General features: G+C 46.7%; 1 protein-coding gene across 1 annotated transcript; it reads right to left on the bottom strand.

Moving 5' to 3' along the window:
* Positions 1-28,860: 28,860 nt before the first annotated feature.
* Positions 28,861-126,529, bottom strand: LOC149355447 (uncharacterized). Its single transcript, XM_089576116.1, has 12 exons — positions 126,371-126,529; positions 112,302-112,440; positions 102,732-102,856; positions 99,148-99,248; positions 82,776-82,932; positions 79,584-79,751; positions 55,257-55,517; positions 51,741-51,911; positions 50,347-50,485; positions 42,162-42,304; positions 36,444-36,587; positions 28,861-28,911 (listed from the first exon to the last, which is right to left on the bottom strand). Exons 1-12 carry the CDS (start codon positions 126,527-126,529, stop codon positions 28,861-28,863), a joined length of 1,758 nt encoding a protein of 585 aa, XP_089432242.1.
* Between the last annotated feature and the right edge of the window lie 17,650 nt (positions 126,530-144,179).

The following is a 144,179-nucleotide window of genomic DNA, read 5'->3' as shown; positions in this document are numbered from 1 at the left end:
CTTTACATGCATAACCGGTGCTGGACATGTTAGCTAGGCAGCATGCCAGCCTTCCAAGCATCGCCATAACTGTGCGTCATTTTTGCCGACTTTTCCAACAACATGAACTGTAGGCAGTACCCCTCAAACTAATTCAATATCAAATCTTTGCTGATGTCCAGACTATTTTCCAAAAAAGAAGTGCATTGATACTTGACGCAATAAAAAGAGGTCAAAGTTATTCAAACCATTATTCGAAAATTCTTTCACAACTAAGTCCTCGAAAACATTGAACAGCTCCAAAATTTGTGTAATAGAATGGCTGTAGCTGCACAGCATAGCATACTATGCTAAAAGATTATGCTAGATTATGCTAAAAGCACTGAGGAGTCCACGCAGTTTTATTGCTTTAAAGACTTAGTTGTGTGAGCGAGAGGTATACTGTGGTGTGGTACTGGGTATTTGAGTCTCGAAGCTGCGCCTGTTAGAAGCCGGGTTGTTTTCCAGCACCTTACACTTGCTATCACTCGCGGACTTCGATCAACACACGGGGGTTTTTCGTCATCGCCTCTAACGCCAAGTGGCCACCATGGTCGCGATTCGGCCTCGTCGAATGCCGAAGCCACTCAGCCGTCGTGCCGGGTTGTGTGGCAATAGGTATCGACTTGACGGCAAACTTCACTGAGCGAAGCGCGCTGAGCGGCGGGGCGGAGAGCGGCCTTGAGGTGGAGAGAGAAGGCCGGTTTAGCCGAAGCTGCCGTAGCGAATAAGACTGGGAAGAAATGAGAAATGGAGAGGGCGAAAATGGTTTTGTAAGAAACGGATAAACGACTGGCGCCCGTGACTGTTCAGCGAGCTAAGTGGTACCAGTGCAACTGCGCCAGGGTGTAGGGGTAGGGGAGATGGGGATTAAAAAAGAGAAGGTATGCGCGAAGATGAAGGAGACGCAGGAAATCGCAGCGTGTGGGTTACTGGGGAGAAAAGAGGGGGAGGGGGAGGAGAAGTGAAGGTTAGATGGATGGAAAGAGTAAAAAAGGGGCGCTGAAGGCCTCCAGAAGGAGGCAAGGTAAACAGCGGCGGGAGGACTGAAAAGGCCCGGCATACCCGTCTAAGGTCCGTTTCACATGCATGCGATTTTCGCCTGCGAAGCTTCGAATTCTGTCGGTCTGGCACTGGAGAGGGACGTCGGCCAAGCCGCATACAGCTTGCGGTCGAGTTCCGTCCAGTTGGAATTCAATCGCAGCGTCGGTGTGGTCACTCTGCAACTGACCGATGGGGAGCGCAGAGGTGGTGTGGGAGCTGTTGCTGCAGCGGAACTTGACTGTTTATTCTAATAAAAGCAAGCGAAGCAAGCCTTGCATCTAAAACTACGCTGAGGCATAACATCAAGAAATTCCGTGAAGCGTTTCTGTCGCGTTTAATCATGGGTTGCCAATGCGAACATCCAGCAACCTTGCAAGTCCCTATGACGGAATTCGTGGGTTACGCGTTGCATGGGAAAGCTCTAAGCGAAAAGCGCATTGCGGCGTCACCGACTACGCCTAATATTTTCGTTCTAGTAGCGCCATGTAAAACGGGCCTAACGCGCACGGTCTGCGCGTGAGGCGAATGATGGTGCGGATGGGAACTTATCTCCGTGTAGATTTATTAAGAGAAAAATTAAAATAAATATGTGGTAAGAATTCCGACGGCTTAGAAGTGGGCGCTGGTGAGCCCTGCGGCTCACCAGATCGGTGAGAAACCAGATCGGTGAGAAACCGGAGCAAGCTTCTTGAATGCCTGGATGTCGGAGGATGGAGCGCCGCGCCGGACGAGGATGTCTTCCTCAAGGCAGACCCATCCTCGTGTAGGATGCCATCAGTACGGGAGAACCGCGCCGTGGGGTAGGCAGGAAGGTCGAGGAGAAAGAGAGAAAGCGGTGCCGCGGCTTCCCCAAGCTCCTGCGCCTCGCTCGTCGCGGAGGCAGCGTAGACGGAGAGGCTAGCGCAGTAGATGAACGCGGTGAAGAGGAGGGTCGCTAAACACGGTGGTATCAGCTGCAGCAGCAGCCGCACGAGGATTGCGAATCTCACAAGGAGTCAGCTGTGGAGTTCAGTGCCGCGTTGAAGAAGTGCGAAGAAGAGGAGACCACGATGGATGCTCGACAAAAGTGCGCGCCTTGCGATGCGCGTATATTTGCCATCCTGGGAGAAGTGGATATTCTCCATTCTGAGGGGAAAGTTAAAGGTGTGTTGATATACGAGGTGAACCTGCAAGACCGCACTGATAGCGGTGGTCCTGTCTCATAAACCGGCGAAGCCCAGTGGCCAAACGAGTTCTAAACAGATAGATCAAGCCCAGTACCTAAACGTGCTCCAAACAAACAGGCCAAAGCCAAGTAGCAAAACATGTTAGGAAAGATAGGCGAAGCGAAGTAGCTGAATGTGCGCGAAAGCGAAAATCAAAGCCAAGTAGCTATTTGTAGTGTGCATAAAATGTCTGCAAATATGCTTGTGCCAAGGCTACCGTCCTCGCTGCATAAGCATAACTGCCCCAGACCGACCTTACTTGCTGGAAACGCCGCTAATTCCAGCGAAGTTTTGCTCATTATTGCGCTAAACATCCAAGCATAGCTCTACTACTTTTTTTGCAAGTCTTAATTGCAAGCGTCGTGCAAAGCGTTACTTAATCAAATTTTTAATATTGCCTTTGGCAGCAGAAAGTCATCGTGAGACGTGATGATTTCAACAGTTTCACTGAAACATAATTGTGAAACGTCATGATTTCAACAATTCCACTTGAAAATAACCTTTGTCGGAACCCTGCTGGCCGCGTCGACATCGGCGCTCTGTGGGCTGGTTGGCGAAATTACAAACAGGGCATGTGTTGAATCGTAATCAAGTCAGTAAAACGCGACCGAGATTATATTGGTGGTGTAAAATCGCTTTCGCACAGTTACACAAGCTGCACCACGGTTGTTTGAGCTGATTTCTGTAATTACTAAGCCTGTACGCCTTATTCAAGCAAAAAAAAAGCGGATACCCCAAAACATTGTGTCTTTACCACTTAAAAAAAACGCCCTTTTCCGAACTTCCAAGCAATCAAGAAACAATATTTTATTGCAGCGCATACATCCCCAGGAGCTAACAAATTTTGACATAAAGAAGGTTGAAATAAGCCACCTCTTCGGGTAGTATACTGTCGCGAGCCTAAACGGCCAACCTAATTGTTACGTTTGTTGTAAACGGTCTGCATTCGCTATCTACGGTTGAGGACCCACGTTTCACCGGACTCATCTTCGCTAAGCTCTCTGCTCTACTGTATTTTACTTATACGCTTGCGCCCAGGAAGCAGAATGATTTCGCAGCGCACTCCAAGGCGGAGAAGTGATGAATGTCCCGAACCGTACGCTGATTAGGAACATTGCCTTTTCTCCTGCCCCGTTGCCATTCAGTCCCCTTTTTTTTCATACCCTTCTCACCCAACGTGGCGGGATCGGCTAGCCTCGGGCCAGTTGAAGGACCAGTTGAGTTTGGTTACTCTGGCCCAAGACATCCTCGACGCTTAGTATTGCGCAGAAACAAAGTCTAATGAAATTCCCCCTGCTGTAATTCCTAAATGGCGACGCAGCTGCTGAATGAATACAAAATTTCGCAGAGACACTTTTGAGTGCTTACGTGTGGGAATACGAATGCATTACTCTCCCTAGGTGCATTCACACCCAACTATACACACACCAACCAAACACAAACGCCCGCGTATGACTCCACCCAGAACGCTATAGAGCGAGCGGTTGCATCACAATTTGATACAAAAGCCTGGGAAGACATACAATTGAGCGTGCATATGTCGTCGGTTCGAATTTCTGTCGCAAGCTATCCTTCAGTTTCACTAGCAAATGTAAGCTACATGCAAGAAAAATCCGATGGCACCACCTGGAACGATGTACGAGAAATGCTTTCGTCCATTCTTAGCATAGAGTTAATATAACCAACTCTAGAGGGAAAGCTGCCCATTGAGCCCATGCATTCTAGTCGGCAACGCGTGAACGCAGCCATCACACAACGGTATGCGTGTGTTGCCAGCTGTTTTGTCACTTTCTAAATCTGGGCAAAGAACGGAGTTGGAACCTGGAAACGTAGTCCGTGGGAAGATGGCGGTATGCATAGTAGCTCTCGACTGCTCTAAACTGCTGTAAACAACGGCAAAATCGTCGCGTTTGGATCGTTTTCAATAGTATGCAGTGTCGCATACCGACTGTAATTTCATATACGTGGCTTGCGACTTCTGAATTGTAATTTGAAGGCAAGTACCGCGATTGTGACGTGCTGGAGTGTATTTCGTCTGTAGAGCGCACGGGATTTTGCATGTCCTCTGTTGTCGAGTGCAAATACACGTCGGAAATTTGCTTTGGCCCCAAAAGGGCGAACACAATTCGCAAAGGAAACGAATGCCCAAGGTAAATGGAGCAACTGCTCTGCCTGGTTTGTTTTGAATGTTCAGCGTTTTGTTATATTAAATGTCGAAGGTTTGTTAGAGTACCGCGGGCCTCTCGCGTTTTTTTTATCTTTCTCCTTCGCCGAGGAAGACGGTGCCCTGTCTTTTCTGGCGCGAGACGAGCTCATAATGGGATTTTTCGTAGACAGCAACGCTCAGAGCTTCATCACGAACGAGTGAAACAAGGTGGAGGCAGAAATGCATGAAACGCCATGTACCGCTCGAGAAACCTTCGTTTCATGTCCAGCATTGTGCGCATTAAATTGTGGGTGCTTGCTTGGTTGTTGTGGTGGGTTTTTGTTATTATTTTTGTGTTGTTTTTTTTAGTTTTATGACTGCTTTTGCTTCTTATGTGTGACACTGCTTTTTTGCTGAGATATTTTTTATTCCTCTGTTTGGTTTAAAAACCCATTTATAAGAAGCTAGTGCCGCAAATACTTTATACGCACGGGATAAGAAGGGTCCTGCGATTACATGTATGCTGTCTTGTTTACATGCCGATTTCCTGCCACTGGCTATGTTCGGAGCAAAAATGCGCTGTAAGATGCTTGAGCTGAGGATCATAAGTGTGCCTCTTCTCCGTAAAATAAACAGTTGGTAGACTGCGCATGTTCTTGTGCCGTTGTCGTTGCGCGGCCGTTCATTTCAAACGCGTTACCTTAATTACCGCATGCATTAGTGATGAAAATTGTAATAAAACGCGTTTAAGCAAGAACAACTGCATCCTTTATAAGTATCGCCAATGTGTTCTCTGTCAAGCAGATTGAGGCAATGGCGTTAAGAAAGTCGAATGCCGTGAAAAAGTAAACGGCTGCAAGGTTCATTCGCTTGGTGTCATCCGCCTTTAAACAGAGTTCCAAGAGCAGGAGATTTTCATTCACACGCTTTACAGTACACAGTTGTGGTGAAATGTGCATATGTATCTCTTCCCACGTTTACTCGCAAATGATGCAAAGTGCCCGATCCTTTTGGAGCTTTTGCCACGCATCAACGCACGAAGGTGGCATCGCGGTGAACGAGAGCACGCGTGACTCCTTGTCGTATGCAGCTCCTTGAATTAAGTGCCTTGAAATCAGTTTCGAAAGCAGAAATTGAAAACCGAAACTCCGAGAGCGTTTATTCCGTTCACTCGTGAACATGTTCGCAATCGTCTGATATTAAAATAAATGACCACAGTCAGTATCCTAAAGATTACAAAATGTGTTTAAAACATTTAAAATACGCGTAAGAGTGACATATAATTATTTTCTCTGCCGCAGTTTTCCGAATTCAAACTCAAACTTCACCGATCCTTGACTTTGCGAGAAAAAACTGGGCTGGCCACAATATTGTGTTGTAAGATGGCGTTCAAGATGGCGACTTACATGCGTGGACCGCTTTGCGAGCTCAGCTTTACACCCATGGAGGAAAAAAAACTGAGGAGGGAGCGTCCGGCGACAACCTTGAAGCCTAGTCTTAACAAGTAAAGATATAGCAAAAAAAAGAGAGTGTGTCTCCCCGTGATCGCAGCACGTGATACACTGCAAACTCAAATAAGCCCAAATAGGAGTATAAATAGCTTGTGTCCGCTTTTAAACTCCTTATTGAAAATTGCGCAATCGACTTTAAGTAGTAAAAATGAGGAAATCCTCCTTTTTTACCGCTGTCGCGAAATGGAGGAGTAAAATAAAGTATTCACATGATTTTACTACTTTTCCAAGCAGGAGTATATCGGCTTCAATACTCCTTCAGACCCTTTATGCACTCCTTAGTGTCTGCCCGCCGCCTAGTGGCAGCTGCCGGTTCGCTGCACTTGCAGGTGACGACGCCTGCTCGCTCGTCGCTGCCTGCTCGCTTCTGCTTTTTCTGCTTCAAGCCCGTTTGTCATGTTACAAGACACCGGATCGTCGCAGCCTTGCGCAGCAGTGTGCTCTGCACAGACAGTTCCTGTGAAGTCTCCAGTGTGTTCGGAGAACGCTTGGTGTTGCATCGCCTACGACGGCAGTCCGCGAGAGGCTTAGCCAGCCTAGCTCAGTCGAACCAACATGGCGGTGTGTGACGCGTCGACCTGCCCGCAGCCGCCAGCTTGCCGCCCGCTCCTTTTCGCGCGCTTGTTGGGACATAAGAGACTGGACATCATCGACCTTAGCAGCAAGATGCTGCAATGAACGTCTCACTCAAGCCAGCAATATGTGCAGAAGCAGCGTCTGGTCGTTCATTGTCTACGCAGCATACAAGTGTTGGCTGCTGCCGTTTCGCCGCGCCGACATGGCGGTGTGTGTGACGCATCAGTTTTCTCGACACCGACGGCCCCTCGTTCTTTCGCTGTATTACAGAAAGAATACAAAAGACCGGATTATCATCGTCGTGTATAGCGGTAAGCAGTATTAAACTCTCCTTTGATGCCACATACGCGCATGCACTTAACGCCGCTCCCTTTTCAGTGTGCGAAGGCTTGCTGTGAACCCCGGGTGCACGGAGACGAAAGGCTTCATCGTCGTCCGGAGGAGCCAGCTCACACAGAGGTCATTAAGTAAGCATCTAGAAATTTGTTGTTGCATGCGGCTGAAAAAGAGTGTGGCACTGCAGTCGTGGCTGTTTACGTTAATATGTACGACTGGAAGTAGGGTCAATTCTTCTAGGGACCAAATTTTCTCCATGCGTTCACGCCCCATGAATATGGAAAAGCTGCACAGGCAATGAGCAGGTGAAAATGCACAGCCTTGGGGTCCGGAAATTTTTGTCACTTTATTACGAACAGTGCTGAGAACAAAACATTGCCTGCCCTAATATGTTGCTTCCTTTCCTCTGTTTTAAGAGGGCCTTGTTATGTAAAGAATGCAAGCGATTTTTTTCTTTTCAGTCATAGCACAGGACATGGCGAAGCCTTAGCGCTCAAGCAGATTGCCTAAATTGTTACATTTTCCGAGTTGGTGGCGTCTTACCGTAGCAGCGATTGTCGGCAGCGGACATGAGGTGGCAACCATACTGAGCGTTGCCTTTCTGGATCGTTAGGCGTCTGGTTCCAAAATGTGGTATCTTGTAAGCTCTTCGCATTTGAAAAATGTGAAAAGAAGTTTCCTCTTCGCGTGCAGTTTCCGAACACATTCCATTATGTGAAACTCGTGGAGGCAAGCGTTCCGGTTCGGACTGCTGATCCCGGGAAGGTAGCGAAAGAAAAAAAAAATAAAGCATACGCTAGAATACAAGATCCCCTGCTCGAGCTGGACATAGTACATTGGCGAAACCAAGCACTTCCCCGAAAAATTGAAGCAGCACAAAGCGGATGTCAAACAAATGAATAAGGAACGAAGCGCGGGTTGACAAGACTGACTTCAAGGGAACTCTTGTGCTGGACACTGAGCCGCACCCGCGCAGGACGCTCTTACTTGAGTCTCGGCGCATTCAGCAGACGCAAGGAAATGTTATACTCTCCCTAGAAACCTTACCCCCCTCTTGCATCAACTGTCTACGAGCAGTGACCCGGCGGATGACGAATCGAAGGCTTAAAAAACGCGTTGTGACTCGCTCGCAGTCACACCTGGTAAGAACCAAGAAGGTTCCGTCGTGTTTTTTTTTTTCGCTTTTTTTTTTGTTGGCGTTTTTTCCTACTTAAATTCCTTTCCCAACCAGATAGACCTGTGTAGAATGTTTTCTTTTGAATCCTGGCAACGAATGTGAGGGCAAAGCATAACAGAAGACAGGTGGCGGCGGAAGGGTGGGTCTGGTGGTAGCTTTCTATTCCTAACAGTGCCTGCTACGTTAGTCACCCTTGCCCTGCCTTTGACCTGTACCACGCTTTGCGCTTTGTATCAAGCGGACGTGCCTGTACACAGGATGACGACGCCCTCAAAATGCACGGCTGCGGGTTCTCCCATCAAGGAAATAGCGCTTTGCATACAAGCAGTGGAAGCTCACATGCAGTCTTTTGTTTGCATGTTCTGATTTCAATAATTTGTCCTGATATGGTGCCTGGAACGTGTGGGGAACCTTCTGACAAATGAAAAAGAAAATTATATCGCAATGCTTCTTGCAGTGCCGGAACGCAGACAAAGGCAGCGCGAATGCGCAAGGGCCTCAGTAAGACCATTTTATTTTTTTAGTTTTATTCTTTACGGGAAAAATGTTCCCCATCGACGCTGCTTCCCATTCGCCGTATTGCCTTAACGTTTACGAAAGCGGCTCTCTGGAATTTTTGATTCCCTGAAAAACGCGTTTAGCCGCTGTCATGCGACAGGGTACACATATGTATTATAGCTAGTTGATTACCTACTATGTTCTACTAGCTAATCTTTTGTCACGAGAAACGTTTAAACTCCAACAACACCTACTTTATTGAAAAGTGCACTCTGAACTGCTTTGGGAACTTGACTTCTACACTTGAAGCACATCATACTTCAAGCTTAGAGGTGTAATTCCTCTGATGCACTTTCTTTTCTAATCTTTCTTCCAGAAGGAGCCTCCTTTGACGTCGTGCCTTTTAACCAGCGATAGTATGACATGCCCGTATGTTGACAGCAAAGCATTTCAAGGTTCCCTCCTTGCTTTCAAGTGTGGCATCTCTATTTTTATTCCTTGGGATATTTCAACAGCGCGGGTTAAGGCACTCTTCTTCTTTTCTACAGGGGCCAAGACATTGGTTCTCTGTAACCATCGAAAGCAAGCTGCCGAACACTTGGTTCAAATGTTTTGTACACAATAAAATATTGTTTGAAATAAATCACTGCAATTTCATCGACGCATTTATCCTGGGAAGGCTTTAAAATGAGCCTTCCATAGGAATACTTCATTTCAAATGGGCTTCCTCATCAAGTGAAATAATAAACTCGTCTGGGCATCATGAATGTTACCTTATAGTAAGGGAAATTGCTAAAAAAATTTCCTGTCAAAACTGCTTAACAGGAACAGGCACGTACTCCTGAAATGTACTATAAAAGTAGCTGCAAAGGAGTATATAATACTTCTGTTAATTGCCATGCTAACTCCTTTGTGATCGCAAATTTACTCCTAAATAAACTCCCGTCTGGAGAGCGGTAACACTTCACTCCTTCCAGCACTCCGAAAGTACCCCTTCAAACAGAGGAGTAGACGATATACTCCTATTCTGAGGAGTATCAAAACCCCTTTTCGGGAGTGCGCTACGCGATGAGCCATTTACTCCTTTTTGGGAGTTTTTCGGTTTGCAGTGTAGCGTACGGTAAAGTCTAGCCCCGCTGCGCGCGCGCATGCGCCGATTAGCGCGGCAGACTAACTGTAGATCAACTTCCTTGCTGTAGACGCTCGCGCCGCGGGTCTCGCATACGCGCGCACTAAAACATACCGGAATCAAAACATAAAGGACCGGCTCGGAGAGCGAAAAACTGAGGGAGAAAACGACTTCAAAACACTCGGCTTGCGAACGCTGGCCGCGTGACGTCATGCTCCCTCCTTAGTTTTTTTTCCTCCATGTTTACACCCCTGATTCTTAGTAAGCATGGCGGGAAAACTAGTGCCACATATCGCGTGTCGCGTAATCAGAGAAAATCGAAAAAAAATTCTGTCGTCTTAACCGCACGTTTGTTCAGGCTCAAATTTCGCACAGAGGTTGCATTTGGTGGTCAGTTTTGTTTTATACTACATTTAGGTGGAGTACTTGCCTGATTCGGTCAGAATTATTTGGAAATCCCCATCGTCTGCGGCGACGGCGAGCCAAAACCGAAAGACATCGCAACAATAGTACCCGTGGCGCCATCTCGCACACACCGGAGAAACCCAGCTGTGCTAAGTTGGTGAGAAAATTATCTTTGCTTGATGCTCTCTGCTGCGAAGCAGCGCCGGACATCATCGAAAATACGGTCGTACAGCGATCAAAAGAAGGTCATGGCCGTGACTTGGCTATGCGAGTCCAACACCTTCCCCCGCGCCCTCCCCGGTAGAGGGCTCGTTTCTCCGGTGGGTGCGAGGTGGCGCCACGGGCATGGGCGTCCGGAAGGGGGGGCAAGGAAGGGCGGTTCCCCCCCCCCCTCTGGAATTACGGATATTATTTATGCCCTAGTAGAAAACAACTACAAACCTACCGCCTCCCCCATCCCCGGACATCGGGAGCCCCCCCCCCCCCCCCCCCCTGGAAAAAGTTCTGCGGACGCCCTTGGCCACGGGTACCACTGCTGCGAAGACTTTCGGTTTTGGTTCGCCGTCACCGCAGACGATGCTGATTTCCAAAAAATTCTGACCGAATCAGGCAAGTACCCCACCTAAATGTAGTACAAAACAAAACCGACCACCAAATGCAACCTCTGTGCGAAGTTTTAGCCCAAAGAAACGTGCGGTTAGGCCGAGAGAATTTTTTTCGATTTTCTCTGATTTACGCAACAGTCAGGAGAGATTGGGCAGTGGTGATTATAAGTTAAGAGGGTTGAACGTCCCGAAGCTACTCAAGCTATGAGGGACGCCATAGTCAAGGGCTCGGGTAATTTCGACAACCTGGGATTCTTTAACGTCCACTGAAATGGAACAGTACACGGACCTCTGAAATTGCACCTCCAGCGAAATTCCATCGCCGCGGCCGAGGTCGAACCCGCGTCTTTCTGGTCAGCAGCCGAGCGCCATACTCGCTGAGCCACCGTGGCGGCGCCCGTGGCAAGTATATGTAGACGAATGACAAGTATGGGAATGTCTGAAGTGGCGGTGGCCGGCTTGCTGTGTGCGTCATAGGACCGCTTGATAACGTTAACTTTTTTCTTGCCATCGCTGGGATTTGCTGTAACATCTGCGAGTAGACACACAGCGGCGGCTTTCGCAATGGGACTAGTAATGCTCTCACATTAATAAAATACAGAAATGACGGATGATTTCGCGCGGTTCAGTCAAATGAGAATAGACGATTTGCGAAATTGCTTGCGGTCTGGGAACACCGCGCCAACAACTTCCGGCTTCCATCTTGGTTCGGTCGAGCGCGTCGAGCGGGTGCATCGTTTGCTATGAGTACTTTCTTCTCGCGGATGGAATTTCAACAGGCAAGCTTCAGCTGCTGCGTTGTTTTCACAGCTGATCTTTGACTAAATGTAGGTGCCTTCAGTAAGCGCCAGCTTACTCCTACCACGTCCTCAGCTTCGCTTGAAGTCTGGCGCTGATGATCGCAATAATAGGCACTCGAAAGTGGGTTGGAAAGTCTAACCGTTACCGTGTGCTGTTGTCATTTTAATGCTCGTATTAAAGCGCCATTTCAAGCATCACGCATTATCATGGCTATTTTATTCCCAGGTGGACGCGTATTCATCTGGTAGGGTAGCGAGCGGTTATTTTGCGCTGCGTGCGCACGTGTGTTCACAAACTTCTGTGACAGTGCGAACTTTCTTTTGCGTCGACGCCAGGAGCTTCGTGCATTGCAGTATAATCACACAAAACCCTCGACCAGCTGCGTAATTCGATTGCTTTACTGTAATGTGCAATGCGCATCCGCGGTTTTCAACATCACCGTTTCAGAGCCCGGAGTCGGTTGATTTTCGCCACAATTCGTTGAAACCGCGTCCTGCTTAAGACGCAGTCAGTCAGTCGATATTAACAAGAGGAAAGAAGCATGCACATATAATTAAAATTATTGTAAGCAAAGATGCAGCTTTTTTTTCAGATAAGCACTGAGCCACCGCGGCGGCTTGATTAGAGAAAGATGCTACAGCTGTAGGTGCATGCACGGACTCGATACGCTGGTCAAGCTGTGTGTGCAGCGGCGAAATTAGCATGTTCGGTTGCTTCCGAAACACAACTAGCTTACTCCCGAATTTGGACAAATGGCTTTGTTGCGAAGCAAGCTGTTGGAGCTTGCCACAAGGATAATAAAACCTGATGGCCTGAAGCATCTTCAGAACACTGTTGCACGTACTTTCTAGCTTCGAAATGCGTCCCTCCTTCATAGTAAAGTAGCTATATTATTCGGTTCTTTTTTTTAGACTTTCGTCCCCGCAGATATCGAAGGTATAAGAATCCTCAAGAAATAAAGCATTCGCACCTCAGTTTTTACACGTAGGGTGTATTGCTTCACAAAGACTCCTTAACGCGCATAACATATGCGTATGGTCCAGAGAGTTTCCTCGCCCTTCTAAAACTAATTGAACACGGGAAAAACTTAACTGAACACGTAGCAAACTAAGCAGTAATCGGCATATGGTTCTTCGAGTGAACTTATTTCGCCACGGCAGGAGCGATTGCCCCGCTCAAAAAAATTACCTTCTCTATTACGTTGTTCAAGTATGCGTCTATATATATTCACACCCGACGAGAGAGTTGATAAATGCACGAAATCGGCTTCTAATTTTGATCAGAGACAACAAAGGCTGTGGTCGCTATCTTAATTTAAATGCAAATCACCTAGAAAGCTTTGTGAAAAATCAGCGCAGAAAGCGCAAGCTGTGCACTGAATGGCTTGCTGACACATGATACCTCGCATGGCGTTTTGTGTTACAAAAACGTTGGGAAGGAGTAAAAAAATAGAAAAGCGAAAAGCTCGAACGCACCTAGTTCTGGCACGCATCGTGTCTTTTCACAGTGGAGAAGGTAGCGCAACACTGCATCGGCATTTTACTTTTCAAACGAAGCGCAGCCGTTTTAACCCAACGCTGGGCAGCGGTTTCGTTTTCTGTACCGAACCAACATGGAGGACTTAGTTCTCGGAGCGCCGAGAGATGGCGCTGCGAATTTGGCATATCGTATATTAGGTGCGCTAGCACTTCGGTTTTGGTTCGAGGCTCAGTTTTCAAGGTCAAGCAGGGTGCATACGAAGAAAGGCAAAATTGAGGATCGAAATCGGTGAATGGGGCCTTCCGCATGTATGGCCATTACCCCATTAACGCTATCGCGCCATACCATTAAGCCGGAGTTTAAATGTCCCTCCAGGTTTTCCTACTGGTGATGACAGCAAGTAAATTATGTATTCATATATAGTTTATTAATAAGGGAGTAATTACTCATTGACGTCCACCCGAGCGCAGCCATACGGCCACAAAGGAAAGCTATACAGCTTTCACAGAAACTTCGTAGTTAAAGAAAAATTCGTCCTGGTCCGGGGACGAATTTTTCTTCAACTACGAAGTTTCTGTGAAAGCTGTATAGCTTTCCTTTGTGGCCGTATGGCTGCGCTCGGGTGGACGTCAATGAGTAATTACTCCCTTATTACAAATCTACTCCACCTTGGGGGATTCCCCTAAATATTTGGTCAATATATAGTTTATTAATTTCACGTATAACAATTCTATGACAGTCATGTTTTACGTATGGGAAGAATATCTTTTTCCACTGGTAACGGCGAATAATGGGATATGAAACAACTACAGTTACATTTACAATTTTGTGCTACACCTCAGTGGAGATACACGAGGGCTGCACCATATTCATTTGCACGTTTGTATCTCCCGCAGCGCAGTGTCCACCGTATGGTTCGTTGTGCCTGCCGTTAGTTGTGGGGACTGTGTTTCACCACCAGACAGCAGCACGAGTCGGAGGAATCCATTTTACGGTTGCAAGTGCACTTCTGTGCATGCCAGTAGCTGTGGGGACCCGCAAGGGCATCGCTGGACGACGTGGTTCTTGTGGAAAGAGGCTATCAGCTATCTGGAGATTCACTGCCAGTTTGTGGTAGTGCGGCAACTGCGACTATAATAAACCGTTTCGCGCTAACCGATCACGGCAGCATGGTATGTGGAGTTGGTTCTCTTTTCGAAACACTTGTCTTAGAAAACTATGTCATGTATTATTCGACCTTTGTGCTTATTAAGCGAAAAGTATTCGACAGGATTGGAGCAGTGTCGATTAGTTTTAGATAATTTTGAGCTGGCACTATAAACGGGGAGCGCCATCTTCCAGTCAAAACCCTGAAACCAGGCGGGAAGAGGCCATGAGTAACTTGCTGGCGTAACGCACCACTCAATGGTGCCCATTCTGTCTGGACTGCATGGGAAGCTGGCATGTCGCTACGAGCCATGGCTACGAGTGCATGCATGGAGAGTGTGTGCGATTGTTTTCCGCTTGACTGTCAATTTAAGTGTTGCTTCCGTCGCAGATAAAAACTGAGAGTGGTGTCCTTTCCTATTCAACATTTCTGAGGCCATGGTGGTTAGAATGGTCGACTACTGTGTTTCAACAAGGCTGACGACTGGGTAAGTTAGTACTGATTCATTCATTTTAAAACAAGTCAAAGGACAGAACACAGAGAAGAGCATAAAAAGAGGCTCTGCTCTTCTCTGTGTTCCACCTTTTCACTGGTTTTAAAATGAATCGAATTATGTGCTCAAGGATGCGGGATCGAATCCCGGCCGCGGCAGCCGCTTTTCAATGGAGGCGAAAAGCAATGCGCCCATGTGCCGTGCGATGTCACTGCACGTTAAAGGACCCCAGGCTGTCAAAACTTCTGTAGCCCTCAGCTGCAGCGTCTCTCACAGCCCGAGTAGCTTTAGGAAGCTAAACCCCATAAAGCTAAACAAACATTGGTATCCCACCGCACCATTAACCTTCCCATGGCCTGACGGTACGAATGAAAATTGCTCAAAAGCAAGGCTTTCATCACAAGACGGACTGCGATACAGGCCACGTTATCCATGCCATGGCTTTATTAAACTCCAACATAGTGATTCGGTACACCCTACTAATTACAGCTGAAAGCGATGACAGAAGTTGATTACCGCTAGCTGGTGCTGTCTGCTAGGCTTCAGAATGGCAAGAGCGTTATTTTCCTATTGACAGCGACATGCATGCCGAATATTATACGCTGCAGGGAGCTCACCCACTCAGTGCACTCGCTTACATTGATCCGAAAGATAACACGCATGCAACAATCATCTGAAGTATTCAGCGTCACAGGCATAGCAACTTTAAGATCACAAACTCCCTTTTTCGGCTTCTGTAGAAGTAAAAAACGATGGGCAGTATCGTGTCAGCCCAAAATGATGGTTTGGGGGTTTAACGTCTCAAAGCAACTCGAGGTAAGAAACACGCCGTATTGGAGACGCCATCCAAATGTTACCGCCGCAGCCGGGATCAAACCCGCGTCTTTAGGGTCAGCAGCTGAGCATCCACGGCAGCAGTATCAGCCAAACGAGATGCAGAAAATGGTATGGAGTGAATATTTATTGCAACTAAACTGTATAAGCAGTAATCTTACCTCCGATATTAATAAGCCTGGTTGGCTGGGTACCCGTCGCGCATGACGGTGGAGTGTCAACAGTTGAATGCGCAGATGCCATCGAGCAATCGCTCACGGTGAACAAAACGGCCCGTTATTAGATATTCACAAGCGCAAGTCTTCTTCAAAGTCATAGGGGCAAAAAATGCTTGCATAAGCATCGACGCGGAGATTTTATTTTTCCGAAAACGAGGCGAAAAGCAAAAAACCACACGTAAACAATCCCAGACACACGAACGCGCCGAACTGCTTGCAGTCCAATATGGCGTCGCCGCTAGACGTCGCCCTCATCCCTGCTTTTCCTAGCGGGAATTTAAAAATGGCAGCGCCCCTGGAGGCTTGTTGAAAAGGTCTTTATGGTTCACTCGGTGAATCGATTAGGAGGATAGTCGATTCGCTATTCCCCTAAATATTAGTATACCACTATACATTATCCTCAAAGCTTCGTGGCAAAAATCAATTTCAGAAGCGCTGCTACGTATTTGTGCACAGTAAAGATCTAGAAGAGCTCCTAAGTTTCACTGTGTGAGTTCCTCGCACTCGCAACTCAGACAGAGATTTGGAAATGGCAGAAGAGCCCAGGCTGTCGAGATTATTCAGTAGCCTAAAAGCAGATTTTGGCTGATATTTAACTCTATGCTAATGCCCTTGACACTTGAGATTAACCCATATCCTTCTACTACGACGTCCTGACACCAGGATGCAGCTCTGGTACGCCAAAACTAATTTTGTGCTGGTGAAAACCGTGACCTTGCAGCTCTTGTTAGGAACCAAAAAAAAAAAAATTGCCGACGCTTTCTCAAGTGGGAAGTCGAATCATCACCGCTTGTAGTCTCTAGCAATGGTCCAAGAATTGCTGATGCAACACATGCCAAGTTTAGTGCGTCACAAAGGTGATCGCCTCTTCATTAAGCATTAAATCGCGACATTATGTATTATTGCGTTTAGCGTCTACATATATTGGTTCTCTGCCGCATCCGTATCTTGCATTCTGATTGTGTGCCTGCTTTGCGGTCAGGGGAACGACTGCTTTGGTTTATGGTTTATGGGGGTTTAAGGTGCCAAAGCGACTCGGGCTATGAGGGACGCCATAGCGAAGGGCTCTGGAAATTTCGCCCGCCTGGAGTTCTTTAACGTGCCTAGACATCGCACAGTACACGGGCCTTTGGAATTTCGCCTGCATCGAAATTCAACCGCCGCGGCCGGAATCGAACCCGCGTCTTTGGGGTCAGCAACCGAGTGCCATAACCATTGAGCAACCGTGGCAGGTCTAGGTGAATGCCTGCATATGAGCGTGATCGCTTTTACACTGCACTGCACGTTAAACTTCAGATGGTTGCATATGGCACGGGATGACGACCTTGCCTCGTGACACTGTCGACTGCGTTGGGTTCGTTTTGAGGGTGAAGTCCTCAGTTGCGAGGTCGAGGATCAATTGCTTGTGGTTCAAGACGTCGATGAAGAAGTCAGCTGAAAAGACTGTTGGCGAAAATCGTTGCGATGCGTTTCGGGGCGTTTGTTGCTACCCCACGCCGCCCTGGACGAAGGCACCAAAAACGGCCAGGCACGGGCTGCGTGCACGGGGAGTTCATGTGACCTCGAGTGAGCGCGCTGCACCAAATGAGGACGAAGGCAGTGCAAGGAACGAAGCGCGAGGCGAAGCGCCATCAGACGAGCGCGCAGCAAGTCGCACGAAACGCCGAGAGATTAGAAGCAGTTAGCAAGTTATGTAACGCCCTGTCACGCAAGGAGTTTCAATGCCCATTGACCTCGATGGAGGATAGCGAACTACCAAGGGGCTCGCGAATAGCCACTGAGAACAGCCTCGTACACACCATACGTTGAGAGAAGAAGACATAAAGAATCGAAATAAATAAAATTATTTTTATTTAATCCCCAAATTTTGGGTTATATTAATAACTTCATCAACTAATTTTTATCCGGTAGCCAAAATGACAGCTCCGCAGACAGTCTGGTGGTCAGATGTAAACAAGCCAACCCTGTTCATTGCGCGAAGTGCCACTGCGTTTCAATTGTTTTTGCCTCTGGCGCACTTTGCGGCAGCAGAGACCAAGTCGCCCACAAGTGCTGAAACGATAGCATATCTGAACGCGACATAGACGGTCACCGATCTGTGGCAGCTTCGCCGGCGAAAATGAATGCTTCTTGAACGAATCCTGCATCGTTGTCAGTCGTCGCCCCGCCATCGCTGTCTCTGAATTGTTGCAGTGTGTAGTAGTTGGATAGCTTTTTTCGAAAAAAAAAATTTAAATAAAGATAGCATTTACTCCAATATTCGCTTTGTTTTATTCTGCTTCACTTCTCGCGTTAATTCAATGCTGCTACATCTAGCGCCACCTCTCAGATTGCATGCTGACTGCTCGGTGATCACTGAAATTTGCCGTGTGGAAGCGGAGCATCTAGATGGCCATCGAAAATTCTGATGGTCAATGACTCAATCGGCATTGATGTTGCTCGTGAGGCAGGGGTATTAAATAACCGAATGCTATCGCAATGTAATCGGTCGGGTAATGGGAATTAAGCGACCTACAAATTTTTCTATCACTCACATGGCAAAGGCTTCGTTTTTGAACCACGATGGCGGAATCCATGAGTTATTGCGCTTAGCGGTTACACCAGACATTTGAAAATATGGTGTCAAAAAGAAACTGGATGGCCGCGTCGAACGCCCAAGGCGTCCACACTTTCCACAATCAGGATGTGCTCATCCTTTGTCGGCGCGTGAACAGAGTTTGGTTTAATGGGTTTTAACGTCCCAAAGCGACTCAGGCTGTGAAAGACGCCGTAGTGAAGGGCTCCGGAAATTTCGACCACCTGGGGTTCTTTAACGTGCACTGACATCGCACAGTACACGGGTCGCGTGACACTGAAGCATGTAACAAAGTTTATGGCTCTATTTGTTGGCACGCAACGCCATGAAATTCTGATGTTGACACTGCAGAATAATGGCTACTAATTATTGCTTCTTGCGTAATATGCTGGAGAAGCGGTGGAAAATCCCTCTGACCATGAAGGAGGATGTAATTTTCTAGAGATTTACCCGCAGAAGCGAAAAAAAAATTGGGGGAGCTTGTCATGGGGCAAGGTCTGCTGATAGAACATTAGCCAGTCAAGGATTTTCACTGCGATAAATGCGTTACTCAAGCAATTGGAAGCATATAAAAAAGTGGATCATTACTTGTCAATTTTCTGGTACAATATCCGCAACGTTGAGCTAAATAGAAATGGTTATCACAGTTACATGTCTCGCAGTTCCAAATCACTCGAACTTGCTCTCCTCCTCTCCCCTCTGAAGTTCGACTTCCGGGGGTGCTACAAGAGCTCCACTACCTGACTGAGAAGCAAACCCCCAGTACAGTATATTATGATGTAGGCTGCACATCAGGGAAAGAAACAACTAGGGCTGATTAAATCAAAAAAGATACCGAAAGATACCGGTGGTATTGGCAAGATTCACGTCACCAGGCTTGCGGGGCACACGGCTGCAGGCAAGGGGTAGACTCAGGGCGTTGGATGGACATTTTCCCGACATTTTCCTCCTTTGACTCCTTTGTTAAGACCTTTCAGCCAGCGTTGGGTTGTTCTTGCACCATTCATCACATTAATATCCGGAGCATCAGGAAATACTGGGATCAATTTGCGGTTACGGCCTGTGCTCTCAGTGACTTTGTTGACGTGTTTGCGTTAACGGAAATTAACATTACCGGCACTCTAATCGCTGTGTTTAGGCTCCTCGGTTACCATGCCTACTTCCTCACACGCAACAACAGCAGGGGTGGTGGCATTGCGGTATTCTTCAAGGAATCATTGATGGTCTCCGAGGTTAGTGTTTCCTTCGGCACAGCGGAGGTCATGCCCTTTGAAATATCCACTCATGCTTTCTTCACTTTAATTTCTTGTTATGTATCGACCACCTAGTCTAAATGCGTCGGCATTTATTGAAGAATTGCGAACAAAATTCAAAACCAATTTTGTTCGGAAAAATCTGAGCATGACAGGGGATATTAATATCCATTTGATGAATGGCGATCGCTATGGCACTGAAAATTACTTAACCGTGCTCGCGGAATTTGGCACTGAACCACAGGTCGCCGATCCTACTAGAGAAGAATTTCTTAACAATCTCATCACAACTACTTGCATTGACCATGCTAACATCCGTGCGTCGGACATCTCAGTATCCAGAGCTGTGATCAGACAGAAACTTGCAGATCACTATTACATTGCGTGTCGCCTTACGAAAACCGTCTCTACGCTGCACACTGACCCTACCGGGTGTGTTGTGACCATTTTAGACCAAAAAAAGTTCGATAATCATGTTACTGGTGTAGGGGTGCGTTTATTAGGCGTCCTCAAGAGACCGAACCGCCGTGCAGGATCTGGCAGCGTAGACGGGCGTAGCCAGCACCAAGAGAGCGGGGCAACTTCGTCGTCGTCAGGCGCAGCGTAGTGTCGGCGCATAACTTCGTCGTCGTCAGGCGCAGCGCAGTGTCGGCGCATGGCGGTAGCGGAACCTGTCGCAGTTGGCACACTACAGTTTCCCCCGGGTGAAAAGGAGCCATCCTGGCGTCTTAAGGGGAAGGAAGAACAGAGGGGTCGTAGTACGGCTTCAGTCGGTCGACGTGGACGGTTTCGCGGCCACGGCGACGCAAGTCCGCAGCGGGTGCAACAGGCTCAACAATATAATTGACCGGAGATGTTTGCTTGAGAACCCGGTAGGGACCATGATACCGATGCAGCAGTTTCCGCGAAAGGCCGGGAGTTGTGGGAGGCACCCAGAGCCACACAAGGGAGTCGGCAGGGTAGGAGGTAGAGGCCGCGGAAGTGTCGCGGTCGTGTTTTTGCTGCCACTGGGTCTGCGTGGTAAACGAGCGAGCAAGCTGGCGGCATTCTTCGGCGTACCTGGCAGGGTCGGACAGTGGCGTGGACTCGGAAATGTCGGGTCGGTAGCGAAGAAGAGTATCCATCGTGCAGGGGGGCTCGCGGTCGTACAGAAGAAAGAAGGGAGAGAATCCAGTGGTGGTTTGTGTCGCAGTGTTATATGCGTGGGTGACGAAGGGAAGAACTTGGTCCCAGCTGGAGTGGTTGGCGTCGACGTACATGGACAGCATGTCACTGAGGGTGCGGTTGAAACGCTCGGTCAGGCCGTTGGTCTGAGGGTGGTAAGACGAAGCGGTTCGATGGATAATGCGGCATTCCTTGAGGAGGGCCTCAAGAGCGTCAGACAGGAATACGCGTCCACGGTCGCTGAGCAGTTCTTGAGGAGCACCATGGCGAAGAATCAGGTTCTTTAGAAGAAAGGAAGCCACGTCGCGGGCGGAGGCAGATGGTAATGGAGACGTTTCAGCATAACGTGTGAGATGATCCACGGCCACGATAATCCAGCGGTGACCAGCGGGAGTGGGAGGGAGGGGGCCGTAGAGGTCTATGCCAACGCGGTCAAACGGGCGGGCAGGGCAGGGTAACGGTTGCAGTGGAGCAGGCGAGGTGTGAGGCGGACATTTACGCCGTTGACAGGATGGGCAGGATCGCACAAAGTGGCGAACAAAGCGGTACATGCCACGCCAGTAGAATCGGAGACGCAGACGCGTATAGGTTTTCAACACGCCGCCGTGTACACACTGGGGGTCGGCATGGAAAGCGGCGCAAATGTCGGTGCGTAGATGGCGGGGGATCACTAGGAGCCATTTGCGTCCGTCGAACAGGTAATTGCGGCGATAGAGGAGACCGTCCCGAATAGAAAAGTGACGGGCTTGACGTAAGAGGGAACGGGACGAATTATCAGTCGTAGGACTCGAAAGGAAGTTAATAAGAGAGGCGATCCAAGGGTCTTTCCGCTGCTCGGTGGACATGTCGGCAGTGGCAAGCGAGGACAAGTCGTAAGCAGACACAGGAGCAGGCGATGCAGCACTAGGTAGCGGCGAGCGGGAAAGAGCGTCCGCGTCATTATGCTTGAGGCCAGAGCGGTAAATGACATGAATGTCATACTCCTGCAATCGCAGAGCCCAGCGAGCTAGGCGCCCTGACGGGTCTTTGAGAGAGGGCGACCGAACGGGCGACCGTAGACATAGGGACGAAATTTTCCAATGACCCAAATGATGACCAAACATTCTCGTTCGGTAACAGAATAATTGGCCTCCGCTTTGCTCAAGGTCCGACTGGCGTAGGCGACCACATATTCACGGAAGCCAGGTTTGCGTTGGGTGAGAACGGCACCCAGTCCAATACCGCTGGCGTCAGTGTGGATCTCAGTAGGCGCAGTCGGGTCAAAGTGGCGCAGGATGGGAGGCGAAACCAAAAGGCGGAGCAAGGTGTCGAAGGCATCATCGCAAGCAGGCGTCCAAGCGGAGAGGCTGGAGCTGACTGCGAGTAGCTGGGTCAGAGGAGCGATGATAGTGGCGAAATTCAAGATGAAGCGACGGAAGTAAGAGCAAAGGCCAACGAAGCTACGGAGCTGCTTCAGTGAGGTGGGCTTCGGAAATTCGGCAACTGCACGAAGTTTGGCGGGGTCCGGAAGAATGCCGTCTTTAGAGACTACATGTCCTAAAATGGTGAGTTGTCGGGCAGCAAAGCGGCACTTTTTCAAATTCATCTGGAGCCCAGCGTCAGTAAGACAAGTCAGAACGCGCTCGAGGCGGATGAGATGAGAAGAAAAGTCCGCAGAAAAGACGACGATGTCATCGAGATAGCAAAGACAACTCTCCCACTTGAGTCCACTAAGGATAGTGTCCATCAGGCGTTCGAAAGTTGCCGGAGCGTTGCAAAGGCCAAACGGCATGACGTTGAACTCATATAAGCCGTCAGGTGTTATGAAGGCAGTTTTTGAGCGATCAGCGTCAGCCATGGGCACCTGCCAGTAGCCTGACCTCAAATCCAGCGAGGAGAAATACTCAGCTCCCTGCAAGCAGTCCAGGGCGTCATCGATTCGTGGCAGGGGATAGACGTCCTTGCGTGTGATGTTGTTGAGCCGACGGTAATCAACACAGAACCTGATGGAACCATCTTTCTTTTTTACCAACACAACAGGGGACGCCCAGGGACTGTGGGAGGGCTGTATGACACCCCGACGGAGCATGTCGTCCACGTGATCAGAAATGACGCGGCGCTTAGAAGCCGAGACACGATAGGGGCGCTGGCGAAGAGGGGCGTGTGTACCGGTGTCGATGGTGTGCGCAACGACAGACGTACGGCCCAAGGCAGTCTGAGGAAGATCGAAAGAAGAACTGAAGCGCTGCAGGAGGGCGACGAGTTGATCACGTAGCGCGGGTGGAAGGTCGGCGTCAATGGCACGGTGGAAGACGTCGGAGGGCGGTGGATCATTCTTAACATCACAAGAGCTGAGCACATCGACATCGAAGGAAGCGGTGGTATCAAGAATAGGGTAGGGAAGGCAGGAATCAAGTTCTTCAATACGCCCGAGGCATTCACCTCGGAGCACTGCTGACGGGCACGAAGATGGGTTCGAGACGTAAATTGCACTTTGTCCATGGTCGATCATCAGAACAGCAAAGGGAGGCAGGAGGCAGGGACGGCGGGAAGCGGTTTCGGAAGGCGTGAAGAAAACAGTTGAATGAGGGACGCCGACACAGGAGAGCGGCACGAGGGCAGCAGAAAACGGAGGAATGTCGGTGCTACACTGGATATGATCGGGATTCATTTATTGATCAAAACACTAGTGATACCGCGTACGACAATTTCGTCACGGTATTAGGCGAAATAAAGAGAGAGAGAAAGGAATTTTAATGAGGGAAAGGTGGAGAGGTCGGAAGGTGGTACCATGGCCCTGGCCTGCTACTCCACATAAAGGAAGTGTGCAAAAAAACTGGCTGTGAAGAAACGTAAAATTGGCTGTCAGTGGCTGACTGCTGAAATCCTGGCTGCTATCAAAGAAAAAGAAGCTATCTGGTCTCGATGCCGCAAGGCACCAAAAAATGACAAACTTCGAGCGCAATATCGTTGCATCAGAAACAAGGTAACTGCACTTATTCTCTTATCAAAGGGAAAGAAAGTTCTTTGCACAGCAGTTTCGCAGCACTCGTCGCGATGTCAGAAACACCTGGTCTCTAACCAGTTAAGTGGTAACCAACGCTTTTCCATTCAAGAATCAGCGGAACAAAATTTCGGTGTTGTGTCGCATATTTTGGCGAATGTGTTTAATAACGTTTTTTCCGCTGGGCAACGGGTCGCAGTCCAAACTGTGAGCTCGACGAAAATGACAAATAGCGTATCGCCATCGCCTTTCCTTCCTCTTATGACAGAATCTGATCTTTTCAGCATTTTGTCTAGTCTGAAACGTAACAAATCTGCCGTACTTGACAACATTTTCATAGGTGATCTGATAAGCAACATAACAGCTCTGAAAATGTTTTGCTGCTTATCTTAAACGGCATAATTAAGAGTGGTACATGGCCAGAATCACTGAAGAGCGCTCGCGTTGTTCCTCTGCACAAAAGTGGGAAGAAGAATGATATTGCAAACTAGCGCCCTATATCTATTCATTCCTGCGTATCACAGATATTCGAAAATTATGTACTTTCTGTGATAAATGCTTTTATTTCTAAACATGACCTAATGAGTGGGAATCAGTACGGTTTTGTCAGTGGGTCAGGAGCACAGGTGCTATTGAAAAATCTCTCTGATTTCCTGCATCAAAGCCTGGAGAACAATGAGGTGGCATTCGCACTTTTTTTGGACGTAAACAAACCTTTCAACACAGTAAACCATCAAATTTCGTGCTCTAAACGGTACTCGTATGGATTTAGGGGCTCTTTTTTGTCATTAATTGGAAACTATCTTCACAATCGTTCTCAAGCAGTCATGTTTGGGCCTATCTGCAGTGACGCTGTAAATCTGTTGTGTGGTGCCCCGCAAGGGTCCATTTTATCTCCTTTGTTGTTTAACTTCTATGTGAATGATATATGTGATCATGTGAAATCATCCACCATATTCCTTTACGCCGATGACACTTTACTAGTTTCAAGCAACCCTGATTTTTCATATGCCCTGGCTAATCTTCAGGGGGACGATATTAAAGTTAGTGATTGGTTTGCTTCATATTTAATACAAATAAATAGCACCAAATCCAGACTTGTCTGTTTTCGTAACCCGCATAAAGATGTACCAATTGCAGGTTCCATATATTTACACACCTCATACTGCTCTTTGTGTCCTTGTCAACCTATAATTAGCAACCCGTCGGTTAAGTATCTTGGTATATACATAGACAGTGATTTGACATGGAATACTCAGATGGCTCACATTTGTAAGAAACTCAAAAGTGTTGCATGCTTGTTGTTTAATTTGCGAACTATGATGCCATTTTCTATTATAAAATTAGTCGCCCAGGCTCTGGGTTATATTGTCTTAAGATACGGTATGTGTTGTTTTTTTAACTGCTCTTTCACATGGAAATGTCGTGTTAATAGGATTTTGAAAACATTGCTACAAGCGTTCTCTACTTGCCACAGGAAAATTAGCCCAACAGTGTCTTTACCGCAGCCGGTTTGCCTTCTTTTGACATTCTTTTTAAACAAATTGTAGTACTTAAATATTTTTGGAATAGCGCATACAGACACATAAATGCGAAACCGGTACCGCTGAGACATTTTCCTCGCTATCATAAACCGAGAGTGCGCATTCGCTACGGCAAAACAACTAGAAAATATTACGTGCCAGTTATCTTTAACAAATTACCGGACGATTTGCTTTCTTTAACCACCCGCAAAAAACTGCGTGTTGCTGTTCAAGCGTTAGAGAATCTTTAACATGTACTAAAATCTTATCAGTGCTTTTTCATTCTTTCCGTGCCAAAATTTTTATGTTCTTCATATTTACGTCTTTTAATTTTCTTTTGCCTCTGATGGAGCTTTGATGTAGCGCGAAGACTGCTGCGGCTGCCGGTTGTCGCCGCACAAGCCCACTTGTGGCTTCGGCGCTTCCGTTTTTTTTGTATGTTTAGATTATGCTGAATAAAGATTATTATTATTATTATTCTTTCATCAACTTATATTATTCTTGTTTTAGATGCTGTCCAAAACTTAGCTCACATTCCTACTTAAGCAAGCAATCCACGCCGCATGCACTAACTTTATATTTAGCCAAATATATACGCTACAAAATAAAACCCTTTCCTTGTTTCGACGCATAGGCGAACCTAACCTTGAAAAACGTGATACAGACAGTATGGGGGATATAATTGGGGAGATAAAAACGTTCTCCCAGTTTAACCACAGATCACACAATTCAAAACCGAGTGCACGCCGGCCACAACGGACCTTGCACTGAGGAAACTAAGAAACGAAACTCTGGTGGGCAAAAACAGTCATTTATTGCTACAACACTAACGACACCTAGCATAAAATAGGCTAAGGAATCGCGGTCGTCCGGCTCACGAGCTGGGCGAGCGCATGTTCGCCTACTCTAGAGCAGGGGATACTCCGCGACCGGACGGGACAAGATGGGGGAGAACTTTCCTCCCCACGAGGCTTCGGCTCGCTCCCGGAGCGTCGCGTGTGAACGACAGCGCGCGTCCAGATTTCCGAGCCGAAGAAGGCCATCTCCCCCACCCGCGCAATCACTCAGTCCGAGGCGCTCGTGTCGCAGCGACGCTGGTGAACTTCCTTGTTAAGACAACTAACTAGGCTAGCGAGGTTGCATAGCGGGGAAGCCAACCACAGGGGGCGACTAGGGGCGTCTTCACAATCTACCGGCATTTTTTCTCCTTTTTTCAATAAAGGGGTAGTGTATCACTGAAAATGATGGTACAGCCCAGGGGACCAGACAACAAAAAAAGCACTGAAGCATGGAGCAGCAGTTGCGTGCGAATTGCTTTCACTGAGAAATGAAAGTTACGAGCAATTTCAAAATGAAAAAAAAAAACACATTAGGGAATGGCTAAAGTTCACACATGTAAGACTGAAACAGCGTATGCCCTACAGGTCATTTCGTTTTTTTTGTGTGCTTATTGTTTTTGTATTATTACCCGTCACTGAAAAACGTCAGTTGCTTTTCTCGTCACCAAACTGCTCTCTTCACCACTCGCAATCGCAAGGGAGCGCACCATCGGCGAGGTGTCGCCCTATTCGGCTGCGAGGTATAGCCCTACATTATAGCCCCACACAACTCTCATAGGTGATTCGAGTACCCACAAAGGCCACCACTACAGATCGGTTGCACTAGAATATGCCCATCGAAATCATTTCAGGGTCCCTTTAAATCTTATCTGAAAATAAACTGAGACCCTTTCGCAAACTAAACTTCATGCCTGACGCAGTAGAAGAGCCGCAAGGGAGCGCAAAGTGTCAGCTGATGTCCAAAATGTCTTTGTGAAAAACCTCCTCACTTAGACAATTGAGCCTAACATTGCTTATTCCTTTCTCCTTCGCACCTTCCGCCACTTGGTACAGGATTTTCTCTTGGAGCGCAACGTGCAATCTGCAGGGACCACTACGCTGGTCCACGCACTGGAAGCGGAGCACACGCCGCAAACATTCATGTCCGGCCTATGCTGCTTCACTCCAGGCGCCTGCGAGGAGCTCATCATCCCCTTGCTCGAACGCACGCCAATCCCTTCTGCAGACCAGCCGGAAATCCCAGTGCCTCCGTCCAGCTCTCCTTTTTTAATGGAATACCGACTGCTGATGGCGGCGATAAGAAACAAAATAGTAAACTTCAGGGATGCTATGTCGGAGAAAGGCTGTCGCCTGATAGTATTCAACAAAATTCAGCTTCCTCATCCCTTCGAGAATGCCGACTTCGAACACAATGTCGTCGACATGGAGGCCGACGGCAAACAGGCGGCGGAAAATGACTACTATAGGTGGCGTTCACTGTCCTACCCGGACACATATGTCATCCTGGCGTGCTTCATCATTGCCTCGCCCGCCCCACTGGAGAACATCACAGCTAAGTGAACGCCCGAACCGAGCTACGTCTGCCCCTTTCGTGTCCGCCACCCTCGTTCACGGAGAACAAAGAGGACCCTCACGATATGGCAGCTGGCCAAGGGCAGCATCAACGTCCGCTTTCACTGAGCTCACTGCGGCGAGTGTGCAAGGAGGACGTGCTGGTGTGCATGAATGTGTGTCTACTTGGCATACCTTACATTTATTCATTTGAAATCCTTAGTATTCACTGAATCCTTGAACGTTTCTGCCAGACACGCAACGCCAATAACTGAATGGAACTGAACACCACCCAGGAAATCATGCCCCTTTTACTGCTTTATTGCCCAAAGCCCTGTTCACCTGAGCACCCATAAATTTCGGCTCCATTGCTACGGGAGTGTGAATGTTTGAAATTTTCTAAAAACAATTTGAATACCCTCCTAGTCGCTTCGCTGAACGAATCAAATGCAGCACGCTGCAAATAATGCGAACCGTATCGAATGTGTGCTCCAGTTTTCAAACAGTTTTCGACTAATTAGCAAATGACAAATCTAATATCCTGGTATTCGATTCGCTGAGCGAATCAAATGCTCCATGTTTCGAATAATGCGAAAAGAATATGCTGTAGAGTTTTCGAACAGTTTTCTATTCATGGCAAAAAATTCGAGTCAAGCACTACGTAGTTTACTTCAGCCGCTGTTTAAAAAGCAGGGCCCACGGCGACGACGCTCACCATGCATCTATGATCGGCCTGCGCGGAGTGCAAAGTTCAGCGCCGCGACGTGGTTTGTTGGTGCGCCCGCTTTTGTAATGCTCTCATACAGCCTAAGATTGAGCGTTGCAGCATAGATAAAATTTACCAAACCTGCCTTGATGCCAATTCTCGAAATTTGTACCTTATTTATTTATTTATTTATCCAAACATGGTGCAGTGCTATGGAGCGCCATAGCAGGAGTGTGTGAGTATGATTACACGTATACGAAAACATAGATTGCGGTGTTCTTCATTGGAATCTGACAAAAAAATACAAACTGCATCTATAATGTTACAAGTAATGATGCGCAGGGAACAATAAAACAAAACTGTACGGAGAAGAGCGGAGTACATGATTACCGTTGGGTTGCAGACATGAATTGAAATTTATTGTGTGTCTTTAATGATTTTTACATAAGTCTCAAAATCAAACCAGTGAATATTTCCAGGTGATGCGTTGTAAGGTTCAGTAGTGCGGAGAAAAAAAAACTGAATATGAACGTGTTAGTTCGTTCGTAGAATGGTGTCAAAGTCAAGTTCAGGATGTCTTCTAGTCGGAGGTTCAAGCAAAGAAGCTGTGTAAGGGCTTGACTGCACATCACTCACACCCTTTATTATCCTTTTCCAGGAGCTTGTTTTTTCTTCTCCAGCCGCTTCTCATTGACCTGAAAGCAAAAAGAAAGATTCAGCGTCAGTAAGGCAACTCAGATGTAAAGAGACTATAGAAGGCGCAGAAAACATAGAGAAGCCACTTCGCAGGTGCTTGCCCGCTGCCGTCTTCAAGCAATCAATTTTGCTTCCATTCCCACGATTATACGATACGAGCATTGATAAGGCATTTAGCTAAGTCAACGTATGAATGTATCGACAAAGTTCCAGGGGGGTGTTAATTGTGTAACTGAGTGATTTTAGGTTTTCGTAGTATTACAGCGGCATCAGGTTGCAGTCAACGTGTGTAACAGAACGTGCAATGGTGGCGCAGTCCAGAGTGGCGCCAAGCAAAAATTGTTCACTACCCACCACGGTTGTGCACGCCATGCACAGAGTCGGCCATGCCCGACATGTGCAAGATGCGATGTCCTGATCTCAACGAACAATAAGAGCTCTCGACGGCCAGGGCAAGCTTATTTAAGCTTTCGGAATTTATTCTGTACTGTTTCATTAAGTACATTAAGCATAAATAGATGAAATGACTGTGAGCCATGCTGTAAAAGCTAAGCGCTCTCCACCGTATTGGACAAAACAGGATCAGACGTACGCAGTATCAAAGTCACCTGAGACGGACTCCTACAGGAAGCTGTATAAATGTGTATTAAAAAGCCCAGGAGAATGGTAGGAATCAGGATAGCCCTATGCACCTGCTTCACGCCAGGACGTCACCAAGATGAGGTGGCGCTAAATAGCGACTTTCGCACTGTAGACAAAACAGGTTTGCCTGACCGCGCTTACAGCAGCTGCAGCAGCTATCCGGCTGCATTGTGTACAGTGTGCTGCAGAAGCATCGTATACTTGCCATCTGCGTCACTGTGGGATGGCCGTAGCAGCATAAAAGGGTAAAAAAGGTCAGCAACGACAGCTGTGTGGCCGATAGCTGGAATGGGCCGCTGTATAAAACCACAAAGTTTTTCTCTCGACGTTCTCACTGCTATAAGCGGCTAAGATTTTGTTATTGGGGAAGCTGTTACACTGATTCGCTGATGCATTAGCATAGCGTGCTTATAATAGCGCGTAATTATCGCCTGGAGCAGGTTTGATGTAGGTGGGGTGACTACCTGCTCACTAGGGACCAAGGAGTTTTCTTTTGTTAATAGCATGGCACATTTTAACGTGTGAGAGGCATACAAACATACATTGCCGCGTTAAAGGCATTTAGTATTGCATTGGCAGTGTTCCTTAATATGACAGACAGAAGAGATTCGTGTTGAGAGAATAATCCTAAATTGTGTCACTCTTGCACAGTGACGTTAGAATGTTTATAATAGCCCACACTACTGTGTGCTAAAAGCAACGTAGCATGTTTAGCTCTTTCTGAGATCGGCCGAGACGATGCCAGTGCTTCTCCTATCTTCCTTAATTAAGATGACGCCACATAGTACAGACTGTCACAGGCTGGAATAGGCTGGTAAGTTTATTAAATTTATCGCGTAGAAAGCAAAGACTGCAACGCTTTCTGCTTACCACCAATCACATGCACAATACATAGTGGCAAAGTATTTTTCCGGAATATGACGTAGACCCTTAACGCATGCCCGTTCACTTCGGGCGGAATTATTTATTTAACAGCACCACCCACGCTCGCGATTCGAAGAAACTAAAAATGTGCCAAGAAGCCTCTAAACACACGCTCAAGACCTCCCCGCTACTCCACTCGCGGGTTTTTTTTTTGCCTACCGCGAGCCCGCTAGCGACCCCGCTTATTCGCGGACAGGCAGGAGATCTATAAACTTTGTTATTAGCGAGCGGATTGAAATGAGCAATACTTTAGCGACATTGCTGCTGAAGTACTGATGTATAGCAGATAATTCTGCAATGCCAGCCACGCAGTAAATTTCTCTTGGGCACCGATCACATCTTCAAGAACTGCATAGCAAATATTTAGGCTTTTTTTTGTTTAACTCAGTGTGGACGAAACTGTGAGCCGCCCAAAAGTGAAGCTTAAAAACGAATGCTCATCAAAGATGACGAAAATGGTGTTACATGATGTGAAGGGCCATACTGGAGAATATGCTCAACGAGAACCAGACTGCTTTCGAAGCTGCTTCCAGAGACCGCGTTCACTGCAAACCCCAGCTCGGACAGAGTTTCAAGCACTACTGAGAGCCGGTATTCTCTGGAGCCACTACCGTTTTAACACTTGCAGCCATCAGGGAAAAAGCAACGGCGAGCTTGACATAAAAATTCCTTGCCTCAGAAAACCGCTATGAAAACGGCTCGAGTGCAAAAAAAATATATATTTTTGCAAAAATGCGCGCCTAATCACATACCACAATGCAACGCCACGTAGTTTAAGCGCAATTTCTTTGTCAATGCTTTTACATAGAAAGCATATGTTATCTAAGTATAAGCGTTAAGCAAGTGAATTATGACGGAAAATATTTTTGTTCAATATAAACCTGATACTTTACTAATATTAATTTACTTTACTAATAATACTAATATACACCTAATAATTTTTTCAATATAGTCCTCTAGTCAAGGGTATTACATAACGAGGAAAGTAAGCACAAAGGTGCAATACATATACACTAAAATACGTAGTATTAGTGGAAATCATAAATAACTACCTGATTATATCCAATAAAAAACAAAACGTGCATTAGAGAAGTAAGGCAACTGCTGGCACAAAACAAAACAACAATTCATTTGATTGAAACATGTGATAAAAGTAATGAGCAATGCTGGAGAGATGTTTGTGTTAGGAGGTCCTGAAACATGTTAAGTTCACTTTTAGTTGCGATGTGTGATGACAGGTTATCCCAGTCGACTATATTGCGAGGCGTTAATTATTTCGCAAAAGAAGTGTGGCATGAAGTGCATTTAACTTTGAATGGGCGATCGCGGAGCGGAAAAAAAGCTTCTAGTGATTGGAAGAAATCGCACAGGAGGAAAACATCAGAAAATTTATTGAAGAGCGCCAGGCGTGCTAGTTTGCGACGACGTGATAAGTTATCAAGTTCGGCACGTGCCTTTACTGCGGTGACGCTAGTATGACGAGAATACCAGGAAAACATGAATCTGACAGCATGGTTTTGTAGTGTCTCTAACTCATTGCCTAATTTAGGGTTTATGGTTTATGGGAGTTTGACGTCCCAATGCAACTCAGGAGAGACGCCGTAGTGAAAGGCTCCGGAAATTTCGACCACCTGGGGTACTTAAACGTGCACTGACATCGCACAGTACACGGGCCTCTAGAATTTCGCCTCCATCGAAATTCGACTACCGCGGCCGGGATCGAACCCGTGTCTTTCAGTTCAGCAGCCGAGCATCACACCCACTGACCCACTGCGGCGGCTCATTGCCTAATTCCCCGCAATTATAAGTTCTATGGATTTACAAGCAGTATTGTGTCCAGATCTGCAAAGAATTCACGCCGTTTTTTAATTTTCAGCAATATTTAACGAGGTGGTGTCGGTTTCCTTCGTTTACTATTCATGGCTGACGATAAAACCTGTATGCGCGGGCGCTTAGCCCTAGTGGTACGGTATGGTACGGTATGGTACGGTATGGTACGGTATGGCATGGTATGGCATGGTATGGTATAGTATGGTGTGTTATGGCATGATATTTATTTATTTTATTTGTGTATTCATACATACTGCAGCCCCACAGGGGCTGTGGTAAGAGTGGCGATATGGTATACATGAAAAGCGTATACAGGGTGTCCCAGCTAACTTGGACCAAGGTTTATAAAAACCTAAGCGTTCTTCAGAACTGAAATCGAGTGGATGTTGTTGAGGTTTATCTAAAGTTACAGTACCATTTTTAGCTTCTCCTATTTGAATAATTAGTCAAGATAAATAAATTAACTTTTTAAATATAGCTTGATTAGTTCAGGCGTCAATAGGAAAGTTGTGGAGCTCCACAAATATCGTCTAACCCAGGCACTTCCAACGAGATAGACTTAGCGTGGCCGTTTTTATTCGGGAAAAACGAAAGCCCGCGGAATTTAAAAAATACCACGTGACAGCGCGCTCCGTGCGCCCGGATGCGCCGCGATAACAGCGCTCTCATCCGTGCTTTGTAAGAAACATCACCCGCTTCGGGCCTTTCGTGCTGCCCAAGACAGGGCTTCGCGATGTGCTTGGTTCCAAGATAAGCGCCAGTGGGCACGGGCGGGAGTCGAAAGAAAGCGCGGCTCCCGTTTCTGCGGCAATAACTGCACACTCACGTTAGCAGAATGCATGCGAGAGAACACTGACAATCTCATGAGTTTGAATTTGGGAGCAAGATCCCAACAAGCAAGGACGCATATAACAAGCCTGATAACGTCGTGTGAATTAAGCTGAAAAAGAGGAGCCGCGCTTTCTTTACATTGCCGCCCCGTACCCACTGGCGCTTATCTTGGAACCAAGCCCAACGCGAAGCCCTGTCTTGGGCAGCACGAAAGGGGCGAAGCGGGTGATGTTTCTTACGAAGCACGGATGAGAGCGCTGTAATCGCGGCGCATCCGGGCGCACAGAGCGCGCTGTCACGTGGTATTTTTTAAACTCCGTGGGCTCTCTTTTTTCCCGAATAAAAACGGCCACGCTAGGTCTATCTCGTTGGAAGTGCCTGGGTTGGGCGATATTTGTGGAGCTCCACAACTTTGCTATCGACGCCTGGACGTTTCAAGCTATATTTAAAATGTTAACTTAATTATCTCGACTAATTATTCAAATAGGAGGAGCGAAAAAATAGTACTGTAACTTTAGATAAACCTCAACAACATCCACGCGATTTCACTTCTGAAGAACGCTTAGTTTTTTTACAAATCTTGGTCCAAGTTAGCTGGGACATCGTGTATATGTTCATACATACAAGCATGCATACATGACAAGTACAAACAAAATACAATATAAAACAAAAAACAGGGGGTCAGTGACGTCCGAGGCCAGTCAAAAATTGAGTAAATAGAAATGAACAAATTTCACCAGGCAGAGAGTTCCAGCACTCGATAGTACGTGGGAAGAAGCTGTATTTATATGTGTCAGTCCGCGCGTAAATTGGAGAAATGCTTAAACTGTAGTGGTGCATAGTTGATAATCTAGTAAAAAAAGTAACATGGGTGTTCATTCCGACGAGGCGCGTCGAGTTAATGAGCTTGTATATTTACTTAAGGCACTCGGATGTACCGTCGTATTGAAAGCGTAGTTAAGAGACAATACGCTGAGATTAGACGAGGGCGTAAATTCTCTGTCATAGCGGCAATAGATAAAACGAATTGCCTTCTTCTAGACGGATTAAATTCTATCGCCGTACAGTTTCTGATATAGATTCCAAACGACTGAGCCGTATTTCATAAGCGGTCGGATTAGCATTTTTTAAGCTACAAGCTTTGTATGACGTGGTGCTGCACGTAATGTGCGCCGCAGATACCTGAGTCTCTGAAGTGCTTTACTGCATGCTTGTTTACTATGCTTCGGCCAGAGCATATTGGAAGTGAAAAGCGATCCGAGGTATATTCACTTACTTTACTTAGGAACAAGCCATCAAACGAATATGTCAAAAGGGAAGGAGACAAGTATTTGTTAAAAGACATAAACACCATTTTAGTCAATTTTCACCTGCAACGTGTCACACCACTGACAGAAGCTAGCAAGGAATTATTTAAAACGTTGTGATCATGAATAGAGGTGATGGTGTCGTGCACGCTCAGACATGCACCGCAAAGTTCACAGTGAGTGAACGGAAGTGGCAGTGAGGGGTTGTCAGTGTGAGTTGACATGAGTATGAGTGTGTGGACGTGAGTGTGAGCGAGTGGTTGTGAATGTGGGCAGACATGAGTGTGGTGGATCGAATGCGGGCAGACTTGAATGTGAGTGAGCCACCTGTAATGGTTCCGAGGTAAGATTGTATGGTATGGTATGGTATGGTATGGTATGCTAAGGCATGTAGGATTTAAACATTTTCTTGCCATTCGATTCAAACTCGTGACGTCAGCACAGAATAGGACTCCGTGATCACCCTGTGTAGACGAATAGAGGAGTAGCCACGTTTGAGGGATCCCCGAGCCCAAAAAGTTTCCTCCCGGACCGAAACTTGTGGAAACAGCAGGTTTTGGCTATGCCTATAGTTGTGGCTCGTTATTACGGCCCCCGTTAATAAGGACGACCCCAATTATGGACACGGCACAAATGCACATTGGGGCGCATGTATTTTTCCCTGCTTAACATGGATGGTGAAAATATCCACTGCCCCAACCAGATGTCTGGCTTCCTGCATTTTGAGCGCAGGACCACACAGAAATGCAGTAAAAAATTGAGAATGACTGAGTGATTTCCCCTTCGTGGTTTCATGGGTTCCCAATTCCATGAATGGCTGTGAAAAGAAATCCCGCAGCTTGTGCCACGTAGAGCGCCGTATTCAGCAGCTATAAGCCTAGAGAGTGCTAATATGTAGCACCGTTCGTTGGATATCACCATTAGCAATAGAAGTTTGGTAATTTAGCTCTGGGATACCATCAAGCGCGTCACAGACCACTAGGTGTGTCAAGGTGAGCCATTGAGCGCATTACTCAATGGCGACCAGGCTAATGGGCTTGTGGCTCAAAAAATTATGTGTCATTTAACTTCCCTGGCCACTATCGTGCACAGAGACGGACTTTAGTAATAGCATGTTTTTGTTCTTTTTTTCCCTTGGCGAATTGTTTTTACGGTCGTCTCGCTTTATGTAGTTTCACTCGTGAACTGAAGTGTCCATTTTACGGAGGCATGAGTGTTTTTTACGTTTTCTTAGCAGATAAAAGTGAATTTTCAGTGGGGTAGCTCCTAACTGTCTCATTAGAGTGCGGTAATCTTTCGGCACAGATGAACTTCAGTTTTTCCGTGGGGTCCCTCAATGTGCATTGACGCCGCTCAGCGTACGGTAGTTATCGCATTTTGCCTCCACCGAAATGCGGCCGCCGGGCCAGAGATTCGGTCCCGCGCCTTTGGGTTCAGCAGCTCAACGCCAAAAGCCGCAGAGCCACCACGGTCGGTAGCCATGGTGGTGCGCGAATCGAACGCGCTGCGGTCGAAGGACAAAAAGAGGGGACACTCAAGCTCCGCCTTAAGAGCATGACGAGATAGCGTAGTGGGTTAATTCCCATCTATGCAGAATGACATACTATACTTTACATGCACAGATCCCTGGGATTTGTCAAACCCCTCCTGGCGCAGTGGTGCAGCGGTTACGAGATGCGCCACTGCCCTGCGATGGAAGGAGCTCGCAGCAGTGGGCCTTCTGCGGCCCAGGTTAATATTCCCGAGCTACCAATCATTAATTTAACTGACACCTTCCATGCCGGACAGTTTGCTCACTATTCGTTGGACAGGTTGTGATGACGCTCAAGGACACATGACCTAGGTGGCGCACCTGCCTCCTGGGTTGCTCTTTGGACATCACCTGCCAGAGTAAAGTTGCAAACACGGCGGTACCCGGCTTTACCTAGCAGAGTGAAGCTATCGCATCAAAAGGGGATTCATGCGCGATTTCAGAAGCCTGGTGTGCAGGTGCTTACAGTGCTGGCGAAGTGAAGCGACTTCAGCGTCTCACTGATGTCCTCCGCCCGGGGCGACACATTCACAATGACCAGAACCTTCCCGCTGTCGGCCAGGCTGTTCTTGAGCGTGTGCGTCAGCTTGGTGCGCCGATACGGAACGTACTGCGTACTCTGAGCAGAGAAAAGAAGAGAGAGCATGGGGCACTGATCAGCGGCAAAGATCCGAGCACAGGTTACTTGCAGGTAATTATCTGTCCCGGATAGGAGGAGACAAGGTATGAAGGGAAAGCGACGTATAATAGAAAATCACGACGCACAAACATCTAAAAGAAGTGCTCGCACATGAGACGCGAGCCAAGGCTATGTTCTGAATTTCCTTTAAAAAGCATTAGTACAATTGTGCTCATCAAGTAAATCTGTGTGAGCAGGAGTCCCCCGTTGTTCACAGAGTGATAACCGCCACTGATGATGAGGAACAGTTGGGGGCAAGAAGGAAGAAAGAAGGTAATCCTATGCCACTGTGGCAAACAATCGATACGAACCATGGCTCGCGCTCTGTCAAGAGATTTTTTACCTCCAGCTTTTCCAAAGATAGTGCGAAGCGCACATAGGAAGCACACAAAAAGAAATTGTTGACCCTGTGTGGCATCTGTCATAATACTGGAAAAAAGCAGTGGCAGCAGGTGAATTCTATGGCTATGTTAAATTTGCACTGTTAGCAGTGCGGCGTTGTTCTGAACTACCCACATGAATAGACGCAAAATTAGTAATTTTACACATTTTTTAGCAATGCTTGACACTGTTTTTTATGTTTAATACGATGTTTAAGCTCTGAGGTACAGTCAGCATCACAAAAGTCACTAGCTCATTCAGCATGCTACGACCACAGTGCCGCCTGGCCTCTACGCATTGTTGGAACTCGGAAGTAGAACGAACGCAGTAGCATTAAACGACCACACTCTGTCACTGCAATGTCAGTGCCACTGCTACGCCCAACAAAACATGCGAAGTGGATGAAAATACTGCTGAAAAGTAAGCAGCAGTACCTGCCGCTCAGGGGATCACCTGCCCTCCAGACTGCACACTACGATATGGTATGCATAAAAAGAATGCATGGCCAGTTTCTCGTTACTTATGTGAGCCCTGTTTTGATCCCTATCTATACAAAACGTTACATTAATCAGCATTAGAGCCTGTGCGCAAGAAGTATCCATCTCGAGCAGCATGTATAACAGATGCAAACCAGGTGGTTAGAAATTTTTTCAGTTTTTTTTCTCCCCTGTTTTTGCTTTCAAAGTCAGCGAGTGTTTTGTAACCAATGTTAAGCGTTAGAACTTCGGCACATATCACTACTGTGTTCTGTTTTGTAGCTTGCAAGCGGTTCTGTGGAATTCTCTTCGACCATACAGAACTTTTTCGCCACGAAAGCTTTAAATATTGCTGCTAGTTGCAACTGAACCAAACTCAAACACCATGGTAACTAGCAAGAACCAAAGATGAAGTAGGGGGTGGTCCCTCAGCCCCCTTCCTGTGCACTCCGCAGTCTCTTTGTCCAAGCGTTACGCATGATTTATTCACCACTGCCGCACCCACCTGCAGTACACTTTGGCGTTCATTTTCCCACCTTCGTACTTAGTGTACTTGAGGCCAAACGGAGTACCCTATTTGCTACTGTCATGGCGTAAGAATATATTTAGGCGCTAACACTGCGCGCGACGGCGCGACCAGATCTTGTTCGCGCCTCTTTGCACTTTTCTCGAATGCGGACAGATGGCGCCAGGCGATGAGGTCTTGTCTGGTCGCCGAGTTGCGGCGGCCGTAATGCTGGTGTTGCGCGATCGTTCGGTGCCGCGGCGTGTATGTGGGCTTTGTTAAGTTCGGCAAGGAGCAGGAAGATTGAAACTGCTGTCGACACTGAATAATTTTAGGCTACTTCGTGTTTTACTAGCTGGGACTGCATGAATGGGTGGAACCGCAGCGAGGACGCGGGCCTTCGATCCTTCCAAGCTCGTGATCGAAATGCGTTCATTCCACAGTTTTTTCTTTCATCCTCAAGAATGCTCAGAGCATTGTTAACTATACTGACTCTTAAATATAAAAGGTCGGCTGCAACGCGCACGCTCCCATATTTGGGCGAAAGAGCCTGGGCTTCCATTTAGACATTGCTTGAGGAGTGTAATGCGCAGACACTGTGAGATGATGCCCGCCGTTTAGAGAACATGGTTAACTTCGGCCACATGGGGTTCTATAACGTGAAGAAAAACCTCAAGGGCGTTTCTGCATTTCGCCTGCATCAGAAATGTTGCCTCCGCAGTGAGGAATAGGGCTCGCGCTCGTGTGCTGCGTTGCGGAAAGCCTCCACCATTGTACGATTGAGCACAGGGACAAAAAGGAAGCCAAGCGTGCATTTGCGATGTTTTAATGCCTAGTACAGTGCAAGTTTAGTTACGCGACGCGAAAGTGGCTAGTGGAAGTTCCCCTGGCATTCCTTCTATCAACCTAACCTTTTACGCCGACACCGACGATGCTGAGCTGTCGTCTCCCTCAAGGAAAGACTGGCGCGCACGCGCAGAGGTAAAATCCAGATTCTAAACTGGGATTGGCGGGCGTCAGTTGAGAATAATTGCAGTTGGCATAGTAAAGCGACTTGTTGACATCAATAGCGTTGGGCCACAAAATTATCCATCGAGTGTTTTAGGCTCCGGCGAATTATGCAGCTGAATATTTGTCATAAATGTTACTGGCATGTCATAGCATGTTTTTGGCACCAAAATGTACAGCAGGTGGAAACTGACCACGAGATTGCCGACTGAAATTGATTCCTCCGCGGCCATGGCATGGACAGGGATCGCTGAGCACCTAGAATGTTAAGTACCGGGACCATGACAACAAACATTACCCCCATGAATGCCGATGGAGAGGGAGCTCGCAGTTAAGTGAGGAGGCGCGTCCGTGTGTCATGGTGGAAGAAGGACATGTTCTTTGATCAGCTGACGCACGTAGTGTACTCCAGTTACATGTGCGCAGTTTCTTCCGAGAGTTCCATGATGGATCGGCGTCTTTTTGTTTTTCTCAGGCCGACTCCGAGGGCAGTGCGACAGCGGCGGGTGCGGACCATTTGCGTGGCTGCTTGGCACATGTGGATGCACTGTCGTGTTTTCTTGGAGGCTTTCATGAATTTGCCTGTTTTGTCAGATAATTGGGACATCCGGGAAAAATACTCGGAACAGCATTCGCCAACAGCCCCGGTTTCTTGGGTGCATTTAGTAGTTTCTTGCCATTGAACTCTGCGCAATACGATTTAATATCGTATGTTCGAAAAAGTGCTTCGCGCAGACGTGGTCGTTCGGTCGCAATATCCTATCTGCTCTGGAGATTGCCTGGCGCCAAAGCTCTAGGTGAGCATACTCCGACGCAGCTTTAAAAAGTGATACTTGGTCCGGACAACTCTGGTAGCTCGATCAGCAGTTGGTTACGAAGCATAATCGTGTCTAGACAGCTTCTGGACACGGCTGGACCACTCATATGTGCCACAGCAACAACCAACACATCACAGCCACTGTGCACATAGGCCGAGACGACCGTACACGGCATCGGCCCGCGCCACCACGGGCGTTTGCAGAACGATCACTGCGGCTGGTCCCAAACCGCGACACAAAAAGCTAGTTCTACCCAACTTTCTTCGTGCACGATGCCTACTACAACGTGGAAGCCAAGAACCTAACGTCTACATCTTGTGATGCACTCTGGCAGCGCATAACACCGACAAACAATGCCTAAAACGACATCGAAAGCCGTGCAAATCACAGAGCCGCGTCCGCTGTTCCTGAAGCGAATGACCACTACTCCACAGCGCTCCCGCGCCGCTAAGGTCGGCGCATGTACTAGAGGGCGAACATGATCTGTGCGCGCTCTCCGCCGCGGCGGGCGGCCAGTGTCAACACCTAAAATATTCTTACACCGTCACTACTGTGATAGACACGCGCGCAAGTCGAACGCACCCCCATTAGCTGTCAAAAAGTGCAGTTTTTTTCCCTCCCGTAGTTTACGCACCTCATTTTTCTCGCACGCTGTCTGCTGCTGATGATAATGAATGCTAGCAGGCGCCCTTCTTGTAAATACTGTAACAACTACGCTATAATATGAAACGCTATCTGTCGAATGTCAAGACTACGAATTCTCACCCTACGGGACGAATGGCCAGTAAAATCGTTACGCGTAGAATCCGCAAAACAAACAGAATCCACGGCTGGTTTTGCCTTCCTCTGTTCGACCTGCCACAACAAGGATCGTAGCAATAGCAACTTGTCCCAATCGGTCTTCGCGCTGGATGCTGTGCGCTTTGCTAAAGTGACCCCTCTCTTTCACGGCATCATGGGCCGCTACGTGAGTTATACGCGCTGGTTTAAGACATGAGTTATGGACTACGCTCTAGAGCACGCAAACAGAGCTCGATAGTGCGTTTTGTATTATTTTGAAGGTGAGTCGTACTGGAGGGAGTATTTAAATAAGCGGCGTATTTTGTGCCCCATTTTTATCAATTAATTTTTTACATATAAATTACCCCATGTAATAAATTCACCCTCCCCCCGAAAAAAAGAGAAAAAGAGAAAGAGAGAGAAAGAGAAGAGAGAAAAAAAAGAGAAGAGAGAAAGAGAAAAGAGATAAAAAAGAGAAGAAAAGAGAGAAAAAGGGTAAAAGAGAGAGAGAAAGAGAAGAGAAAAAGAGAAAAGAGAGAGAGAGAGAAAAAAGAGAAAGAGAAAAAAAGAGGAAAGAGAAGAGAACAATAGTGCAATGCACACGTAGGAATGGCGCGAAAAAAAATTAGCTGCAGTTCAACTCCTCTTAAAACTGGTTAGAAAGCGAAAGCTATGACATATCGGGCAACTGTATACGCGGCTTGGCGTCTGTAATGTTGTGTGCGTTCCGGACACTGTATAGGCAGCGCGCCCACCCTGCCACCCTGGCAGGTGGCAGTTAATGGTTGATCGCGAGAGTCTGCTCACCCAATGAACGCTGCGGCCCATTGCTGCAGTGCCGCCTGTCTAGCGCAACGTTATCAGGGCTATCGCATGCAGCCCACATTCCTCTGTCATCACCCCACGTACCTCAATGTGCGATTCAGGCGTGCACTGATCCAGGGAGCCAGTTATGCGCATTTCCTTTCCTTACAATCATCGCAGTCTAAAACGTCCTCAACGCCAATGAACACAATGAACGCCGACAGCATATGGCTTCAGTGCCGCGTTTCTGCCACAGCGCTATCAATGCCATCGCATGTAGCGCACATCTGTCACTACCGCCACGTTGCCTAAAGAACGACTGAGGTGTCCACTGTCCCAGGGGGCCAGTTATGCGCCTTTCATTTGCTTTCGAAGCTCCCGCTCTTCATCGGTTTCGTAGCTTAAAGCGCGACTAATGTGTCCACTGTCCCAAACGGCAAGTCGTGCGCCTTTCCTTTCCTCTGCTTTATCTGTTGGCAACGTGGCATGGGCTTTGGTTATGAAGGTCATTTGAAAGTCAAACTTGCGGCCACGGCGAAGCTGCGTTTACCTAGCGTAGGGAAGCTTTCCCTTCAAAAACCGCACAGCCCACGATATTGTACTGTCCGTAAGCTGCTGGGGCAGCACTTACTGTTAGCACCTACTGAGGCATCAAGTGTGAGAAATGCGTCCACCTCTGTAGTACTCAAAATCAGCCTCTGCGCTCATCAGTAAACTTTACACTGACTCCTACCTCCCCGGACGCGAGCGCCAGGAAGACAGCTTCCAAAGCCACAAGTGATGACTTAATGGAGGCGGCTTCGCGTCGGCGGGTGCCGTCACCCCCAGTCTCCTCTTCGCTCTCGCTTCCCGCCAGGTCGATGAGGTTTAGGCGTCCTGGACAAGAACACAAACACACACACACACACACATACTTGAAACGCTCTTCCCACTGCGCAGCTAAGCCTGTTATTGCAGAGGTGATCACGCTTAGTGGCTGCTCTGCTAGGGCCTCTGGCAGCCTTGGCCTTAAACTGAGGCATCGCGCAAGCTAGCCTACCTTTATCAAATGAACTCTAATTTGGGTTACTCAGAACTGCCTTTACACGTTGGATTCTTGGTAGTTGAAACAGCCACCACGCTGACAAGGGTATGCGAACACAGCACCTTTATATAAAAGGCCGCACTTCCTAGATTCTGATTGATTGCTGATTCTCGCTTAAGAAACTCTGCAAACATAAGCCTAAACTCATGTTCGCAATATTTCTGCTGCTATTCATGTTTACCCGGTCGCTTGTGGAGCAGCTGTGCTTCGCCAGCCGAGAGGCAGTAGAAAATACTCAAGCGCACTCGTGGCATCGAAAAATATTTTTTTTTCTATTCTTACAGAACATTTACGAATTCTGCAATCAAGCCATAGCAACGAAACTCTTTCCACCTTTTCTCTACAACAAGGGTTTTTATCATAACAAAAATACTACTGACCGCTTTTAGAGTGGATTCAAAATAATTTTTTAGTACCGGCTGTCCATTTGTTACGCTTGCTGCCAATACCACTTTTTTAATGAATAAAAAAAGCTCCCGCAAAACAGCAGTTTCTTTTTCGGGACGGCATATGGAGCAAGCATATAATAAACTCTGATAAAAAATCATCGCGGTCGTCGAGAACATGTTCTTTGCGCACACAAAAAGTGGTGTTTCGAGAAACTGCAGTTTTATGTTCGATCCGGCGATCGCAGTCCTAAAATCACCCGTGTTCGTAGCCGTAACCGCCATTTCCTTCAAAGTGCGTTCTCAACACTTTCATATCAACCCTTTCAGTTCTGAAAATTTTCCATGTTGCCTAGGTGATCTATATGTCTTTCAGAGCTACTCACAAAACACACCTAGTGTAACGTAATTGTTTCTGCAGAATTCTCACTTTTTCCGCGCATTAAAAGCTAAACGAAGCATTGCTGTCTTCGCTATGTATTTTAAAACAAAAACTGCTGCAAGCCTTCGTAAACTCCAAAAAAACCAGAATGTAAAACCAGCAAAGAAACTGATGGATGTTCAACATTCACAAAGAGCGCCAGGGTGCTGCAAACTGAACTGTTAAATAGAGGGCAGCTTTTTCTGGATTATGTGTAATCAATGTCCGCAAAAATAAGACACGTTTTCATAACTATTTCTTTCTTTTGAAGCCAGAAATAGGCACGTAAATGATGCCTGCCAGATGTCATGCCTAATTTCAAAGACCTTCTTGGTACGGTTGGCGCTATTTTTAACATATCATCTTTTGCTGACCCGACAAAACCATCCGGGCTATATATTCTTCAGGAAGCCTAGTATATTGCTAGAAGAAAAAATGAGAGCACCGCTCTTTTAGTGACTTTTACCTATCATTCCCCACTAACTTGTTACAACGGCGAACTACCAGCCAATGGGGTCTGTCTCTAAAACATAACATAAAGATATACTATTTCCTGCTTAAAGCCAGGAGCGGCTGAAACCCGAGATCACCGCTCCACGACTCAACTGCGTTCGTTCCATTATCCATGTTTCAGACGACTCCATAAGCATCCTTCCTTCGCTGCTGGTGCCACACCGTTCGTAAGAGCACAAAACTAAAGTTTACTCATCGACTTCGATAGCCGTGAGGGCTGTCGCGCGTATTTTATCGAACAGTGCCGGAATTAATGAACGACGCGTGCTTGTTGCCGACGCGCGCACTCCATTCGGCGACCGTAGCGCGCTGTCGAATTGTGGCTTGATATCTTTCGATACTGGAGGCTCGCATTCACGATCATTTCCGACTTGCAAAACTCTGCTTCGAATCGTATCTATTTCTTGCGCCCACTTCAAGAAGATTAGGCACCACCAGGATATAAAACTCTTGCTGTCGTGATCATGCAATGTTTAAGCCGAGTGGCGCTTGTTTCTGAATTTTTATCTCTTTCAGACAGTGAAATCTGTATTTTGTTTACTACCATTGTTTAACTGATTTTGTTGCCGCAGGCTCTCTAGCGAAAGCGACGGACACACTGTCACGCAGATATCTCTCAACATTATTGATAGCCCAAGCGGCTGATCTAATGGTGCACCTCGCGACAGTCACTATTACTCAAAGCAGGTTCAAGGCATGAAGGTACGAAGACCACAGAAAGAGCAGGACACACCACAAGCGCTGGTGGTGTGTCCTTCTCTTTCTGTCGTCCCGTTTCCTGCACTAGCTGTTTTCAGGTTCAAGACAAGTAGCGCATTCACTCTTGTGGATAGGTCAATCGTCTCTAACAGTGCTATTCCGACCTGCCCCATTCTTGGCTGCTATTTCCATGAAGCTAAAGCTCATAGACGTCGTCGACAGCAGAAATCAACGCTTGCGCTTCTGCAGCGGTGCTGTTTGCACTTCGTCGTTTCTGCTTTCTCGCTCTTATACTGTTCTGCATCGAAACGGAAGCACATCCTGTGCCAACCAGCCAGAACGACCAACCCCTTCACAGAATTGCCGTAGATTTACACCGGATCGTATGCCAGTTCTTCATCGCTTTTTACACCCACCTGGATAGCATTTTGGACGCTTCGTTTTCGGGTTTTATTTTCTTTGGGACATTTGGGGGTAAAAATCAGGCGCTATATTTCGAGTTAAAACTCGGTGCGAATACTGCTATCTGGAAAAAATTTGCCCAATTGTGATTACTTCGGGTAATTTTTTTCCTTCAAAGGTACAAAAGAAATGTTCTGAGGTAAAAATGTTGTGAGGTACAAAAGAAATGTTCTGTTCCTCGAAACTTTCTTTAAAATACAGAAATCAGAAGTTTCGACGAGAAACAGCTTATGTAATCAGATATTCTTCATATTTACCTCACTTACAAAAGGTATTTTGCTGCACTACCATATCCATGTGTAGCACCTTCCTCAAGTCATGCACTGCGAGAACATTCATTTGCACAGCGAGAACATTCACCATTTTAAACGCGCAGCAACCTTGGAGCACCCCCTTCCTCTGAGATCTCTCACTCTCACACCCTCGGAGCAGGACGCCATTTGCGCGAGTAGTGCTCATTCATTTGGAGCTAGTAAGACGTCCGGACAGTACCCGTTTTCCGGCTTCTCGCTCCTAAGGAGTGCTCTTCAAGCTTACCCTAAGATTGAGCAGAGCAATGGATAGCAAGCATTAACATCACCTTTAAATAACCAATAATTAACTGAGAGCATCCCTCAGGAATAAGCCCAGGGCAAACCCTAGTTCCCTGGTGTCCCATTCAGCTGTGCGCTCTGGCACATTACATTTTCTTGGAGGCGCATTTTCGGGTTCCAATCTGGTTTAACATGATTTTTCAGAAACCTCTACAGGGCGCCAGAATCGGGTAAAACCGGTTTCCATCTGAAAGCGACAGACCGCGATCACGTGGCATCTCTTTCGCTTTTAATTCATTAATGCACCCCGTACAGAAAACCGCGGACGCGATGGATGGCTGCTTTTCTCTTCTGCTTTTCTTTTTCGTATGAAAGTTTCCATGAGCGCTCGTATTCTTTCCAGGCTTGCGGCTTATTCTCGGTAAATTTATTGCTGTTTTTCGTCTCCCTCTTCTCACGTGCTCACGTGAAGAACAAGCAGACTCAGTTTTCATACCAACTAAATCATGTGCAAACGCGTGGGAGAAGCTCATTGCTATGGAAGTGAGCGCCTATCACGCCTTCTTCACTCTTCACAAGCTCCGCAGTGCGGGTGCAAAAACGAGTCCGCGAAGACCTGGCGCTCAATACTTGGAATGTTTTTCTGCATGAAGAATATTTTAATCCGATTTTAACGCGTGCTGAAGCGGTGATTCCTTAATTTTGCAGCTTCGCTTGCAAAGACATCCTATACATATTAACCAGCTGCGTCAGGGAACAAAGAATATAATGAGAAAGAAAAAGAGCTATAATTATGAATGACAAGGGAACATTGGGCAACGATGGCGTCAACATGATGGCACCGCTGGGTATTCATTCATTCATAAGTCGTTACTGGCAGGGGTGGCCTGAGGCCTTAGGGGGAAGTGGAGGTTTAGGTGAGCTTTAGGACGCCGGACTCCGAAGCTAAGTGATACAGGGCACTGAGCCTGCGCTTGGCGCACGGTATTAGCGCAACAACACTTTAGCGCCCTGGAAGAAAGCAGACATGTCGCCTCATTTGACTAAAGCGCTTTTTCAAAATGAACAAACAAAATAGTGCGAAACAAAATGGTAATTTGCAACAGTTGGGAGGCGGCAGTCCGGTCAATTTCGTTTTCAGAAGCGTGGACCGAGCGTATGAAACTCGAAGCGTCACAAAAGGTGAGCGTTTGGTGAAAGTTGCTGCGACCCTAAAGGGAGCTCTTTTTGTTAACGACTGTTTTTGTGGGGCCAAGCTGGAACAGATGCCGTCATGCTTCTTCAGAGCGTTAAAAGAAACTTGACAATCACTATAATCGGTACTTTTTGCTGGGGCTAGTTGGCTCATTGTGATATGAGTGAAAACAGCGCGAAAAAAGCCCGAAGCCGAAACGAAGAAGGGACAGGAAAGAGCGCTGAACTCGGACAATATATAGGAAGGCAGTGGCAAAGATAATCAGATGCAGTCAACGTCACATGGTGTAAAGAGCCATAAAAGCGAAAGAAACATAACAGGGTGAACAAGCTAAAAGTCAACTGAATCAAACAAGGGATGAAAACAAAAAGAGATACACTTGATGACTATGAACAGTGAAACGAGCCATAGCCACATAAGGATTAGGATCTGCTCTAATGAAATCATGTGAGCATTGCATGCAAGAAAGTTTCTAACTGCAGACCGCACGGTTACTACAGGCAGGTTTTCCGCACTCAGTGATATCGGCAGTGACTGAAGCTTTGCTTCACAAAGTTAAAGGCACGAAGAAAAATGTACTCAGGAAAGCGACAAGAGGGTGAGACCAGCCGTAGTCCCGTATTCCCACCGTGTAGCACATAATTTGAAAAAAGTCGCCAATAAATATAAGATTCCCGTAGTGTTTTGTGCCCCTTGCAAGCTAGCTACGTTGTGTAATAGGATTAATAACGAAAAACCAAGTGAGCAAACCTGTGGCGTAAAGCACGCCAACATGTTCGTCAGGTGTAGGGAAGGGGCGATCTACCAGATTCCGCTTACCTGCGACAAAGTTTATATTGGACAAACCGGAAGGTGCTTGAACGAACGTTTAAGGGAACACGAGCGTTCACTTGAAAAAGGCACTGGCTCTAATCTAGCGCTTCATTGCAAATAATGTAAATGCATGCCTCGTTTACGCGAAACTGTCCTTAGCGTAGCCCAGGAGTTAAAGGAAGCCTTCTTTATAAAAAGAAAGGGCTTGGAATGTGTCAGTGACGCGTCGAAATCATTGTACGGGAGTGAACTTGCCTTTTTAGAACTACATTGCTAAGCTTTTATTGCTGATTGTGTGTTTCAATCATTCAGTATTTTCTGTTTCATCGTTTTATTGTTAAGGTCTGTGCACTTTTTTAGCCCCACGATGTCATATTCAGCCAGTATTTATTCCTTTCACAATTTCATTTCGTCAGTTTTTATCGGTTTTATCCTTGTTACCCGCTATTGACGTTTTATCCGTTTTTATGGCTTTTTACACCTTGTTACTTTCACTGTTCATAGTCATCAAGTGTATCTCTTTTTGTTTTCATCCCTTGTTTGATTCAGTTGACTTTTAGCTTGTTCACCCTGTTATGTTTCTTTCGCTTTTATGGCTCTTTGCACCATGTGACGTTGACTACATCTGATTATCTTTGCCACTGCCTTCCTATATATTGTCCGAGTTCAGCGCTCTTTCCTGTCCCTTCTTCGTTTCGCCTTCGGGCTTTTTCGCACTGTTTTCACTCATATCACAATAATCGGTAATGCGATATTTGAGCCTAACTCTTCACACTCCACCTGACGCCACTGGCTGCAGGTGGAGTGGCAAGATTACATGGGCCTGTATGAAAGGCGAACCAATCCTGGCGCCGTTAGTGGCGCTTCCTTATTCAAACCGCGCAGCAAACGACGACGCGCGCTGAATAGCGCACTGAAGCCGAGCTTGCTGCGTTTCGTAACATTAGCGCATTACTACGGGCGGAAGCAACGCCGCACTGAAGCGCTCCAAATTTTAATGCGAAAGCATTATACAGGGTCTTTCAACTAAGACTTTACGCAATTTTAAAAAATACGCTTTTTGAGTTAGGAGAGCACTTTTTTCAGCATGACGTTGTCAGTTGTGGAGTACCTTAAAATGCCGCTAAACCTGCTAACTAGCACGCTGCTTAACTAGTACTGCATAGTTTTACTATAAGCTTACGTTTTTAACAATTACCGTTAGGCTCCTTAATAACTGAGAGACGCGTAGTCAGCAAGAAAAGTCCAGATCAGATTTATAATTTCGAAAACGCAGTTACTCTCGGCACTGTGGCCCCAAGAAATTTGGCAGCATCGCGCCAAAATACATACTCTTTCGAGAAGCTTGCCGTTAAAACACCCTCTCCAGTGCACGTAACTCGTCGGGATGGCCAAAATTTGTTGGACCATAGCGCCGAGGGTAACCGCATTTTCGAAATTCTAAAACTGATATGGATATTCCTTACGGGGGGCTGCAAGCCTCTCAATAATTAAGGCTCCTAACATTAATATTGTAACGTGGTGGCCAGCCGACGAATGAGACGTGGTGAACCATGAATGAGAGATGATTTAATGGCCGCTGGCCTAGCGCGAGCGCTCCGTCCCGCGCCACTGCCAGCTTCGTCTTCGTCACAATAGTTAGAATGTTAAAAATTCGATATTAGTTAACCAGCCGGCTAGTTAGCCCGTCTTTGCTGTATTCTGATGTACTACACCGCTGAGTGCTATACCGAAAAAAGCTCGCTTTTAACTCAAAAAGCGATTTTTTTTAAGTTGTGTAAAGCCTTCGGTGAAACATCACACCCTGCGTGTTCCATTAGCACAAAAGCTACCATACGTCGCCCTCCATGACACGAAATTCCTAAGTGACGTCACCGTTCTCCCGCATGACGTCCGCAGTTGACCATAATATAGGGACATCTACACCAAAGAAAAAAAGAAACGCCTGCAGAAGGTGCTGGGAACGGAACCAAGGACCTTCAGATGGCGAGGCGACCACGCAAACCTCAGGCCACTGAACCACGTTTTTTATTAGCGAATAAAGGTGAACCCAGTCTATTGTTTATGGTAATGAGTAGTAGTGTCATTGGGAAGGAAGGAATCTTTATTGAACCTAGCAAAAGAGCTCACGATTAGAACGCTTTCGCATTCGAAACACGTAAGCAGTCCTAAACACCCTCTATAATTTAGCAGGGGTTCTTTTTAAGTGGGTGGCTGAGTGATTATGGCGCTCGGCTCCTGACCCGAAAGACGCGCGGTCGATCCCGGCCGCGGCAGTCCTATGGAGGCGAAGTGCTAGAGGCCCGTGTACTGTGCAACGCAAGTGCACTATAAAACACGCCAGGTGGTCGAAATTCCCGGAGACCTTCACTACCGCGTCCCTCATAGCCTGACTCACTATGGGACGTTAAACTCGTATAAAACTTAAACCAATCTTTTAAGTGCTCAGAAACATCAGTACACGGCTGGTATTACGTTTCGCCGCCGTTCAAAACAAGGTGCCGTGGCCAGGATCGAACCCCACGACCTTACGCTCAACAGTCAAACACCATAACCATTTAGTTACCTCATCGGGTTAGGAAGTTCTGGGATCAAAAAGGTGTAGAACAACGAATAATTCCGTTCGTACATAAGTTCAACTGTATGCACTCATTCGGACCAAATTGTTCGAACTACTTCGTTGGTGGGTTACTGGGAGGCGAGTGGGACATTTTGAACTCGCCAAATTTTACATGCATTCTTAATGTATTACAGATTGAAACAACCTAGTGCGCGGACAGCAGCCAAGGGTTGGAGCGAAACTTGGGAACACGCTCACCCTGCCACTCTTCCCCTTCTATGCAGGCGTGCAGGTCGACGCGGTACACCACGTGAGAGCGCGATGACCGGTCGTTGCAGGCGGTGGCGGCGGTCGCTCGGTGCAGCCTCACCAGGTCCACTATGCTAGAAAGCTGAAAAGTTTAAGATGTCAGACGACAGGTCGCGACTACAACTACATGTATTCAAGCACAAAAACTTAGCTTTTCAATGCAGCTTTTGCATTGCGTGAGAGTGAAAGAAGCAGTGAAGGTGCTGGGCCCAGTTTTTTAATGAATTCGCGTATGTTTCGCCTCCTTCTGAAAGTAAACTTCGGACTAGCTTTAATAAGCTAACTTTGAAACCGAATACATCGGATGAGGTTTTTAAGCACGCAACATCCGGGTTATCGCGTCACAGTTAAATGTTACACGATGAGAGGAGATGCACGGCAGTGGATAAACAAAAGCGACGCTATGCTGTAGTGAGCAAATATAATTGTTTAAAGCGTTTAAAACAGAAGTAGGAGGTTTGTAAGACCTCAAAATTGAGTTGATTCGGCTGCAAAAGTTTAGAGAGCTTGAAATCTGCAAGAACACAATTCATACTACAACCTAGACCTCGTTGAAGGAACATGAGCGCTCTGATCTTCCGCAGTGGGCACCGTATCATACTAGGTTTCTGTACAAAAGGCACGGAAATATTGTATCTTCATTTATTCTTTTTTTTTTGGGGGGGGGGGGGGTTAGGTTGGTTGGTTGGTTGGTTTATGGGGTTTAACGTCCCAAAGCGACTAAGGCTATGAGAGACGGCGTAGTGGAGGGCTCCAGAAATTTCGACCACCTGGGGTTCTTTAACGGGGTAGGAAGGGATTGTACACACACAATACAGAAATCTGCGTACATTGTAGAAAGACGAAATTATTTCTTCTAAAAGTGCTTTAACGCCGTTAAGACGAATATTTTTTGGACGAGTAGCAGGGTTACGCCTAAATGAATATTTAATGATTTTGTTCCTACTCGAAAGGTGCCGGCTTCTATTTTTTTATATTGCTGTTATGATAACTTGTACAACGTTTATTTGCTCTGCAAACAAATGTCGGGCATGAGAATTAACCACGGGAGTAATTGCCCATTAGCATCCAACCAAACGCAGCGATATAGATACGCAGGAAGGTTGCTCAGCTTTCTGAGAAGCATCGCAGTTGCAGAAAACTTCCTCCTCTAACCGGCGTCTTCCAAATGCGAAGGTTCTGTGAAAGTGGGCAAGTTTTCCTTCGCAGCCACGTGGCTGTGCTTGGGGTAATGACAAGGGGGTTACTGCCTTGATTGAAATATTACGCTTGGAACATCCTTCGAGACACATAGCACTAAGTAAAACTCAGCGGCTGCGGCAGAGAACGCTACTGACCTGGGACATGGAAGTGAGCGACACCTCCGTGGCGTTCCTCAGTTCCACAATACCTCCACGCTCTTCCAGCCGCACCTTCCGGTCTTCCAAGGACCGGCCTTCAGTTTCACAGCCCAGTATGTCCAATACTTGATCCAGGTAGATCTCGATAGCAGTCACCCTAATGGCGTACTGCAGGTGTGCAAGAACGGCAGCGGTTAAGCAAGGACAGGGGCCCATTGCTCACGGCAGGGCACACCAGTGGCCCTCAGGTAATGAAAAAGCAAAGGGGGATGACTGCTGACTGGTCCACGTTCTGTCCCTCTAGTAGTTATAAATGCGCGTTTACAGACCGCGAAAAATAACTGCGGCAATTATTCGAAGGAAGAAACATTCGTGCGTGCGGCCAGTTCCCTTAATGGAAAGGAAAACAGCTGCATTTGGTACTTCTGTGTTAAAAATAAATAAGCCACAGGAAATCATACGCACTGATTTTTTTTTCTTCACAAAGGGTCCACAAGCCTTTGGGAGAACATAACAGAAGATAGGCGGGCTTAGATGCCTCGTTTCGCAGATGCTACGAGAAACTCTTCAAAGTCAATTGTCGCGAATTAGCGACGTAACTAAAATACACAGCATTGTCATTTACAAGTGAAAGTTGGGCGCAGATTTTGATTCCAACATGTTCCAACCAGACGGAGCTCTTTCAAACCCTTTAAACCTGTATGAGGCAGTTGTGGTGAGGAACAAAAGGAACACATGCACCTGTTTCGGATTGGTAACGGCCACATCCTTCCTCGTTTCCAGAGAAGTGAGGCGGAAGGAGAAAAGTGCGATTGCAGCTCAAAATAATTTGCTTCCACTCGCTGCATTTTCATGTGCTATTGCCTGAAGAATATTTTGGGGACATACTTCCTTGATTTCTAAGTACTCATAAAATCGCAACAGATGGCATGTGTGACTCGGCACCTGTTCGAGAAAATGTATTCAATCTCATTGTGATGGGAAATGTTCCGATTTTTTTCTACTGATAATGCGTACTCTAAGGTGATGCGTACTCACTCAGCTCATTACGCACGTATTGTAACAGAATACACTCGGATGAAAAGCCTTCACTCTCTACAACTAGAATGCACATCAGACGAAGCAAAGGCGACAACTTCTCAGCCGATTCGCCAAGAATGAGACCCTCCTGGACCAGCAAACAGTGTTAACTCTAGTATCAAAAAAAGGAATAAGTGGCCAGCATATCTAATTACAAGGCATCTAGCAAATTTCTGTAGCCAGCAAGTCATCATGTGTGAACTAGTTCGCGCAAAGCGAGTTTTTTTTTTCCTCGCAGCTACAAGGCTTAAGAACCAAACACGCGCAATGCGACTTCTCTCAAGACGCGCCGGGAAGAGCACTAGTGAGGCTCACAGTGCACGCGATAAAAAAAAAAAAGCCAAGACATGACAAAGGCAACGAATGTGAATCAGTCAGTAACCTTGAGATATACCGGGTTTTCGATACAAGATAGCCACACACGCCAATGGGAGAGCGATGTGCTAAACTCCGTCGGTAGCGACCGTACTAAGGATCCTGGACTTGCGACGGAAAACACGGTACAGCTGGAGCCGTACAAACGATTGGAATGCGTTTTTGTTCGGTTAAACTATGCCACTGTTGGTGCCAAGCGTTCACTTCTTGCCCCGGGACTACGCGGTGACACAACTCTTTGGCACTAGCCACGCCAGAAGGAAAAAATTCAGAGGGCACTTAATACTGCTTACGTGCTGTGAAGGCGAAAGCATTCGTGTGTCATCGTCGTGAGCGTTCGACCTCTACATGAGCTGTACACTTAGAAATGAAACGAAGACGTGCTCCCGAACGCTGATTCTGCAAACACTGAATCCACAAATATACGAGTGAAACACTGGGACCCTCGGTTCGAATACACGTCGCGAGCTAGACTCCAACCTGGCCAATACGATAAGCACCAAGAAATCGTATGACACTACCCGCAACAGTATACGACGAAAGGTTGCGTCACAATTGGATACGAAAATTGGTTTTTGAGGAAAGGAAACACGCAGTAGCTGTCTCAGATCTCGGTTCACACCTCGGCCGCGAATGAAGGGAAGAGGCAAGGAGTCGTACAGTTGAAAGTGCATATGACGTCGGTTCGAATCCCTGTCGCAAGCTGGCCTCCAACCTGACTAGCACATTTAAGCAGGCTATATGTAACGAGAAATTGTTTGATGCGACATGGAACGCTTTACGACAAACGGTTGCTCGCAGTTTTGGTACGGATGTAATCGGGAAAACTGGCGCCACACTGAGGTCAGCTGGTAGGAGGGGGGGGGGATATATACACAAACGAATATGTATATGATTGTCTGAAATGGCGGTGCTCGGCTTGCTGCGACGCTTGATGCCGTCACCCTATTTTTGTGGCCATCGGTGGGGTTTTCTGCACCATCTGCGAGACACATGCCGCCGGCTTTTCTCGTAATGGGACTAGTAATGATTTCGCAATAAGACGCTGGCGCTCAGAGGTTGGAAACTTGTGTTTTACGTGGCGCGATAAAGTGCCACAGAGACGATCACACGTAGGCACGGGAGGCCAGCCTAATTCGATAGAGCCACGTGTCAGTGCGCTTTGATGACAGACTGTTTACTTCTATCACCACCTGAGCATAAAGAGCAGAGCAGACCACTTGTTGAACTTCTTCCGAATTCTCAACGTCTCATGCTCATCAAGCCACACGTACACGTGTGCGCATCCCGTTGGCACCATATGTGCGCACGTACTGCGAGTACGTTCTGATGTATTGGTTTCACTAAATAAAATGATGGCGATAAAAAAGACGCAGTTTACTTCTCAGAATGAGTCGACTAAGGTCGCTGCTACCGATGATTGCCTTTCAACCACTATCTTTACAATGATTACAATTAGAAACATTTAAGAGTCCTAATGTTGTAAAGAACAGATCAGACCTCATAATTTCATACGCAGACTAGTGCTTTTTAGCACCGAAATTATTAACCACTCAAGTTATTACAGTGCGGGGGAGAATGCCTATTCCCCTTTCCATTTAAAGGAAAATTATCACCAGTAAACGCTACTGACGCATGGCGTTTTTTTTTAGATTTTATGGAATCAGCAAACAAGCAAGTGCTTGCTAAATGATTTTTTGACTAGCTAAAATATGGCGCACGACTGCAGACATCACGACAAGACGGGCACATAATTTGTTATTGCACTAAAAATTGAATTAAAACACGGTCGAACCTTCAAGATCCTGTTCACCCAGATCGACAGCACTGAGAAGCTGCCAGACAAGCGCAGAATTTCTGCTCATTTCGTGATTAGAATAAGTAGGTGGTGAGAGCTCCGTACTCCGTCGTCGACTGCCAGCTGTGTTCATTTTGTGTGCTAACTTAGACGCACGCCTTCTCGTTGTAGCTGAACCCTTAAACGGCCCAGTGCACGAAGTAGTCCAATCATAAAAAATGTGCAGTAAAAACGTTTCCATGCTAACACACCGTGCTTACCGACATATGGGGCTGTCTTTCGGCCGAATCCCAGACTTGCTCCAGGGCCCGGGGTACTATACCTCGTTCGGCAAAGCTCTCCGAGGCAGCTGGGCCCTCCATAGTGTGCGTCTTGCCTGCGCCAGTCTGCCCATACGCGAATATCGAGACGTGGTGCCCATCAAGAGCATACTGCACGAGCTCCCGGATCTCGTTGTAAATTTCCTCCTGGCTTGACTCAGAAAATACCTTGTCCAGCTTGAACTTGTGTCTGCGGCGTCCCTGCGCAAGACGTGGAAAGAAGTGTTCTGGCGCTGCTGCTCGAACGACGTCTGCAACCTGCAGGAGAACACGCTGCTCGCGCATACCGCTCCGACGCATCACGTGGCCGCGTTCGTTTTAGGTACCTGAATCTACCGGCGCCTGTTCGTTTTGACAGCGGTCGCAGTGGTCTCCGCGGCACTGTAACTAACACCCTAGATAAGCTTTTGCGCTCATGTGAAGTGCTCCTGGTGTTATGTCGCATGCAAGCACAACCTTCAAAAATTGGCATAACTCCGCCAGAGACGTTTCGTACAGGACGACAACGCCGCTGACTAGACTGCGCCATTCACTTTCATTCGGCGATGCTTCGACCTTTCGACACTAAAACAGGAGGCATTTCCCCCGTGCACTCAGTACATTTGGCATCACGTGGCTCACGGGTTAACCAAACTCGCATTTGTTCTTCCATCCCTTTATTGAAAAAAAAAATACTTCTCTTGGGCATGATTGCCTTCGTCTTATGCTTTCTAACCAGCACTTATTGGGCACCAATACTGACTCAAGTTTTGGCGCTATGGCTAATTTACTATTCCTTTGAGGAGATAATAAAACTAATCGGGGTCGCGCACAGCACGTATAATCGATCCCACTGTGGCGGAGCTGGAGAGAATTAAGACAGACATACCTGAAAAGAAGCCGAAATTAGGTCAACTCTAAAAAGCAGCGTTCGTGACACCACGGCACAGAGGGGCTACAACGATGGCGAAAATAAACTAGTGTATTGGTCTACGGATTGGAAGCATAAAAGAAAAATTGGTAGCGCTGAAAATTGTACCCACTAAAATCATCACCCCAAAGACATGTCGTTGAAGCTACTGATGCTATGCATGTGAAAGAAGACGGCAAGACTTGTAGAATGCAAGGTTGGTTGTACAAGGTAAGCGGAACAGCTGCGAGCGCGAGACGTACACGCTGACTAGGAAAACCTTCTGCAGAAAGGACGGAGCTCTTCCAACGCCGTCAAGTTTTACGCCCTTCAAAATTAGAAGGAACTAGAAACCATACATTCTGCTGCGCTCAACCCGAAAATACTAGAAGACGCAAAAAATTAGCCTACGCTGAGGCAGCAATCGAATATCGAGAGTTAGCATACCTAACATAGGTCGCCGGTTAGAATTCTTTCTGGGTGCTAGACTCTAACCTAACTAGTAAGTTTATGCTGCACAAAACGTGAAATCGTTTGCCACCACCCCGAAGACTATGCGAACACTCTGCGCGGAATATATATACCAGATCGACATAGTTCGGATTCGAGTTGTGGTGCGCGGGCACCACGCTGCCCGACGACCGCCGAGTACAGCTGCTGCTGTTGTAGTCGACGAGCGAGATTATGTGCCTCTGCAAGCTCATCCTGGGCCCGCACAGCCCACCGTCGCGTCCCAGGACCGGCCTGCGATGGGCACCCGAGCCCCGCCAGCCCCTCCGACACCTCCCAAGGCGCATTGCTTCTACCTCGTAGCGCCTGAGGGCGCGCCTAGTCAACACGATGTCGTCATTGACGCCGTCGAGGAAGTCACCGGTGCCGACGGCGTGCTGTACCTGCAGTACCTCGGTGGCTGCAAGTATTTGGTGTGTGTGCGGTCCCAGGCGCACGCCAGCAAGTTAGCTACGTCCAGGGCCGTCAGCCTAGGAAACCAACGTGTAGCCGTCGATCCAGTGGGCCCGCCAGTCATGTTCGTGACCATTCTGGTACAGGCCGTGAATTTGAAGAGCGCGTGGCTCGTCAGGCGCTCTGCTTGGGACGCCCCGTTGAGTCCTTGCCGGGGGGCTTTGCCCTCACCGAGCATGTCACCATTCTTGGCGTTACGTTCTGGGCGAGCGGCGCTTCTCCGCCCAAGTGGCAGCGGATTGTAAGCACCGTACAACTGCAAGTGGCCGCGGTATCTGCGTCTCCCTTGACACTGACGAAGAGATCCCGTCGCGCGTACCCACCTTCGTCTCGCCCGAAAGAGCGGAGGCTGGAGTATGCCATGTCAAGTTACTTTTTGCCGGGTGCCGTGAGTCAAATGGACAGCACAACTTGTGGTCGAGTTAGACTATGTGGGGCAACCTTTAATGCTAGACTGGCTCGGAAGTACGCGGCGGGTCCTGGTACCGTGCGGTCTCAGGAACAACGCACCAACGGCCCTAACTCCTTTTGACTTCTACGCCGCCTCAGCACACATGTATACGGAGTTGCAAGGGATGTTTGCAGATGGGACATGGCGCGACATGACTACATCCAGGCTTTGTGAGGCCCTTTGTTTCTTCGAGTTACCGCTGGACATTCGCCAGACGTGCGCGCCTCCCCCGAAGTGGGTGGATGTCCACTACAGCAACCTACCTCACGCGGTGAGTGATTTCCGGTGGCGCGCCGAGTGGGGCGTACTCCCCACCAAAGACAGGCTCCACTCCTAGGGTGTGGTTCGAGACTCACGCTGCATAAACTGTGGTCAGGTTGAGTCGCAAACACATGTCGATGAAGAATGTGTTGTGACTAGGACCTTCCGCCGTTAGACTTCACGCGCTTTTTCCATCCCTGTGTCGCGGGAAGGGAAACCACGCGGGGCGTTCGAGCGACTCTTGTTGCGCTCCATGGGCCTGATGTTTTGGCAGAATAGGAACGCGGCCGTGCACTGGCGGCTACCCCGTCTCTCGATGCTAGCACGTCTCTCGGTGCTTTTATGGGGCTACCTAGATAGCCAACTCTTTACCCTTGGTGAGCAAAGCTTCCTCCGCAGGTGGTCGACCCTCCCCGTTGAACTAAGGTACCTTGACACTAGTGACAACATATTAATCTATGCGTTTGCCACACTTCAGGAGACTCTCTCAGCTTCCCACCTACAGTGTGCGTTGTCAATTTGAGTCTGTGAAGCTCATTTTGTTTTGCTTGTGAAATCGCAGGCCTGAGTCTCTACTTTTATATGTGAGCCTAACGGACCGCTGACTGCACAGTATTAAATATGCGAAGTGGGCGGAGCTCCCGCGGTAATTGATTTAATTTCGTTTCCTATCATTTCAATTTGTATGAATGACGTCCAAAAGAAGTGACTGCAAATAGTTGTAATTTCTAATTTCGAGACTTTTTCCTCCTTTACCACGTAAACTCTGCCCGGCCCGTGTCCTCTGTTTCTCCGACTCATATATCAACGCTTGTAAGCTACGTGTTCGTGTTTTTCAGTGAATTTCATTCTACTGTTACTATTTTATTCTATTACGTAACCACCTAAGTCACCATGGCAACCACTGGGATACAACGTAGTTGACATGGAGGCCGCCATCTTGGATTCTATTCGTGCAATCAGCATATCTGGAGGCTAGAAACGCGACCAGTAGAGCTAACGGTGTAAAATTTTTAGAGAATCCCGTCGATAAGTTCTCCTACCCACTCCTAACCAGCGTTCGCGCTCACACGAACAAATGCACAGGCTTACCCACGGGCACAGGACTGACATGCGCTGCCGGGCCTATTTTCCCTGCTCATCTGTGGCGCGAGCAACGCGCTGTGCAAACGTGCGGATGCAGGACACTTTGCGCACGAGAACGAACAAAGTGCACTGCTGTGGTGGCGGAAACCGGAATGAAAGATACAGGCAGCAACCCCTGCCACTGAAATAACTATTCCTATCAGTGATAAAAAAAAAAACTAGAGATCACTGCGGGGACCCGCACTGGGAGAATGCGAAAGGATTGACGCCTCCTCGGTACTCGTCGCCTCTCTTTTCCTCTCTTTTATCGTTTTATTTTTGTTTGTTAATTAATTTAACTACTGAATTAATGTAATTATCTTATGCTTTAATTAAATATTGATTTATTTACTCTCATTATACCTTCTTTTGTCTGGATCAATCATTCTGGTTTTTCAAATTTGGTGCCGTGGTTGCTTTCCCATCCACTCTCTGTATCCCAATCCAGCCTATTCAACCGTCCAATGGCTTTTGCTGATAATTAACTAATTTTTCTACGTCAATGTAACTTTCCATTATATATCACTCATCAAATGCACTTCAAAACAATTCAAACTTTAATTTCACTCCTTCGCCTATTTTTTCACTGTTTTGTCATCCACGGCTGTTTTCCCGTCCACTCCCTATATCGACGTCCGCGCTATTTCGACACCTTTTCGACATTTTTGGCCCTAATTAATTAACTAATCACATTATCGGCATAATTTTTTTGCGCAGCATCCTGACATGATCCTCTTTCGATTAGAGCCACTCGTTTGATGCTACCTCTTCTGAGAACGTCCCAACTGCTGCGGACACGCTCTGCGGACATGTTTTGGTGATACGACTCCATCAACATAGCAGAAATACTTTCGCATTTAAAATTCGGCATATCTCGCCTCTATCTCAATATTGAAAAGATGTAAGGCCTAACCTTTACTTTTATGCGTACGATCTTATCACAACTGCTCTACGCTGTGCATCTGGGGCTAATGCCGACATTCTCGACCTACTTCATGCCGCAAAAACGGAGAATTGAGCTACTTGTTACATACTTCTGAAGACAAATAACCGCGCTGCGACGAGGGAAAAGGAAGAACACAGGACTGGCGCTGATTTTAAACTGAAGATTTCTTACAAAGGAACACTGGATGCAATGCTCTGTGGTTGTGACAAAAACAAGCAATTATGGCGCGAGTCCAGAATGACCGGCAGGAGGTATGAAACAAAAGGCTATCCGTGAGAGGAGGCAAAAATGCACTTAATCATTGCTGAGACCCCATAGTGTGAGACTGTGCTGGCTTAAAGGTAATGGAAAACACATTTTTCGGTTTGCACTTTAAACTTTAAATTCTTTATCTGGTCTCGTACAGAGATAAAGGGGTAATGAATCGCTTAATGCATCGGCTAATGATAAGATGCATTGGTTCTTCACCAAGTGCGGATGTTCTATGGCTTAAGTGAAAAGTTGCGATACGGAAGGGTTTAGTTGAGTACGTTTTGTTTTTTGTTTTTCAGAAAAGTGCATATTTACGCCCTTTCAATGGTTGCGCTGCTTGGGCAAACTTTGAAATGACGATATTTCAACAAGCCCAATTCCATACACTTCTTATATCTTCAGTGAAAATAAAACAGGATGTCCCACCTATAGCTCAATGCTGCAGAGGGACCTACAGTTAGAGCAAGAGTGAAAATAAAAAAGAAAACGCAAGAGCAGTTATAATGCATGAGTAGTTAATGGGAGTTATTGATGTCGGAACGAAGGAATGCAATGTCAAATCCTGTGAGTTATGCACGTTTGCAAAGAAAACACGCAATATAAAGATAACGGAAAGCAGTCTTCCTTGGGGTTAATAGATATTAAAAAATATTGTTCCTAGAAAAGCGTGATGCCGCCGCTCGAACCATTCAGAATGCACCGCAGTCTCGAAAGGTGAGCTAGCGGATTTAACCTCTGCGTAGAAACATAATATACCAGGAACCCTAACAGATGTATTTCAAAGCTACAGGGCAACATGCCTTTGACATTCAGCTCAGGAGGTTTTGAATAACTTTAACAAGACATGAAATTTGGTTCTTAACGAAACACAGGAGACAGAGCTTCAAATGAATCGTAGTTTAATGGTTGGAAGGTTGCACCCCTCAAAGCGACGCTGTGCCTTTGATGCACACTGAAGTAGGACCTTCGCATTGATTTCCATCCCTTCAGGATAATTTAAAGCACACCGCAATCTCTTAACATATGCGGTTATACTAACTTGTTGGTCTGTAGTCGATACGTTATTTTCCAATACGAACAATGAATAACTGTCGGACGATTTAATACAGCATATTTCCGTTCAACTTGAAAGGTGTCTTAGTTATGGTACTCTTCCGCGCACTACATACGTACAGGGAAGGCTGGAGAGTAAGGCTGGAAGACTCTTCAAAATTCTTTTATCAGAAAAAGAGCCCGTTGACACCTTGGCTTATGGAAATGCGTCAACACAAACACCACTTCAAGAAAGAAATGGTAATGAATCACAGCGGCACACACTGATAGAAAGTACGTGTACAATGATGAAACTGATTTTTCACCTCTTTCTAAGAATCACACTACGTTTCGGAGGAGAAAGGAAAAAAATCATAAAACGCAGGCACGAAAACTGAAATTCTAGGCAATCTGAAATAAGGCATCTTTTTCAGGTATAGCTTACGACGAGTGAAAGAGTCAATTCTCTCACGTTTCCAGCTTGGTGAGCTCGAAAAATGGAGCTCACTGCTTCTTTTGGGTATTTTGTCGAGATCAGCATTTTGTCCAAACACAACGCTGGAACGCGCGCTCGAATAGCTGGCCCTCTTCAGTCAGTAATTTTCTCTTTCGGATGGCCTTCAGTTATGCACCCAAAGGGTGGATGCCCGGGCAGTGCGGGGTCTATCCAGCCTGCCCGGTTTAAGCCGCCTGGTTTGTACAGTGCGCAGAGTCATCCACCGATGGAAGCGCGTGGCCTTGGCAAAACGACCGCGTCGGTTAGCAACATCTTTCGAGAGACGCTAATAAGAGGATGCCAGCAGCACGAACACCCTTAGAGCTTTTGCCGAAAAGTTATACTTGCCGCGGCGTCTTTGAGCTGAGTATTTGTCTTTATTTTTATTTTAAATAGAAGATCAGCAGTACTCGAAAGTCGTTTTCACACGCTTTGTATGGGACCGGGCAGGAACAGAATGAGAGGACAAATGTGGGCGTCAATATCGCCACTGAAATCAATTACTCAGCATGTAGCCACTGCAATCAGTGTGCATGTTTGTGAAGAAAACGAACAGTTGTTCTCGTACACCATAATAGTGTCCCATTGTGCATGCTATTTTCGTAGAAAGCACGTGTTACGAAATAGTGCATTTCCAAGCACACCCACGTACTTGCGCATGCAAGACGGCAACGATGCGCGAAAACCCTCCCTGGTGTGACGCACATGTCGCTTCACAGCAGCGAGATAGATAGACTGTTCCTTTTTATCATTCCCGTTGAACTTGGGCGTTAGTGAGTGTCACCTTGCCTAATAAATTAAAGTCGCTGTTTTATTTACTAATATTACACTTTTTCAACTTTTTTACTTTGAATTCCAATCTGGATATTTCCCATTCTAAGCTATTTCTTAGTTTGTAAGTTATATTGCTTTGATTTCTGTGACTATTCCTGCCATTGTTCTAATCCGCTTCTAAACCACCAGTACAAGTCGTTTCTTGCTTGTCTCTACTGCTGATTTTGTTATTTTTGCTTTTACTGTACTTAAAATTCAGCGCTTCTGGAAAGCTGCCGGCGTCCTCTTCGATACCTGGATGTACAGCTTCACAGTCCAACGGAATATTTTTATTTATTTCTGCACTGCTATTCCATGTTACACATGACACATCTCCTTGTTCGCACTTCCTATATATCCTGGTTCTATGAAAACCTCTAATATGAGGACACTGCCTGTTGAATTGTCATAGAGCGTCTCCTTCCAGATTTTCGCACTTTCCGACATTGTACACACGGAGTCATTTTTCCTTGTTACCGCTTTTTGTTCCCACTTAGCGTCTCGGTTCCACGGACTGTCTTTTTAGCGTCCATTATAATTTCCTTTCCTCTGTTGTTGCCAATGTAGTATGATTTCTAGTTCGTAAGCTTTCTAGTTCTTTTCTTCCTCCCATGACATCGTTTCTGCTGTACAAGTACCTAAAGACTCTGGACCTCTTCTTATCTCTTTTAATTAGGCTCTCCTCGAGCAATATACACATCTGTTTTTCCCGTTCTTCAAAGAATAATCAACCCAAATGCCGCTGTGCAGCTTTTTTCTTGTCTTTCCATGAACCTCTACAGCCAATTTGGTTTCGTCTATGATTTATGGGGGTTTAAAGTCCCAAAGCAACTCAGGCTATGAGGGAGCCCGTAGTGAAGGGCTCCGGAAATTTCTACCGCCTGGTGTTATTCAACGTGCGCTGATATCGCACAGTACAGGGGCCTAAATCGAAATGCGACCGCCACGGCTGGGATCGAACACGAGCCTTTCAGGTCAGCAGCCGAGCACCATAACCAATTAGCCACTGCGGCGGCTCTCTACAGCCAATTTGCTAACCATTGTTTGGTTAATCAGTAGTTTTTGTTCTAGACCAGATTTCAAGCATACTATGCACGGTATTTACGCTGAGCACCATCTGTTTATAGACGATAGCAAAGGCGTGTGCTGTTGGCGCGAATAGTGGAACTGAGAAGCTGGCCATTAATTTTTTAAAACAGGGTTTTTCAGGTAAAGTGAAGTTTTCTGCGGCCATAGTAATGCCAGTTCTGGTGGGCGTCAGAAAACAGACAAATTGTGTTATCTGTTAAAATGAAGAAATAAATTCTGCTACTTAACTTTTTAACTATTACCGACAGGAGCCTGATCAGAATTACAGATTTGCAACTGGCCGTTAGTAGCTAATTCAGTTTTTAGAATTGCCAAAAACGGCGATTAACCTCGCCGCTGTGGCTAAATAAATCTGGGCAATTTTTGGTGTAATTTCAAAGACTACGAGTAGGTCAATTTAATCGAGTCACAGCCTCTGCCCCGCCCGAACTATAGTGCCCTCCGCGCCTCGCCACTTCGCTGCTCCAGCGCGGGAGCGGAAGAGAATAATGACACGTATCAGTTCAGTTTTATTCCTTAAAGGCCGCTTTTCAGGGGTCGTTACATAAGGGGTAACCTATTCTGACGCCCACCAGCACTGACATCAGTATGCTGGAGAAAGCTCTTGTTGACCTCAAAAATCCTGTTTTTTAAAATTAGAAGCGGGCTTCCCAGAAACACCTGATACAGGCTTATTGATTATGCAACAGCTAGCGCAGAAGGCAAGGCACGAAACGTAGAAAAGGCGACAGCAGCGCTGTTTATATTGTGCCTTGTCGTGCCTTGTCTTCTGCGCTGTTGCATAAAGAAACGTAACCAACTTGCCCGGCTTTCTGTCCTACTAAGCATAGGCATATTTAGTGTCACTACGGCGGAGCGATTAGCAGAAGCAATGGCAAGTCTAGTGGCGCCAGTAGCCGGACACCACTGTTACCTCAGACTTGCATTTGTACGTTTCTCTAGCTGGTCAACAGATTCGTCATTTTGTCTGATTCGGCTTAGGGACAATGGCAAAATTCGTAACATCACCGGTTTTTCGTGGGAGCGCAAACGAGATATTATATCGGGGAATTCATTTGGAACACAACTCAATCATATGGAAACAACCCTTCAGACCCAGTTGTTTTGCACCAATCGATGTTGCGGTTCCAGAAACAAAGGGCCCGCAGGGACCTATGACCTCGAAAAAGAGGTGTGGCCATCAGGGAAATCTCACCTTCTGGTCCTGGCGCACCACACGTACGGTCCTATGGTCTTTTGTGGAGACCGGTTCCACTTTTGGCTTGCCTTCTGAAGGTAGACGGGGTCGGATACGGCAGAAAACTCTAACAGCCTCCTGCAAAAATTTTCAACCGAAGCAGTTAAACAAGATTTCTGATCAAGAAAAGGAAACACGACAGGCTCTCATCTTCTCGAGTGTCCTTTATAAGAATTCTTTCTTCGAAGTTCTCTATAGATATATTTCTCACCAACTTGTTGAACGATAAGATGTACAATTTTGTAAGATACGGTTTTTCGCTTTTTTGAGAGCAAACAAATGTACGCGTTCTCTATTCACTTTCTACATCAGCGCACAGTCAAGTTGCTGGATAGCGGCAAACGAAGCTTGCTTCTCAGACACATATGCAATGGAGGCAGCAAAAAAACTGACATTTTATCCCTAGAGGTGAGGCTAACTGTAAAAGGCTGCAGCAAGTTCCTTAAAGTATACAGCAAGGAGCGAGAAAAAAGCTGGTGGTGTGGTTTATACTGACCCGCCTCTTTTAATAGCTCATTATAAACAATTCATCTGCTGCTAGCTACGCTAACAATCCCTGTAGACGTGAGCTGCGTGCAGAAAGATGTGGAGAGCATCGTTCGATGGCTTTATTGTGTCTTCCCTAGCCCTTTCGGCCCTGGATTTTTTATTTCGGTCGCAGATTTTTTTGCTCCGTGTTTTTACAACGCCTAAGGCCCCATAACCATGCAGTAAAATTTAAAGCTCGTGGTGCGAGTATTAATTGATTTACAGGTATGGTGTCAAAATACGCCATCAGGCCTCAATGGGTGTAAAATTCGAAAGGGTATGTTTTGGGAACCGCAACCGACAAGAAAGAAATTAACGAAAAAAATTCTTATTTTGCAGTGTGAAAACCGATAAAGAAGCTTTTTTACTTTCCTTCGTTATTACAGCGCAAAGACCGCACAGAACAAGAAGGGGACACAACAGCGCTGACTGACAACTAAGTTTTATTCGAGACCAGTAAGGTTTTTATACCACCTGGCGATCAGAACAGGAAAAAAAACATACAAGAATAGCTGTAGGCATGCGCAAGGGTACAAGAACGGCGGTTATCCGGCACGTGTCAGATTTCACATTCTAGATATTTCATCTCTTTCTGGGACAATGTCACTGATGGTGCGCTTATGCACTCGTCCTGCAGTCTTATAATCATAGCAGCTTCTATTATTTCTCTTGTTCATGTGTCTCGGTGTTTCCCTATGACGCTGGATTGCCTGTACATCGGTTCACATTTATCGTCGCGGTCATCTTCTGCGCTGCAGTCCCTGCAATGTTTGGCTACGTGGCCTGTGGTAGCCACACGTGCGACATTGTCACTGTGCTCTTTTAGCCTTTTGTTGAGACAGCGGCCAGTCTGCCCGATGTATTTTTTCCCACAGGACATGGGCAGTGAATTCACCAGTGAATAAAAGAGCACAGTGACAATGTCGCACGTGTGGCTACCTTAGGCCACGTAGCCAAACATTGCAGGGACTGCAGCCTAGAAGATGACAGCGACAATAAATGTGAACAGATGTACAGGCAATGCAGCGTCATAGGGAAACACCGAGACACATTAACAAGATAAATAATAGAAGCTGCTATGATTATAAGACTGCAGGACGAGTGCATAAGCGCACCATCAGTGGCATTGTCCCAGAAAGAGATGAAATATCTAGAATGTGGAATCTGACACGTGCCGGATAACCGCCGTTCTTGTACCCTTGCGGATGCCTACAGCTATTCTTGTATGTTTTTTTCCTGTTCTGATCGCCAGGTGGTATAAAAACCGTACTGGTCTCGAATAAAACTTAGTTGACAGTCAGCGCTGTTGTGTCCCCTTCTTGTTCTGTGCCGTCTTTGCGCTGTAATAATGAATGTAGGTAACCAACTCGCCCAAAATGTTGTATTATTTTTTACTTTGTAAGGAATAGATGGATCTTGCAGTTTCCACAAAAGACACGGCTCGCTGCTGTTTACCTTGTGTTTTGTATTATACCTCCTCGTTCTTGTCATATCAACAACACACATGTTCAAAACTTGCGTAGCCTTCCTGGAAGGCGACTGTGGTCAAGATAAAGGCTTTCCTCGAATCTGTAACGCCCTCCTCAATCGAGCTTCACGAAGCGCTTCCGTAACGCCCACGGCGAAGGTCGCCAAATCTAAGTTGTAAGCTTGCGCGCGGCACAATGCATCTCGCTTGCGCTTGTTTTCAAACCAGCTGTTTGCTATCGAAGAATTCATAAAGTGGAACATAATCTCTTCGTGTCTGTGTTTTGAGCGAATGCTGTTCTGTACAGGTGACAAGAAATTCCCTCTCATCCTTAGGCTGCTTAAGAGTTGGGGATATATCTCGGCCAGGGAGAAAGCTTCTGCTTTCTCCCTGTTTATCAGCACACCAAATACGCTTTCTCAAGAAAACATCGCTAAACACGCTGCATTGATCCCAACGTCGAGTGTGCGCCCCACGTGCTGCACGAGCGGCGGTGTGCGAGTTGCAGTGTGAATACCCCGGTCGCTTCTTGCAGCTCAGAGTCGATGCTAACACGAGGAGGAGAGCACTAAAAAAAAGGAATAAAAGCACAAGGTCAGGCGTGCATTTATATTTGCTATTCCTTTGGTCCGGTTGCTGTTCGCCGACATCCGCATGGTCATTTCCAGGATCGATCCGAATATTCACCTTGTATGATAGCGAAAATTTGCATTTCCCAATTCATCAGGGAGCAAATTTTAAGATTTTGTCCATTTTCTGCGATGAACATTCATGTCAGAAGTCCAAAAAGGTCATTAGTATAGGTGCATCTGCTAAAATACTAGCAGATTCTCTTCTACAAAGATCACCTTGCATCACTCAATGGCCACCGCTGGCAACCGTTGAGCCCTGATGGTGTGAAAATCGCGCATGTATGAAATGTGTTCAAACGCAGCGTCTAGGCATTCAATGATATTTACTACGGGGGTGTGAGCTTGGTTAGGCGTTTCACACAACATATAAAAATCTGAGTGCGGAAGAACGAATGGTTAGATAAAAATCCACAAATTTGCTACACCTCGGCTTCTTCACTCCATGCCTCCTATGCAGCTACTACTTCTTCCTTAGACCGCACAGCTCAATGGAAGTGCATGAACAGAGATGCCGATAGCAATAGGGATCCCTAAGGAACTATTTATTAAAAATTAATAGCATTTTTTTCTGTTACTGAGGTGTGAGCGGAATATTTGTGTTGTGGTGTCAGTTGACACCGCCTGGGCCGAAAGGGCTTGCAAATAAATAGTATTCGTCTCCATCATTCCATTGTATACTAGTGAGATTACGACAAATTATGGCGCATATGGCGTGCTCGTAGCCTGGATGAAAACAGAAAAGCACAGTCAACACTACTATGTCTACACAATGCCGAATAAATTCTACAGCGAAATCCCTTACACCGGGCGCTCCCTGCGGATGTTGACAGTCATCGTGTACACGGTTAACATAGCGTCACGTGACCAGTGCCATACACAGCACTGTGTGTCATTGAGATCGTTCCGGTAGCCCAGTTGGTCGCAAAGTGCGTATGCTTACACTGCCGTTTGTATAAGGCATTAGGAAAACAAAACCAGCAGCACGGGAACAGTTTTCGATCAGTTAACTGCGTCACGCAGCAGAGCGCAAACTCTTGGCAAATGTAGTATGCCATAAAGTCTCCCATCCCAGGTGCGGAACTTTAGACGTAATTAAATGAAAATTGTGGCACTTAAGCCCCGAAGCAACTCATGGGCTTTGAGAGACGCCATTGCTGAGGGCTCATCAGGCCACCTGGGGTTCTTTACAGGGACGCCGAGGATGACTGCGTGCAACCGTTGTCAGCAAAAACAGATTGTATGGTTCTTTCTGGAAACGCTCACATTCGTCCGACAGAAAAGCCGCGTTTACCGCCAAGAAGATTGAATTTAAAAATCTCCGCTCCCGTCGATTCATTCTCATCAAGAGTTTGCTGCCGTCTTGAAGTGTTGTATGATGGTCAACCCCAGCGTCTGGAATCTGCGACCAAAAACTGTTATCGACGCATGCATTTTAACTGCAAATTTGGGCGGCGATGGCTACACCTGTATTTCGTGTTTTGGTCTCTTCTAGCTAGCGTTTAGATTATAACGTGGTGTCCTATCGATACACTCCAACTGCAGTTAATCATCAGTGTCCTTTTAAAGTGCGCTGACATCGCATAGCACACAGGGTCCTTGTATTTATCCTCCATCAAAATACGGCCAGCGTGGTCGGGATCGAACCTGCGACCTCTGAATCAGCAGCCGAGCGCCTAAGTCCGATGCAGTGAATTAAGGCACGTTGACAGGACAGCGCTTTCTTCTGGCTTTTGTGAACATAATACGTTTTTTCAAAACAAAAGTAATCCATGCGGCTTCATACTTTCACCCATTGCGCAAAGCCCATTGACAGCAGCAACATGCAGGCTAATGCATATCAAATGTTTATCCTCTTCTACGCGTCTTTACCTGAACTACCATGCAGCACTGAGCGTGTGTCTCATTAGAAAAAATGCATGACTCTTTAAAAAGAGAAGCAAAAAAGCGTTACGGGTTATTATATCGCCGAGTTTTACTCCACACTGTCCACACTCCACATTGAATTTAACCACGCTCTCTGCCCGTCGCCACACTGAATCACTAAAATTCTTTCATTGTAACGTCAATTCCTCGGTAAAGCTCTCAGATAACCACTGCATTAACTTTGCACCATTATCATCTACAAGAAGTCATCACGAGCTAAATTTGATACCGTATATTGCGCACACTAATTTGTTCAAATTCAGTTTTTTTTCCCCGTTCAGTAGAAGCCTGGAATTCACTACCTGGGCCCATTCGTACGTGTCCATTTCAATGTTTTGCAACGGCCATTGAAGACGCATAATAGCTGAATATTCCTACCCTGTCGTTAACAGTTGCTTTCTTGTTCGATACTTCTTTTGTGATTTGAACTTTATTGTAGTGCTGAAATTGTACATTTTGCTGTATTTCGTTACCTTGTTGCGTATTATGCATTTTGTGTTTTTCCCACACCTGCAATAACGCATATAATTGCGCTGCAGTTTGTATAAATAAATAAATATATAAACTGCGGAATAGCATCAGGTATAATTACTGAAACAAAGTTCGTTGTATTTACCTTAGGCTTTCTGCTCACCCCCACACATACATACATACATAAATGCATACATACATACATCCGTACGTACGTACGTACGTGCGTGCGTGCGTACATACATACATGCATACATACACACATGCATGCATACATACATACATACATACATACATACATACATACATACATACATACATACATACATACATACATACATACATACATACATACATACATACATACATACATACATACATACATACATACATACATACATACATACATACATGCATGCATGCATGCACGCACGCACGCACGCACGCACGCACACACACATACATACATACATACATACATACATACATACATACATACATACATACATACATACATACATACATACATACATACATACATACATACATACATACATACATACATACATACATACATACATACATACATACATACATACATACATACATACATACATACATACATACATACATACATACATACGAAGTTGCGACGACGGCAACGACTTTTTATTTGCAAGCAGAGATTCGGACGTCACTGAACGGGCAGCGTCAGGTGTGCTCCACCGTCGACCTTTCGCGATCATAACGAAAGAGCACAACGAAAGACTAGGTATGGTGCTGGCCTGCATCGCATGAGCTGGACTCTAGAACTTCAAGAAATGTCACTTTTGTAAGCGTTAAACCCTTTTCCTCCGGTTTCTTTTCGACAAGGACGGTATCCGGCCAGACCCACAGAAGATAGATGCCGTACGGAAATTCCCACAACCACGCTCTTTCAAACACCTTAGAAACTTAATGGGCCCCTGCTCCTACCTGCGCCCTTTCATCCAAGGCTTCGCCCAACTCGCTCATCCCTTGAACTCCTTCCTTCATAAAGACGCCCCCTTTGTACGGTCGTCTGCATGTGCGTCTGCCTTCCAGCAGCTGAAGTTTTTGCTCACCACTGCATCTGTTTTGCGCCATTTCGACCCGCCCACGCCGACAGAACTCCACACCGACGCCAGCAGCGCGGGCGTCGGCGTAGTGCTTATCCAACTCCACAACGACGCCCGACACGTGGTAGCATACGCAGTTTGCACTTTGGCAAAATTGGAAGGCAACTATACCGTGACGGAAGTCGAGCGTCTCGCTGTCGTCTTTGCTGTGCAAAAGCTCCGACCATTTCTACATGGACGTCACTTCACGATTGTTACAGACTATCACTCCTTTCTGTTGGCTTATTGGCCTCCGCGATCCCTCCGGTCTACTCGCTCGCTGGGCCTTACGCCTAGAAGAATATGACTTCATCGTGGCGTATAAGAGCGGTCGGTCGCCACCATGCTGATCTTCTGTCTGCGCCGTGTTTCCCAGCCTTGGGACTTTTCAGCAAGAACAACTCAGGGATGCTAGTCTTCAACCGTTGTTTGATGAAGCTCGTACATCTGCTTCAGTCACGCTGTTCGTCATATCGGAGGGCGTGCTCTTTAAATGTCATGCACGACGAGATTGCTCCCGGACGTCAAGGGTTTTCTCGTACGTTCCACAGAGCCTGGACTTTACAACACAACTGAGAACTACGTTGCAGGTTGTCTGCAGTGTCAGCGTTTTAAGCATCGCACTGCCTCACCCGCCGGCTTGTTGTAACCAGTGAGACCACCTTCCTCCGCTTCCCAAGTCTACCACGGGTGAACGCTGGATTATTGTTTGCGTCCACTACTTGACTAGCTATGTGAAGACAACTGTTCTCGTGTCTGCCAAAGCAACAGACGTCTCGTACTTTTTGCTGCACTCGGTTATCCTTCGCCACAGAGCTCCTCGCGCACACTCAGCGTCCCCACTCTGTATCTTCACTCATCGATCAATATCAACTGGTTTTTGGCACTCTTATGCAATACACCAATACTGTGCGTACACTGCTCCTCTCCATCACTGTTCCAAGGGAGCGGCTATCTCGCATATGCTGTGATGACGTTGCCCTCACGTTTTGTTGCAATTCCGCGACGCACTGTCCAACCCGGCCACAGAGGATAGCGCACACAGTAGAAAGCCGAGTAAGACTGAGGACAGCTGTAGTCAATTCTGTTTGGCCTATGACTTTTCATGGGTATTTTGTTTTTTTGGTAGGAAAAGACACGCCTATTCCTGAAAAAATTGCACAATTTTCCTGTCACTCCATTCAAAATCGCGACGTCTACACCGAAAAGGCCCCGTCACCACAGTTTTTGACTGTGTAACCAAGCCGCTGGGAACTGCGTGAAAAAGCTGTGCTGAGACACTGCAATTGCCCTGCCAAAATGGCGGGGGGGGGGGGGGGTGCAGGCGAAACTCATATTTAGTGTTTTTGGCCTTTTCTACCTTGTATAAGTCCTGTTTTCAGTGAATGTGGCGTCTTTGTCATTGGAATGCGGTATCTGTCGATACCTTCCAATTTTACGCTAAAAGGACCGGCACAGCACCTGTCACTGTGCGTGCACGCGCGAACCGCGCCATGAGGAATGGGACGAAGATGAGAAATCAGACCATTCAGCAGTGGGATTACATACATCGTGGATGTAAACGCGACAACCACTCCAGCAACAAATGGTTAATGCCAAGTAGACACCAAGAACTCTCACCACGGATTTCCCATACACAGTAAAAAAAAATTGCACCCTTAAAGATGTAGCGCTCAAGGCTGCACCCTTTCCACACCCTCAATTTTTCTTATATTTTCGGAAAAGGGTGCGCTGAGCACGTTAGCACCTTTAATGTACCCATGGACCCTTCAAAGCTGCACGGGTGCAAGGGTGTTGTAGCTCCTTCGGGTGCAAGGGTGCGTAAGGGTGTACGGTATTCTTTGACTTGTCGGAACACATTCTAGTAGTTCAATGAAGCGTGATTTTAATATGATGTGAGCTATTCGAGTTTTCCATTAAAAGACAGCTGCAACCTTGATGCCAGCAGCTATGACTGTGATCTGCGTCCCCAGAACGTGATAGTTAACTAAATAATTTTAGCTGAAGTGCTAAGCGTCACTGACTCCAAATATGGGGTCGCTGAAATGGCATATATAAACTTAGAAAAAGTATGCGCGGTAGGGTATCTGTTGTTTCAGCCGGCGTCTTCGCTTAGGCGGACACGGTTGTTGCGATGCGCGTCTGTTTTCTTCTGACTTTTTTTTTTTTAACTTTCCCCTATTATGCACGTGGCAGCGGTGGTGACTCGGCTCGAGCCAGTTGGCAGGCCCGTGCACTGTCCTTTCTATCCTTCTTTCAGTCGCAACAGCGAATGTTACTCTATAGGAAGGAGTTTCAGAAACACCGTGAGTCGGAGACACACACCTACGTATTAAAATTATAGTTGGAGATGCCGTAACGTTAGTGCGAAGTTAGACGGGTCGTCGGCAGCTTTTTGGAGGAAATGTTTAGATTCGATTCAAGAGTGCACCCCAAAAAAGAAATTGATCAGCGCCTTTTAAAGAAATAAAAACCTATTAAAGAGGACACTCTATTCAGACTCACAAGCCGCTACACACCACATACAGAAACGCACCCTGACCCCTTCTCTCCAACAGGAGGTCGAACGAGCGGTCTGCACACTGCAGCCTTCCATCGTTTTCTGTTGGTTTTGTTGAGTACGCAGGGTGACCAGATCTTTGGGAGTCGTGGATTGAGTGGATTTGGCACGAAGCCAACGGAACGACACACACTGTCAAGCTGCCATTTTTTATTCACACACACACAGAGCACAGCAAAAGGTGAAACGGCGACGGTGCACCAACGAATACATGGCGCCATCTCGTGACTGGCCATTACACTACTAACACTCCCCCTTAATGGACAGTCATTGCACCCACACTTTTGATGCCCAAACATTCACAGTGCTTGAGAGTCGTTCTTCCATTTAAGGCCTTAGTGAAGAGGTCAGCACAGTTGTTCGACGACTCGACGTACTGGAGTTGTAACTTTTTCTCTTCGACCTTTTCTCTCAGGAAATAATACTTGAGGTCAATATGTTTGCTTCTATCTGAATTAACTTGGTTTTTCGCAAGCGCAATTGCACCCTGGTTGTCAGCCATTAAAATCTGTGGTTCGTGCATGAATTCATGAGCATTAAGTTCCTTCATTAAATTTTGGAACCACATTACTTCTTTTGTAGCGTGACACATTGCTACATATTCTGCTTCGACTGTTGACAATACAGTGCTTCGCTGCTTCTTGCTACTCCAGGAAATCGCAGCACCAGCTAGCGTGCACAAGTACCCGCTGGATAACTTCCTGTCAACCTTGTCGCTAGCCCAGTCTGCGTCGCACAAAGCTTGTATGCACTTCCCAGTTCTCTGGTAGACTAGTGCATTGTTCTTTGTATGTTTCACATAGCGAAGAATATGCTTTATCCCATTCCAATGCTCTTCTGTGGGATGTTCATTGAACTGGCTCATGTAAGTAGTCGCAAAAGCCAAGTCCGGCCTTGTGCCACCGGCGAGGTAAAGCGATGCACCAACTGCTTGTCTGTACTTGCGAGGTAGGTCCTCACTTGACGAGTTATTGCTGTCTCCTCTTTGGTACTTGCTTCCAAGATCCAAAGGGGACGATGCTGCCTTTGCGTCTGACATGCCAAACGTCTCCAGTATGTCGTTAGCGTAGGCCGTCTGGCCCAGTGTTAGTTTACCATCTCTTTCTCTCTTCAGTCGTATGGAAAGAATGTAGCTGGCCTCACCCAAGTCTTTTGCATCGAATACTTGACCCAAGCGGCTCTTGAAGTCGGCAATCCCTTTCTCATCTTCTGCGATGATCAGCAAGTCATCAACGTAGACCCCTACGATGAGGTTCTTCTTCTTCTTGATATAAACACAGGGTTCTGCTTTTGACCTTGTCATCCCTTCTGACTTGAGCATTTTGTCTAAAGCAAGGTTCCACTCCCTTCCAGACTGTCGTAGCCCGTAAAGGGTCTTCTTCAGAAGGCAGACTTCATCCTTCTTACAGTCATTCAAAGGCTGCGGTAGTTCCATGCAGACGGTCTCCTTCAGAATACCATTTAAGTATGCCACCCTGATGTCCATCTGGTGGATGTTCCAATTTCTCTCAACTGCTATGGCCAGCAGTGTCCTGATGGACTTCAGCTTCACTACAGGAGAGAAAGTTTTCTTGTAATCGGTACCTTTCACTTGTGAATATCCGCATGCAACCAACCGTGCTTTGTACCGCTCCAAGTCACCATTTTCGTTGTACTTCCTGCGGAACACCCACTTGCAATTTACGACTTGTCTGTCTTTCGGTCGCGGCACTACCTCCCATGTATTGGAAGCTTCGAGGCTGTCCAGTTCACTCTGTATAGCTGCTTTCCATTCCTCCCTGTCTGGTGCAGATAATGCTTCATGTAGAGTTTCTGCATCTCTTTGGCTGTTTTGCCTGGCTATGCAGCAGCCGTGACATTCCTTTTGACGTGGTTTCTTGTTTGCTGGTCTTTCGGACCGTCTCAGTGCTTGTGTACCACAATTTGTCACGCTGGACAGTCGCTGCGTAGCTCCTTCGTCCTGTGTAGTTGAGTCGTCTTCATCAGCTGATGAGCCAACTTCTTCAGCATAGTTGTAATCAGTATCATTGCGATCTGAACTACCAACATCATGTGGCTCGCTCAAGCTCTCTTCAACTTGTAAAATGACAGTGTAATCAGTGTCGCTATGTGCTTCAGTCTTGCTACTTGCAACTTGGGTACGCTTGCATGGTAAAGACTTCTTCGAAGGTAACGTCTCGACTTACAAAGAAGCGATCTTCCTTCTGGTTCCACAGCTTGTACCCCTTTACTCTCGTTCTGGGTAGCCGACCAATATGGACTCTTCTGCTTTCGGGTCCGACTTGCTCCCCTTGCACCGTCTGTTTCGCACACCCCATGCTCTGCACCCAAACACTCTCAGGTGGTCCAGCTTCACTTCACCCCCTGTCCACAGAGCTTCTGGTGACTCTCCTCCAATCGCCTTCAATGGGCACTTGTTTCTGATGTGACCTGCAGTGACAACGGCATCAGCCCAGAGCCTCTTGGTGACACCTGATTCGATGAGGAGGCACCTTGTCATGTCAAGCAACGTTTGGTTCATTCTCTCTGCGACTCCATTCTGCTCTGGTGTGCCAGGAATGGTCAGCTGATGCTTTATGCCATGCTTGGCCAGGTACTCGTTGAACTATTTGCTTGAGTACTCTCCTCCATTGTCACTGCGCAAGGTCTTCACCTTCATGTTGTGCAGATTTTCCGCCATGCGTCTGTACTCGTCAAACTTTTCAAGTATTTCGCTCTTGGCCTTCATGGCGTACACAACAGTATATCTGGAGTAGTCGTCTATGAAGGTAACAAAATAATTGGAGCCACCTTCGGTCGTTGGTGTGATCTTTCCAACCACATCTGAATGCACCAGCTCCAGTGGAACCTTAGCCCGTGTTGTCTCATCCTTTGGGAAACTGCTTCGCCTGAGCTTCCCCAGACAACATGTGTCACATTTGTCCTTCAAAGGGTCTTCACTAGCTCCGCAGAGACGTCGAACAGCATCCCGGTGAAGGTGGCCTAGTCGTCTGTGCCAGAAAGCCCTGTCTTTGGTCTTTGCCATCTTCGTTGACATGATCTCCTCTTTGACAGAGTACAGTCGTCCTTCTCGAGTTGCAGTAAGGATCAGTTCACCAGTGTCCTTTGTAACTTCGGCTTTGCCCCTGGCGAACGTCACGTGCAAACCTCGCTCTTCAATTCTTCCGACTGATAGTAGGTTGCCGTTCAACTCAGGCACATAAAGGACATCTTCTAACGTGATGAATGACCCACCACACTCTTCAGACAGTTGAATCTGAACTCTTCCTTTCCCCATGACACTCATAGATTCCTTATTTGCCGTTTCTACTCTTGACTCGCATGGCTTGAAGTCAGTGATCTTTTCCTTGTGCGATGTCATGTGATCTGTAGCACCACTATCAAGATGCCACACATGAGGAGGCGATGTTATCACATGTTTGGCACATAAAGCCATCTGTGTTGCAATCTTTGCCTGTGATGAGTTTCTCTTCCTTTCGTCATCCCTTTCGTCTTGAAACTGGTCACAATCTTTGGCTATATGACCAATTTTGCCACAAGCAAAGCATTGCACCTTCTTCTTTTGCATACTTGAGGTACAATGACGAACCTTCTCATCCTTCTTGACAGTCAGTTGATGATGCACCTTCTCATTGGGTTGCTTGCTGTCAGTCCTTAACCGAGCTTTAGTGACTAGGGCCCTTGTCTGACTCTCTTCGACACTTAACCGATCTTCCTCACGACGCAGCTTTCTCTTTTCTTCGATCAGCAGCCTTGCCTTCGCTACTTTTGTCGAGAGGGTTTGCTCGTCTTGCTCCAAGTTCAGAATGAGCGGTTCATATTAGTCAGGAAGCCCCATTAGCATTACTAATGCAACCTCTCTGCCTGTAAATGCATAGCCTGCACTTGACAACTTCTTATGCAGCACCATCAATCTTCCTAGGTAATCTTGCATTGACTCATCTCTCTTCATTTTCACATTGAAAAAATCGAGCATCAACTGGAGTATATGCAAAGTCCAAACTTTGAGTGTATTTCCTGCAGCGTATTCCAGGCTTCTTTTGCAGTTCTGCAAGTCCCGATGTCATCCAAGTAGTTGTCCTCGACGATAAGGAACAGAAAGGTCAGTTCCTTGTTGTCAGTCTGCTTTTCTCGCTCGTTCGTTTCTCTATTCGAGAATCCGGGGTCGATCGCTTCCCAGCATCCCTTCTGTACGAGAGCAGCTCTTGCCCTTATCGACCATGTGTGGTAGTTATCTGATGACAACTTCGCCTGTCTAAACTCGTCTAATGCCATGTTCGCTGATCCTCAAACGCAAGAGGGACAACGCACTTCTTTTTCGTAGCTGTTTCACAGTTAGCGTACGCGAAAACAATTTTCAGTCACTTCTTTCCGAAAAATTTCGCCACTAACATCCGCTGAAAAGATTTTGTCAGTCACTTCTTCCTGACAATTTTGGTGTGCTCACGCCGGACGAGTCGAAGCGTCTTCCGTACACATCCAACACGGAGTCTGCAGCAACGCCGGTGTCGCGTGACGGTCAGTCTTTCTTCCAAAAAAAAAACGCACTTCTCACTTCACGGGCACACACCACTTGTCAGTCACTTCTTCCCGACAGTTTCACGACGCTCACGCCTGTCAAAAACTTCCGAAGACATCGGCACGACGTAGTGAAGGTGGTGTAGCTTTACGTTCTCTTCTTCAACGTGGTCGCACCTTTTCATCACTCAATCAAGGCAATCCGTCTAATTTCTTCCAAAAATGCGGTCGATGCGTCGTCCTGGGCCCATAGCCTATTGGTTTTGTTGAGTACGCAGGGTGACCAGATCTTTGGGAGTCGTGGATTGAGTGGATTTGGCACGAAGCCAACGGAACGACACGCACTGTCAAGCTGCCATTTTTTATTCACGCAGACACACAGAGCACAGCAAAAGGTGAAACGGCGACGGCGCACCAACGGATACATGGCGCCATCTCGTGACTGGCCATTACACTACTAACATTTTCCTCCGCTGGGTCCCTGGGCATTCAAGGATTGACGGCAATGAGCTGGCCCATCAGCTCGCCCGCAACACAGTTTTCCGAGCACCGTTGATCCCCTGGCCCAAGCCCTCGGAGGCCGATGGGAGACTCACCCTTCACCGTACCATAAAAGAGGTCTACCTTAAGCTCCGCCTCGACAAACGCCTTTATGCTCCACCTCATCCATTACACACGGTGCCGGAGTCTCGTCTTCTTCGGCACATCCAAATGAATGCAGTTATCACACCGTCCCGCCTCTTCACACCGTCCCGCCTCTCTATCGCTATCGGTCGGACCCTTCTTGTCCCAACTGCCCCTGTGTCTATGCGGACCTGGTCCACTTCCTCTTCTATTGCCCGGCTGATCAGCAGTCGGGTTCCTACCCCCACCCTCTCTATCCATCACCACCTGGCTCGACTGGCTTGGCGCTGAAGGGGAAGACGAACAGCGACTTCTGGTCGCCGAGGCGGTCGACATGTTCGGCCTATAAATTATGGTCGATTAAAGGTCTTTTACTACTACTAACTTTAAAGCAGACGGAAAAAGGGTGCGACAAGCATACTTTCAACCCTTTTAGGCAGCCAAAAAATAAGGGTGCAACTGTAACGATCGCGCCCTTGCTATGGGTGCGACGAGCGTACTTTGCACCGTTTTGGGAGGGTGCAAGGGTGTGAGTTATAGCCACGGAAATGCACCCTTAAGGGCGCAAATTTTTTTTACAGTGTAGTGAACAAAAAACACACATCACTGCTGCTTCGAGCAGTTCGTCTATTCGGCATTACCCTCCCATCACTTGCCAAACTCATTAGCTCAGCTGTACGAATGACTGCTTCAGTCTGACATAGCGGCCGAATCCTAATTTCCAAACCACCCTTTTTCTGCGTCTAGAAAGTCCGAGAAAGATGTAAGGCCTGTCTCTGTGGACGCCTGACCGCGATGAGATCTACGCTGAAAATGGACACTATCATTTGGAATAAATAAAGCTTGCACCCACTTTTCGGTCCATGTCGTTGTGGAGGAGTTCGCGGCGCTCTTGAACCGGTGGAACCAACTCTTCCTGCTTCATCCTCAGGGCCTCGCGCACATCCTGGAGTTCTGTCATGAGGACCTCATTTCTGGCAGGCTGTCCTACTTGCCTTCTTTTCATTTGTTCTTCGTCCATCTGTGGGCAAAGAGAATTGAGCGCGTAAGTACACGTATGCTTCTCTCTATTGCAACAGTTTGCCTTTCATGGCGTCGCCTGAACCACGTGTGTTCGCAAAAAGGGAGCCCAGTTTATCCTTACAAATTGCGCACGCATCAAGTGCCGAAACACAGATTACGACACAATCAACATCATGACTCCATCCGCACTGACAAACATCCGTCCAAAGTAGATGATGTGCCATTGTCAAAGCGAGAGCGCTTCCCCATCAAGGCTCCCCATTGGATTTGCAACGCAATTTCGATGAGGTGCTCAGTCTTGAAATGTACGTAGCACAGCTCCGTGGTGCCAGTGCCACACAGTACCACGTTAGCCGGCACCGTTTTCACTCGGTTCATGTAGAAATTCTTGAGGCTCTGCTGTAATTTTTTTACGCCTCTGAAAGGATTTGCTCACAGAATATGATTTTTTTTTCGATATTTCTCCCATGGGGGCAGCCAGAAATTTTTTATATTTCGATTCGGGTTCATGCTTTTCGGGCCCAGCTGTGGGTTCGGCTACGGAGCGACATTCTGTTCCGGTTGGAATCGGTTCAAACCGCTTTAAATAAGCTCAGCACGAAAAAAAATCTGAATATAGAGGGGTTTCCACACAGCCTTGTTACACTCTTACTTTTCTGGGTGAACTGTTACAGAAAATAAAAAAATTCACAACGAGTTTCATGCGAACTGTTCCCACTTAACCCCTTTAACTGTCCGCGGTAAAAAGTACAAGAATTTAAGGCAAGAGTCGCGAAATGAAATGAACTCAAATTTAATGTAAGTTGGCTATGTATACGCTAGAACCCATCTGAGGAGGGACATAAGACGAGAAGCTGGTGGATCTTTCATCGGCAAAACCCTCCAGCTTCATCAGTTTCGGAGACGCCTGGTGCGAGTAATAGGTCTTCGCTGAAGCTTGTGTCTGTCGGGAATTTCTCCTCCGCACATTATTCACACATACACCGTCAGAACATCCGCATGTGCCCTCTAACTTACCGCCCACTATTAGGAAGATTTCCTGCAGCGGCAGCTACAGACGACAGCTTTGAAAGACCGAATGGCCGAACTAGTCCAACAGTATTTGAGGGAAACTGTATACCGTACCTGCCCAACACAGCAAACAAAAATTACCCTGCCTCACTTTTTCCTTCGCACCACCAAGTCCGACTTGACACACCGACGCACCTCCAACATGTTTCTTTTTTTTTGCGGCCCTGCCTCCCCCACCCCCGACCCTCTACCACATGGCATGAAATGTGCGAGCACCCCCCGCCCACCTGTCCCCTACCCAACAACAGCCTTTGTGATTCGCATTATATATCTTGAGCATCTTTAAAAACACAGCTGATCGTGGCCTTCTCCCTAGTACAGGGTGAAATTTAGAACTCGGCCTATGCCCACGACGGCGCCCTCTTTTGTTGGGGCAGAGTATGACAAAAAAAGCCGGCTTGGATAGATTGTGAATACTTTGTGTATGAAAGGGAACCAATCTGCTACATCCTGGTTGCGACACTGCTGCTAATGCTGCATTGTGCGTGGAATGACGTACTTGCGCTGCATAGAATTTTTGTGACTTTTCTGGGGTGCTCTGGATGGGAACCTATTTATTGACACAATATTCTGCTCCCTAATAGGGTCTGGCTAGTGTGCCGAGCACTTTTTGTCCATCAACTCGCTCAAGGGTTTTTATTTTTCAACACCACAAACAACTCCTCCCTGGCAGCTGTACGCAATAGGCGACTAAATGCCCACCTGTCTTTTCTAGACATGGTAATAAGAAAGGATTGCGTTAATACATTCCGTTTGCCCACTCCTCGCTTTTCATTCGAATACCTGCACGGCCTCGCCAGAAGAAGGATGGCAAAAGTTCTGATCGGTCATTACTTCCTCTCCTTTATACCTATAGCCTTACCTAGACTTTTTTTACGCCAACGTATTAAATCAAGTTCAGAGCATGCAGAGGGAATCGGTCGCCGAAACCATTTTTTGAGTCCAAGCGTGGATAATACGCGCAAAGACGTGCCTCCAAGAGGACGGTTTTGCCGTGGTCAGTGAATTTCTACCTGTGGCGCCAACGAGAAAGTATTGAATGATGCTCTGTGTGTTGTCGTGATGCTGTGCTCTTTTGGGAGATAGGTCACCAGACCCTTAAACAGGATATTGAGGTGACTCACGCCTTAAACTAGATGGTGTTTCACCTAACAGTTTACACAATATTTAAAAACAGGATTTTTGAGCTAGAAGATTGTTTTTCTCAGCATAGAATTTTCAGCGGTGCACTACATCAGAATACCGCTTAGGCGCACTAACTAGCAGGCTAATTAACTAATAGCGAATTGTCAACATTTTAACTGTTTCTGTTCGACTACTTAATAATTGAAATGAGTGTAGCCGACCGTAAGTAATATACATGCCAGTTTTTAGAATTTCAAAAAATCAATTACCCTCGGCGCTGTGGGCCAACAAATTTTGCCTGTTTCGACGAGTTACGTGCATTGTGGAGATTGCTTTGCCTGCAAGCTTCTCGAAAGCACATGCATTTTAAAGCAATGTAGCCAAAATTTGTTCGGCCAGAGCTCCGAGGGTACCGACATTTTCAGAATTCTCGAAACTGATATGAATATCACTTACGGTGAGCTACACGACTCTCACTAATCAACAGGCCTAACGGCAATAGTCAAAAGTTAACTATTCAATATTAAAAATCCTGCCTTCTAGTTACCATGTTTTAGCTGTATACTGTTGTACTACATCGCTGACAATCCTATGCCAGAAAAAGCGCTTTTCTAAGTGAAGAAGGCTATTCTTAAAAATTGTGTAGTCTTAGGTGTAACACCCTGTATGCGCCACTGCGGCGGAAGGCAGACAAAATTTCGCCAAAGCTCGTTTAGGTTCGGTTCCGTGTTAATTCTTTGGTTCCGCTACGGGTTCTCCTTCCACCCGCGGCGCGCCGACAACAGGAGCTAAAGTATTTAATGCTTAATATGTGTATTTCCTTTACCGTGATAGATCGTAATTCCATTCGGAGAGGTCCCAAGCGTCCCGCGCTGGATGTCAGCATTTGTTCCTCTTGCGCGCGTCTAGCGGTGGTGTTGTGCAAGTTCTTGAGCAACGCATCTCTTCTGCTGTCAACTCCTCGTCGCTGCTCAATCTTCGATCTGCGGAATAAGAGGAAATATTGAAAAGGCCTACGGTCATGCAGGTGCCTAAAAATGGGATTTTTTACATAAGCATGTGCCTTCAAAGAAATATTAATTTCTCCTTATGCGCTCGTCTACAGTAATTTCTCGTATAAAGTAAGCGGGCAATAAATGTTTAAAATTCGAGATTTTGAGCTTTGTGGACTATCTGTGCATATTCATACGCACTACGCCGTACTTCTTTTTTCAATATCGCCCACTACAGAAATGCACAGCGCGTTTCTGTCGCGAAGTTTTGTGATGCTTTGCGGTGTGCTCCTGTCGCCAGCGCGGGGCTAACAGATTGCACGTGCGCTTAGTAGTTGCTGTTTCAACTGAGATGAACTTTGACCTACTCAGAAGTGTGCAAGTGTGCGGTGAAATACTGACAAGCGCTTTTTTGTCAAGTTATTGTCTATGGCTTCGCAAAAACCGGCTTGCGGTCGTTTGTGCAATGACGAAACAGAGTACCTAACACCGAAGAAACCGAACATACCCAGTCTTCGTTAGACGCACAAACGACAGACCATTTTTGCTCTGACAACTCAGTTCATACTATTCACCATCATTTATTTTTTTCTGGTGCATCAGCTTTACCTGCGTATGTGCTATAAAATCAAACAAAATGCATATTCATAATCATACTGCGTGCACAAACAATTCTATGCGCTTATTACAGACCATGTCTAGACGTACTCAAGTAGCACTTGTTGCTGGGCTAGTCGGTTCATAGTTCTACGTACAAAAGGTAGCGCAAAACACAAGACGATCACAAGAAAGGTGTCCTGTCCACCTTTCTTGTGATCGTCTTGTGTTTTGCGCTAACTTTTGTACCTAGAACTATGCACCGACTAGCCCAATAACAAGTGTTACTTGAGTACCTTTCCAATACTGTGGACCCTTTTCTAAGTGTTTCATCACCTTCTTCACAAGTGTCAACCATCGTCACCCACACATCATGGGCAGCCTGCCGCGCCAGGCACATTGCTTTTTGTATCAAGAAGGGGTTGGCAGCGCGTTGTCCTGTCCACCTTCCTTGTGATCGTCTTGTGCTTTGCGCTAACTTTTGTATGTTTAGACGTACTATGTACTGTATGCGGACGATATTTTTTTTGAGCCAAAATTCAGCATTGCTTTGAATGCTAGACACCGGGAGCAGACTTTATACAGGAAATTATGGCAATAATTCATAATTAAATAATGTACCCATGAATGCATGCTCGTACGTCTTGATCTAATGGCTATTTCTCATTATCGGAGCGCATCGAAGTGCAAGGAAGCAGACCATAAAATAACAATGATATGTTATTTGATATACAATGACAGCGACAGTAAATGATGAGATATACAGTTGACATTCCTGCAGCAGCTGGAATTCATGACTGAAATATATATCACTAAATATTTCAGAATAATATATTTGTGCCAATGGAGGATGTTAGCATAAAACTGCGGCCATTCTAGCGTTTTCTGTTGCGCAGGCGCAAAATAATTGCGAACCTATTTTAGTGAGGCACAAAATGATTCCATATCTGTTCGAAAGGCATCAAAATGAGCTGATGCTTATGAAGCTGAGCTGATTAAGTCGCCACGCCAAAATGTAGCACGAAATCAGCAAACCTGTGCAATTCTCTGCCATAAAGCTGGTGAAATATCGACTTCGACTTTATGACTCGGCCATTTCTTCGAAGCAAAATGTCACCTAGAAGTCGAGAAGCTGGGGACTTCGGAATATAGGCGCTTTCATTTCACTTCAGGAAACGACATTCTGCAAGCCCCACTTTCTTATTAGGCGGCTATCTTCCCCTCTTTGCATTGTTTGGCAGCAGCAGGCCGCTCCTTCTCCCCACACCATTAGCCGGCTCCGTGCATAGCCGTCTCACCCACTCCACCCCAGTCGGCTAAAAATTTTTGTCTGAACTGGTCAAGTTGCATCCCGAACTCAACCAAGGAGGACTTTTACTCGTTCACATAAAACCTTCAAGCTCGTTTCTGAAACCACTGTTGAAAGTGCTTCTTTTCGAGACTGTGTGGTGCACAAGACCTTCATCTGACTCCCCAAGACATGGCCTCAAAGAGCACCTCCTACATATGTCGCGTGGTGGGCCGCCAAGACTGCTGCCACTCCACAGCCCGATGTGGTCTTCAACAATGACAACCCCTGGCAGCGATCTTGCTTTCGTAGCTCCTGGTCTCACCTGCAACTGCGCCATACTTCCAGTGCAAAACGCAGTACACCCTTTCGCGCCCAAGGAGTCATGTATATGCGCTCCCATTCAGTGTGATTCGTAATGCGGACCATAGAGTGCTCCCATATGCCGCAATATCTCCCTTGGTGGTCGGCTGCCATGTTTTCTGTACCACCAGTCCTCCGGCGTGCTTCCTCCGTTTCCGTGGAGAGGCCTTTCTAAAGACGCAGCACATGCTCGACAACCGCACCTGATCCTCTGTTTCTTTTCTTTTAGGACTGGGTGCCGTCGTTTTGCTGTATAAAATAATATGACTCTAATTTTTCAGCAAAACGATGCACTTTCCATCTTGTGTTACGCTTGACGTGGGGTGACCGTACCAAGTAGATCGTGATACTTAAGACGCATTGACAGCAACGCGAGAGGATAGCGCGAAAGAGATTATGACTCGGTGCTACATGCGCTTTCCAATGGATTTGTTCATTTGTGTCCCCTGGTTTGTGTTTGTTTATCTTGTAAAGAGGAAGATGAGCAGCGGCGGCAGCCGCACCGCCTGCACGCGGCACGAGATCGCTGGGTTGATGACCGAAGCTCGGACCGGCATTTCGGCTAGCTGTCCTTAGGCTCTTTCCCCGGAACTCCTGCTACAGTTTGGTGGAGGTGCTGGGTTCGATCCCAGTACCTCTAGCTTGATGCCTCCGATCGCCGCCCGTATTCTTGCCGCCGTTCGCCATCCCCGCGGCGCCGCCCTGTTTCGCCACTGCGTCCTCGTTCCCCTACCTATGCGCCAGGAAAACTGTTACCGCAGTTCCCGAGGCAAGAACTGCGTATTCGGCGGCAAGTTTAAGGCCTCGTTTGTCCCCAGCGAATGTGCTCGACGTTTCTGTGGAGGGCCACAGCGCCTTGGCGCTTGTCGATACTGGCGCTGCTGTTTCTGTGATGAATGAGAAACTGTGCCGCAAACTTCGCAAAGTGACGACGCCGTTATCCAGATTTTCGCTTCATACAGTTAATGCGCAGCGAATCTCGGCTTTGGCCGCCTGCACAGCAAGGGTCATTATTCACGGTTCTTTATATACTGTCGAATTCGTCGTTCTCTCATCGTGCTCGCATGACATTATATTAGGTTGGGACTTTCTCTCCCAATATGAGGCCCTCAACGACTGCGCTCGTGCCGAGCTCGAACTTCTTCCGTGCAGTGCTGCCTCGCCTGATACGTCCTCTTCGTGGGGCAAACTGTCTGTGGCTGACGACATCGAGATTCCTTCATGCTCATCTGTTCCTGTCTCCTGCCTCACTGCATCTCACGGCGCCGTCGTCTTTGCACCATCCGACGTCTTCATCTCTCGACATGGTATGCCTCTGCCATTCGCTGTGCTCACTGTTCAAGACGGCTGCAGCCTCATCCTGATCTCGAACTCTTTTTTGAGCCCCTGCATATTTCTTTGTGGCGAATGCCTTGGCCATATTGAGCCCGTCGACTCTTTGCTCGAACCCGAACATTGCGTCGAATAATCTTCTATTTCTACTAATTCTCTTATTTTGCCCGCATCTCCCGCTTTGGCCAAAGACGACGCCTTTGCTGATTCCGTCGACGCTAGTCTTGCCACACCACAACGCGCCCGACTTCTTCACCTACTGAGCCAGTTTCGCTCTTCTTTCGACGTAGCTCAAAACCGACTCGGCCGCACGTCTACCGTGACCCACGTGATCGACACCGGAGCCCACTTGCCGCTTCGGCAACGCCCCGTACCGAGTTTCGGCAGCCGAACGCCAGATTGTCAACACTCAGTGAACGACATGCTTCAGCGAGGCGTCATTCAACTATCCAGTAGTCAGTGGGCCTCTCCTGTCGTTCTAGTGAAGAAAAAAGATGACACAATAGGGTTTTGCATCGATTATCGGCGACTTAACAAGATCACCCGCAAAGACGTTTGCCCGCTGCCGCGAATCGATGACGCCCTTGACTGCCTCCAGGGCACGGAATTCTTTTCATCTTTAGACCTGCGTTCGGGGTATTGGCAGGCCCCTCTCGCGGAGGCTGATCGTGCCAAGGCGGCTTTTGTTACACCAGATGGCCTGCACGAATTTACCGTCATGCCTTTCGGCCTCTGTAATGCCCCAGCGACTTTCGAGCGAATGATGGACTCCATTTTACGCGGCCTGAAGTGGACAACATGCCTGTGCTACTTAGACGATATTGTCGTCCTCGCGCCTGATTTTGAGAAGCACCTTCAGCGCTTGGAGCACGTGTTGACATGTTTAACTGCCGCGGGGCTCCAACTTAATCTCAAAAAGTGTCGCTTTGGCGCCTGCCAACTGACAATTTTAGGTCACGTCGTCTCTAAGGAAGGCGTGCTTCCTGACCCAGCCAAACTTCGTGCCGTCGCTGAGTTCCCCAAGCCGTCGACTCTGAAGGAACTTCGCAGCTTTCTTGGCCTGTGTTCTTACTTCCGACGTTTCGTCCGAAATTTTGCCTCTATCATCGCGCCACTTACGAACCTTCTTCGGGGCGCCAACGACCTGTCCGGTTGGCCACCTGACTGCGACGACGCCTTCATCACCTTACGCCGGCTGCTCACAGCGGCCGCCATTTTACGACACTTCAACCCCTCTGCTCCCACTGAAATTCACACCGATGCCAGTGGCGTTGGCCTCGGTGCTGTCTTTAAGCAACGTAAACCCGGATTTCCCGAGTATGTCGTTGCCTACGCGAGCCGTGCACTGAAAAAACCGGAATCCAACTACTCAGTAACTGAGAAGGAATGCTTGGTCATTGTTTGGGCGATCGGAAAGTTTCACCCTTACGTTTAGGCCGCCCTTTCGATATCGTCACGGACCATCATTCCCTGTGCTGGCTGGCCTCCTTGAAAGACCCTACAGGCCGCCTCGCTCGCTGGGCAATACGCCTACAAGAATATGATATCCGTGTCATCTATCGCTCCGGCCGGAAACAACGACGCCGACGCTTTGTCCCGCTCTCCACTGCTGCCAGACGTTGTCTGCCACTCGACAGTCGGTTGCGCTTAGCTGTCGTTTCCAACATATACCATGGGAAGCGAGCAACAAAAGGACCCCTGGATATCTTCGCTTGTACGTTTTCTCTCAAATTCCTCGGCGGCACCCTACGCCGCCTGACTGCATACTCTGCCATTCGTGATGGTGTCCTGTACCGCCGCAACTACGTCTCTACCGGCAGCAAGTGGTTGCTTATCGTCCCTGCCCATCTGCGGTCGGCATTCTGCGCCCTGTTTCACAATAACCCGCAGTCTGCTCATGCCGGTGCCTTTAAAACATACACGCGACTCCGTCTCTGCTATTATTGACGCGGTATGTTCACCTACGTCCGCAAATACGTCCACTCGTGCCCTGACTGTCAACGTCGCAAGCTGGCTCCTCACCACTCAGTTGGCCTGATGCAACCTCTCCCTTGCCCATCCCGTCCTTTTGACCGAGTTGGGATTGACCTTTACGGCCCCCTTCCTTACACTGCTTCTGGCAACCGCAGGGTTATTGTAGCCGTCGACCACCTCACGCGTTACGCCGAAACCGCGGCTCTTCCTGCAGCTACGGCAACACACGTTGTCTCTTTCATCTTGCATCACTTCATTCTTCGCCACGGAGCGCCCGGGGAACTGCTGAGCGACCGTGGGAGAGTCTTTCTGTCCGAGGTCGTGTAATCCCTTCTGAAACAGTGTAAGATCACTCACCATACCGCCACGGCCTACCATCCTCAGACTAACGGTTTGACGGAACGGTTTAACCGCACTTTGGGCGATATGCTGTCGATGTACGTGTCTTCCGACCACTCCGACTGGGACCGGATACTGCCGTTCATAACCTACGCCTGCAACACAGCCACGCAGACCACCGGCTTCTCGCCGTTTTTCCTCCTCTACGGGCGAGAACCTTCCTTACCGCTCGACACTGCACTTCCTTACCGGCCCGACGAGTATGAGTGTACCACTATTTCGGAGGCTTCCAAGCATGCCGAGGAGTGCCGTTAGCTCGCTCGGTCGTTAACATCCGGCGAGCAGGGGCGTCAAAAATTCCCTTTCAACACAAGCCACACCGCTGCCAGTTTTCTACCGGGCTCTCTCGTCTGGCTTCGCGTGCCGTCTACCACACCCGGCCTTTCCTTCAAACTTCTCCCCAAATACCACGGACCTTACCACATCGTAGAGCGCACTTCCCCAGTCAACTACATTGTCGACCCCGTGACAACCGCCACAGATCAACGCCGACGTAGCCGCGAGACTGTTCACGTGTCACGCCTGAAGCCGTACTATGACCAATGTGTATTGTTGTCTCCCTGACTCGCCAGGATGGCTTCGCCTTCATCCGGGGATGATTTTAAAGAGGAAGATGAGCAGCGGCGGCAGCCGCACCGCTAGCGCCCGGCGCGAGATCGCTGGGTTGATGACCGAAGCTCGGACCGGCATTTTGGCTAGGTGTCCTTAGGCTATTTCCCCGGAAATCTTGCTACAATCTTTTTTTAGCAGTTCCTTATATAATTTTTGGTGTGCCCCATGCACACTCGTTATGGTTCAATGCGTTTTACTTCGGCGGTTGTACACTGTCGTGTTGAGCACCTCGCATCACGCAAATGATTCATTCCGTATAATGCGGTTCCGTTAGTATACGGAACTGAGACCTTTTAGTTAGCATACGGAAATGAGACCTTTCCGCCTACTGTGCTGCTTGTGGCCTACGGGCTCAAATGGTCATTCTGTTTTAGTTATGACCAGAGTGCGGTTTGGTTACCTTCGGTTCATAAGCGACGCGAGGCTGTTTTAAGAACGTTGCACCTAACTTCTGTGCACCCACTGTTGGGCCGTAACATCGCGCACATTGGGTTGATGTGCAACTATTGTTCAGACTTCCTCAGCGTAGGCAAATGAATAATTAATCATCATCATCCAGTAACTGATGCGCGTACTGAGGCCGCGGCTGTTTGCCATGTTTCGGAATAAAGTAAACGGCTGTGATAAACACATAGAAGGTAGGACTGGGAACAATATTTGCACATTCTACTTTTTTTTGACGCCCCAGCAAGGGGAAGCATAGCTAGTCACAACTGAATATAGCCATTTAATAACACTGAAAACAGATATTTGTGCGCGTACGGTATCGGTATTAACAGAAGGAAGCTACGTGCAAGGCCGATTAAAAAATGCAAGTTACTGGTCACTGAGGCGGCGAAATGACAAAGTGCGGCGCTGCGGTTGAACAATCCGCCGTTAACGATAGTGCCAGGCTGTTGCTTTTCCTTGCTCTAAGGGCAGACAACGATGGCGTCTGAATGATTATTTTTCCCACCTTTTTTTTATGAAAGGTTTGGTCACGGTAAAACATTAATAAATATGAGCACATCGCTACAAAGGAAGGCCATGTACAACGCGAGTCAGCGCAGTGGAGCTTCATAAAGGCTGCTTCCTGCTGACCTCCTCTCATGGCAAACACGGGAACAGCCAGGCACTGTTGCTCCAAGCGTGTTCGAAAGCCGAAGCGCCGCTTGGTGGGATTCCTCCAGACGGTTAAAGGTGCTTATCTTTTTCACGCGCAGCTGTGCGTGCATTCCCCTGTCTTGCGCCTGCTCACAATTGGTCTCTGAACGGAAGAAATGTTGTAATAGCTCGATTTTTAGATAAGGCATACCTCATTCGTGTGTGATAGGGAACTTAAGTATATTCAGAAGAGAAACAAGCAGCGGCCGTCTTGCACTAAGGCGCTACTAGCGCACTGGTCTTTGGGGCTGCATTGTGTTCATGAGATCATGCTCTCTGAGACATTTCAAACCGTTTAGTAACTAACACATAGTGCCATTTTTTTGTTCATTTTGAGTATTTAAACCTAGCGACGTTACGAAAAATCATAAATGAAACCGAATTCATAATTCTGAGTGTGATTCATGTTCCTCTACTGTGGGAAATGGCCTAGAGGAAATAAAAGGAGTAATCATCTACTTGTCAGCGCTGCTTTAATGTCGGCTATCGTCGGAGCTATGAAAAAGCTTAAGCAGATTCTCCGTGCAGGCTAAAAAGCAATGGGCAAAGTATCGAATAAAGCACGACTTCTCAGGTCCTTGTGCTCTCTCAGTATTCGTCCCAGTTTACTCTGGAAGCTCGGGATTCATAAACACTACTACGAGGGGCGCCGAAGGGCAAGCCTTCTTTTTGCTTGAAAACTGTACCTCCTTGAAGAAATTCGATAGCGAAGTTTAGTAAGAGGGCATGTAAAACCAAAAAATTTGTATCTGCTGTACAAACTTTAGACAAAACAATTAAACAAAAAAATGTGTGTGGGGGGGGGGGCAGTTTGACTGTCGAAAGTGCGTAGAGGCGAAAACGTTTTCCGCATCACTTTGACTGCCTCTGTGGCACTGGTGACGTCACCACTGGATGACGTCACACATAATTGATGACTAATTACTAAGTAATTATATATTACTAACTAATGGCTGATTACTGATTAATGACTAAATAAATTAATTGCGCTGTGGAACGCGAGAGCGTGTGCTAGCGCTGCCGGGAGCCCAGAGAACGCCACCACCCGTTAGGCGCGATGCCTTGCCCTCTGAACGCAGTGCTTTTTGGGGAAAGGAAATGGCGTAGTAATTCTCTGTCATCTAGGTGGACACTTGAACCGCACAGTATAGAAAGAGAGGAAGAGGGAGTTAAAGAAGAAAGAGAAAGAGGGGCCGTAATGAAGGGAATGAAAATTGTATTTGAGGAAAGGAAATTACGCAGTAACTGTCTGACGTATCTCAGTGGACACCCGTCAAAAGCGTGACACCTCTGCTGACAAGCTTCTGCTGACAACCTTCTGTCGACAACGATTAGGCATTAAAGACTTTCGCCTTAAAATCTCCTCTAGTACTCATACAAAACACATAGCTGTGATATAGATGTTGCTATACGGCCGAACTTGTGGCCTGACACGAATAAGTTAGCAAGAAGCTGATGCTGGGGCTTGTTTCGGCCACGCTATGACGGTCGCACTCGGCTTTACGCAAGGCTCGGTCTTGTCAGTGCTCACGCTTCACCACAAGGTCACAACTATGCATGCGGCCGACTGCGGTCGCCATGCAAAATTCGCTATAACATATGTTCCTCTAGTTGCTCATTGTCTTATAGTATATGTACACGGTGCTTCACCTAAGGCTTTAAACAATTTAAAGCAAAGGCTTTTTGAGTTAGAAGAGTGGTTTTTCCGGCGCAGCATGGACAGCGGTGCAGTACATCGGAATACGGCTAAGACGTGCTAACTAGCAGGCTGGTTAACAATCTTTAAATAGTTAACTTTTTAACTATGGCTACCAGGCTCTTTAATTACGGACAGGCCTGTAGCCCACCTCAAGTAATTTCGAAAACGCGGTGGCCCGCGGCGCTGTGGCGAAACAAATTTTGGCCATTAGGACGACGTGCGTACACTGGAGGGTGGGCTACACGCCTCTCAGTAATTAAGGAGCCTTACGGTAGTAGTTAAAAAGTTCACTATTCAATATGAGTTAACCAGCTCGCTAGTTAGCACGTCTTAGCTGTATTCAGTTGTACTACACCGCTGACAGTGCTATGCCGAAAAAAGCACTCTTGTAACTGAAAAAGCCTACTTTTAAGAATTGTGTAAAATCTTGAGTGAAACACCTTGTAAACCAGGTGTTTCAGGGAAGTCCGCCTCTAATTTTCAAAACTAGGGTTCTTGAGGTAAAGGAAACCGTTTTGCCGCATAGTAATACCAGAGTTGGCGGACGTGAAAAAAACGGGCTAATCGCGTTAACTACTGCAGTGATTAAATAAATTCGAACAGTATTTTCTCTATTCCCGATAGGCACCTGGTTGCAATTACGAGATTTGTAGCCGGCCGTTATTAGTGGCCATATCAGTAAAAAATGCGATTACTCTCGTTGTAGTGGCTCCACTAATTTGGGCGATTTCTCGCGCCATTCTAAAACCGCGCGCTTGCGGGAGGGCGCAAAGCGCCAAAAAATGCGGCAATCTCCGCCCCACCCGCTCTGCAGTGCTCTCCGCTCCTCGCCACTTCGCTGCTAAAGCGCTGGCGAGGCAGAGAATGTTCATTTCGCCAGCAAGGCTACAGCCACATTAGTCATTTCATATGTACTTTTCCAATTCACTCCTGTTTCTATGTCTTATTCAGCCGTGACCGCTGTGAGACCTGATATGTGATCTCCTATACGGTCGCCTGCTCTCATTATCGTTTGTCGCGAGGGCGGGGATTATACCTTCTCGCTCGGACTGTCTCCTTGTATTGACTGAACTCAAATTGTAAACCTGCCCTGATGAAGGGAATACGGTTCCCGAAACTGTTGGCGAAATAAACCTTAAAAACGAGAACGAATAGTAGTGTCTCTTGTAACGTGTGTTCATCAGCGCCACCCACGTGGGTGGCGCTGATGAACACTCTCGAGGTTAGGTTATTTGTAAACATAAATATCCCCGAAAGCATAAGATCTCACAGCCCTCGCCGTAGCTCAGCGGTAGAGCACCGGACGCGTAATTCGGAGGTCGTGGGTTCGGATCCCACCGGCGGCATGTGGTTGTTTTTTCTTCTGGTTTTCTAATCAATTAGCTTTAAGCGATAACATATTCAGTAATAAAATAAAGAAATTAATTTAAAATTCCCTGTGCCCCTTGGTTTCTGTGGCTGTTGGCTGCTTTCATATTTATAACGAGCCCCTCATTCCCATTTCCTATATATATATATATATATATATATATATATATATATATATATACATAAGGGATAACAAAATCTTCAAGGGAACTGACTAAAAATATAAGTTAGGGAAGTCACATTGAAAAACTTAACAGATTTATTCAACGTTTCGACTAGACACTGGTCTTTTTCAAGAATGATCATACAGTGCACGGACGGACGCATCTTCTTATAGCAGTGAACATGGTACACAGAGGGCTTGAAAAAGAAAAATATCAGTAAACAAAAAAAGATACAAAATGAAAGAAATGAGAAAAAATCAAAGGGAAAACAGGAACACAGCCGAGACAGGAAACCCAAACGCCAAGTTGGTCCAGCAAAGGCGCGGCTTGAAAGAGGTGAAAGAGGGAGGCGGGCATGGGCGGGCACGCGACTAGTTCGGAGGAGGGAAAAAACGTGGGGGTGGTTAACAAAAGAAGGGAAGTGCCTGCCAATTGTGTGCGTCAGTATGGCTTCTAGCCACGTCTGTGTGGCCCCGCGCGACTTTAGAAGATAGCAGGAGGACGCACAGGTTGCGGCTGCGCTAAGTGTCTCCACACGGTGACACGTGAGCCCCGAAAGCCAGATGAGGTTCGCATATGGTGACCACATGGGAAGGTTCCTCGTTTGCAGGAGAGAAAAAAAGGATAAAAGAATAAATAAATACAAAAATTGACACTGCGATGGCCAAAAGATGGCCATAAGATGGCCATAAGAGGTGACATGAATGCACAGAATACACAGAATACACACAAAACTGTGTCGCTGTTGTCGCATTTTTTAGGAGGGGATATGTGGGGAAATGTATATAAGCCCAAAAATGAAGTTAAAGACAGCAGCAGAGTGTTAGAAAGTGTACCAAAAAGACAAATTTCATCCCAGGGAACACCGCTTAGACTTAACACAACATTATTAGAATAAATACAAATGCCACGCGAAATAATAGAGGCGCACAAAAAATACAGTTCAAGAGCAGAAAAAATGTCCTAAGAAACAAAGTTTACCCAAACGTAGTGATCAGCAACAACCAAACGATAATAATGGGATGAATACACATGAGAGACGAGCGTCACAGAATTCGTGCTTAATCACAACAAAAATAATGTCAGTACCTCGAGTAGAAATGAAAGTTAGATACAGAACAAATCGTTACGCAACTGTCATCATAATGGATTTAAGACACAATATTTTGGATGCAAAATAGTTCACAAGGAAAAGAAAAACAAACAAAACATTGCAGGAAGATTTAGCCGGAAAGGCAGGAGAGTTTGCCAGGGCTTTCATTAATACCAGCAGACAAGGTGCTAAATTTAAATATTAGATATGATTCACACGCTTCCCTGTCGTAATGCGTCTGGAAGCCAGATTGCAGTATGGTGGCCTTGAACCTTGCAAACGGATGGCCTTTTGTCGTTACGTGTTTTGAAAGAGGCAGATCTGGCAGTCATCGTATGTATGCTCTGTGGTTATTTATTCTCAATCGGAAAGGAGTTTCAGTTTGCCCAATATACTGAGCACGGCACACACCGCACTCGAGAAGGTAGACTACGTTTCTGGTGTCACAGTTGAAATCTCCTCGAATTTTGAATGAGAAAGACGACACTGTGCTGTGAGCTTCTGTGACCTTATTTATCATTGGACAGAGTTTACAGCGCTCTTTATTGCAAGGGGTGCACCCTGAGACTTCACCGTTGCCTAGTTTCGAGGAGGTTACGGCATCTTTGATATTTCTTGCCCTCCGATATACGACATGGGGGGCTTCGGGAAGCAAGCGCTTCATTTTGTCGCTCTGAAGGAGAATGTTGTGATGCTTTGTGAGAATAGGATTAACATTCGGTGCTGATGGAGAGTAGGTTAATATCAGATTAGTTGGGTAGTTTGTCTGCGCAGTCTTGGTGCTATTTAGGTTTGGTTGGTTAGCATTGTACGGCGGTCTTGTGCTGCAGCTTTTTCCAAGGCATCGTCAATGATAGACATCGGGTAGCGCTGTCGGACTAAATCCTTGCGGAGTATCTCACAGTTAGAAACGAAGTCCTCTTCACGCGAGCAGATGCGCTTAAATCTCAGAGCCTGGCTATATGGTACTCCTTTCTTGCAATGTTTACGTGGCTACTTTCAAAATGCAAGTATTGGTGCCTGTCTGTTGGCATCCTGAACACGGAGGTGACAAGCTTCAGGAACCGTGTTCAGCAAGCCAAGGGACAGGCACCAACACTTGCATTTTGAAAGTAGTCACGTAAAACATTGCAAGAAAGGAATACCATATAGCCAGGCTCTGAGATTTAAGCGCATCTGCTCGCGTGAAGAGGACTTCGCTTCTAACTATGAGATACTCCGCAAGGATTTAGTCCGACAGCGCTACGAATCTAAAACCATGCCAGACGGCATTAAGCGCGAAGAAACACTGTAGTCGCTCGCGCTTTACACCAAATCCTCAGAAAAAAAAAACGCGACTGACAACTCAACAGCGGCACTCGCATCGTAAACACGGGAATCCAGCTTATTATCAATGCTTTCCCGGCCGATCCTATGCAGCCAAACCTTTCGGCGAGCCGCATTGCTTTTTGTGGACGGAATGACGAAAAACCTTTCCCACTGCCTCCTCGGCTGTTGCACCCGCAAGAGCAACAAAAGCAAGGCGTCGCCGCAGCGCGTAGACACCGTCAAAGCTGGGGAAACACTCCCGCCAAAGCCGTGTTGCAAAAGGAAACGAAGCTCCGGCAATGGCGCCGGCGTCTGCTGCGGAGCCAAAAAGCGTGCGTTAACAAGTGACCACGGCGCCTCAGCCAATGAGAGGCTCGATTACCCGGTGGCGCGCTAGGAGAGGAGGAGTGTCGGAAAGTTCAAAGCTTTTCGCTACTTTTCATTGAGGGGCTTTAGTAGCTGCCTAGAGAGCTAGCTGCCGGGTGCGTGGCGTCATCTGGCGACGTCAAGGAGATTTGCGCATGCATTGGCTGCGCGCGAGCTCCCGGAACTCAGGTACCAGTAACGGGAACACGGTACACGGTACGCTAAAAGTGTTTAATAACTTCGGCCTGCTCTTCAGCGACCTCAGCCCCACAGAGCGTCAAGTAGTTGGAAGTTGACTGGCACAACCGGGAACGTTTCGCCGGGCGAGCGTACGAAGACTCAAGGTGCTCTTTACAATGCAAATTGCTTTGCACGATAACCGAAAATTGTGCCATCATAGTTTTTCATCGACCGTGATGATCATCTGACCAACCTTAACAGGCTCCTTCAAAAGTTAACTATCATTCGGAGCGGCACTTGGAGTTCCTCTGCTGTTCCGCGCTTGTAAATCGAGGCGCGTCAAAACCACGCGGGCTTGCAGAGCGCATAGACGGGAAGCGCCGTGATATACCGAAACTCATCTGGCCGCCTGTGGCGCCGCTGAGTATTGATTTTCTTCGCTTACAACATTGAGGTTGTCTTTTGTCGGTCTTCCTTGTGTGACAAAAGCGCACTATTGGTTTCAAAACAAAACTTACTTCAGTATTCAACCGCGCAACCTTCGTTTGTCAGCCTCAGTGATTCGTGGCCTCTCGTGGGTCAGTGTTGCTAGAACCATTCGTTCTAGCAACACTGTCTTGTCCCATGACGCCATCACGCTTGTACTTGCGAGTTAGGCCTGTGGCGGCGATACCTCTATTTTGGTTCTTGCTCTTTTCTACCTTACAAGAGCTTTGTTGTCAGTATGAGTGGCGTTTTTGTAATCATGAGCGGGTAATTTATGGATACAAGCCAACTTCAATTTCTCCTGAGTGTCCCTTTAATACAGTCGTGGGGAGAGCGTGCGAAAAAGGGACGGCAGGATCAGTGCGCCTTTTCGTGTGCTGTGCTGCGCAGTTTCCCAACAAAAACAGCTTTTAATGGGTTTTGTGACAGATTGTGGGGCACGACCATCACAGAAGCAAGTGAAGCAGCATTTGCCTGCCTGCGGGCTCGCGTGTCAATGCATGCGTGCAAGATCAATCTTGTACAGACCGTACCACGGCTGCGACCAATGCTTCAAGATCGCTAGAGCACAGTAAGACCGCTTGTTACGGCACCATTGTAAAAAATTTTATTTTCCCGATTTCTTTAACGCGATCCTCCACGTATCCGCAAATGAAACGGTCCGTATTCTTATCTCGGAACACGAAAACCAGAACCTGCTGGAGTGCATTAGCGCCAGGACGAAATTAGGGCGCGTGGGAGACGGAGTAGTGACGCCATTTTGTGGGACACCGTTGAGGCCAAGCAAGGCTCAGCTTTAAGATCTGTCGCTAAAGGAAAAACGACAAGGCCACAGCCACCGGGCACTGACATTTCAGAGCCAGTCGCTGCAGCCACGGCATATTTAGAATGGCACGCGAGGGCGCCTCGCTGTCATAAATGCACAGAAACCGCCTTTAACGACTCAACACGAGAAACAGCTGCTCCTGCACAGTGAATATTAGAAAAACATGGAAGCCGTTCCTCACATTCGCACACGGCTGCTTGTTTGTCCGAACGAACACTCAATTGCATAATCCTGCAAAGTCGAGACTCACAGCCCTTCATCTCCCAACAGAAGAAGTGCACGCACTGACATGTTTACGCAAAAAGCGTTCTGGGTCTAAAAAACGGAGACAACACACACAACAACATATACTTGTTGTGTGTGTTTTCTCCGTTTTTTAGCGCCAGTACGCTTTTTGCGTAAACATGTATTGTTGTGTGTGTTATCTCCGTTTTTTTTAGCGCCAGTACGCTTTTTGCGTAAACATGTCAAGCTACAACCAACTAGCTCCAATCAAAGTATTGCTGCACGCACTGCTTTCTGTACAACTGCAGGAGTAATCTGGACCTTTCAGAGAAATGCCTCTCGCTCGCCTGTGCCATGTTTGCGGCGTATCGATTCTTCATCTGTTTTCGTCCGCAAAATTGCTCGTGGTGGTAGCTGCTGAATCACGAAGGCTATCGTTTGCGGTAATAATTCGTGACGGTTAAGCCAAGGCGTATACAGTCGCACTCACTACGACCTGCAACGCGCCGGCGGCGATCCAACTGCATTTAACGGCTTTAGAGCAATTCAACGCTCTGCGATGCGCAGAAACAAGCTCGCGTCTATTCTAGAGGGAAGCGTGCACTCTTCAGATCGGCAGCTAGACGCGTGGCTTTTCGCAGCACCAGGACTCGCACACACTCTCCTAAGGGCGCTTCGTCGACGTACTGGGCGATGCAGGCTAAAAGCTCGGCAGTGTATGCTCTCGACAATAGCACGCCTTCACGTGTAGCGCGGCAGCTAAAGCGGCAAAATCTCACCCACCTCAGGTCATCTTCAAGCTCTGCAATCTTGTCAACCTTCTTGAATAGGCTGGGAGCCTTGTCTTTACTTTCAACGGCTTCCCCGTCAGGTGCGCTTGGCAGCTGGAGAAGGAAGAAGGTGCGAATGCCAGTTTCTCTCGCTTTCAACGATGCAGCAAAGGCTGCTAGGTCATTTACGTGATAGTCTCTGCAGTATATAAAAGCGCAATAAAACATGGAAATATAAGAGCAATAAATCTAAGCTGGCTCGTGCGGGACCGGGTTCGTTGGAGGAGGCTGGTGGAGGCCTTCGTGTTGCAGTGGATGTATTCGATACCTAGGCACCCATCTGTCCAGTTTTATTTTGAAGAACAGCTGTAACGAAAGCGTGAGCATCAGCAAATAAAACTATCCGTAAAAAACCATACGAATTGCTCAAGAGACTGCGCTTCTAAACTTTGGTTTCTTTATTCCAAATACCATTTACCGACCGCCGAATACTATTCACAAATGAGAGAATACATTTCAACAACTAAAACACCAACATGATCGGACGACCCCCTCCTACCACCTGTTATTGCTCTCAAACGCGGCAATACACAATGCTTTTTTCTAACCATTTCTTGACCCTGTTATATTTATGCAACTACATTGATGTGCATTTTAGCCCAGTGATTTTCTTCTGTGATCACAATTCACTAATACCGGAATTGCTTTCTCTCGAGGAACAGAGACCCCGTCACTCTATGCTCAGGCGTTTTGTGTCATTTCTCAAGAATTTCTGGAATACTATTCTCAGCAAGTGTAGCATCAGCAGGACACAGTTCTTGGCGAGAAAAAATATTACAGGATCTTTCGCAGCTTCTATAAAGCATGCGAGGACCACCTGAACTAGAATTAAATGCGTTAGGGCCAAGAAGACACATAGTAGTAACCGCTCGTTTCAAAGGCACCCGACTTGCTTCGACTGCATGATTTCACTGTATTATATCACGTGTTTCTAAACACCCACTAGAACGTGCGTTGTGAAAGACAGTATCTTAAGACCGGAGATGTGCTTTAGATAAAACCAAAGATGTGCTTTAGTGTCATTGTAGTCACAAGTCGTACAAACGACATTATTCGAAAGGAAGACGCCAGTAAGCACGCAAAAACCAGTCAACTGCACAATGTCGATGGAAGCCGAAGAAAGCAAGTTTGAAGGCAAAGACCACCGCTATAGCGAGAAACAGGGGGATATATCGTACTATAATGTGCAATTTTGACAAGAAAAATTTGTACAGCCATAATATGTAGATGATACGCAATGGACGAAACTAAAAATTTTAGACATGCTAGTCCGTGCTCTGGATTCCAAAAAATACGGTATTTCAGTTCAGCGCACAAGACAGTGGCGCATTTGTGGCGTATTTAATGGCTGTCTGAAGAATATGCATATTCTGGGCATTTTATATGTACAAAATACGTTTTCGTTGTGCAACATAGTAAAGTTACGCTCCTGAGCAAAGTTACCTCTTCTTGTGCGTCGTAATATTTCAATTACATATCTTTAGTTCGTTCTTCAGAGGACAGAGAAAGGGAAGACGAGACACTGGCGCTGATTACCACTGAAATTTTATTGTTCTTACACCTTGATAAATATACACCGAAACAACAAGAAGAACAAAGCCTGATAGGCAGACATTGTAATCAGAATTCGAGCAGGCGAACCATTACCCCTCAGCTCCCGCTAGGAAACCCAGAAGGGACATGAAAGGATCACCGCGTTCTTTAGGCTCGCGATTTATTAGGCCTCAGTGATATCTCGCGCGGTTTTGTCCCCGCACCTGCGCAGCACGCTGGTGTCTCTAAACTCAGATGTGCATTTAGAGTGTCGCCAGTGAACACCTACACGAGCTGAAATCCGCTCTGTCACATTGCGGTTGCGCTCTGATAATCCTTTATTAAGACATCAGCCGGTTTGCCCTACGTATGGATGGGAATCGAATACACGACGCCTTCAGTACAAGAAACGAACCGCTCGCAATGGTTTTTTGGTGCGACCGACGTATACTCGCCTTATTTCATTCATGCGCTTGCACAGACTTGACAAGCTATCCGGAACCGAGAGAAGAACGTCTATTCCGTCCCTTCCTTCTGACTTTCTTAAGTTCTGTGAAATCCCGCGTACGCAGCGAATGATAGCGATCTTTTTCTGCTTGTCTCGTATTTGCGTGTCTTTTTTGTTCTTAACAAGGCCGCAGCCGCTGAAGATAAGAGCGTCGCGGATATCCAGCCAGCGCTATTCGGCGCGTCTGGTTTAAAAAGCTATCTTCCAGCTTGTGGTTGCAAAATTTTGTGAGCATTGCTGAAGCATGCTTTAATCATGCTGCGCTTAACAAACTTCGAGTGTACTGAATCAAAAGGTAGAAGAGGTTTATTTGCCCGAGGCTCAAAGGCCCAGCACACGATTGTAGTTAAAATATAGTCCTATTTCTAAAAACCGTATGAAATCATTAGTTGGCAGTTCGTGGGTGACAAGCATTCTGAGCCCTTTGATTGCAACCCACGAACTGCTAATCAATGGTTTCACACGATTTTTAGAAATAGTACTATATTTTAACTACAATCATGTGCGCTGGGCCTTAGAGCCTCGGGCAAATAAACCTCATCTACCTTTTGATTCAGTACACTTGAAGTTTTTTAAGCGCAGCATGATTAAAGCGTCCTTCAGCAATGCTCACAAAATTTTGCAACCACAAGCTGGAAGACAGCTTTTTAAACCAGACGCGCCGAATAGCGCTGGCTGGATATCTGCGACGCTCTTATCTTAAGCGGCTGCGGCCTTGTTAAGAACAAAAAAGACACGCAAATACGAGACAAGCAGAAAAAGATCGCTATCATTCGCTGCGTACGCGGGATTTCACACAACTTGAGAAAGTCAGGAGGAAGGGACGGAATAGACGTTCTTCTCTCGGTTTCGGATAGCTTGTCAAGTCTGTGCAAGCGCATGAATGAAATAAGGCGGGTATACGTCGGTCGCACCAAAAAACCATTGCGAGCGGTTCGTTTCTTGTACTGAAGGCGTCGTGTATTCGATTCCCATCCATGCGTAGGGCAAACCGGCTGATGTCTTAATAAACGATTATTAGAGCGCAACCGCAATGTGACACAGCGGATTTCAGCTCGTCTGGATGTTCACTGGGGACACACTAAATGCACACCTGAGTTTAGAGACACCAGCGTGCTGCGCAGGTGCGGTCACAAAACCAACCGAGAAATCGCTGATGCCTAATAAATCGCGAACCTAAATAGCGCCGTGATCCTCTCATGGCCCTTTTAGGTAAGGAGTTATGTTTCCTAGCGGGAGCTGAGGGGTCATGGTTCGCGTGCCTGATTTCTGGTTCCAATGTCTGCCTATCAGACTTTGTTCTTCTTGTTGTGTTGGTGTATATTTATCGAGGTGGAAGAACAATAAAACTTCAGTGGTAGAGTCAGCGCCAGTGTCTCGTCTTCCCTTTCTCTGTCCTTCGTGAGGTGTGCGCTGTTTTACTTCGTAATACTTGGTTGTCCACTTGGTTGTAATACTTGGTTGTTAGCGCTACCTTAAACGAACCAGACGCTTACCTCGGAGCCCGTGGCCTGCTGCTGGATGTCAGCATCACGTCCCTTCTGAGGTGATTCATCATCAATTCGAGCCAGCGTTGCTTCGCTTCTCCCATGCGCGATCTGCCCTCCTTCAGGTGGCGTGACTGCGGACGGAAGGGAGCAGACATATTAGTCAAGTTAACCCACCAGGCATACAGGCGTGATCTGAAAAGAGCGATTGGGCGGATACCGCTGATTGGTTTTGTGTATGTACATCAATCATCTCGTCTGTCTAACGTGCATAGCTGCTGATTTGGTTCCCAGGGCTCCGTCTGATTGCAGAAAAATGATAGAGTAGCAACGAGAATAAATTACGGAGGTCACTTAAGACTACTTACCTGCGTACAATTCAAAAACAGTTTCTTATTTCCTTTCGATTTTTTATTTTTCATTTTTTATTTTTCTTTCTAATGACACACCTGCTCATGAGCATACAGTCGTAAGGCAACGCATATGCTAGGCTAACTTTTGTCCGCCAGGAAGTAACGGGGTTTTGCAGCCTGTAGTCGAGGATTTGACACCATACCGTCTGGTCAGGTATCATAGCGATGAGGAGTACTGGTCACTGGCCAAGATCAATAAAGAAGAAAACTTCGACGTTTCGAGAGCACTACGGCTTCCTTGTTCACTATGAAGCAACCGGCCCATGGACCCGCTCTTTTTTATCACCCAGCAGCGTTTTTAATGATTTAACATAGATAGGATGAAGAGTTCCTTCGTTCCTGTTTAGTGTGTTAGACGATGTCTGTACGATAAGGGACTCAAGATTCTGCCATGCTGATGCATTCTTTTTTATTGTCAATACCTTTACTTAATCACAGTTAACCTAGTGGTCTGTTTCTTGCACATTCTCAAAGCTCTTATCTTGTGGAAAAACTTGAACGTATCCGAAACCGCGCTGCCAGGTTTGTTTCTGGCAACTGTAACTTCCGTAGTAGCATCACATTAGTTAAAGAAAACCTTAGGTGGAAAACACTGGCTCACCGGAGACTAACCGCAAAATTAGAACTTTTGTTTCCAAATATACTCTGATCTCACGGGAATAAACAAGAGCTTGTACATTCTACATCCACATTTTTTCTCTGAACAGCGCGATCATAACTTGAAAGTTCTTGTACCGCGATGTCGAACTGATGTGTTTCGTAATTCTTTTTTCCTCATACTTCTTCACATTGGAATAGGCTTCCCAAGAGCATAGAACAATGTAAAACAGATAAACATTTTCAGTCTTTCCTGGCGGCCAATCTGTCGTAAAGTCTTTCCACCCTTTCAAAACTTGTTTTCTCGGACTGACATTTCAGTGATGCGTTCTATTTTATTTCAGACAAATGTGCTTATTGTTTATTTTTATTATTTGTGACATGCTCATTTTAGGTATATGTTTACTGTTATTGTCCCCCCCTGCTATAATGCCCCTGGGCGCAGCAGGTACTTGTATAAATAAAATAAATAAATTCTCGACCATGGCGTTAGTTGTTACTTTTCGGTTTCAGTTTTCGGTTACTTTTCAGGCGTCTCCTGGTGTCCTTTGTCTCACCAATATATATTGATGAGCAATCGGCGCAGTCATTTCGTGCAAAACGCCTAGATATCTTTGACGAGGGAGCTTGTCCTTTACTTTCACGAGTTCTGTTCGCGCCTTGCCAGCGGGGACGTGTCCGATGCTGACGCCATGCTTGCGGAAAATACGTGTAAGCGCCTCGCTAATTCCCGCTAGGTATGGGACAGGAGCTCGTTTTTCTTTTGGTTTTTCCGTGCTCTTGCTTAATTCGGAGACAGACTGTTTTGCTTGCATACTTCTTTCGGTGTTCCTGAAAAAGGAAAGAGGGTAGCCGTTTCTTCGCAGATCGGACTTTATTCTTTCCATTTCGCTGTTTAGATTGGCGTCTCACTGCAGACCTGTCTGGCACGGTTGATCAGAGAGATAACTACAGACCGCTTGTGGGTGACTGGGTGGACAGAACTGAAATTTAAGTATCTTCCAGAGTGCGTAGGTTTGCGGTAAACATTAAATACAAGGACAGTCGGTGCATGGGTTTTATTTATTTATTTATACAGAATACCCCTAAAGGCCCTCGAGAGGGTATTACATAGGGGGGGGGGGGCACAGGCAATTGAACAGAATAAAAGAAAAACCACAAATATAAAACAAACAACAAAAGCACAAATAAAACACACTGGATGAAATAAGTAAGCAAAAGAATCAATCAAAAGCACAAATAAGACACTTTGCATGACATATAAGTAAGCAAAAGAATCAAAAGAATGGGAGCGCGGCAAAAGAACGAAGATTACTGCATTATTAAAATTTATACAAACAGAACACTAATACAATGAATCTTTTTAGTCACAAACCCTGCAAAAAAGGAAGCCATGAACAAATAAAATAACAATGTATGCGAAGAGTTAAGCAGTAGTTATTGAAGATATAAGTTTAAAATATTTATCAGGATCAGTGGTGGTTGCGATATGTGAAGGCAGAGTGTTCCAGTCAGATATTGTGCGTGGTAAGAATGAATGCGCACAACTGATGTCCAGAATTGGGAGGCAGCCGTTGGTTTCTTCCTCAACAGTGAACTTGATTGAGGTTTCAATGGCATTCAGGTGGTTGAAAAAAAGGGACATGTGCTTGTGCTCTAGGACACAGAAGCAGTCGTCCACGTACCTTAGGAATATTTTTGTTCGCGGCTGGAAAGCGGTTATGGTTTTGTTTTCGATGACTTCCATTCGTGCTGTTTGTGGCTGTGACCGAGATGGATGCTTCCATTGCTGTGCCCAAAATCTCTTGGTAAAATTTGTCATTATATGTAACATAGGTGTTAGCGAGACAGAAGCGCAATAGCTCGCATAGCTCTGCTGCGTCGAAAGGGGTCCGATCTTGCCATGAGTCCTCATCTTCGAGACGTTGCCTGCAAGCTTGAACGGTCAGATTAGCCGGTACGCTGGTAAACAGCGAGCAGACATCGAATGAAAAAAGCATGTCTTTTTATTAAGGAACAATGGCTTTTACCTTGTTGATAAAATCGGACGAATTCTTAACGTTCGTTTGTCTTTCCAAGCGGTGAAGCCGAAACACTGTGGAGGTACTGCAACAGCGAGTGCACAGCAGACCTCCTGAAGTCTACTATTGGGCTTAGAGAGCTGCCTTCTTTATGAATCCTTGGAAGCCCGCATATGGCGAATGCCGAGTCGTTCGTACATAGTAGCTGGTAGTACAGGGTTTCATGAATGGTGGAAAGACCTCGTAGATTTTTGCAAGCATTTTCTGAAGAGAGTTCTGCACCTTTGACGTGGGGTCTTTTGGTAGGCGATAGGTACTCCCGTCCTACAGCAGCGCTTCCGTTTTTTCCCAGTACAAAGAGCGCTGAAGAATTACCGTGACGTTGCGTTTATCTGCAGGTAGGATTGCAATATAATCGTTGGCCTGTAGGCTACGAATTGCCTTGCGTTCGTCTTGAGGCAGGGAGTAGTCTCGTGATGCCTTCTTCATACGAGGCAGCACGCCTATTGTCCTCTTCCTAACTTCGTCTTGAACGTCTCGGTCGAGAAGTCGCACCGCTCCTTCGACGGCAAAATCAACCTTTCATGGGTTCGGAACTTTCCCTTGGTTGAAGTTCAAACCCTGGCTGTGTAACTTGGCCTCAGCGGGTTTCAGACTGTAGGATGACAAGTTCTTTCTTTCGCAGCTCACTGTTGCCGTGGTGGCTACTTTTTCAGCAAGTAATGCTTGCATCATCTGTTCTTGCAATTTAGAGTGCTTTTCCTCTCCTCTATGCATTCCCTGGTTGGCAACTAATTGAACGCTGGCAATAATGTCCGGAGCGACGAACTTCAGCTGACGTTTTGCGAAGAACAAGCCCGTTTCGAGGCGTTTATTTGTGAGTTTGCATTCTTCTATCCGTCCTTGAAGCAGTCGACGTTCGGCCTTTGCGACGACCCGGAGTCTAAAGCGGCTTTTAACGGGTCTCTTTAGACGCGATGATCTCGGGATAACTGTAGCCTGTGGTTTGCGTGCTCGCCTCGCAGTCTGAAAGTCCTGGGTTAAATTCCCGGCACTTTTGGAGGACATTTTATTTTCCTTTGATACCACAGTGACGTCATCTCCGATTTTTGGTGCCATTGCTGTTGGTCAACGCCGACGCCAGGTTTCGTTGCTGATGACCCATATAATGCTTTCGCATTAAAAATCGCCACTCACAGCAACTTCTCGTGGGACCTAGGGAATTCTGATATCTGAGAGATCTCCATATCGCTCACTACATGCACGATTCGGTTCTGTTAATTACACTTCCGTTTGTTTGTCCCCTAAGCTGAGCTCATTGCGCAGGGAAGTTTCGACTCATGTCCCGCCGCCATCATTGTGACGGCGAAATCCTATTCTAAACTGCAAATTTCAGTCTATGACAAACAAAGGAGCCGTGCTTCCTGCTAAACAAACAGAGGGCAGACTTTTTAGCAAATGTCGAATTGCCACTGGCACTCGAAACAGCAAGGAACCGCGACCAAGTGTGGACGTAGTTGGAGGTGCTGTGCGATTCGTGGAACGGTGATTCACGCACAAGAATATAAGTATATCGGCGCATAAGATTCCAGCGTATAACATTGTGCCCAGGAAGCTTACAATCGTGTCGTGTAGGGACCATCATGACTACACCTCAAATTAATAAAAGTTCCTTTCAATGTGAATTTTAAACTTCAAGTTATTCGAACTGGATTAGAATCCGCCGCACAAGGGCAAATCAGGGTTGTGTAAAATGAGGTCTCTGTTCCTCAAAAAACAAATGGATTCAGCCTTTCGCTGAGGATTCAGAGGAACGCCAGATCCGACACTGTGGTAGATAACTTTCTGAGACAATGCGAAAAAGTCATCAGTATGATGAAAAAGGAAGCCTCAAAAGTAACAGGACTGAAGGAGGCCGGCGCCAACGAGCACATAGATGCAATGTTGATATCACGGGTCATGCTATCTACCTTACCTGAACCTCAATAAGTCAAACACAGCTGCACATGAGACAGTCATAAGGAAAGTATGAATGGTGGCGTCGGGGATGCCGATAAACGCCGGGAATAACATATCTACTCCGGTAAAGGAGCCAGCTTTGCACTCTATGCAAACGAATTTCAGTCAAAAAAGGCGGCCGCTTTAAGCGCCTCCTACAGTTTAATCGAAAAAGGCAAGTTCTCAAATTTTAATATACGCAGTCGAAAAGTACAAAACAGTACGACAAAATCTGACTGCGGAAAAACAAGCGGAACCTAATTGAATTCTCGCCTTCCTAAGGATTCGGGGGATAAGAAGGGAATAAAAAGTTTAGGTTTTATGGGGTTTAACGTCCAAATGGTACTCAGGCTAGGAGGGACTCGGTAGTCGAGTGCTCCGAATAATTTCGACCACCTGGGGTTCTTTACCGTGCGCTAAGATCGCACAGTACACAAGTCTCAAGCATTTCGCCTGCTTCGAAATGCGACCGCCGCGGCCAGGATCGAACCCGCGTTTTTCGGGTCAGCAGCCAAGCGCCATAACCTTTGAGCCACCTCGGGGGCAGAAAATGGCATAGAAAAAGCGACTTGACCTGGAAACACCTTAAAGGGGCTTCCGAGCACGTATCACCGCTACTTCGTTGTTGACGCAACTCATCACTGATGCGAAATCTGGTAGAGCAACAGCAGACAATAATAAACCAGCACCTCGGCCTTGAGATAAGTAACTGACAGAGAAGGAGAGCAAAACACCGAGTGAAGCTGCAATCGTAACTACGGCGGAAGCTCTTAAATACATGCATAAACAATCCATAAACGAAGACTCTCCACCTCACACCATACTGCAGACTTACAAGAAGCCTGGAGGAACAACATGCGTTTGGTGCGTTCGGTGAAGATGTGGCTTCACCGAACACAAGGGCAGACACAAAATTACTTGATTCCGGCTCATGTGGATATGCATGGAAACAAAACAGAAAATTCGCCGGGAGTACTGACCGCGCGCCAAACATTCCCTGTGAAAGGAATTCGACGCAACGTGGGAAGGAACACAGCCCACTTACAGCACTACATACAGCATGTAGACCCAAACATTCTTCTTCCCACACAAATAGCTCCCAAGGAGTCGGGGATCCCTACTTCGACAAGCACAAACGAGAGTCGTAATACACCACGCACTTCAAGCGTGGTACGCCGCCGAGTCAGTCCCTAACGATCTTAGGGGTGGTCGTATTCGCTTGCTTGTTGCATTCTATTAAAACCATTTGTCCTGTCTATATTCGTAAGAAAATTAAGTACGCCTTGGCCTACAGTGTGTTGCGTTACGGCATACGTTGCTGCCAGTTTTGCTCAGCATTTTGGGGAAAAAAGTCAACTCTATTCTAAAATCCTCACTTAAATCTGTAATGTATGGTACGACATTACATCAAGATTGCAGTGCTTTTCGCGTCTTTAACCATCTGTTCACTAAAACTGTTACGTCTAATTATATTTGGACGAAAGAGTTTTGTATACCTTATGTTCGTAGTCGCGATCTTCGTAATCGGGATTGGTGTGTACTACGCAAAGAACGGACCAGATAAGGCAAACGCTTTCGGAAGTATTATGTGCCTCAAGTCCTTAACCAAATAACTAAAAAAAATCTTTTCGTTTACCAGTCACAATACAGCGAAATCGTTCCTGGTTAAATTGTGTTCTTAATTACTACTCACCACTAAGTGCCTTGATTTTTCCCTTTCATTTTTGTTTTTTTTTTAACTGAGAATGTTTCCTCGGTTTTCCTGTGTTTCGCTTTGTGACGGTGCATGCCAGGTGTGTCAGGTGCTGCCGGGCGCTGCCGCTCGAGCCTTCTGTGGCTTCGGGAGGCCCGCATTTGGATAAACTAATTGAAATGAGGGATGTGAATATTAATATTCACATAGCCGCCGTGGTGGCTCAGTGGCTATGGTGCTCGGCTGCTGACCCGAAAGACGCGGGTTCGATCCCGGCTGCGGCGGTTGAATTTCTTTGGAGGAGAAATTCGAGGCACGTGTACTGTGCGATGTCAGTGCACGTTAAAGAACCCCAGGTGGTCGAAATTTCCGGAGCCCTCTACTACGGCGTCTCTCATAGCCTCAGTCGCTTTGGGACGTTAAACCCCAAACCAAACCAAACCTATTAATATTATTATATTTTACACTGACTTGCTTTCGCCTCTATATATTTTGCGGCGCTGAGCAGAATAGAAAAGAAATGATTGGTTTGGAATCTAAACCACTACGTTAAAATCCATCTCTGTTTTCGGGCCTGTATAGCTGACACTAGCGACTTTAGCAATGAAAATAAGTTTAGTTGAAATATTAAACAAGCGTTACAACTACGTCAAGGCTATAAACAACGGGACAAACGCCCTGGACATTGGGTCTCTCATTGCCTAAACTGTTAAATAAGGCTTTATCCCTACAACCTTCGATTCGCTTCGACCAACGGAGCTTACGTGTTCCATAAAAGGACATGCATAAGCGGATGAGTGAAGTGAAAAGAGGAGCTTGCCGGTCTCATTTAAGTAGAATAATAAATATACGGACTAAAAACCATCATAAAGAAGGTGGTCTTGCCACGCAATGAGGAGAGACAAGAATTACGGAAGGAATCCAAAAAAGGGCAGTTTAAAAATGGCACTGAAAAACTGCATAAGAGAAAAGTTCCTCCTATGGCGGTGTGTTCTAACATGTGACCTTCACCATTCTTTTACATTTCCAGCCTTGAAATGGAGTCTAGCCATAAGACAGATTTATTACGCAGGAAACTCCCTGCCTAGTTAGTGATGCACTTCATTGCCGTTTCGTAAGATATGGAAGGCTACCTGCAGGGCAGAGGGCATTATCGTCGCAGTTGTATGTCTGTGCCGAAAACTTTCAGGTCTTAGACTTGCAGGCATCAATGAAAGATATGCCGGTGAGTCGGAAGCCTGGCTTTTCTTCTGGGGGCTCGGGTGTTGTTTTTTATCATACATCCTCACGTCTCTCCTGTCCGTCGCTATGTGGTGCTTTGGGCAAGGCCAAAAAAAAATTGGACAGGGCACTTGAGCTCCACATTAAAGGTATGACGCGTTAGCATAATGGGTTAATGACCATGTAAGCAGAATTGGTCAGTCTCTACTTATTATTCATGGATCCCTGGGAGTCCTCATACCACTCCCGGCGCAATGGTGCCGAGGTTAAGCGACGCGCCACTGCCCTGCGATGGCCGACGCTGCCGCCGGCGGAGCTTGTGCGATCCAGGTCGCTATTGCCCCGCAACTTCTCGCGACTGATCATTAATTTAGCTGCCACCTGCCGCGGTGCGCATTTTCCTCACAATCCGGTTCGCAGGTTGCGATGAAGCCACAATGTCACGGGACCTAGGTGGACCTCCTGCCACTTAGGTTGCTTCTATGGGGATTTTTAGTGGATTCTTCGCGCAGGGTCAACGACGTCGACGACGCCGCCAGATTTTGTGGGACACGAGCTCCTTAACGCTGCCACGTTAAAAATTTGGCACAGAAACTTGCGACACCTTACGTGTGAAAATGCGAAAACATTACTATGCCTGGGTACATTGTTTACGCGCCAAGCTTGTACATGCATTGAAGTTGTTTTCTACGAGTTTATGTGTTGGCGTGTTGGTTACGCACCAGACCGGAAGCTTTTGGAGGCTCTCGCTGCACGGCGACATACGCAAACGCGTGTAAGACACCACCGGGAACGCTGTACGGCGAACGGTTGTAACAAAATTTTGATACGGGAGTCTGGGAAGGCATGCAAATGAAGGTGCATATGTCTTTGGTTTGAATCCCTGTCCCAAGCTAGCCTCCAACTTGACTAGCACACGTAAGCTATGTGCCGAGAAAAATCATATGACACCACCTGGAACGCAGTGGGACAAACGTTTGCGTCAAAAATTTGGAACGAATGTCTGGTAAACTGGCGTCACATGGAATTCGGCCTGTGACAAGTATGTATAGAAGAACGACTTGCATAATATGGTCTGAAGTGGCGGTGTTCAGCTTTCCGTTGTCATCATACGGCTGCTTGATGGCGTCACCCTATTTTTCTGGTCATCGCTCGGATTATCTGTACCATCTGCGAGTACACTAACCCAAGCCGCAAGCTTATCTCGTATTGGGTCAAGTAATGCTTTCAAATTAATAAAACGAACAATGAAAACCTGGTAGAAATTTGTTGGCCCCCCCATAGGAAGTGCGACAAAGCTCTACTACACAGAAGGAAGAGTTATCATTTACTCTTTCGCACAGTTTGCTGGTCCTGAATGGGGAGACGCAGCTCGAACCATCGAGTAGCGGTGGAGCGATAGAAGTGCACATAATGCCTAACAACAGATCGTGACTGGCTCGCGTGCGTTACCTCGGCAGTAGCGGTCAGCTGGCGCGCAACGTCTCGAGAGTGTCGGCCAATAAGGCATCGTTCTGAAGCGAAAAGAATTTCGACGCTTCGACTCCTGTGTAGACTCAGCCAGGTGCAGCTTCCACTCCAGTTCACACAGGTTGTGAAAAAGAGTGGTCATCGACAGTTGCCACTGAACCCTTACCGCCCGACAGCTCCGAGCTTGTGTCACCGAGGAGGCCGGTGGATCCCGCTGTGGTGCAGCCCTTACTACGCTGGGCCCGCTGTGGGGAAGCGCTCCGGAAGCGTGGCTTGGTTGAAGTGCCAATAGGACGGCTCGGGGCCTGCAGAAAAAGAAGTTGCATTCAAAAAAGAAAGAAAAGAAAAGAAAAGAAAATGAAGTTATGCTGTGGAAAGCTGAGACAACAAGTAAAATTTTGTACTTCACACAGAGGAGGGCAGTAAGAATGGCGCACTAAGCCCTTCCTTAAAAACTTTGAGCTGGGCAGGATGTAGAGACACTGCATTTTTCGTAGCGGGTTTTAGAGGGAAAGCACTACTTTACGCAGTCTAACGGAAACAATAATGTTGTGGCTTGCATGACATTGAGGCTGGCATTGTCCAACCTGCAGAAATAAAGAAAATATTGCCGCGGCGCGAACAGATCAGCTTCGCTGGCCACTACATGAGAGCACTTTTCTATCACCGGAGCCGATCACGCCTCGTGTTAAATTGCCACGCACAAGTGCATTGCGCGTCGTCATCTCCTTCAACCATCATCTGTACGCACAAGCTTTCGCACATCCTGCTCCATTTAACTGCTTTGAAACCCTACCATTTTCTTGCCTTGGGGTGATCTCTAAGGCATTAGTAAACATGGATCATAGCAAGTAATTTGCCTTCCCTAAGTAAATAATTTATAATTGAATTTTTAGTTCTATGTAGCTTTGGTTTTAGCAGCCGAACGGTGGTTGCGACGTCACAAAGAAGCGTGATATCATGTTTGACAGAAAAAAACTGCAGTATAAAAGTTAAACTTATTTGTTCCCTCTTATTCCGCCTTCTAGGGGAGGCGAGCATACGAGTTGGAGCGAATCCAAGAGTCAAAGCAGCGACCGTATTGCAGTATTTGTACGCCTCACGTGATCGCATGCTTACTTGTGACGTCGAAACCACCAGTTGGCTTCCGAAACCCAATCTCAAACTGCATAGGGGACATTTGTTACGCCGACTACGCTGCGTGGCGCGGCGCGCAGCGTAGAAGAGAACGACGTTGAAGCACGTGAACTCTGGCTGTGGTCAGCCTGACGCTGGCCCTTCCCTGTTCCCACCCATTTTCCCGCTCATCTTGTAAATGAACCCATCCTCGTAACATTATTATAGATAATTTATTGGGGTGATTTTTATTTACTAATGTCTGACGAATCATTCCATAACAAAAACACACTGAGAAAAAAGAGATTAGCTACAAAACAAAACTTCTTCACTGTCTATGCATGCATGAACAGTTGTAAAAAAAAACGGATAAAAATTATTTTAAGCTCGACACACAAACCTTTCTATACAATGTGCCGAAACGATGTTCAAATGATCAATCTATATTTCAAGAAGAAGCATTCAACACAAGCAGTACAAAAAGAGTTTAGTTATTTCTTTCACGTAATATTGAAAACTTTCCCTGGAAGAACCCACAAAAAAAAAACATTCCAACAGAACTTGCATAAGCTTGATGAAGCCATCTCAACACAGCAGGGTATCACAATGACTCATGGTTTGAAAATTTTAAGCAGTGCAATGTAATTTTTAGGTGTTGATATGCCTGAACAATTAAGTAAAACTGAAAGCAAAACATGAACAAAGACAGCTTCCAGGAACCTGCCAGCTAAAACAACAATACAGCCGACGCGCTGCTGCCACACAGATCGATTTATGCCGAATGATCGACCGGATATTGTTTTCACAGCATTCTGGGAGCAACCAACTATGCTGTCGTACCACGAATACATTTCTAGGGAGAAATAAGGACGTGCCGTCGTAGAGCGCCACAGGTTCCGCAGTTCGAATTATTGTAGTTGATGACTTAAAAATAGTATCGCAAGAAAAAGGGTTTGAAATGGACGCCATTCCATGCGGCGTTTTCTGGAAGAGTGTCATCATGCCGGGCGCATTACGGAAGCATAACGGGGGAAGAAAAGCCCCTGACGACGAAAGTACTTTTCTTTAGACATGAGGGCTTCTAATGAACATACGCAACTTTTAAAGGACTAGACAAATAAGTACTTAGCCACAGTGTCGGCATTGATAATTTGCCGTCGACCTCAAGTCTGAACACGGCAGTGTGTCAAGTCACCATGGATAACCTAACTTGTACGAGAGAAGAAGCAGTGAACGTTAAATAAAAATAATCACTCAACGCAGTTTAGCTAGCATTAGACGTCTTCACATTTCAATGAGCTGGCAAATGAATATTGCTCTTCTGTCTCTATAGATGAAGAAACGTGAACAACAAAATGCGCTTGAGGGAACACTTCTTACCGCGAGGTTCATTCTACATGTTATTTGAGGAATTTATTCTGGTGGATAAACAGCGCCACGAAGCAGAGGCTTTACTAGGGAGAACGGCACCCGATGCGTTCGGCCCGAGTCTCCCCTCCCACACACACATCTCTACACTTTATCCTGGGTGTTCTGATTCACTGTGGAGCTCCATCACCACCATACTAGATATATTTCAGCAAAACTGTCCCATTAAAAACGTTCTTGACGAAAATAATAGCATGTAATGGCGTACAAAAGCAACGGTAATATACAACGTATTTGCAGTTGTTCGATAAAGATTTTTTTTTTATTCAGAACACATGAAAGGTACGCCAGTGCTGCCTATGCCGGTGGATTGTCTGGAAAGGCGAAGTTTATTAATGCGATGCAGCGCAGTTAACAGACTGATAATTTACTAAAGTTACCTAGTCAACTGGTAAGATTTTTGACTCATGGCGCAAGACGATATCGGGAAGCTGAAGGCCGTGAACATAAAAACTGAGCCCATTTTTTAAATTCGAAATTGGCCACAGGATATGAGACATCGAAATATGTCTGTGAGTGGTCTAAAGTTGTCTTCCCAACGGTGGGCATTCAGTAATTTCTGTGGCCACACATGGCACGGACATCGTATATGGCGCCAGTACCTTCCGCGTTGTGAAAAATAGTTTAACCGCCTATGTATTTTCTGCAATAACACCATTCTATCAATCTGTAACGAGGAAAAGCCCACTCAGCGAGTTTTAAAAAGCGCGTTTTTCAAGTTTGGCATTTCGGACCACCGTGTCAATCCTGACGATTTAAAAGCGGAGCTCGCATATGCTGCTGCTTGCCTTCAATTTCGAGATATACCCTTACGCCCTGGAAAGAAAATATAAAAAATTGATGCTTTAATTCTTGTTCGTTCGTTTTTTAATTGAACGTTATCAGGTAAATAATGGCCGCCTTACAGGGTAATCTTCACGCACGCCACCGTACGAACTATCTTTCATGGCTTATAAAAGAAAGACATGTATTGAATAGATTGAAACACCCGCTATAAAGCAGAAGACAGAACAGAAAACTGGGCAAGTTGGAACGGATTCATCTTAAAGCAGCGCGATACACAGGACGAGAGAAACAAGAGACGACACGAGCGCAATCTAACAACTGAGTTCTATTCCCAGAAGGGTTAGTTATATACGCACCAAACACAACGATAAAACACAGACACATCGCGATAGCCCCCAGAAGACAGAGACAGGCGCAATCGAACAACAAGAGCCAAGAGGTTCCCAGCACGAGAAACCCTTTCGGAGTTATCCGCACGCATTGTTGGAGGCAACATTTTTGCGCCAAATCATATCCCTGGTGCTGAGCTCGGAGGGGATCAGCTCCGCGGTAAGGCTTGACAGCCAAGCAACATGAATCTTGCCAATCGAGGGGTAAGCTGCCGACACCGGAGAATAGCGTCCCGATGCTACCGGTCGAAACCGACTTCTGAGACATTTGTGACGCGGAGAGGCGGGCGCTGGCGGTTGGCTTGCGCTAAGGCATCTCGTGCGCACTGTGTGGTTGCGCCGGTGGTGTGTCAGATGGAATCGTATAACCTAACAAAAGGCAGGACCGCGCCGCAAACACTAGCCGGCAGAGACCTGCAATCTGCGTCAAACATGCACGGCCGAAGTGTTTGCTTTTAAGCCGTGTAGTAAGGTTCTCACTACTCCTGGACGTCTTCAGCTACAGAGGGGCAATGACAAGGACTCCTTTTCAATTTCGAGAGATTTTTACCGCTGACGATGCAAAATGAACCACACAGAGCATCCCTAAAGTAAGTCCATGGGCCGCATATTCCTGAAGCAGTCTGGATATTTCTGAAGCAATGCACATCGGTGATCGTCCATTTTAGGTGTTCATTAAAGCCATTTATTAGGCAATCACGGGTTGTTTACGATTTGTGCGAGCGAACCAGCAGCAGAGGATATCGCCGACTAGTTTCGAGATGAACAAGCTGCCTTGGTCGGTGAGTAATTAGCGAGTGCAAATCCGAATAGACGCATCATAACGTGCTTGGTTGCTTAAATAATATCAGCATCAATGCAGTTATTGTTTTAGCAGGATGGTGACAAATAAAGGACCTTGCAGGTCGAGACCAACGCGGCGAAAAGGGCAAGGGAGGTATATTAATGAGTTGAAGAGGTCCGACAGGCAAAGTAAACAGATTTTCCCCCCTGCCAGAGGTTGAAGGAGCCAACATACGGCGCGGTGCACACACGGACAAAACAAACATTGAAGCGCACGCGGCAGAAGTAAGTGGGTAGGTCATGAATTTCTCCAAGGCAGCTGAACGGAGCCAATGGGAAACCGCAAATGCGAAGTCGGGCCCATCAAAGTGCAAATATCAGTCATACATATTAATCCGGCCGTAGGGAGGCATTGTGATTTGCAAAGTCGAAACTTGTCCAGGTGCGTGTGCCCAGGTGCAGACGCGTCGACGTTTACACTCTTGCAGCTGATGTGCTTAACACATCTCATTAAGACCATAGCACCTTCCGATGGTTTTGCCGCACTGAATTATCATGCCCCATTCCAATCACTTCACTGATCAACTGATCAATTATCATGCCCCATTCCAATCACACATTAACTACTGCCACTTGCTTTCGGCCACCACATCTAGAACGAATCTTCAGAAAATTAAAATTCTTTAAGAGATACCTTTCAGGTTTACTACAGGTGCTAGTTTAACAGCCAATGCGGCTGATTTTTTTAGCAAATATGAAGTAATGCGCGCAAATAATTTTTTTTCAAGCACCGCCTCTAATACTGCCTAAAACTTTTTCCTTATTTTTTATAGTTTCTTGCTTAATATCGCAATGTTAAAGGAGAAGGAAAAATATGTCCAAGCCTGACCTACTGAGAAAGGGACCCTCCCACACACTAGAACAAATTACTGTAAAATAACACTTAATTTCCTTATATCTGATATTATTAACATGCACCAATCTAGCCAACTTAGCGTGTGTAACCTCCCGAGAAATGATTCCAAATTGTAGTTTCTAAACAAATTTTTATAACCTATACCTATCGTAGTAGGTATGCGCACACTCTTGCTCTTCGCGCTGTCATCGCCCCACCAGTGTCCGACAGGTAAAATGTATTTTGTTCGACCCTAATGTATTTTCTAAGTAGTTTATTAATAATTTCTAAAGTTTACTGTAGTCAGTACGACGATCTCTTCTGCTTTTTCTTGCTCATAACTGCCCACCAGTGTGCTCGAGTACGGCCTGCCTCCGATGCATGTAAGTCTTTTTTTTTTCACGCAGCATTACAAAGGCCACAGACATTTTGAAGTAACTTTTTTAGCCTTTGGCCTGTGGTCTATTGTCAACACGTATGCACATTTGGAAATAACGTGGTCTGGTCTTTTTTTTTTAAATACCCAGGCAACCACAAACGTATACCAGGGGGAGGGGAGTTGAGGCCCCTCCCCTCAAAAATCACCAATTCCTAATCTTCCTAGAAGCGTCTCGTTGACAGTGCACTACCCAGTATCTTTCCCCTCCCCAGATACAAAAATAAAATGCCCGGGGTCCTCTCGAGGAAGAGGAGGAGGAAAGAACTTTTATTGACCGACAGAAATGACATCCGCCCCTTCCCCTCGGCACTGGAGACAGGAGGCACACTGCTTTAGATGCTGGCCGGGAGGTCTTGTGTCCCAGCGGCCTTTTCAGCCAATCGGACGAGGCGGAGGTAGAGCTCGGGGTCCGAACTACATAGCAAGGTCTCCCAGGATTCTTTGGATGGATGGATGGATGGATGGATGGATGGATGGATGGATGGATGGATGGATGGATGGATGGATGGATGGATGGATGGATGGATGGATGGATGGATGGATGGATGGATGGATGGATGGATGGATGGATGGATGGATGGATGGATGGATGGGTGGATGGGTGGATGGGTGGATGGATGGATGGATGGATGGATGGATGGATGGATGGATGGATGGATGGATGGATGGATGGATGGATGGGTGGGTGGGTGGGTGGGTGGGTGGGTGGGTGGGTGGAGGGAGGGAGGGAGGGATGGATGGATGGATGGATGGATGGATGGATGGATGGATGGATGGATGGATGGATGGATGGATGGGTGGGTGGGTGGGTGGGTGGGTGGATAGATGGATGGATGAATGGGCGGGTGGATGGATGGATGGATGGATGGATGGATGGATGGATGGATGGATAGGAGCGCCCCCTTTGAAACGGGGTGGTGGCAATTGCCACCATGCTCAGCTTTTCTTTCCTTATTATTTTTTTTTTGTTTTCTGACTTTGCAATTCTCATTAAGATTCGCCATGATCTTTACCTACGGTTTCCTACAATTCTAACCTAATGCCACATCTCTGCTTTTCAGCCACCAATCCTCCAATCGCTTTTTTGGTAACTTCCACTGCAGATTTATTTACATGACCATTGCTATCTTTAAACCCTAGGGCCTTAGAAAGAGTGACTGTGCCTGCATCGACATCCGGATGGATACCATCACATTTGATTATGAGGTGTTCAATTGTTTCCACAGATATACCTCATACTGCACATGTGTCATCTTCGTTAAATTTTTTTGTAGCTGCGCGTTCTAAGACACCCTGACCTAGCTTCAAAAAGTAGGGCACTGCCTCTTGAGTTATCATAGAAAAATTCTCTCCTGATCTGCCTTTTCCAGTATCGATATAGTTCTACACTGTTTCTTTTCCATTGAATTCATCCAATTTTTAACTTGCGCGTTTTTAACCTGTCGTTTAATGCTCTTTCTTTCTCCGTCCTCATGACCGGCATACTTACTGGTTAGTTTTCTAGTTCTTTTCCGCCACTTTGAGTCAACGCTCTTTCTGTATGAATATTTAAATACCCTAGCTGCCCACCTGTTATCGTCCAATTTCCTCAGGCGTTCTTCATATAGTATTTTACTCTTAGCTTCCCGTGCTTCGAACGATGCCCAGCCCATATCCCCTTGTACTGCCTCGTTTGTGGTTTTGCCGTGGGCACCTAGTGCTAATCTTCCAACAGCTCTCTGATTTACGTCTAATCTCGACTGAACTTCTGCCCTTAAGCACAGAACCGCATTGCCGAAAGTAAGTCCCGGCACCATAATTCCTTTCCAAATATCTCTTACTACATCATATTTGTTGTACCCCCTAATGCCCTATGTTTCATTATCCCGGCGTCTCTTCGTCCTTTTGCCCTAAGAGCCTGTTCATGCTTTTTTGTGTATATCTGCCCTTCGTTTAGCCATATCCCGAGGTATTTGTATTCGGCCACTTTGGGTATTTCGTGGCCTTGTATTGTAAGCACCTGATCAGAAATATCGTTTAAAATCATCACACCTGATTTAGTTGCGCTAAAACTGAATCCTAGAGCGTCTCCTTCGTCTCCACAGCAATTAACCAAAGTTTGTAAATCTTCCTGGATATCTGCTAACAGCACAATATCGTCCGCATACATTAAACCCGGGAGTCGCTGCTCAACTACAATTCCGCCTAATCTGCACGACAGGTTATAACCTAGATTACTTTCTTCTAGCCTTCTTTCTATATTTATCACGTAGAGCATGAACAGCAGCGGTGATAGAGGACAACCTTGCCTTAATCCTTTGTGCACCCCCACAGTTGTGGTATTTTTTCTCCCTGCCCATGCAATTTCAACTTCGTTATCTCGGTAGATTTCCTGTAGAAAATCAGTTACCTCATGACTGATAGCTAAATCTTTCAATATGCTCCACAGGAGTTCCCTGTTCACGTTATCGTATGAACCGCTTATGTCCAGAAAGGCTAAAACAGAGGGCTGTTTTCCGCCTTAGCTATTTCTATGCATTGGGTAAGCACGAACAGGCTATCATCTAAGCACCTATCCCTTCTGAACCCATTCTGAAGTTCTCCGCGTATCCGATTACCTTCTACCCATGACTGCATTTTTAATTTCACCGCCTGGATTGCCAGCCTGTACATAACAGATGTTATCGTAATCGGACGGAAGGATTTTATGTTCATCTTATCCCCTTTCCCTTTCTAAATCAAATTCATTTTACTCTGTCTACAGCTGTACGGAATTTGCTTATTTGTTATGACTGTCTCCAATGCTTTTATCAGCGCTTCCTTGCTTCTTGGGCCATGTTCATTAATGAGCTTAATTGGAATTTCGTCTATCCCTGCGGATGTGGTTTTAGGAATAATCGCTTCCGCCTTTTCCCAGTTAAGACTAGTCAGCTGTTCTCTATTGTGCTGTCCTGTGTTGCTTCCTCACTTGGGGAGATTACCCCATTGTCGTTGCTAAAAGACGCAGCTATAAATAACGTAATGTAGTTCACAGCATCGTCTCCCTCTAAACATTTTCCCTCAGCATCTATAATCTGTTCCTGCGTTCTTTGATTTGTTTTTCCCAACCAGCTTATATTGTTCCAGAATTTTCATGGCCCCCCTTTACTTGCCTCGCGAACTTCAGCCAGCCATTTATCAGAGGACTGCTTCTTTTCGGCCTGGACTAGGACCTGAACTTGCTGTTTCTTTTGTCGATAAGATTCCCATTTTTCGCCTTTTTCCTCTTCAGATAACTGCGCCCTCTTTGCTTCTCTGTGTTCCATTGAAGCCACCCGTTGTTGTTCGATGGCCTCCTTAATTTCCAAATTCCACCAGCTTCGTGCCATCCTCTTTCCTCTCCAGCGGTTTACTCCTTGTTTCATTTTTGTAGCGGTGAGCAGTTCTAACTGATTATAATCCCACTTTTTCATGGGGCGTTTCTCGATTACTTCTTCTATATAGGCTTATATTAGCGCTATTTGTGCATCGTTTAATTTTGCGTTGTCTTTTTGACTTCCCTGCATTTCTCTTTTAGGGCTCCCAACTGTAGAATAATACGTTTATGATCACTTCCTAGGCTGTACTTCCCCTCTTCGTCTATTTCCATTATTGCGAGCTTGCTTAAATGCCCTGCGACATTAGACAGTAGTCAATGGTTGTTTGCCTGTTACGGGATTCCTACGTGATTTGTCCCTCACATTTATTTTCTCTATTGACAATAACTAGGTTGTACCGCTCACACAAGGCTAGCATTAACTTCCCGTTACAATCTGTGTATCCATCCAGATCCTCGATGTGGCCATTCATGTCTCCAAGCAAAACAATATCGACACCGTCTCCAATCTGCTTTATATGGTCATTGAGGCACTTAACTAGAACCTTGTTTTCTTGCCTGCATTTGTCCTCGGTCCCTAAATAAACTACCCCTAGCCATGCCCTTTTGCCAGCAATTGTACCTGATACCCAGACATGTTTTTTGCAAGTTGATTTTATTCTTTGCCAATTTTTTCCTTGATGTATCAGCATACCTACTCCTCCTCCCTTCTTTTCCGTTGTTGTTCTGTTCCACCCTTCCCAGACATAGCCATCGATTAAGGGTGGATCTTCTAGATCCCTCAGATGTGTCTCGCATAGATCGTACACACCTACTGCTTCGTCCTTTAACTGCTGTTGTATTTCTAGCCATTTCGCTCTCTTTCTACCCCCTTGGATGTTTATGTAACTGATCCTGGCGTTAAATTTCTTTTTCGTAGTTTTCTTTCTGGGCCTCCAAGCGGCCATTTTGTTGGGCTCAGTCGCCATTGTTACATTTAATACATCGCTTCTACTTACCCCTACGCCCTGAGCCACCGTGGACCCCCTAAAAAACCTACCGCTCGGCCTCCCAGGCGCCAGCCTATCTCTTCTCCTACCCTTCCACTGAAATGGATGCCATCTCGTCCAAAGTCTCTGCCCAGACCTGCTCTGTGCACTTCCTTGTTTATGTCTACCACCTCAAAGCCTTTCTCGAGGCTTAACTGCCTTATCTCTCGATTAAGATTCACAACGTCGTTAGCAACCTCTACATTCCTTCCTTGTACCTCCGGCACTGTACACACCACGATCTGCGCTTGCTGTGCGACCGCCCTTATACTGTCAACTCCCTCAGCTAATCTTTTCCCTACTTGTGCCGCGTTACCATTTAGGACATCATTTAGCCCCGCCGCTACCACTACCAAGTTACGCCTTGCAACATTCTCGGAAAGTTCACTTTTTGTTTCTCTGCGAGCATCGTCCATTGTCCTTTCTGGAAACACCCCGACTGCTTCCCGCCTATCACCCTTCACACGGTCCAGAATAGCTATTTTGCAGCGCCTCATGTTGGAGTCACCAGCGATAAGCACTAGTGTACTCCGTCCCTCCCTCCTATCTTCCGGATCTTGCTGCCTCTTATCAGCGACTGTGACCTCATTTCCTGGAATTAGATTGTTCCCTTCTCAGTACCGCCTCTCGACTTCCCAACTGCCACCTGTGCGTAGCTGTTCCTGCCTGAACATGTCTGACCTACTGGCTTATCGCTGTCCATGCCAGTGCAAGCCCCATCCACGTGGCTGGCGCTGGAATGCCCGCCATTGCGGCTTCCAATGGCGGTGTCAGCCGTTTTTTACTCCAACTGACAAAGCTGTTCTTGAAGCTTGCGCTTCTCTGCCCTCTCTATCTGTAACTCTGTTTCTAGAGCAAACAATCGATACTTAGCGCCATCCTAGGAGAATTTGGGCATTCGCTGATTATATGGTCGAGGGACCCTCTCAAACCGCAGTGTGTACAAACGTCTGACCTTACACGCGGAAACATATAGCTCGTCAGAAGAAGAATTTTTGGCTACGTACCTGCAGACAATCGATACAGTAAATCACACACACAGACAATAAGTCGAAGTTTCTAAGAATGCTCGGAACGTGTAGATTGAGTTCCCGCGGCAGAAAGATGAGTTCAGACTCCTCATCACTGTACCTTTAAGGGCTCAGGAAATTTCGACCACCTGAGGTTCTTTAACGTGCACTAACCTCGCACAGTACATGGGCCTCTAGAATTCCGCCTCCATCGAAATTCGACCGCCGCAGCCGGGATCGAACCCGCGTCTTTTGGGCCAGCAGCCGAGCGCCATAACCACTGAGCCGCCACGGCGGCCACGGCAGTGTAGTCAGGGCGCTCGCAAATATGATGAATTCACTCGGTGAATTGAAAAATCTCTGGATTGCTGCAGTGCAAGCAGTCCGGGAAAGCTACAACCCCAATCTTGTGAAGGTAAACTTTTGGTGTACGCAACACCAAGCCGCCGCCGATCGAACAGAGTTCTTTGACGTCGCATAGCATTTGATGGTAGATGAAGCTGGGAACCAAGATCAAGCCGAGAGATTCGGTCTTGCTGGTGGCTGACATCGTTCCAGTGCAATTGCATGACAGCCTGCACTGAATGAGCCAGTAAACAAGACTCGGATGAAAGCCCGTTCGGCATGAAGTAGCTGAGCTTCGGACTCAGCGCTTTCATTTCCCGCTATACCGCAATGGCTAGGTAGCCACTGAAGCCTGACAGTGTGGCCGCGCTTGAAGGCCTCAGCCAGCAAAGGTACAATCTGCCCGATTTGCTGCTCGCATGTGCGCGCTTTCATTTATACTTGTATGATCTGCCATGCTAGTCTTCAGTCGCAGAACGCCAGTGATTTGTGGTCTCGTGACAAACGTAGTGGATGGCCTCTCGCATCCCTGCCAATTCGGTTGCTGTGCATGTTCTGTGCTTGAGCCTGAAGCAGTGGCTGAAAGAGCTGCCAGGAACTATAGCCGCAGCTGCTGAAGAGGTGTTCGTAACTGATCCGTTGACAAAAACATGTTCGGAGTTGCCCTATGTGGAGGAGATATATGATAACGCCAATTGCTTGAGTACAACTGTAGCATTATGAAATTTGTGTGCGTGTGCGTGCGTGCGTGTGCGTGTGCGTGTGCGCGTTTGCGCGCGCGTGTGTGTGCGCGTGTGCGCATGTGTGCGTGCGTGCGCGCGCGTGTGCGTGCGCGTGTGCGTGTGCGTGTGCGTGTGCGTGTGCGTGTGTGTGTGTGCGTGTGTGTGTGTGTGTGTGTGTGTGTGTGTGTGGTGCGAAGAAGCGTAGTGCGAAGTGTGTGTAGTGCGAAGCGCGCGCGCGCGCTTCTTCGCTGCCGGTATGATTCAAGAATGTTACCAACTTGCGAAAAACTTGTTTTACGCATGTAGTTCGTACGCATCAAATTGCGTTGCGTCCTTATGGCTTTCGAATAGGCTGCGTCTGGACGCGCACTACTATCATTAGCTAGGGGGTGGTAGGGATGACTCGTCAAGAGTCGCAAATGCGCCCGTAGTTGCTCCTGTTGGAAATAAATACGGGCTGGCAGGCGCGTGCCTTATAAAATGTGCCCCATGTCGAAGCCTTCCACGCTAATCACAAGCAGGCTTTTAAAGCGCGAGCCTAAGCGCTTTCCTGTATTCGCGGGAAAGTCTTTGTCCCGAAAGAACCGGCGCATAGTATCTCAGAAAACCGACCACCAGCGCATGATACAGGTGAAGAAAAGATCGCTCATACGGACCCCACGATTTGCCAGCTATAAGCCTTACAATGCTTGCAAAACCGTCCAGTTTTTTTTTCTAAACAAAGATATTTGCATCGCCCAGGGCAGGTCGCGGTCAATAATGACCCCTAAGAATTTATGGTTCCTCTGACACATGAGAATTAATGGTTCCAATTCCATTGAAATACTGCTGATCGATAAATTCTCTCCCGTAGTGATGGTGGTGACGACATTAGAGCATTGACTGCTGTCTTCTATGAAAGAGACGCAAGGGACGGCTCCACAGCGTCTAAAATTTGGACAGCAGTAATGAGCGATTACACACCAGCAATGATTAGTCGTAGAGTGCCTATCAGTTGTTTAAGCATAACCCTGATTTAGCCATCTGTAGTAAACACAACCGACCGACGCAATGGCGTACGCGCTTCGGAGATTAAAGTGCGCGTTCGTAGAGGTGACCACGATGCAGTATTCTCCTGAGGGTCGGAATATCTAGCACTTGTGCTGGTGGAGGAGGTGGCTTCTCCGCAGCACGGCTGTTCTTATTCCTGTTGATTCGTTCTGGCTTCTTTTCCTCTATTCAAGTTTTTGTGCTGGTTCTGCGTGTGCCGTCTTCATCGGTGAACCCCATTTGCTTCTTCTCTGCGAGAAGAGTGGTATTTCGCCATTTTCTTCAAGATCTTCATCCCTTTCCTTACTTTCCCTTGAGTTTGATTCCTGAGGTTCTTTGCACTCCGCACAATTGGGCACTTAAACTGTCTCCACCACAACGCAGTCAGCTTTTCTTGCTCGTGCATGCAGCGTTCACGTGTCCCAGTTTCATGATATATGCGGCACTGCAGAGGCTGCGATACATAAGGGTGCACTAGATGCCTCACAAATCACACCTTCACGTGCGATGGTTACTGGTGCCTTAAAACAGTAATTTCACACACGTCGATTGTCCAAACCGGCATGTGTCAAATAATCAAACAAAGCAATATAATCGATTCACCAGGTCCATATCATTTATCTCGATTCTACATCAGAAATAACTCCCGCAGTAGTGTTAATGCCTTGAGCAATGAACGAACGCACTTATTTGACTTAGCTTGTAACCAGCCATTCAAGGGCAAGAGTGAGAGCTTGCCTGTCGATGGAATTGATATGATCCTTATCTTCAACAGGCATGTATAAAATAGTGCAAGTGAGCGGTTGCACACTACCGCTGGCCTCGTTATTTATCTTCGTGTTCGAACTGAGCTTGTTAGGTCGCTTGTACTCAGACTGTGCCTACACTCTTTCGAGGTTTTGCAGAGCTTTTTTCTCAGGCGCCTGTTCACCATCGCGGTGTAGCCATCATCGTACTCCATGTCATCTGTGTCGGTGAAACTAGACGACCCCGGTAGCTCTGAGGGGACATTCAAGCTGGAACCACACTGACTTGCTAAGTCCACACTGCTACCCACGGTAGGCAGCAGAGACAGCGGGTCATCCGCCATCAAAGTTGACGGCGAGATCGCCACAAAGACGACAAACACAAAATATATAGAAACAAGCAGGAGTTCAAGAAAAGCTGTCGTTCGCAACGCTCTTCTTCTTCCCTCCATTGCTTCGCTCAATCGTAGTTACTCCATATCGGGCACTAAAGAGACTCACCGCACTTGATTTCATGCATGCTTCAGTGGATCGGCTCTGTATTGGAGCACGAACTTGTCCTCGTGTCACCGTGGTCAGGGTCCCGTGCTGAGTGACGCAAGTGCTTGTCTTTCCCTGGAAAGAAGAACGACTTTGTGAAAGGGCTCTTCCAAGGAGATTCAAGTGCTAAGCTGTAAACAAATCAGCGTTGCACAGCTTCCAGGAGAGAGGAACCAGTGCACGGTAGCCGGCTGCCCGTTGCTCCGAAAACAAAGTGCGCTCTCAAGTTCATTTCATGACAAGGACTTCTGAACAAGACAAGGAACAATTGTGTTCGAGCCCCCAAACCTGCCCATACATGTATACTCGAGTGCAGCTTTCTTGAACATCACTTTCAGTGGTGAGGCAGGCGCGGAATATGGCAAGATACCCCCGTGAACTTACTGCTGGCGATGGTCTCGTTTTCCCATGCATTCAAAAATCTTGGTTAAGCTTATCTTGCTCCGGGACGCAGTAGCTAAGACTGGCATACAAAGCCAATGGGATCCGTTTTTGACAATAGTTTGTTTGTTTGTTCGTTTATGGGGTTTAACTTCCCAAAGCGACTAAGGCTATGAGAGACGCCGTAGTGGAGGGCTCCGGAAATTTCGACCACCTGGGGTTAATGCCGCGAATCTTTGTAGTGTTTGTTTGTTAGTTCATTCTTCAAAGCTGCCGGCACGCCGCTTTATCGCTCTGGGATGCAAGAAGCGACCAGATTTATCTCGACTGAGCCGCTTCTACGTTTTTCTAGTATAATGTTCTAGTAACTTTGAATGACATAAGTGAAACAGCGCGAAAGAATCCCGAAGGCGGAACGAAGAAGGACAGGAAAGAGCGCTGAACAGGCAGCTGAATTTTATTGAGCGAAACTCGCACAATATATAGGAAGGCAGTGGCAAAGAAATCAGATGCAGTCAACGTCACATGGTGTTAAGAGCAATGAAAGCGATAAAAACATAACAGGGTGATAAAGCTAGAAGTCGACTTGATTTCAAAAGGGATGGCAACGAAATGAAAAAGTACACTTGATGACTCTAAACAGTGAATGTCACATGGTGTAAAAAGCCATAAAAACCGACAAAACATCAATAGCAGAAAACAAGGGTAACGCCGATAAAACCTCACGAAATGAAATTGTGGAGAGAATATAAACTGACTGAATGTGACAGCGTGTGGCTAAAAACATTGCACAAACCTTAACACTAAAACGATGAAACAGTGGCACTCAATGATTGAAACACGCGTAGTCAACAATAAAAATTTAGCATTGTTGTTCCAAAAAGGCAAGTTCACTACCGTACAAGAATTTCACATGTCACTGACATATTCCAAGCCCTTTCTTTTTATACAGAAGGCTTCCTTCAACTCCAGGGCTACGCTCTCTCTACTTCTATCAAGAACAACAGTTTCACGTAAACGAGGCATTCACTTCCATTCTTTGCAATGAAGCGCTAGATTAGAGCCAGTGCCTTTTTCAAGTGAGCGCTCGTGTTCCCTTAAATGCTTGTTCAAACACCTTCCGGTTTGTCCAATATAAACGTTGTCGCATGTAAGCGGAATCTGGTAAATCCCCCTTTCCCTACACGTGACGAACATATTGGCATGCTTTACGTCCCAGGTTGGCTGTCATGGTTTTTCGTTATTAATCCTATGACACAAGGTAGCTAGCTTTCAAGGGGCAGAAAAGACTACGGGAATCTTATATTTATTGGCAACCTTTTTCAAATTATGTGCTACCCGATTGGAGTACGGGACAACGGCTGGACTCATCCTCCTGTTGCTCTCCTGAGTATCGTCTCTCTTCCCTTTAACTTTCTGAAGCAAAGCTTCAGTCACTGCCGATATCACTGTCTGCGGAAAACCTGCCCGTAGTAACCGTGCCGTCTGCAGATGGAAGCTTTCTTGCATGCAATGCTCACATGAGTCCATTAGTGCAGATCCTAATCTTGACGTGGCTATGGCTAGTTTCACCGTTTTTGAGGGAGCTGACTCGTAGGACAATAGCTCCTTTTGACTTTGAGGTTTATATATCCAACAGAATCTGTCTCGTTCCAAGGAGAGTTCTAAGTCCAAAAACTGTAACTTGTTGTTTTGTGGGTATTCACAAGTGTATTCCAAACCACGGCTAAATTCTTTAAACGAACCTAGAATTTCATTTGCAGAGGCTCTGTAAGTTGGTACGTCTTGCTTGGTTAACACAATTAAAAAATCGTCGACATACCTGAAAACCTTTAAGCTTGACTTTTAGCTTTATCACCCTGTTATGTTTTTATTGCTTTCATATCTCTTTACACCATGTGACATTGACTGCATCTGATTTCTTTGGCACTGCCTTCCTATAATATTGTGCGAGTTTCGCTCAATAAAAATTCAGTTGTCAGTTCAGCGCTCTTTCTTGTTCCTTCTTCGTTTCGCCTTCGGGCTTCTTTCGCGCTGTTTCACTTATGTCAGAACGAACCAACTAGCCCAGCAAAAGGTTCTGCTTGATTACTTCGAACGCTTTATCTCGAAAGTTAGCTATCAATTTGAAAATCAGCACGGCCGAGCGGGCATTCTGTTCGACGACCGCCGAGCACGCCAGTTGCTACGCCGCCGCCGTGTCATTCAGTTCTTTGTGGGCACAAGTCAGCCCCAAAAAATAGTTTCGTTTGGAATCCATTCTCGCTGTTTCCATGCTTGCCGGACTGTAGTCACCACTACGCGACAATAAACAGCAAAAGACTAGGGGGGAGGGGGGACCTGCCGGTATACCTACTCCTATGATGCAACCTTACGATATGCGAAAAAAATGGGATCAAAAAGTGTCGTAGTCCAGAATTTGTGGATATAATAACTGCAAGAGGGACGGAGTTCAAGCCAAGCGCTGATTAAGTGTAAGACGCCTGTCAACTTGTAAGCTTTCGTTAATACAAAACAATGTACACGTACTGGGCATAAACGAAAAAATTTGAATACAACAATAGACTAAAAGATATAAGGTATAGTCAAGGTTAAAATTTTTAGGGACCTGGATTCGCAGGAAAAAAATATTCCCGTGTAGTGAGGAAAATCAGGCCTATGATATTGTAGCGCCGTGATATTGTAGGCTCGTGCAGGCGAAACAGAGGCGGTGGAACGCGCGCTCAGTAGAATACGCTAGGCTACCGGTGTCATCGGACACGGCCTCTGAGGCGGCCGCCTCGCAACCTCCAAATAAATGTGGCCCCTGTTGCCAAAAAATTGTTCCTACGGACAGCCCTGAGCACCTGCAACCGGCCGTTCGGAGCTTCCGCCATGGAGTCCCAGCATGGACGCCCGCCGTCCCGGCCCTTCAGCCACACCCACTGCAGGTCATGACCCTATCGCCCCACGAGTGGCACTCGCCCCCGGTGTCGAACCGGAAGTTTTTCGGGTTCTGTTCAGGTTCGGGTTCACGCCTTTCGGGTTCAGTTCCGGGTTCGGCCTAGATCGACATTCCGCTTCGGTTCGAACCGGTTCGGACCGTACTGAACCCGTTCAAACGGGTTCAGGACAAAAAAAAATGTACAACGTAGATGGGTTGTAATCAACATTGTTGTGCTGTTTGCTTTTTTCTCGCACATCGATATATAAAATAAAAATGCAAAAAAAATGATTAAATCGAAATGTTCTTACTTTACCCATTTTATTTATTGTCCGCGGCAAAGAAACCAATTTACGGCAACAGCCGCAAAATGAAATGAACTCGAAATTAAAGAAAATCGGCTCTGTGTACGAATAATCTATCTGATGAGGTATAAGGCTAAAAAAGCCTGCGGATTTTGCATCTACAAAACCCTCCAGCTTGAGCAGTTTCGGGGTCCCTGCCGCGCGAGTAATTGGTCTTCCCTGAAGCTCGAGTCAGTCGGGAATTTCTCACATGCAGTGTACTTACGCGTACGCCGACGTGACCGCCGCACATGGCCTCTAACGTCCCGCGCACTATTGGTAAAGGAAGCTGTGATGTATCGGCACCTATATAAAAAGAGACACCTTACCGACGCACCGAAACCGACATGCCAGTCACCTCCCCCCGCACCCCCCACCCCCCCCCCCCCACCCCGCAATACTACATTGTTCAGGAATATGAGAGAACCCCTTCCCCGCCCATCCTCCACCCAACCAGACTTGAGGGAGCACTAGCTAGCTGTCCTTAAAATCCAGAGATTACCAAACACATCTTATTTAAATCACCTCACCGATATCAACTTTGACACTCGCGTTATATATAGCGTGTCCCAGCTGACTTGGACCAAGATTTATAAAAAAAAACTAAGCCTCCTTCAGAACTGAAATTGTGTGGATGTTGCTTTAAATATCGCTTGAAACGTTCAGGCGTCAATAGGAAAGTTGTGGAGCTCCACAAATATTGTCCAAACCAGGCACTTCCACAGAAATATACTTAGCGTGGCCGTTTTTATTCGGGGGAAACGAAAGCCCGCGGAGTTTAAAAAATATCACGTGACAGCGCGCTCCGTGCGCCCGAATGCGCCGAGATTACAGAGCTCTCATCCGGCTTTGTAAAAAACATCACTCGCTTCGGGCCTTTCGTGCTGCCCAAGAGATGGCTTCGCGTTCTGCTTGGTTCCATGATAAGGGCCAGTGGGTACGGGCGGCAGTTCAAATAAAGCGCGGCTCCAGTTTCTGCAGTGATAATTGCGCACTTACGTTTGCAGAATGCATACAGAAGAACGATGACAATCTCATGAGTTCGAATTTGGGAGCAAGATCCTAACAAGCAAAGACGCATATAACTAGCCTAATAAAGTCGTGTGAATTACGTTGAAAAACAGGAGCCGCGCTTTCTTTCAATTGCCACCCGACCCCACTGGCGCTTATCTTGGAACCAAGCGCAACGCGAAGCCCTGTCGTGGGCAGTCAGAAAGGCGCGAAGCGAGAGGTGTTTTTTAGAAAGCACGGATGAGAGCACTGTAATGGCGGCGCATCCGGGCCCACGGAGCACGCTGTCACGTGGTATTTTTTAAACTCCGTGGGCTTTCGTTTTTCCGAATAAAAATGGCCACGCTAAGTCTATATCTATCTAAGTGCCTGGTTTGGACAATATTTCTGAAGCTCCACAACTTTCTTATTGACGCCTGGACGTTTCAAGCTATATTTAAAAAGTTAATGTTTTTAACTCGACAATTATTCAATTAGGAGGAGCGAAAAAGCTGGCAATGTAACTTAACATTAAACCTCAGCAACATCCACGCGCCCTCAGTTCTGGAGAACGCTTAGTTTTTTTTTAAACCTTGGTCCAAGTTAGCTCCTATAGCTGAGTATCGGCCAAAGCACCGCTAATCTTTGCTTCTCGCCAGTGCAGTGAAAAATTACGACTTTGGCTTATTAAAATGATGTCGACCTCTTCTGATAAAAAGAGTATGATAAAAAAGTGCACTCAGATGGGTTGACAACGCTTCGGTTCTGCATGCACGGAAATTATCAACATCGTTGCGATGTTCCGTTTCAACATTCTTGCAAGGGCAGCATTCTGCGAGCAAGAAGGCATACTTGCACTGCATAGAATTTTTGTAACTTTCCTGGGGTTCTATCAAAAGGACCTGCCCCTCTACAGAATTTGTTGCGCCCTTGGTAGAGTGTGGTTAATCTGTCGTGCACCATTTGCCCAACAACTTGTTCCAGGGCATTTGTTTTCAAAACTGCTAACAACCCCTTTCTGGCAGCTGTGCTTAACAGGCGATCAGTGCTAGTCTGTCTTTAATGGACATGGGCGCGACAGAACTTTGTGCTGATCCATTCGGTTTTCTCACTCTTCGCTTTTTCGTTATGATACCTGTACGACTTCTCCACAAGGCAGAAGACAAAGGTTGTGGTCGGTCATTACTTCCTCTACCCGTATATCTGCAACTTTTCCTAGCATTTCTTGGCACCAGTGTATTATAGCGAATTCAGAGGATGTAGTCGAGCCCAATTATAGTGACCGCAGATATAACGAACGCTCGCTTATTACGAAAGGATGCGGTGCCACAGTAAAATTATGCAAAAGGGTTAATGGAAATTCACTCCAGATACAGCGAACTAACTTTGGCCGCAGCACTCGGTTACAGCGAACGAGGAGGTGCCGTAAACTACCCCCGAAGTTGAAGAGGTAGTGCTTTTAACAAGCGGATAAATGAAAGAGCGCCTCTGAACCTTCACAACACTGCCCTGGTATTTCACGAGATTTCAACGATATTTCAACGACTTTTCACGACATTTCAACCAAAATATGCAAAAAAAGGTGGCACTGCCGTGCGCAGCGCAAAGCGGAAAGTCCGTTGTCCAGTAACACTGCAAACGGTACCGTAACCAAGGTAACGATATGCTATAACTCTCTACTGAGACAGTAACTGCCGGCCAAGCCCGCGTCGATGGCCTACGAGGAAAATCATTGCCTGCGTGTTCGTCGGTTGGGCAAAGCATCCCGAGTGGAAGAAGCGCGGTGCGCGTGGTAAAGGGGCATGGTCGAAAGCGAAGCGACTGACCATGGTCCTGTGTCAACACCAGCGATTTGAGAATTTTTAAAGCTTTGCTCGCCATGCTGGTCACGTGGTATGCACAGGCCGCGCAGTCGGCTGTCTTTTGCTATCTTTCCAATACGAAAAGGTGTCAGGCAGGGAGACACGATCTCGCCAATGATCTTCACTGGCTGCTTACAGGAGGTATTCCGGGGACTGGAATGGGAACAGTTGGGGATAAGAGTTAATGAAGAATACCTGAGTAATTTGCGATTCGCTGATGACATTGCCTTGCTAAGCCACGCAGGACAAGAACTGCAAAGCATGATCAATCAGTTAGACAGGCAGAACAGAACGGTGGAGCTAAGAATTAACATGCCGAAAACCAAAGTGGTTGGTTGGTTTATGGGGTTTAACGTCCCAAAGCGACTAAGGCTATGAGAGACGCCGTAGTGGAGGGCAACAGCCTAGCAAGGGAACAGCAGTTCGCAATTGGTAGCGAGGTGCTGGAAGTAGTAAGAGAATATGTCTACTTAGGGCAGGTAGTGACCGCAGATCCGGATCATGAGAGGGAAATAACTAGAATAAGAATGGGGTGGAGCGCATATGGCAGATTCTCTCGGATCATGAATGGTAGCTTACCAATATCCCTGAAGAGAAAAGTATACAACAGCTGCATCCTACCGGTACTCACCTATGGGGCAGAAACGTGGAGGCTATCAAACAGGGTTCAGTTTCAGTTAAGAACAACGCAGCGAGCTATGGAAATGAAAATGATAGGTGTAAGGTTAAGAGATCGGAAGAGGGCGGAGTGGGTGAGGGAACAAACGCGGGTTAATGACATCTTAGTTGAAATAAAGAGGAAGAAATGGGCTTGGGCAGGGCATGTAATGCGAAGGCAAGATAACCGCTGGTCCTTAAGGGTAACGGAGTGGATTCCAAGAGAAAGCAAACGTAGCAGGGGACGGCAGAAAGTTAGGTGGGTGGATGAGATTAAGAAGTTTGCAGGGATACAGTAGCGGCAACTGACAAAGGACAGGGTTAATTGGAGAGACATGGGAGAGGCCTTTGCCCTGCAGTGGGTGTAGTCAGGCTGATGATGATGATGACGTGAAGTCAGCCTCATACAGTGGACAGTCCAACTGATAAATACTGTGCCACGATGCGCTACTTTCGTCCCTGCATGTGTCCATGAATGACAGAAGCAGCTCGAACACACACATGACCGGACGCATGCAGATCTGTGGCAACGCTTCGTTGACCCATGCCTGGTCAGATGTTTCCTCGGATAGCTACGTTGCTACGGACCACAATATCGCAGAAGCCCGCTCTCTGACGAAGACGAACCCCAAGTGGACGAGCACCCCCGTACCGCCAGGAATTTTATGCGTCCGACCTGCCACCGGCTGCCGTGGACACTTGAACCACGATTATTATTTACTATTTCTCCTGAATGAATGAAAGTGTAGATGTGATAGCTGTTTTTTGCCGGCTACACCATCAAATTCTAAATATTCGTATTCTTGCTTATTCCAAAATATTTATGTATACTACATTTACTTTCGGTGTGTGAATATTTTAATTTTGCGCGTTTTTTTGTACCTTTCTTTCGCTCTCTTTCCAAGAAAGAATGCCGCTGTGACGCTGTTTAGTGTATGGGGGCCGGCGGCCCTGTCAAGCTGTCACTCATGACAGCTTTTACTGCCGGCCTCCATTGTGGTGTTTCTATGTACCGCAAAAAGAGGCACTATTATTATTATTAAAGCTTTCCGAGGTACATTCTGTTTGAAATCGAAAAATTACGATGTTTCAGCTACAAGGAAATTATAAAATGTAAAAAATGCAGAAATGCAAAAGAGAAAGCATCGCAATATGTGATACGATAAGGCGCGAATAGTGGCTCCCGGTATCAACGCGGATTGAAAATATCCCCGTTACGGAAGGAATCGAGAGGGCGAAGTTGGTGTATGTTCTGGAAATAGATATCCAGTGGACAGTCAGAGTAACACAATGGACAGCTGTGAGAGCGGCCAAGAAGAGCTGCAGGTATGAACCATGGGGCCAGGGAGAGGAGACTGGGTTACTTCCCCGGGTACATCTGAGGATAGCATGGCTTGCCCAGAGCAAGGCCAAGTGAATGTCATTGGCGCTGAGAAGAGAAGATAATAACAGGCGCAAAATTCATAACCGAAAAAAAATCCGAACACATATCTTTCCAGCTGCCTTGCTGAAATGAAGGCAGGCAGAATGGCGCGAGGTGAAATAACAACTCTACAAAAACGAGCAGGAAAGTCGTCATGAAAGAAAAAGCAGCCCATCAGGGGGGTTCGACCTACACGAATCCTTCAGAGAGTACCGTCCAAAGTTAAATTTACAGACGCTTACCACATGTGCCCTGCCAATCGTACGCCTTGCGTACACTTTCTGTCGATACAACGCACCTCAGATTCTACCAACCATAACCCTGGCTTGCAAAGCCCAATGCAGCCACATCGAAAATGAAGACAGTAAAGCCATGTCTCGGGTAAGCTTGCGTCTGTGACTGCTATTCTCGCGCGCTGCTTGCATGGGAGGCCGAGGCGAAGCGAGACTAAACTGAGTGCATCAATACGCAGCGAATCACCGGCGTGCTCACGCGTTTTATGAGGTATCGCATAACGCTTCAGTTCGAGAATGGTTCAAACGCCACCCGCCAGATAATACACGAGGAAGAGCTCGTTTGCAGCGTCGTTCTCAAAGCCAGAACACAGACGGAGCCGCTGGGACCAAGGCTTATGCGTGAAAATAGGGATTGTAAATTCACTGGGATGAGGCGGCGGCTAGCACACGAGGGCAGTAAGTGCGGGTTAGCGGCGGCTGTTCTCCTGCAAGGAATGTAGAATTGACGATGATGACGTACGAGGGGGTACCCAAAAGAAACCGGACTTATTTTTGTTTGAACTTATTTGTTCACATTTTCAGCACAGACCTTCAATATCCTTCAAAGTACTCTCCACTTACAATGATACGTTTGTCGAATCTTTCATTCCATTTTTCAAAACATTGTTTAAATTCATCTTTTGTGATGCTTGACAGTCCCTCCATCGTTTTTTTTTCACCTCAGCAACATCAGCGAAACGCTTTCCATTCACCTGTCTTTTCATTCTACGAAACAAAGAAAGTAGCACGTGGAAAGGTCGGGTGAGTATGAGGGTTGAGGAACAGGGGTCATGCCATTTTTGGTCCGAATTTGTCGTAGAGACACGCTGTGTGAGCAGGGGCATTGCCATGGTGGAAAAACCAGTCACCCGTCTGCCACAAATCAGGCCGCTTCCACCGAACACTGTTGCCCAATCTCTTCAAAACATCCAAGCAGAAAGCCTGGTTAACTGTCGGACCCTGCGGAACAAATTCTGAATGGACGACTCGTCTCACGTCGAAAAAACAAATCAGCATTGTTTTGAGGTTTGGTTTCACCTGACGAGCTTTCTTGAGGCGAGGTGAATTTGAAGTTTTCCATTGGCATGACTGTTGCTTTGATTCAGGATTTAATTCAGGATCACTTGAGTTGTCCCCATAGCATCGTCCTTAAACGCCTTTCTGAATATTTCAAAAGTTTCAGTTCCACTTTTTCCGAGAAAAAATCAGAATTTCACCGGCGCACGCTGTTCACGAAAATCAGCCATTGCAAAAACGACACTCACACAAAACAGTCGTCACTCCAAAAATCTGTCTAAACTAGTCTGACCTCCTTCAGCGACGGCACTCGGCTTACTGACTCTGAAATGCTCGTTCTATGCACTCCTAGCGGCAAAACGCGGTACCAGAGAAGCTGAGCCGATTCAAAAAATTAGTCCGGTTTCTTTTGGGTACCCCCTCGTATGAGCTGCTGTCACCACGCTCATAGTACGTGCGGCCAAACTGCCGGAGCGGGTTGCAAGAGCACATCGCGGACAGTTCCCCGCAGCCGCAACTCCGAGGTCCTGGCTAATGCTGCCAAAAAGAGTTCCACGGCTCACACACTTCTCCTCGTCCGCCATGATAATCAATCTTCATCGAAGTCTTCTCAGTGACAGCTCACATACAAATGAACAACATGGAAGCGGCACATACGATGCCGTGGAACCGTAAAAACGCAGCGTACCGATGCACACAGTATACAAGGTGTTTCACCTAAGACTTCACGCAATATTTAAAAAAAGCTTTTCGAGTTGAAAGAGCCCTTTTTAGGCATAACATTGCCAGTGGTGTAGTACATCACAATACAGCTAGGGCGTGCTAATTAGCGCGCCCGTTTATTAATATTGAAAAATTAACCTTTAAACTATCACTGTTAGTCTCCTTAATTATTGATCGGCGTGTAGCCTACTATAAGTAATATCCATATCAGTGTTTAGAATGTGAAAACCGAATCCTCGGCGTTGTGGCCCAACAAATTTTCGCTATTTCGACGAGCACTGGACAGGTTGCTTTGCCTGGAGACTTCTCGAAAGCGCATCTATTTTGGCGCGATGTAGCCAAAGCTTGTTAGGCCACTGCGCCGAGGTAATCGCGCTTTCAAAATTCTGAAAACTAGTAAGGATATTAGTTACGGTGAGCTGCACGCCTCTCGATAATTAAAGAGCTTAACAGTAATATCTGAAGAGTTACATATTCAGAATTAGATAGCACGTCTTAGCCGTACTCTGATGTACTACATCGCTGCCAATGTTATGCCAAGAAAAGTACTTTTCTAACTCAAAAAAAGCCTGTTTTTAAAAATTTTGTGAATTCGTAGATTAAACACCCTGTATATCATTGTAATGCATATCTACCAAGAGTGCACCACGTACGAGAAATTTGCATCTTTCGTCTTGAAATATGTACGTTAAAAATTAAGAAAATCTTGAAATTTTTCAGACGTATGTTCGCAGCAATATATGCGGTTATATATTTCTCAGATTATTATAGAAACTTAACTAAACCTAATATGTCCTACATTTTCGCATAAAAATTGCAGCAATTGGTAAATCGTAAGTTAGAGTGACGGAAATATTGAACGTAATATAACATTCTTTTCATGTATAGTGCTTCTACCGATCGCCTCGAACAGTTCAGATTGCCATAGAAAACCAAAGGGGGACGCTTTGGACGACAGCAAAATTCGAGACTGCTGCCAGGTTATGTAATTGTATATTAATTGCTGTAGTGAAATCTCCCATCATACGAAAAAGTTGCGTTCATCAACGGTTTACGGCAGAAAATTGTTTTTCATCAGAATTGTTGGGTATGAACGATATAACACCTTAATACTTCTATGGTTGCACTGCTGCCCTGGCACGGCCTACAGGATGTCTGAATTTTGGCAACGATTTAATGTGTGCCAGTGCGCCATTATTCGCAGGGTTTTCGTCCTCACCTGCTCAGCAATTTTCAAACTTCTCTATAGTTAATTAATGAGTAATCACAATGTTCTTAATCAGTATACTACCTTGTTACTTCTTGTAATAGAGCTTGAGATCACTAGTCAAGAAGTGCAAAATGTTCATAACTTTTACTTCAACTTTTTCACCCTGTGGGCATAGCGCGCTATTTTTGCTTCTGAAACTGCATGAGAGCAAAGCAGCACACGTGCCCATTCAAACCAGCCGTTCTGGTAGCGCCTACGTGTTACACGGTGACTGGCAAATCTCCAAACCGCTTACACACGTATAGACACTGCCGTTCAAGCCTACTCTATTGTCACGTTGTAGTGACGGCAGCCCAGCGGTCAGGAAGACACCAGGAAGACTTTGAAACGAAGCTCTCTATTTGGGCTGACTTGCGCCCGCAAAAGAACTGAATCACTCGGCGGCGGCGTAAGCAACAAACGTGCTCGTCAGTCGTCGAACTACGAATGCCCGCTGCTCGCGGCATCGTTTAATTTAAAGCCGCTAAGGAAACTTCGAGATAACAGGTCGAGATCATCTAGAGTAATCTGGAAACACGTAGATGCAGCTCTTCATGGCTGTGATCAATCGAGATAAGTCCGGTCGCTTATCGACGACCGGGCACTACAATGATACGTGGCACTATGGAAAGCGCACATGTGTCGCGCCGTACGCCGGTGCGCTTTCTAAGCGGCGGTCACTCCTAAGAAAGCGGCTTTCGTCTGAACTTTAAGAAGCAAAGACCTACGAGAGAATTATACTGGGGAGAACTCTTCGCAAGGAACAACAGCCAGCTGCGTACGGATAGGTTGACCGGCGAAGCTAATAGAAAATACAGGATTGTGCGAAGATTCGAGATTTTCGAATAGCGAATTGAATATTCCCGCGAATGTTTGTAGTGTTTGTTCATTCTTCAAAGCTGCCCGCACCGCTTTATCTATTTGTTTGTGATGCCAGGCGCGCCCAGATCTATCTCGATCGATCGTATCCAGGCGGAGCCGACTCTACGTTGTTCTAGAGTGTTCTAGTAACTTTCCAAGCCTTATCTCGAAAGTTGGCTATCAGCTTTAAAAAGAGCACGGCCGAAAGCGGCGGGCATTCTGTTCGACGACCGCCGAGCACGCTTGTTGCTAATCTGCAGAGTGATTCAGTTGTTTGCGGGCGCAAATCAGCGCAAATAAGCAGTTTCGTTTCGATGACATTCTCGCTGTTTTCCTGTTCGCCGGACTGCAGTCAACACTACGTGACAATATCCTCCCACTGGATTTGTCGAACTAATCAAATAATGGATATTCAAGGCTACTCTAAACGAGTCATGGCCTCAGCGGTCATGGTTGAAATCTGACCTCAAATCTGACCACTATTACGTGAAGGGTGAGAGTGATTTAATGGCCTTGTCCCTAGCAAGAATCGTCTGATGAAAACGTGGTTGACACTGGCACGTTTTTCAATGCTCGGTCAAATTCTTGTTCTTTTTTTTTCCTTATCCCCCATAGAACGCTCATGATGCCATCCAGGATCATCTATGCGCGTTCTGTCACCCACGCAGGCCTCTCCACAAGTTAGTGGTATCTTTTACAGGTCTCCTTTCACGCATATTACAAAAGGGCTTTCCATGCTTTTCGGCACAATCCCTTTGTCTGACACACTCCTACGGCGTGCGAGAGCAGGGTTGTCCTAGTTTCCCTAGGAGAAGAGAACACTAAGGGTACTGCGTACCTGTTGGCCACTTTATTTAGGGTGTGCAAAATCCGCAACGCCACCGCACGTGCAGGTTTTGGGAGACGAAGTGTTTAGCGCTTCCGTACAGTATGCCCATGGCTTCCTTGCGAAGCTGACGCGTCCGCGAGCGGGCTACGCAACGTCACTGCTTTCCCTTCCTTTTTTGCTTTGTTTCTGTGATGGCTCCGTCTGAATTGGCTTTTGATGGCCTACTTATCACTTATCGCAGATCACGGCGCTTTCCACGTTCAGGAACAATGTGCTGACGCATTTTCAACTCTAGGCTGAGAACGGCGTCGGTCGCTCACTTCGAGGCGGGGAGCGCCCACGTTTTGCTCACTCAGGACGCGCTTGGCATCGCTACAATGCGGTTTCCCAAGACCGCAATCACGTGATTTCTTTCTTCATGTTTCGGGGGCTTTCTTGAAGCGTTGGAAAAAAAGACTACGTGAGAGATGTGGATTATGAGGGTTTAACGTCCCAAAGCGACTCAGGCTATGAGGGACGCCGCAGTGAAGGACTCCGGAAATTTCGACCACCTGGGGTTCATTAACGTGCACTGGACCGAACCCGCGTCGGGATCGAACCGGGATGCCGGGATCGAACCTGCGTCTTTCGGGCCAGAACCCGAGCGCCATAACCACTGAACCACGTCGCGGCGGCCCCGAGGAAAGTACGTTGGCACAAAAAACTAGATGGGTTGTATCGTAACCCCATCTGTAACTTAGAGACTCACATGATCCTAAAGTGAGTATTAATTTTTTGCATAATTATCCAAGCTAACTAAATAATTAAGCGGAATTTTAAATATAGTCTGAGGAGCACCACACGAAGGGAAATAATATGTCTTGGGTTTCACCCAGATCTGGTGCTCCACTTCTTTATTTCTTGGGTAAGGTAGCGTGGAACTCCCTATATATATATATATATATATATATATATATATATATATATATATATATATATATATATATATATATATATATATATATATAGAGAGAGAGAGAGAGAGAGAGAGAGGTTTCCGACACCCCGGTGGGCAGTCTTCAGACAACCTAACATAGACACAACGGCTAAACGCGGGGAATCCCCACTTGAAGTGCTATCGCACTAATAATTGCTGCCAATCCGACAGAGAAGTGCGATAGCATGAAGGCCGCAAAGCAGGGCACTGCTAAAAGAGCGAGAAATAATGGGGAAGAGGAATACATGTAGCACGACAGTGCGGTCATTGGTTATTCGGCTGGTGCGCTAACTCCATGTGGTGCGGTGAAAAGGCTCACCCCTGCAGTTTGCTGCCTAAAGCAGCCCCCGTCTCTTGCAGGGCCTGGCCCCAGTGGTCGTCGGCCGACAGCTGCGGGGTTGGGCAGCTGCCGAGGTTGGGTCGCCACCGCCTGGAGTGAATGATTTTCACAAATGCCAACTCAATGCGGGATCGAGTTAAGGGGCGGGTCGGTACAAATGTCGCAGTTGCGCGCTTCCAGCAATGAGGAAGAGGGGACAAAATTTCCGACTGGGCCGTTCCTCTCGAAATCTTTGCCCACTTAGAAATTAAATTCGCAAATCCTACACATAAAAAAAAACGTGGCACCTGTATAGATTCCCTTTGCAGCTGTATGACTGCGCTTCGCTTGATGGAAATAATCAGTTACTACCATATTTTGAACATTTGTGTCCAGACTCGCAGGCTTAAAGAAGCGTGCATAGGTGATAACTGCGAGAGAAACAACACACGATTGATCAACGACATTTCAGGCACGTATGCACGTGCAGATATTCGGTATTACAAAACACCGTGCCCTTTCAACACTCCCTGATTACACATGCACAACAACGCAATCTAAACTTGGCTACCCGCTTACATCCGCGCACGCCTCTGCCCAAAGAAAATTACAATTTGGAAAGAGCTGACATTGATTTTTAAGGCGTAATATGTTTCAGCGCAGCATATAAAGACAACAATCGTGGACTGGAAGCGTTTCTTTTATCAGAAAAAATGCTGAGGTGTGTTTCAGCGACACTTCAGTGGGCTTGAAACGAAAACAATATTTCTTGGCGGCATGTGCGTACGACTGTGAAGATTATCATATAACGAATGACTTCACTACTGTATATATGTACGCGTGCTCTTTCTAAATGAACAGTTGCGAATATTATCGTCTACCTTGTTACCTTATGTGCTGCACTAAAAAGTATTCCCCTTTGAAATCACGAACCAACTAGGCCCTCAGCAGACGTTGCCGAAATAGCTGAGATTGAGACGCTATAATAGCGAACGACAAGGAGATTCGAGTACAGCCATGTGGACAAGTTTACAAGACCTCGTCTTTCGTAATAATGGTACGCAGTGCCTTACGGACGACTCAAAGGAGGAGCAATGTCCCCGTGTGATTCAGACAATTTATACAGCACTTTTTTTTCTGTCTACAGCTTCTCTTTCAGCTGACTGGCGCCAAATGTCCGTACACAAAACCAGCACACACGTCGCCTATGTTCATTAAACAGTGGCACCTTCCCAGTTCCGTCATTTTGTGATAGCACACGTTGCTGGCAGCGAGTCTGCAGAGTTACATTTAATGTCGTTGCACGCGTAAACAAAACCGGAAACGGGAATGGCATGACTAAATCCCCGCGGCATTCAATTACCTCCAGCATACTGGGACATATCTTCTGCAGTTATTTCGTTACTGCCACCCTGAGCACCACTAGCACGAAAATTCTCCTTTGCTTTGTCCTGTTACACGATGGTCGGTCGAATTCTTCAGTCGACTTCTGTAAAACTGCTTCGTTCGTACATGCCACTTGCAGAGAATGTCGTTTGTGGTAAATAAAAGAGTGGTTATATCCACGTTCAACTCTACTGTTCGTCCCGGTTCTTCTAACGCGAAGACTAGTCGAAGTCGCGAAAGACGTACGCGGACATGAAGCACCGCCCACCTTGCTGGCCTGGAGAATCGACATACTGATGCTCCTGCGCACAGGCCGCACGAGGGCACCTCCCACGGAGCGATGTGTGGGTGACGGTGTTTGTATCCTGGCTGGTATCTTCCTCTGCACCTATAACGGCACACCAAAGCAAAAGTGTCGATAAGCGCGCTCATGAAGTCACGTCTCGGGGTACGGGAAGAAGTGAAGTCTATTGTCGGTGAAAAAGCGCATCTCCGAGGGGCGCTGCAATGGTTATCAAAGGGGCAACACGCATCCCTCCTGTTCAATGTACCGTCTTCCTGCATATGAAGAGCTGCGCGGATCGTGAAGACTCCACACACAGACGCAGCCATTTGAAAAAAACACTAATGTAACATACTCGTATCTGGATGCAGCGCTACATGCATGGCACGTCGTCGTCAGCGGGTCACACACGCTTTCGAGCTAGAAATTGAGCTGTCCCCCAAAAATTGTGCCCAGACAGTACGCAGAGTATCAGAAAGCATTTGAGTTGATCAAATCATTTATTTGTTTATTTGTCTGTGCATCCTCTCATCGTGAAGCAGGCCCAGTAAGTCTCAAGCTTAAACACAGTCCGGTCTTTCAAGCTTTTAGCGAATAAGAGATGAGTGAGATCATGGTTAGGCTAAGTGTGCCTTCATTGTTAGGTCTCGTTCACCGAAACGCTCATTAAGCTGCTCGAACAAATTACGACAATGTTTAGATCATATTTTATCTTTATCTCCACCATTACTCTTCGGCAGGGAAAAATAAAAATAACACTTTCAGATATTGAGCAACACAAGTAATTCTGCGCAAACTAATTTTTCTCACTCATGTAATTGTAGGTTTCTTCATTCGTCACGCCCATATTCAGCCATCACTATTAACAACCAAAAGGCGTCACCACGTTCGCAGGATAACACCTCTTTTCTACACATATTGTTACGTGGCGGCAAGCCGATGAAGACAGGACTACG

The sequence above is a fragment of the Amblyomma mixtum genome, chromosome 3, assembly GCF_055824585.1.
Source record: "Amblyomma mixtum isolate Tamu chromosome 3, ASM5582458v1, whole genome shotgun sequence".
In the NCBI taxonomy this organism is placed as follows: domain Eukaryota; kingdom Metazoa; phylum Arthropoda; class Arachnida; order Ixodida; family Ixodidae; genus Amblyomma; species Amblyomma mixtum.
The sequence above is the reverse complement of the archived record's forward strand: the minus strand, read 5'-3'. Positions and strand labels throughout refer to the sequence as shown.

What these genes read in the sequence shown, in the direction of transcription:
- LOC149355447 (XM_089576116.1), bottom strand. Translation starts at nt 126,529, where the DNA reads ATGGCGGATGACCCGCTGTCTCTGCTGCCTACCGTGGGTAGCAGTGTG. An exon ending in TGGCGCTCGCGTCCGGGGAG is followed by an intron (nt 36,588 to 42,161) that starts GTAGGAGTCAGT and finishes CAGAGTACGCAG; the next exon opens with TACGTTCCGTATCGGCGCAC. An exon ending in CGCTTCACTTCGCCAGCACT is followed by an intron (nt 28,912 to 36,443) that starts GTAAGCACCTGC and finishes TTTTGCTTTCAG; the next exon opens with GTCAATGAGAAGCGGCTGGA.